This window comes from Triturus cristatus, chromosome 2_2 (genome assembly GCF_964204655.1).
Source record: "Triturus cristatus chromosome 2_2, aTriCri1.1, whole genome shotgun sequence".
In the NCBI taxonomy this organism is placed as follows: Eukaryota; Metazoa; Chordata; class Amphibia; order Caudata; family Salamandridae; genus Triturus; species Triturus cristatus.
This window is the reverse complement of record NC_140582.1, coordinates 324,579,435-324,723,613: the sequence shown is the minus strand read 5'-3', so window position 1 is coordinate 324,723,613 and position 144,179 is coordinate 324,579,435.

Below are 144,179 nucleotides of genomic sequence, written 5' to 3'. Positions count from 1 at the left end.
CCATCTGGTATCGACGAGGAACTCAAGCGCTGTGGTCCAGATTCCCATGTCCTATTAGCTGGGGATTTTAATTGCACATTCGAACCTCTTGCTCTCGAAGATGTGCTGGGCATTGGTGAGGATGATGCAAGGAGAGGCATCCCTCCATTGTCTATCTCTCCTATTAGAAAATGGACCCAAAATGCAATAGACCTTAATGCTCTTTGCCTGGAGCATGGTCTTAGAGCAACAAATGGCAGATCCAAATCGGACCAAATGGGGGCACATACGTTTAATAGAATAGGGCATTCCTCTAGGATTGACTACATTATGTTGAATTTTCGGCTGTGGTCTTTCCTGGTGGATATGGAGGTTTGGCCTTCTATTGATAGTGACCATAATCCCCTAATCCTGTCTCTGTCCCAACCTTGGAAGGGTTGGTCTCCTCCCCAATCCCCTCATGTATGGAAAACAACCCATGAAGTGCGCCCCTCCAATTGCGGGAGGCGCCTGAAATGGAAAAATATTATTGATAATGAGGCCAAAATGTCGGAGGTGCAATCTGTGATGGCTAATATCATACTATATCTAGATTCCCCCTCATTTAGTGTGCAAGAGGTACCTACAATTTTTGAACAAACCACAAAGGCTATAGGCGAACAAGAGGGCCAACAAGAGTGGCGACAGGAAGGGTCCTGCTGGGTGGTTTTCAGTTGCATGCCGTATGGCTAAACGGGAACTCTTAATGGCAGTTAAATCCAAGACTAGAGCGCGAATTTGTGCTGCGAGGGGTAATTATAGGAGGGTACTACTAAAGGCAAAGTCAGATTGGGAAGATCAGTTTTGGTGTGACCTGAAGGCTGCAAGTCTTAGGAAGGACGCCAAGGGTTTCTGGGATCTACTTAGAAACAGAGAAAGACCTGTGGATACTCTGATCACCTGCAATATACCCGAGAGTGCGTGGGTCACCCATTTTTCCCAACTCTATTCAATGACCCCGGACCAGGTTGAAAGCCTGAGAATATGCCACCCTTACGCTCATTCTCAATCTATGGATGAGATTATGTTTACACCCAAGGAAGTGGTGGAGGCGATTACTTCCCTTACGCCCAACAAAGCTGCTGGTCCGGATGGGATCCCAGGAGACTTGCTACGCATTAATCCTGAGGAATGGGGAAAACTCATCTCCGCCCTATTGAATGTCAGCCTCAATGGGGCATCCCTGCCGAACTCTTGGAAGGGCGCTGAGGTCGTTCCTATTTTCAAAAAAGGATGTTGTAACGACCCTGCTAATTATCGCCCAATAAGCCTGCTAGATACCTCACAAAAAGTGGCAGGAAAAGTGGTTTCGGCAAGGATATTACAATGGGTAGAGGAAAAGGGCATTCTCTCGGACTTTCAGGCTGGTATTAGATCAGGCACGGGGACAATAGAGCAATCTTTTCGCCTTTTGATGTTATACTGGAAGGTGGTTCTACTGGGCAAAGGCAGTCTGTATCTTGCTTTTATCGACCTGCGGACTGCCTTTGACCTAGTTCCCCGTAGCCAATTATGGAGTGTGCTCAGCGAACAGGGTATCCCACCTTATTTGCTGAGCTTGTTGATAAACCTCCATACGGATAATTTTGCCCAGATCAGGTGGGGAAATCAGGGACAAAAAACAGCTCGTATTCCAGTAAATAGAGGGGTACGCCAGGGTTGTGTTCTTGCCCCCACTCTGTTTTCATTGTATGTCAACGGAGTGGTGGAGCACCTGCTACAACATCCTGCAGATGCACCAACCCTGGCTGGTAGAAGAATACCTACCCTTCTATTTGCGGATGACACCCTCATGATTTCTAAAACCCCGGTGGGTTTGCAGAGTCTATTATCCAACTTCAAGTCTTTTTGTGATGTGAGAGGGTTAGTTATTAATACAGCTAAGACCAAGTATTTGGTCCTTAACCCCCCGAAAAGGTTGGCTAAACCTCCATCTTTGGACTCTGTTACCCTCGAAAGAGTGTCAGAATTTGACTATCTGGGTATCCGCCTCTGCGACTCCATGAGATGGAAGTGCCACCATCAAAAAATGTTGCTGACCCACAAGAGGGTGGTGGGTGCCTTGCTTAAGGAACATCGTGCTTCATCATTGAAACCCATTGCTCCTGTCCTTGATATATATAGGGCAAGGGGGGTTAGCGCAGCTCTTTATGGGGCGGAACTCTGGGGCGTCCATAAGGTTGACCACTTGTCCCGCTCAGAAAATAAATTCCATAAAGATCTTATGGGGCTTCCTTATAGTACCCCAACTCTTCCATTGCTTTTGGACCTGGGCACCCGGCCAATCAGTGATCAGGCTAGGCTCCGCCCTCTCCTTTTATGGGCACGCATATGGAGAACACTTGAACTATCTAGCTATGCGGAGGGCCTTAATGAGGTGCTGGGGTTAACAGGCTGGTCCAAGAACTTCTGGCTGAGGGAGGTTAAGCGTCTCCTTGTTTGCCTAGGTCTTGGCGAGGCCTGGTCCAATAGAACTGCACCCCCTAAGTCTGAGCTAAAAAAGATTTATTGGAGCTGGGTGGCAGGTATCAGAAGCAGCAATGCCAATCTGTGCAGGTCCACTCTGGATTTTCTTTTGGTCAAAGAAATTTACTTTTGTGAACCTTACCTGGATGTTATCTCTAATCGTAAAGACAGGGCCCTATATTTTCAATTTAGAATAGGCTTACTACCTGTAGGAGAACTAACTTCCAGGTGGAAAGTCCCACTTCAAACAACTTCCCTCTGTCCATTTTGTGATAAGAGGTCTGAGTCTGAGTCTGTCCCTCACTTTTTGTTTGAATGTCCCACTTATGCAGCCCCCCGGAGTAGGTGGTTAAAACCGCTTTGTAGAGAACTCGGTACCAGACATTGCATAGAAGCCTTACGAATATTAAAAAACGACCCAAGGCCCCTCTTTGCTTGTGGTTTAGCCAAGTTCTTAGGTTGGGCTTGGCGTATTAGGTCATCTAGGCTTTTGTATGTTGTTTAATCTGTTTTTTAATTCCTGTTTTTAGCTAATTTATTGGCTTTAGTAGTAGCATGAATTGTATGAATATTTTTCCATGCACTGCTTCCTTTTTATCTTTTTATTGTACAATGCTGTTGCTCTGCTTTTTAAGATATATTTATATCGAAATAAAGCCTATTTGACTGACTGAAATAGCTAACTCTTTAGGAAGGCAAGATTAAGTCAAATGTGAAATAGGAGAGGAACTTAATCGCTGACATGCATTTCCTTAAACTATTTAACACTCATTGCTCGCATATCAATCCATGTTTTTGGCATTAATGTTGTTAAGGGCATGACGATACGGCCAGTTTCAATGTCGTACAGCAGATAACTGTCTACTGTAAGCACATACTTCTCGCTTTGCGCTTGACTCAGATATTTGAATCAACTTCACAAGGGAACAAGAACCCTGGCCTGCTCGTCTTTTCGATCAATTTCTTTGGGAAACAAATACAGCAGTTCCACTTCTAACGGAGCCAGCGACTTGCAGCACAGGCCTGGGGTGTCACAGTGGGGGAGGTTAGCATGGTGAGGGGTCTCAGCACTATAAACATAACAAAATATTAGCATTCTAACACTTACCATTAACGAGAACAAGCACCAAAACACATGTGCCTGTATCCACTCATACGTGTGACGAATGAAAAAGGGTGAGATCCATGCCCGTGAATGACAGATGGCTGCTCTCCTGCAGGGACGGAGACTCCAACGCCGTAAACCATGATGCTGAAAGCGTCATTGGCCTATAGTGGATACTGACATAGACTACAATGGCAATCAAGGACTTTATAACACTAAGCCCTACGTTGTGTGCCAAAGTTCAGAAAGTTGATTTACTGCCTGGTTTCCGTCTCCTGCTTCTGAGCGAGGAGGGGAAGGCTGCTTAGACAGACAGACCAGATTTAAATACATCGGTATGTTTAGAGATACGTTTGTATCTCTAATTAAATGGATCTATTTCATGTTTATACAGGAATGTGTAGGAATTTCAAGTGGACATAGCCCCAGAGCCCTAATGGAGAAACTGCACCTACCGAAATTTAGCAAGGTCATTTCAGGCCTTTGTATATGTAATGGTGGTTAATGATATCACTTTATCAGACATATTGGAGGAGGATCATCATTTATTTAAAGAGCGTTTGGGATATCTGAAAGGTTATGCCCACAAGATTGGGTTAAAATCAGATTTAGTTCCTGTTCAACATAAAGTATATAGGATTCCTTTGGTAGCATGGGAAGCAGTTAAAGAAATGTGGGAGAAAATTATTTTCACTGGGGTAATTGAACCTGTGGAGACGTCAAGGTGGATATCCCCATTTGTTATCACTGAAAAGGCTGATGCCAAGTATAGATTCTGTGTGGATCTCATATCCTTTAACCAGAATGCGTTAGTAGATACCTATCAAGGTTATCTTTAGATTGGCGCGAGGGAGCTGTCTTGACAGAGGAGAGTGAAAGTGCTGTGGCGACTGTCTTACATGTGCTTAATGTTAATAGTGCACATGCAATTTCCAAGCAAGAATCGCTGGGAGAAATGGAATTGGATCTCTCCCTAAAGGAAGTGAAATGCTTGATTTTTTTAAGGTGCAGACAGGAGAGTTCGGTGTTGCTCTCTATCAAGCCTTATCTTAAAGCATTTGATGAATTGAAGATATGCGAAGATAATGTTATGAAGAGAGCGCAATTTATACCTCCACATGGATTATGATGAAGACTTGCAGGCATGCCACATGAGGGACACTTGGGACAATCTAAAACTAAGAAAAGATTGAGAGCTGAATGCTGATGGCCAGGTATGTATGAACAAGTAGATAAATGATTTGAGGAGTGAAGTGTATGTAAGAAGGAGATATGTGTTTAAAGGAGGATTTAGGTGTTTAGGAGGAGCCGGGGAAACTGTGGCATAAAGTATGATTAGATTTCATTGGACCAATGAGTGAGTTGAAAGGAGAATTGAGATATGCCATGGTGGTGGTGGATGTGCATACCAAGTGGATTGCAGTTAAGTTTATGAAGGAAATCACCAGCCATGCCACTGTGGCTTTAATGAAAGACATTATATGTGATGAAGAGGTGCCATTTGTCATTATTACAGATAATGGCACTCAATTTATGTCACATGAGATGCAGAGGTTTCTGGAGTCAGTTGGAGTCAAGCACAATCGCACTGCACTATATAACCTGCAAAGCAATGGTATTGTGTAAAGGGCCAACAGGATGGTCAAGAGGACCATACAGATGGTGGTTGTCAGTGGACTGGAGGTTGGTAAGATGATCATGGAAATGGTTTAGGCATACCGCACAAGTATTCATTGAGTTACAGGTAAGTCACCATTTGAGCTAATGCGTGGGAGAATACCAGGAACCAAGTTATTCCCTGCGCGGATGAAAGGAGAAGTGAGACGTGCTCAAGGGGGCAATTCAGGAAGTGATCATGAAAAGGAGAGTGCATGCATAGGGCGTGGTTGCGAAGGCGATTGGGTGAAGCTTCCATGTGGTCAGAAAGGTGAGAGCTTTTCCAACTTCAGAGGTCCTTTCAGGGTAGCACGTGTCCTTTGCTTTTCTGTTGTGTTGGAGAATGGTGAGAAATGGAACAATAGGCGAGTAGCCTTGTATCAAAGAGGTGGTCAATGTGAGGAGATAAATTGTGGGATTGGCAATAACGCCTTCATGTTCATGTCTGATGAAGACTTATGTTGGTCCTCGCCTAACATGAGCTAGAGGTGATATGAGGGAAGAAACTCAAGGTGATTCCAATGGCCTGAATTTCCTGGGAAACCTGGCGGGATTGAGGAGGGTTAGTTTACCACCTAGGTATCATGTTCGCTGACCATGTGATCTTTCCTTATTTTTGTGCTAAATCCTTTATGCTTTAATAAATATATGTTAAAATAATTATTCCTGCCCTGTGTTTGTAAGGGAGAAGGATGTGAAATGTATTGTGTCTAAATCTTGGAATATGGAGTCTCTACATGTTCCAAGTTCCAGCTCTCGAGTGAGTGCTCCACTGAAGAATTGAAATTATATCATTTAATTGTGTTTATACATATGCGAGGAACGAATTGGTTACAAATGAAGGGTGTTAAGATGGCACTGGTGAAAACAGTTTAAACAGTATGCATTTAATGCTGTCCTTCCTTAATGTCGATGATATTGTGTGTAAAAAATAGCAGTGTGGAGGCTCTAACCATGCCGGGAGAAAGCCGGAAGGTGAATCGCATTGGTGAGGTGCGATCTTGCCTAATAAATGAATGGAAGCAGCCCTGGGTGTCATGGAATCTCTTTTCATGCAGAGAGAATTGTGAATATATATATATATATATATATATATATATATATATATATCTCACACATTTCACCGGTAGCTCAGGGCTTCAAACATGCGGCGGTCCTGGGTGGGTACCGGTTACCCATGTAATTTTAAACGACAAAATTCCTCCTTGAAGAAATAACAGCGCAGGACACTCCAAGATGCTTAATTCTTATTTATTGCAAGTACAAAAGCTTCCTACCAATGCGTTTCGCCAATTCTGGCTTGGTCACGGTGAAGCAAGCATTGTTTAGCTTCCGTTTACATATACGTGATAAACATAAAAAGAGAACCAGGATTCTGCTTGTAACACTATTGTGGGCGTCATTTTGTAAGAGGTTTTCTTTTACATTCATTGTTTAATACAAATTAATTTTTACCTATTAGGGATGTTTACTGAACATTATTTCTGTGCAAAAAATATATATATATATAAAATACTTATTCATTTATATATTTTGTACTTCATAATTACTATCAGAGCAGTTAATATCACTAAAATATCGTATTATCACCGATGTTTTCATATATAATGAAGACAATCTTCCACCATTGAATAGATACACAGCTCATATTCAGTATCTGTTCCAAGCATCCTAAAACCCAGCAGCAGCATATTAATAATAAATACATATATGCTTCATCTATTTTAACTCTCGTCATTTGCCCCCATAACATGGCATATAACAGGAATAAATTCATCCTTGCATATACTTGACATGTCCAGTTTCGCCCTAGTGGGCCTATTTTTCGTTATTGTATATCCTTAATGTACACATTAAGGTTCAGCCCAAGTGGGCATATCTGCATGGAACATCTTAAAACCTAAAATGCACAGATATAATCACCCCATTTTGAGCCTCTCTCTTTGTTCTTTTTGTTACAGTTCTCTCCCAGAAGCACACGGACCTATTTACAAAAGAAGAAATATACAGTAACGTGTTAAAAGAAATATCCAAAACCATCTAAAATTCCTTATAAAAACAAACCTCAGTTCACTCATGTAAGTACAAATGGATACATTTTCAAATCTAATACCTGATCTCATTACCTACCCTGATTACATGTAGAGACTATCAGATTACCCCAAGCGCACAGCTACCTCTTCACTTGAGTTTAAAACCACAGGATATAAAGTTTCAAAATCTATGATGTATCTAGATTCTAAAATTCTTAATTGGCGCTGTCTGTCACTTCCCCTATTCTGTGGTACTACCGCATCTAAGATTACATATGACAAGAGTTTGTCATTCTGGCCATGGAATGCTTTAAAATGACGAGCCACAGGGTACTGCTCATTATTGTGGCGGATTGCTCTTTTGTGTTCTAACACTCTTTTTCTTGCTCTATGTTTTGTACTGCCTATATGGAATTTTTTACAGGGGCATATTAGGCATTACACACAATATTCAGTATTGCAATCAAAGGTACCCTTGATCGCAAATATTCTATTGCTGTTTGGTACTTTTATCTTAGTACAGTTGCTACTGCCCGCACAAGCCTTACAGCGCATGCAACATGCAAATCCCAATGACTTTTTCTTAAAGGTATTAGACTTTTGCGCTGTTATTGCATTCCGACTAATTTAATCTTTTAGGAATCTCCCCTTCCTAAACGTTATTTGTGGCGTTTCATGCAAGCATTTTTCCAAAATGGCATCTGTCTTTAAAATAGGCCAGTTTTGGTTCAGTATCTTTCTTACTTTGTATGCTTGACTGGAGTATGTGGTTATGAATCTAACTGAATTCTCCGCCCCAGTACAATCATTTTGTTTAGGATTTAATAATTCAGATCTTTCAAGTTTGTCAACTTTTTCAACCTCTCTCAAGATTATTTTTTGTGTATACCCTCGGGCAGCAAATCTTTCACACATCACTGATTTTTCTTTCCTAAATTCTTCGGGGGTGCTGCTGTTTCTCTTGGCTCGTATGAGTTCCCCATAAGGTATACTTTGAATCAAGCTGTACGGGTGTGCACACGTGGTGAATAGCAAACTATTGCCCGACGTTGATTTTCTAAGAAGTTTGGTAACCAATTGATTACATTGCACTTCCTCCTCCACATCCAGGAATACAATTTTGTTTCTGCTTATATGTGATGTACGTTCAATGTTCCAGGTGTTGTTATTTAATGACGATATAAATGCTTTAACACTTGGTTCATCACCCTTCCAAATCAGAAAGATGTCGTCTATAAATCTGGTGCATAGAACAATTTGTTCTCCATGTGTATCACAACAACTGGACACCTGCTCTTCCCACCAGCCCATGAAAAGATTTGCGTAACTGGGGGTGAATCAAGTGCCCATTGCCGTACCTTGTGTTTGCTTGTACAGCTGGCCATCAAAGTAAAAGAAATTGTTCGTCAGACAGTATTGTACCATATTCACCAACATTTCCGTATGCAACAGTGTTGTGATTGGTCAGGCACGTAAAAAATGGCGGATCGCTTGGATCCCCAGATCATGCTTAATAGATGTATATAAACTTGTCACATCTAATGTAACAAGTAAAAAGTCATGCTCCCATGTCAAGTCATTAATGATATTCAGAAAGTGTATCGTATCTCTTAGGTAGGCAGGCAAAGCATTCACAAAAGGTCTCAAATAAAAGTCGATATATTTAGATGTTATTCCCAATTGTGAGCCTATGGAGGATACTATTGGCCTGTCTGGTGGGGAGATTGAATTCTTATGTAGTTTAGGAAGAAGGTATAATATGGGAATTTTTGCATGTTTACACCTTAAACTACAATACTCCTCCCACTCCACTAGTCCCATATCCTTCCACTCACATAACATTTCATTGAATTTCGCATTCGAAGTCAGCACTTCAGATTTGGATGATAGCTGATAACATATTACATCATTCAGTTGCCTTTTACCTTCCTTTAAATAATCAGTCTTATCCCAGACCACAACATTGCCTCCTTTATCAGATTGTCTAATCACAATCGATGGATCATCTTTCAGGTTAACCAATGCTGTGGTCTGGACTACTGTCAGATTCCGTTTTGCCTGATTCTTTTTGCAATATCTTGATTTCTTTAGATCTTTGATGACACTTCTCTCAGAAACCTCTATTAAATCACAATGCACTATTGGTACAAATGTGGATTTTGGGTGAAATCCACTAGAACACGACTCTTCCACTGCAATATCCAAATTATCCAAATGTAAAAATGGATCTTCATGTCAGGGATTCCGTGGTCGGTTGTGACGCTACCTGTTGTAGCGTATTCCCGGCCCGGAACTACATTTCCCAGAGCGCTTAGCGGGGCACGGCGTACGTGCCGAGGAGGCAGAGCAGGAAGCAGGAACTAAAGCTGCACGAGCCCCGGGCGGCGCTGCCGATTATTCGTACCTGATGTCTGTTCCCTCGCAGATTGAAACCCCGGCTACTCCTAGAGGCAGTAAGAGGGTCCTGGATGTAAAACTCCTGGAACCGCCATATTCTTGACTCGGACCGGTGACGGACGTCCCTAGTCATGCTAACTCCTCTGTTGGGAGAGACGCACCCTCGAGGCGGTCTCATGCAGAGGAGAGTTGTCACCCATAGAGGCGCTTGGGCAGCATTCTCTCTGTTGGAAAAAACCAGGCTCGGTTTTTCTGCAGAGAGGGTATTGCGCCCATGATTTGCAGCTTGTGTATGAAGTGTGGGTGTGAACTTTGAATTGCAAAAATAAGAAAACACGCATCACGAGTTATATACTAAGCAAGTGAGGAGGGGCTATTGTTCCTTCAACTAAAACTTTATTCAGCCAGAACGGAATGGGTGTCTGAGAATCAACACGCTGGTATCACTATAGGTGGCATTTACCACGATTGAGAACGCTCCCGGGCACAAAGCTCTTGATTGGGCAGAATATTCGCACGAGGGTTCCCGGCCATTTACCCTATTGTGGAACGTGTTCTTTGCTGTTGTAGTTTTGTTTCTTTTATGCCTCAACTCAGGAACAAAAGCGCATAGAGGAGGAAGAGACGCTGTAAGCGACACCTGGTGACTGGACTCTGGTTTCACTTGGCTTGCCTCCGAAGGCGCTACCTTCGTTTATCTTTGGATGTGCTCAGGGCCACCCTTCTTTTTCTTTACAGGTAGGAAGAGTGAAGTAGAGGGGGTCGGTGAGGGGGAAAAAAGGGAGCTAGAGGGAGAGAAGAGGCACATCTGTTAGGTCTTCACATTGTTTCTTTATTTCTATCCACAGGTCTCCCTCCCTGCAGTCCCCATCCTTTCCTTCCCCCGCTCAATTGCCCCAAAAGTCAGTGTATATACACACGCGCCAGACTTGGGTCGATTCAGAGGTGGGCCCCCATTGAGCATCGACACAGCCCTGAGGACACGGATTTGGAGAAGCCCGACAGAATAATCGGCCCACGAATTAGTCTCCTCCTGGTTGTGTTGACATTCGGGATGGCTACCCTAGAGGACGTAGTGGCAGCATTAGCATTGGTCCAAGCGGAGTTGGCTGCCTCGCGGCAGGAAACCGCGACACTACACTCCCGGGTAGATAGACTACAGAGAAACCCTTTTGACATAGGGGGAACACCACACCCACCGGTAGTTGTAGTGGAAATGCCGGCACAGATTCCGTTAGCCCCCCCCTGAGAGGTTTTACGGAGATATAAAAAAGGTTCAGGTATTCCTCACTCAGGTGCTCCTGCATTTCTCCTGCAAACCAAAGATGTTAGTCACCAACCAAGCACAGGTGGCATTTTTGATTTCATACCTGGGTGGCGAGGCAGCCCAGTGGGCGGTCCCCATAGTAAGGAGAGACGACCCGAAACTGTACAATTGGGACGAATTCCGGGAACGCTTTGAAAAAACGTTTGACCGAAGGGCCGACACGTTTTCTGCAGACAGAGACCTGTTGGAACTGCGACAAGGGTCCTCGGAGCTGATCAGCTACTTGAATAACTTCCGACGACTAGTTGCGGAAACCGACTGGCCAGAAGCCAAACAGTCGGCTGTTTTCTATCAAGAACTCTCCGACGAACTCAAGGACGTGTTAGCCCAGATAGATCCCCGACCCAGGACATGCACTGCACTCATAGATCTCACCCTCCGGCTGGATCATAGGTTACGAGAACGCCGAGGAGACCACAAGAGGAAAGACCGCAATAATCTGTATGGCGACCGTACCGCCCCCATGGAGAAAACGGCTCCAGCATCAGAACCGATGGAAATAGGAACCGTCAGGGCTTCGCTAACAGTAAGCGAGAGAGATTATCGCCGGAAGCAAGGACTATGTCTCTACTGCGGGAAGAAAGGGCATTTTCTTAGGGAATGACCTGTCAAACCAAAGACCGGTTGGACCCAACAAGGACAGGCGACAGTCCTTTCCCCCGAAAGAGAGGAGGGAAACTACAAAGCTTGAGCACGCACGAAGGGCGGTCCTCAAGCGGACGTTCCATCCCTTCGGTGGACACCTTAGTCTTTACAAAAACTGATCATTTCTTCATTCTTATGACACTTGAAATTAACCGGAAGATTAAGCATGTGATGGCCATGATAGACTCAGGAGCCACAGGCTGCTTCATGGATAAAGGTGAAGCTCAACGACTAGGGATTCGCTTGGTTCCCAAGGAGAACCCAGAGACGGTGTATGCTGTAGATGGCAAGGAACTAGACTCCGGTCCCATCACCCATGACACACCGGACTGTGAATTATGTTATGAAGGACACCACAGAAAAACGTTGTCGTTTGGAGTGATACAAGCCCCGCACTACGGGGTTATCCTAGGTCTTCCTTGGCTGCAACGACATGACCCAACCATACGGTGGGCCACCAAGACACTGAGGTTCGAATCAGAACACTGTCGGATTCATTGTATCCCGACTACTCCTCAGCCCTCACAGATCCTAGCAACTAACCATCACATCGCGACAGCTGCTGAAAAGGATGTGGTGCTGCCAACATGTTATGCGGAATATGCCGATGTATTTAGTGATACCAAGGCAGAGGAGCTACCACCCCACAGGGAATACGATTGTCAAATAGACTTGATCCCAGGATCGGTCGTCCCTTGCGGAAGGGTCTATGCGCTTACGGTACCCGAAACAACCTATCTTCGTGAATACTTAGACAAACACCTAGCGTTGGGTTTCATAAGACCATCCAGATCGCCTGCAGCTTCCCCCCTTTTTTTTATTCCAAAGGCTAACGGAGATTTGCGCTGCTGCATCGATTACAGGGCGCTAAACGACATCACGGTGAAGAACCAGTATCCGTTTCCCCTGATACCGGTGCTCTTGGAACAAGTACGGCCAGCTGACACTGGAAAGCGCACAAAAATACAATTACCTGGGCGTCTGGCTCACTGAATCAGGGCGCCCGAGTGCTCAACTGCACAAAATTCAAATGAAAGGGAAATGTATCACTTACGCCCTCTGCAAACTACAAGCTACTTTGCATAGCCCACCCACGACGGCCATCCGAAGAGTTTTACGCGCAAAATTAATGCCCGCCCTCACTTACGCTCAATTAGCATTCCCTGGAAAACTAACGAAAGAACTAGAAAAAATACATTGCAGTGCCCACAAAAGGCTGTTTCATCTACCTGCGTGCACCCGAAACACACTAGTGCGCCTAGAATTCTCCTTGAATCAACAAACGCTGGAAGAGATGGCCTTTCTGTGCAAATATTACTTTCTTACTACAGCGGCCCAAGAGAAATCTATGAAGGCGGTCTTAAAACATATCTTCTGTGAACCTGGGAATCCATGGTCAACCGCCCTCGCAGCCGGAGCAGACCAGCTCAAACTAGCCTTGGAGAACTGGAACCCCAAGATCATTAAGTACTCCGCCATCAAATGCACACTTAAAAAACAAGTTTGCATCCACTCTTGTGCTCTAGACCTGGACCTGTTGGACAAAAAAGGCCTGCACGAAAGCCAATCCCTGCCACAAAAAGGGTTCAATCCTAAACACCACCTCACGCAGGCCGTGGGCAGAGCAGCCTTATCTAGGATCTTAGCATCCAGATTACACCCTCTGCCTCTTCAAGAAATATACAACACCAAACCGAGAACACAGGTGACCAAGGGTTGCCGGCTCTGCGACTACAAACACGAGTCTCTGGCCCATCTTTTACTTTGTTGCCCGGCCTTGCGTACAGCTCGCAGTCTCTATCTACGGCCAATCCTATTACAACTGGGCACCCGTACAGCCAAGGAGGCGATTCACCAACTGTACACATTGAACACAGTAAAACATATGGCCTCGTTTGGTAAATTTATCAAACAGACTCGATTACTGCTGACGGCTCCACCACATAGAGACCCAGTCTAATGCAAGTCTGCTTGACGTCCACGGATTTTAATTATTGCCTTCTTTTAAAATGTTGATATTTTTATAATTCTGTTTTATGCTAAGGTTTTATGTTATGGTTTTAAGTAACCAGCAATAAAATGTATTAATTCATTCATTCATTATACACCAAGTTAGACCTCAGAGGGGCGTACCATTTGGTTCGGATAATAAAGGGGATGAATGGAAAACCGCGTTTAAAACACGATATGGGCTATACGAATACTTAGTAATGCCTAATCAAAAAAAAAAAATGCACCACAACGATGAGGGTCCCGCACCCATAAGCACAGGGAGTCACTTCCTCAAAATATTTAAATTACGGTTTTGAAATGCCGCTCAGTGATTGGAGGAGGTTAGCGATTGGCTACTTTGCCTGGTCGAATTAGAGGAGCGGAATTGTTAGAATACGAAGTGCAAGTAGACGAGAAATCGTGGGGAAGTAAGGTTTTGAAATGCTGCTTAGTGATTGGCTCACCGAATGAGTAGACCAGAGAGGGAACAGGGTTAGCAATTAGAAAGAAGGCTTAGGGATTGGCTACTTTGCCTTTATAAACCAGAGTAGCGGACTGTTCAAAATACGGAGCGTGAGTTGCAGAGAAACCGCGAGGGGATGCGTAGAGGATGGTGAAGACTTCTCAATTTTCACAGGTACTTGGACAGAGAATTTGGGAAACAGGTTTTGGAATATTTAGGTTACTTTTTATGTTGGGGAAAGGTTATAGAAAGTGTTTTCTCCTTTTTCTCTGATACAGATAATATTTGTGTTAGTCGAATTGGACAGACTGCATTAGAAATAACGTGTCTTGGATGCACTCACCAATATTACTGGATAAAGGTGAGACCGGTTCAACTGTACTTGATCTGGGAATATAGAAATGTAGCTGAGAATTAAATAGGGTGGCGAAATTAAGGATCTTATAGATGATTGGTTCTTAGGACTTTGAGTACAGGATAGAGACAACAGAAGTAGGGTCATAAAAGGGGCAGATTTCGATCAGGAATGTAGGAATTGAGACTAAGGAGAGAACAGGGACAGATTGATGCATACGAAGAGGGTTCTATAGAAGGATTTTGTTTTTGGTACAAAAAATGGGGTGTTTATTGCAATGAGTGCTATGAATATTACTCATAGGGTTTATTATATCACCAATTGTGTCATTTTTGACTGATAGAGATGATGTCTGTTATAAACTAGAACTACTGGTTTAACATCCTGATTAACTTGGGAGCCTGTTATATAGGTAGGAATAAATTAGAACAATTTGTTTACTATTCTGATTTACTTTGGAGCATGTTATATAGGCAGGATTTGATTTGAAGGTGTGACTATATGGACAGGAAAGTCTTGATTATGATGGCATGTTCTCATTTATTTCACAGCCCTGATGATGTCCCGGGAGGGGACGAAACGCGTCGGCTGTTGAGAGTATTGGACATTAGGAATGGAAGTATAACCTCTCGATCTAATGATTGGATCATACAATATTTCATATAATTGGAAAGTAACGATGGATGGATCAAAAGGATGATAAAGTGATTGGATCATAAAAAATTGGTGACAACGATTGATGGATCAAAAGAAAAATTTTGGTGGATTAAAAGGAAAAAAAAAGATTTTTTGGGCAAGAACATTTATTAATGGATAAAGGACTAACTGAGGCATCAAAGCAATAATACATTGGTACATGAACAATTGGACATTCTCCATGTTTAAAAAATATGAGATTTGAGAATAAATGTGTTTGAATCAAAGATATTTGTTTGGAAATATTGTGTATATTTGTAGTGCTCCTTACTAGTGTGAAATTATACCTAGTAATGCCCTTCGGGTTATGCAATGCCCCAGCGGCGTTTCAATTCTTTCTCAATGAGGTTTTGCGGGAATATCTGGACCACTTTGTCGTGGTCTACATCGACGACATACTGATATATTCCAACACAGAGAAAGAACACGCCGATCATGTTCGTTTGGTACTACGATCCCTTCGGAAACATTCACTGTTCTGCAAAATCACAAAGTGTGAGTTTCACGTCACCACCGTGGAGTTCCTAGGGGTCATGCTCAACCCCTCGGGCCAACTCATGGCGGAAAGAAAGGTGAAGGCCATAATAGAGTGGCCCCGTCCTCGCACAGTGAAGGAAATCCAGAGTCTCTTAGGGTTTGCCAATTTCTACCACATATTCATTCGACAGTTCTCTGACTTGGTAGTCCCATTGACCCGGTTAACCAGAAAAAGGACGCCTTTTATATGGACCGAAGATACCCAGAAGGTGTTTGACAGTCTCAAACACGCATTCACAATGGCCCCGGTCCTCTGTCAACCCGTCCTTGCCGTTCGTGGTGGAAGCCGATGCTTCCGAGGTAGCACTCGGCGCGGTTCTCTCGCAAAGACACGAAGCGACAGGCTATCTGTATTCCATCGCATTTATGTCCAGGAAACTCAACCCAGCGGAGCGGAATTACACTATAGCGGAGAAGGAACTGTTGGCGATCAGAAACGCGTTTCTTGACTGGAGACATTGGCTGATGGGGGCAGTCCATCAGATCACGGTATACACCGATCACCGTAACCTACAGTTTATGCGGGCCGCTCGACATTTAACCCCCCGTCAGCTCCGGTGGATGCTCTTCTTCGCAGAGTATCATTTCGTGGTGACTTTTCGACCGGGGGTACAGAACAAGAAAGCATACGCCTTGACGAGACAAGACGCTGCTCTTCAGGGTACTCATCCTATCGAAGACTCCATAATCGAACCCAGCCGGGTGCTGTGTTTCGTACAAACCAACGGCTTTCTGCAAGGAGTCCGGCTAGGTATGTGCTCCTTCAGGTGGAAGACCTGGCTCAAGGCCCATCCGGAATGGCGGATGAGACAAGGACTCCCTATAAAAAAACCGACAAGTGTTGCTCCCTACCCAAGGGTTACGCAAAATCGCATTTGCATGGTGCCATGATCTCCCATGGGCAGGACACCTAGGAGGCACAAAGACATTGGAAAAGGTACTGCGCCAGTTCTGGTGGCCGTCGGTACACCCCGACATGCTAGCCTGGGTACAGGAATGCCCAAAATGCGCCCAAATGAAGGCAGACCATCGGAGAACACAAGGACAACTGCAAATCATGCCAACACCAAAAACCCCGTGGGAAAGGTTTTCAGTAGACTACGTGGTGGGGTTGCCGGCAGATCAGGGCCACACGGCCATAATAGTAGTGGTCGACTACTTAACAAAAATGGGTCATTTTATCGCCTGCAAACAAGTGCCCACCGCAAGCCAGTTGGCCAAGCTGTTGTTGATCCATATCGTAAGACTACACGGTCTTCCCAAGGACATTGTTTCGGACCGGGGAACCCAGTTCACAGCCGGTTTCTGGAGGACTTGGTGTTCTGAGTTAAGGGTATCCGCTTCCCTATCCACCAGCTTTCACCCCCAAACGGACGGCCAAACGGAACGTCTGAACAGACGCTCAAACAATTCCTCAGATGTTATGTTATGGAGAACACCGACGAGTGGGTTGATTGGCTGTGAATCGCTGAAATCGCATACAATAGCGCTATGCATTCCTCCACTAAGCACACCCCGTTCTACAGCACATACGGGTTTCACCCCCGGTTCTCTCCCTTGATCCTTCCTAGCACACATACCCGTTTCCCTGATGTTCGCGCTAGGCTCATACACATGCGTAAAACGCTCCTAGCCACACGAGACAACTTGATTAAAGCCAAAAAAGATATAAGACACAAGCCGATAAACACAGAAGGCCAAGTCCAACGTACAAGAGCGGGGAGTGGGTGTGGTTGACCTCGAAACACATTAGGTTTAAAAGACACAGCATATTTCACCCCAAGTACATAGGCCCGTATCAGGTTGTGAAACATATAAACCCAGTGGCAGTGAAGCTCAAGCTCCCCTCACACTTGCGCATACATCCCGTGTTTCACGTATCCCTCCTGAAACCCGTGCATGGCAAAGTACAGAAAAGGCCAGGTCCGGTGCTAGTACGGGGGGACCCTGAATATGTAGTGCAAGGTATACGGGACGCTAAGAAAGTACGAGGCAAGCTGTGGTATTTAATTGCATGGAAGGGTTACGGCCCGGAAGAAAACTCCTGGGAACCTAAAGACGCAGTTCATGTGCCCAGGTTGGTGACTCGGTTTCACCGCCTCCACCCTGGGGCACCGCGTGACAGCTAGCGTCCCCGGGAAGGGGAATGTTCTGTCAGGGATTCCGTGGCCGGTTGTGATGCTAGCTGTTGTAGCGTATTCCCGGCCCGGAACTACATTTCCCAGAGCGCTTAGCGGGGCATGGCGTAAGTGCCGAGGAGGCGGAGCAGGAAGCAGGAACTAAAGCTGCTCGAGCCCCGGGCGTCGCTGCCAATTATTCGTACCTGATGTCTGTTCCCGCGCAGATTGAAACCCTGGCTACTCCTAGAGGCAGTAAGAGGGTCCTGGATGTAAAACTCCTGGAACCGCCATATTCTTGACTCGGCCCGGTGACGGACGTCCCTGGTCACGCTAACTCCTCTGTTGGGAGAGACGCGCCCTCGAGGCGGTCTCATGCAGAGGAGAGTTGTCGCCCATAGAGGCGCTTGGGCAGCGTTCTCTCTTTTGGAAAAAAACAGTCTCGGTTTTTATGCAGAGAGGGTATTGCGCCCGCGATTTGCAGCTTGTGTATGAAGTGTGGGTGTGTACTTTGAATTGCAAAATAAGAAAACACGCATCACGAGTTATATACTAAGCAAGTGAGATGGGGCTATTGTTCCTTCAACTAAAACTTTATTCAGCCAGAATGGAATGGGTGTGTGAGAATCAACACGCTGGTATCACTATAGGAGGCATTTACCGCGATTGACAGCGCTCCCAGGCACAAAGCTCTTGATTGGGCAGAATATTCGCACGAGGGTTCCTGGCCATTTACCCTATTGTGGATCGTGTTCTTTTCTGTTGTAATTTTGTTTCTTTTATGCCTCAACTCAGGAACAAAAGCGCATAGAGGAGGAAGAGACGCTGTAAGCGACACCTGGTAACTGGACTCTGGTTTCACTTGGCTTGCCTCCGAAGGCGCTACCTTCATTTATCTTTGGATGTGCTCAGGGCCACCCTTCTTTTTCTTTACAGGTAGGTAGAGTGAAGTAGAGGGGGTCGGTAAGGGGGAAAAAGGGAGCTAGAGGGAGAGAAGAGGCACAGTTGTTAGGTCTTCACATTGTTTCTTTGTTTCTATCCACAGGTCTCCCTCCCCGCAGTCCCCATTCGTTCCTTCCCCCGCACAATTGCCCCAAAAGTCTGTGTATATACACATGCGCCAGACTTGGGTCGATTCAGAGGTGGGCCCCCATTGAGCATCGACACAGCCCTGAGGACACGGATTTGGAGAAGCCCGACACTTCATGATGTTCTATATTATCATCCAATTCAGCTACAGTTTGTAACATTTCCACATCAGAAATACATAGTGTTTCTGATGTTGTAGTGCTGTTCTGCACTTTATTCCTAGGTGCATGCAACTGAAACCATTTCCTAAGTATCAATTTACGCAAAAAGCAAAATATATCAATTTGTGTTTGTACATAGTCCATTTTTCTAGTGGAGCAGAATGACAAGCCCAGAGTCAATAAATGTATCTCAATAGGTGTTAAGTCACGTTTTGACAGATTTACCACAGTCATTGCATCCCCCTCTTGACTCTGGTAACTGTCGGCGTTGGCTTGTTAGAATCTTCGTTTCCGTCTCCGCCTCTCTTTTTGGTTCCGCTTGACCCTCTGGTTCTGCTGCGAAATCCTCGTCCTCAGCCCAGCCAAAAATCCTGTCCCATATATAAATTCTGCGGATTCTGCTTAGCTTTATTCATCATCTGGAACTGTTTCAAAAAGTTATTCCTGCTTTGATTACTAGTTGAAGGTTGTTGACCCAGTCTTTCTACCGAAACATCAGAAGTATTACGGTCTGAAACATCGCTTTCTTCTGCCGCGGGGCTTCTTTCATCAGCCTCTGTTGGTGTACTCCCTGGTTTCTTAGTGGACTGAACTTCACTTACATTTCCAAATAAGTGGTCATACTTCTTGTGAAAGGTCAGGGTTCTTCCTGATTGATAATCTTTGTAGTCCCTGATGAATTACCTTTGTTTTTTGTTTGTTATGTCCTCCTCAATTTTGGACAAACGTCCTTGTAATTTGGTCATAAATTCATCCAGTTTTTCTTTTGATACCAACTTGGACAAATCAGATAGTATTATTTCTATTTCTTCCAATATCTTGGTTCCATCTCTTAAAGCGTATTTAATTAGAATCCGCATCATTGTTGTTGAGCATTCTTTATAGTTGTCTGCCCATTCGTCAAGCATCTCCGGATCCGGGTTTTCGTATGTTGGAATGGTGTAAATTCGTAAACCTCTAGGAACTCGCCCTACATCAATATACTTCTGTAGAGACTCCACTTCCCACCATTTTGACATTTCCTTCCGATGTAATTTCTCCAATTTATCAAACAGCTGTTGAGCTTTCACTTCATTGTTCAATAAAGAGTGATCCTTCAAACCTTGGCCAGTTGCGGTGTCTCCATGTGCTCCTTCTGTAAAGAACAACCGGTTTGATACTTCTTTTCTCTTTGCTTCCATATATGATGCCATCTTCTTGCTTATATTGCGGTGTTAATAATACACGCATTTGCTTGTATCCGCACCTTGGTGTGTAGTGAGAGTCTTTAGATATCAGCTCTCCTTCACTCCACCACCGCAAGCCACCAGAGGTCCAGTGTTATCCCCGTTTCTTTCTCACTCCAGCCCACGAAGTTGCAAACACTTATTGAGAGATTTTTCAGACACCCCGAATCCTGTCGCCACCTCCCGCGGTACGTGGATCTTCTTCCGGGTCTTACTGATGACTTTGAAATGATCGTCTCCCGGTAATGCAGTGTTTACACCGGATCCCTGCTTCTCCTCCAGTTTTGTTTCGACACGGAGATCTATTCCATTTTCTCTGGTTCCGAAGTTGGATTGTGGGAAGCCCCCAGCTTTAAAATTCAATCTCCTACATTTCACCAGTAGCTCAGGGCTTCAAACATGCGGCGGTTCTGCGCGGGTACCAGCATCGGTAGGAAGGTTTCGTACTTGCAATAAATAAGAATTAAGCATCTTGGAGTGTCCTGCGCTGTTATTTCTTCAAGGAGGAATTTTTTTGTTTAAATATATATATATATACATATACATATATATATATATATATATATATTTATATATTTATTTATTTAATTAATTTTCACTAAGTACCAAGGTACTGTTGCACTCTCATCAGGAAACAATAACCGCTGCGAGTCCATCCGTCATTGAAAGATCATGTTTTATTCCATATTACAGAGCCTCAGCCAGAAAAAATACCCTACGTGTTTCGGCGAAAACATAGGTCCCAAATACACCTATTTAAGACTACATGTTGCAGACAACGTCACAAACATAAACATAGACAGCAAACTTTCACATCAAAAAACTGTAGCACCAACATGGCGGCCATCTTGAAACAGTATTGTATACAATTTATCGTACATTTCATGCAAAATAAAGTTTTAGTTGAAAAATAGTCAAGCTTATACAGTGAATCAGGCGATACCCACATGGCGCTTAAACCCCTTGTTGCTGGAGGACCCGGTTTTCCGGGCTGAGGTTAGCGGCTGCATAGAGCAGTACTTTAGGACTAACGCGGATACGGCGTCGACCCGGGCGACAGAATGGGATGCGTTCAAGGCAGTGGTCCGGGGAGTTTGTATATCATCCACCGCTGGCGTGCGGAAGACCTTGCTGAAGGAGGTAGCGGGGGCGGAGGCCCAACTGCGGACGGCTGAGCGCGCGCATCAGGCGGGGGAGGGCGAGCTACCTGCGGTCGTGGAGGCACGGGAGGGCGTGGCGGTGTGTGTAGAGAAGCTTCGCTGCTTTGATCATAAGGACTACCTTACCCGGGCGCATGCGGAACGGGATAAGGTGGGGTCTCTTTTGGCATGGTTGGCGTCCCCGACGGCCCATGGTACACCTATACTGTCTCTGGTCGAGGCAGGGGGGGTCCCGGTCTATTCTCAGGCGGAGATTAATAGGCAGTTTGCCAGTTATTACGCACGGCTGTATGACAGCACCATGCAGGGAGAACCTGAAGGTTTGGCTGAGTTTCTGGTGGCGGCTCGCCTACCCCGGCTGGACCCGGAGAGCGAGAAGGACCTCGGGGTGCTATCACCCTGGGCGAGATTCGTGCAGCAATTAAGCAAATGGCCAGGCGAAAGACCCCGGGGGTGGACGGATTGCCCATCGAGTTCTATGCGGCTTGCCCAGATTTGCTAGCGCCACAGCTGCAAGTCCTTTACGGAGAGGCTTGGCGACTTGGGTGCTTACCGGCCTCCGCTCGAGAGGCTATTGTGGTGCCCCTGTTGAAACCGGGAGGGGAGGCTGGCGCGCGCACGGCGTACCGCCCGCTCTCCATGTTGACGGTGGACTACAAAATCCTGAGCAAAATCCTGGCGTCGCGCCTGTTGACTCATATGACCGCCTTGATCCATCCGGATCAGGCGGGCTTTATCCCCCGACGTAACACGGCCACGTCGGTGCGACGTTTGTTACGGGTGATGGAGCTGGACCGGGACATATATCCGGAAGCCTGCACACTGTCGGTCGATATTGAAAAGGCCTTCGATAGTGTGGAGTGGCCCTATTTATACCGAGTGCTGCGGGCTTTTGGCCTGGGGGACGGCTTTGTGCGCTGGACCACCTTGCTCTATAACGAGGCCACGGCCCGGGTGAAGACGGGGGTTACTATTTCGGCCTCCTACCCGGTGCGGAGGGAAACGAGGCAGGGTTGCTCGCTCTCCCCCTTGTTGTTCGCCCTGGCGATTGAACCGTTGGCGGCGCATGCCCGACTGGGGCGTTCCTATGCAGGAGTTCCCTTGAGGGGGGATGTTCACTATATCTCTCTGTATGCTGACGATCTGCTGATGTTTCTGGCGGATGCCGAGGGAGCACTGAGTGGGGCGACTGCCTTGTTGGAGGCCTTTGGACGCCTATCAGGACTCAAGGTCAACTGGGGCAAGACATGCTTGTTCCCGCTGGGACCGGACGGCCGGGCCCCCCAGTCACTGGGACTGGTCCGATGGGAGGGGGGCTGCCTGCGGTATTTGGGGGTTAATATCTACCACACCCAGCAGGATTGCTGGAGGGGAATATTGGCAGAGCCATTCGCGGATTGCGGGGCAGCATGAGTTTCTGGAGTACGCTCCCGCTTTCGTGTGCCGGGAGGGTGGCGCTGTTGAAGATGGTGGCGTTGCCACGACTCCTCTATTACTTTCGCACCCTACCTATATGGGTGCCTGCGTCGTACTTCCAACGGCTTAGGGCGATGTCCACGGGCTTCATTTGGGGCTCCGGGAGAAGGCGGGTGGCGTTGACCACCCTGCGACGGCCGAGGGCAGAAGGGGGCCTGGCAGTCCCGGACTTCGAGTGGTACTATCTGCGGCCCAACTCCAGTGGCTTACGCAGGCGGTTGCCAGGGAATACCGGGGCCCGGAGGGCCCACAGGGCAGGTTGATTCCGCGACATGTGCTAGCCTTCATAGTCTTGCAGCAGAGGCTGGACCTTGACCTGCTCACGTTGGAAGAGCGTACACTCCGGCTGTGTTGGAACCGATGCCAGAGGAGGGCGGCGATAACTCGCCCCTACGCCCCGGAGATTCCTTTGGGGATGTGTACGGCGTTCCCGCATGGAGGCGATTGGTCTGGGCTGGCTGTTTGGGAGGAGTTGGGCGTGCAGATGGTGGGCGACCTATTCCGGGAGGGGGTGCTGCTGCCGTTCCAGGAGTTGCAGGACTCCTATGGGCTCCCACGTGGGGACTTCTTACTTCACGCGGCCCTGGTAGCGAGCCTTCAGCGGCACTGGAATGCGGGGCTCTCGGAGCCACCGGTCGCTGTGGGTTGCCAATATGTAGTGATGGCGGCGGGGACGTCCAAGGCCATTACTTGCCTATACCGCAGGCTGTCGACGGAAGGCTTGCCGCCCCTTGCCGCCTTGAGGGGCAAGTGGGAATTGGACCTTGAGAAACCGATCCCCGAGACTACCTGGACCACGCTGGTGCGGCGGGCCTGGAAGGGAACGCGCAATGCCCGGTTCCAGTTGGTGCAATTTTTCACGTTGCACAGGGCGTATTTGACGCCGGTTAAAATATTGCAATTTTTTGGGGGTGCGCACTCGCAGTGCCCGCGGTGCGGAAGAGAGGGCGCTGATTTTCGTCACATGTTTTGGTCCTGCGTTCAGCTGGGTGATTATTGGGCAGAGGTCATGGATTGCCTAAATCAGGTGACGGACCGTGTTATTGACCCGGACCTGGGGGCCTGTTTACTGCTTTGGTTCCCGCACACCCGCCGGACGAAGGTCACTAGCAAGTTTTACGACTTAGGATTGATAATGGCCAAGAGGGAACTGACTATGCACTGGAAGTCCAGGACGGGGCCTAGCTTCTTGCGATGGAGGGCGGCCTTTGTGCGTTGGGCGGGGACTGAGGGTGCGCTCCGGTTGCAATTAGCTCTTCGGCGGGATGACGAAAAGGCGTTGGCGACGGCCCGGGCGTGGGAGGCGCTGGTGGTGGAACTTCAGGGGCTGATGGCTGACAACGGGGCAGAGGGGGACGCATCTGGCGGGCAGGAGGAGGTGGTGAATGGGGAGTAGAAGGGGAGTAGTAGTGATCGCTGGAAACGAGGCTGTGGCTAAGCGCAAGGGAAAGTCATGGATCTCTAGTGGAGGGCGAGTACCCGTGTCTGATTTATGGCAGGGAGGGGGCACATCGGGAGTGAGGCGAAAGACAGGAGGCACACTGACATGGGGTGGGGAGGGAGGGGGGAGGGCCGGTATGGGCTGGAAGCTCATTCTCCCGGTTGTTGGCTGGTAACTTTATGTGTGTAAAACATTCTTTGGCCGTGGAGGAAGCGGGTTTGTACTGCGCTGTTGCTATGAAAACAATAAAAATGTTTCAACAAAAAAAAAAAAAGCTTATACAGTGAATACAAACTGAATTCTTTCACAGTCCTAAGCGTATACAACGAGACCTCAACATTTCCTTTTCATATCTGTTTGCAAAGTACTGCCTCTCGTTCCCAATGATCTTATTTGCCGAACTTCCCTCGTAAACAGTTGCATGATATTAAATACAAAATGTATCCTTCATCGGCAAAAAGGATCGTACCAATTAATTCAATGGATATGCGATCGTAAAGCTTGTCTCGCAGATAGTCACCCAGTCAAACCATAAAATAAAATAAGTAAATAAACAGTTTATGCCCCAGTTGGGCTCCAATATTAACCCCTTCAGTGCCCATGACGAGCTGGACTCGTCATGGGCCGCGGTGGCGCTGTGCCCATGACGAGTCCAGCTCGTCATAGACCCCGCCCGCTAATGCAACGGCCGGCACTGGGCGGGGAAAGGGGCGGGCACTGAAGGGGTTAAAAGCTCCTGTGTCACAACATCATCTACCAAGGAATCATATCCCAAGTGGGAATAAATTGAATCAAAATATAGTGAAAGTCATGATAGAGTGAGGAATCTACATATTAAGTTCTCTCTCATCATAAAGATAGTACTACATCATTTATAACAAACCAATTCAGTCCAAGTGGACATGAGTACTTTCCAATTTCAGACGTATTAGCCAGGGCTTCTTCATTTCTCATGACTGTTCTACAGTGACTGAAACAAAGGAAGAGGAGATCCAAATGAAGAGATCACATTTCGATACACAACAAAAAGACTGGACTTCATGTTATTCAGCATCGCCTGCCACAAAAAACAATCAACATTGCATCACATAATAAACAACAGAATAAACCAGATGGATGAATAGACACACACAAATTCATAAATTGACATAATCGATTTAAAAAAAACCATCATCACCAGATTACTAAGAGAATGTATGCTACTAAAGACTAGAAAAACTAGAAAAACTAGAACAACCCCCACTGCACATTTGAGAATATCCGGAAATATTGGAAGTGGGGCATAGTCCTATCATTGACAGAAATTGGCAATAATTGCCCCTCCAAACTAGACAAGGTCATTCCCCCAAATGCCAAGACATCTCCTCTTCAGAATTTAATCCTTCAGGGATTTTGGTATTCAACTCTAAAATGTATCTTGACTCCAACTGCCGGAGTTTATGTATCCTGTCACCCCCTCTTTGTGTTGCCTTGACCCTATCAATAACAAACAATTTCAATAAGTTACGGTTGCTTTTATGAAATTCCACAAAGTGTCTGGCAACTGGTGACAATTTGTCTTTGTTGTGGATTGCCCTTTGATGTTCCAAAACACGTTTCTTTGCTGTGAACATCGTGCTGCCCACATATTTCTTGGCACAAGGGCAAACCAAAACATAAACACAAAAGTCGACGCGCAAGTAAGAGGTTTGCTTATGTTTCTTTCTGTGTCACTGATGGGATAGTAAACTTTCTTTACGTTGGTACTGAACTTACACGCTTTACAGGACATACAAGTAAAAAATCCTTGTATGTCACTGTTGGAGTTGTTGGTACTCGTCACCTCATTCTTACATAGCTTATCTTTTAGGGAATCCGATTTCCTATAAGTGATATTCGGCACAGGTCCTATTCTATCTCTCAAAGTTGGTTCAGTGGATAGAATCTTCCAATGTTGGTTTAGACATTTGCGCATTTCCCAGGAATTGGAGTGGTATGTAGTTATAAATCTTATAACTCCATCATTCACATCTTCATCCCCTTCCTCTTTAGGTAACAACAGCTCACTTTGCGTGAATCTCTTCACCTTAGTCAGTGCCTCTTCAATGATTTTGGGGGTATACCCTCTCTCTAAAAATCTTTGAGTCATGCAGTTACTCTCCGCTATAAAATCCGTGTCCAGACTGCAATTCCTCCGAGCTCGGAGGAACTCCCCATAAGGAATACTGCGGATCAGAGTTTTGGGGTGTGCACTGTCTGCGTATAGCAAGGTGTTTCCTGCAGTGGATTTTCGAAAGAGCTTAGAAACCAATCTTTTGTCCATTGCCCGTATATATAGATCCAAAAATTCCACACTATGATTGCTCACGGTGCCTTCAAACTTCAAATTCATCTCATTCTGATTTAAGACAGAGATGAATTTGTTCGCTTGTAGCTCAGACCCACCCCAAATGATAAAAAGATCATCTATATACCGCAGCCAAAGTTTACCATGGCTGCGGTACAGATGCTGTGTCTTCGACACCTGCTGCTCCCAGCGACCCATAAATAAATTGGTGAAGCTGGGAGCAAAGCAGGTTCCCATCGCAGTTCCTTGTTTTTGCCTAAAATAAACTCCATCAAAAATGAAGAAATTATTTTCCAGGCAAAAGGTCATCATCTGAAGTAACATCTCGTTATGTTTGAAAAAAGAAATGGAAAGTACTCATGTCCACTTGGATTGAATTGGTTTGTTATAAATGATGTAGTGCTATCTTTATGATGAGAGAGAACTTAATATGTAGATTCCTCACTCTGTCATGACTTTCACTATATTTTGATTCAATTTATTCCCACTTGGGATATGATTCCTTGGTAGATGATGTTGTGACACAGGAGCCTTTAATATTGGAGCCCGACTGGGGCATAAACTGTTTATTTACTGTTTATTTACTTATTTTATTTTATGGTTTGACTGGGTGACTATCTGCGAGACAAGCTTTACGATCGCATATCCATTGAATTAATTGGTACGATCCTTTTTGCCGATGAAGGATACATTTTGTATTTAATATCATGCAACTGTTTACGAGGGAAGTTCGGCAAATAAGATCATTGGGAACGAGAGGCAGTACTTTGCAAACAGATATGAAAAGGAAATTTTGAGGTCTCGTTGTATACGCTTAGGACTGTGAAAGAATTCAGTTTGTATTCACTGTATAAGCTTGACTATTTTTCAACTAAAACTTTATTTTGCATGAAATTTACGATACATTGTATACAATACTGTTTCAAGATGGCCGCCATGTTGGTGCTACAGTTTTTTGATCTGAAAGTCTGCTGTCTATGTTTATGTTTGTGACGTTGTCTGCAACATGTAGTCTTAAATAGGTGTATTTGGGACCTATGTTTACCCGTGACCAAGACGAGTTTCGCCGAAACGCGTAGGGTATTTTTTCTGGCTGAGGCTCTGTAATATGGAATAAAACATGATCTTTCAATGACGGATGGACTCGCAGCGGTTATTGTTTCCTGATGAGAGTGCAACAGTACCTTGGTACTTAGTGAAATTTAATTAAATATTTGGGCTGCTTCGGACCCATAGTTGCACCGACGCATGAAGTGTCCCGGTGTTCTGAAGAAGTAGAAAGTTGATATATATATACATAAATACATAAATATATATATATATATATATATATACTCACTTAAAAAACCATAGGTTTCACACATGTTATAGTTAGCTGTACATTTCACTCGTAAAAAACCAATGAAATTCCACGTTATAGTTAGATCAGGTAACTATAACTTGCGCGCCCACAATAAACTGCTGATGACGTCACATATTACATCACTCATGACATTGTCAGTGACATCACTCATGACATCAATGATGACATCTGAAATTACACATTGTGGATTGCGGTCGCGCAAGTTATAGTTACCTGATCTAACTATAACGTGGAATTTCATTGGTTTTTTACGAGTGAAATGTACAGCTAACTATAACATGTGTGAAACCTATGGTTTTTTAAGTGAATTTGCAAGGTTTTTTAAATGATAATTCCTAACTATAACGTGTGTGAAACCTATGGTTTTTTCAGTGAATTTGTACGGTTTTTTAAATGCTAAGTTATATATTTATTTATTTATTTTTTTCTGGTTTTTCACTTTGCGCACCGTGCGCACCGTGCGCACCGTGCGCACGCTGTGGGCGCTCGGTGCGCTTCGCGCACCGAGCGCCCACGTTGCGCAGTCCATGCCGTGCGCTCCTCGCCTTTTTTTTCCCAGGAACATTTGTTTTTTTCTCCCTTGTGGGTCCTTCAATTTGTTTTTAAATGTGATTGTTACTTCTTTTTTTTTTTTTTTTCTTTTTTTTGCCGTGCGCGTACGGTAAGCTTACCGTACGCGCACTCCGCGATTTTTTTTTTAAAATTATTAAATGTGTTTTTCGTACTTTTGGGTCCTTCTTGGACCCCCTGACAAACACTAGGGGGTCTGCAACTCTCTTCGTTGCCCCCTTTTCAAGTTCCCCACCTTTGTTTCTCAGTGCGAGAGACAGAAAATGGCGGCCGACACTTCCTGATTTCGACCGATTCGAATGTTTACAGCCATGTAACCACCAATCAGAATTGAGCTCGCGCACGGCACCGTACACGTACGGTAAGCTTACGGTAAGCGCACGGAGCACGCTTACAGATATATATATTGATTTAAATGCTATTTTCTCAGGACCTACTGAACAGATTTACACCAGACCTACAAAAGGCACATCCTTGACCTGAGGACTACCTCTCTGCCAAATTTCAAGTAATTCTGTTCAGCCGTTCGGGCTGTAGCTCGGACTAAAGGTCCTATGGGAAAATGCATGGGGAAAACGTGTTTTGGGAACCCCCTTTTTTCTCAGCCCCCGCTTGACGAATCCCCCCGAGACTTTCAGGGTAGGAGCGGAGCGTAGCGCCCCATTAGTTTTGGAAATTTCGCGAGGATTCGTCAACCGGCGCCAAAGTTATTCCAAATAGAATGTTGCGGATTTCCTATGGAAACACGGTCCTAACTATAACTAACTACTGGCGACCGCCAGTAGATAATATATATATATATATATATATATATATATATATATATATATATATATATTCACGGAAAACTCCACAAACTGCTTCCAGAGAAGGAAAACTCGCACTCCAAGGCTCGTTGTTCAAAGAAAGTTTAATGGCTTATTTTGACATTTTAACGAGGGAGTATTTACAAAATTTAATTTGGATTACGATTGACTAAATATAGTGTTGCCCAGTGGCAATATATCAAAAACACCCTCAAAAATCTAATTTAAATGGCCACGTATCAAAACAGAAATCAAAGTGATATGACCAGTTCAAAAATATCCAAAATAAGGTTATCGATGTAGCAAGAGACGGCAGAGGGCACCCAACCGACAACCGCCAGCATGGAGAAATTCACATTTTTTTCACATTTTTCAAATCAATGCGGAGTAGGTATTGACACCAAAGAATAGCTCATCCAATATGAACAAAAAGTTCTTCATCTTCATTCAGGCCAAAGGGGTTCTTGGACTCAAGGAGGATGATATACTGTGACTCCAGAATTCTTAATTGTTTCTCACGGTCACCCCCTCTGGGGTTTGCCGGCACCCTGTCAATTCCAAAGAATGAAAAACAATTAACATCCTTGTTATGGTATTTCAACCAGTGTCTAGCAGTTGAGTAGTTCAAATCAACATTCTTAATTGCTCTAAGATGTTCAAGAATGCGCTTCTTCACAGGAAAGATCGTACTCCCAACATACAATTTCGCACATGGACATCTGATCACATACACACAAAAATCAGATTGGCAATTCATGAATTTCTTAATAATACCAGTCTTCCCTGTGGGTAAGGGATAAGTTTTGACATTTTTACTGGTATTACAGGCTTTACATTTTCCATGCCCTTAGCTCCTCAAATCAGCCATACGCGTTTCGAGCAATTGGACTGCTCTTGTTCACTGGCACTGAAGACGGAAAAAGCAGGTGGGTTGAGAACTCTAATTTATTCAATATTAATTGCTCGAAATGCGTATGGCTAATTTGAGGAGCTAAGGGCATGCTGTCATCGGTGCTACCTGTGGCGGTTTGTGCTGTAAACCCTCCGTGTGTGGCAACTCCAAGAGGGCAACCTTGTGCGTGTAATTTGATGCGGCTAGTCCGGCCGCGGTGTTGCCCCGCCGCTGCTCGAGCGGATCCAGAGTGTTAGATGCTGCGAACACTCAAGGGAATGGAGGGGCCTGAGCCACAGGCAAATATTGGCGCAATGGCAGCAATGTCAACGAGGCTTTTCACCCGACAGGGATTAATATTGTTTCAAGCACGGAGTCAGCAGTGCACTTGTTTTAACGAACTTTCAAGTCTTGGGGCATTACTAAGAACTATCAAGACCAGAATGCCTGTCGCCCACTTGGGCGGGACTTAATATTGAATAAATTAGAGTTCTCAACCCACCTGCTTTTTCCGTCTTCAGTGCCAGTGAACAAGAGCAGTCCAATTGCTCGAAACGCGTATGGCTGATTTGAGGAGCTAAGGGCATGCTGTCATCGGTGCTACCTGTGGCGGTTTGTGCTGTAAACCCTCCGTGTGTGGCAACTCCAAGAGGGCAACCTTGTGCGTGTAATTTGATGCGGCTAGTCCGGCCGCGGTGTTGCCCCGCCGCTGCTCGAGCGGATCCAGAGTGTTAGATGCTGCGAACACTCAAGGGAATGGAGGGGCCTGAGCCACAGGCAAATATTGGCGCAATGGCAGCAATGTCGACGAGGCTTTTCACCCGACAGGGATTAATATTGTTTCAAGCACGGAGTCAGCAGTGCACTTGTTTTAACGAACTTTCAAGTCTTGGGGCATTACTAAGAACTATCAAGACCAGAATGCCTGTCGCCCACTTGGGCGGGACTTAATATTGAATAGATTAGAGTTCTCAACCCACCTGCTTTTTCCGTCTTCAGTGCCAGTGAACAAGAGCAGTCCAATTTCTCGAAACGCGTATGGCTGATTTGAGGAGCTAAGGGCATGCTGTCATCGGTGCTACCTGTGGCGGTTTGTGCTGTAAACCCTACGTGTGTGGCAACTCCAAGAGGGCAACCTGGTGCGTGTAATTTATATAGATATATATATATGTGCAACTAATTTCCAACCTACGAACTTTAAAAGAAGCATACAGTTTGGAGAATGTATAAGAACTAAACGGAACTGCAGTGTTGAGGAGGAAACCAAGATAGAATTTAACCGTCTTAAACACAGATTTCAACGTAGAGCGTATCCAGACAAATGGATAAATGAGGCAATGAGGGAAGTGGCAAAGAGAAAAAGAAAGGAAATTCTTTTTGATAGAAAGAAAAATCAGAAGCCTTAGCTAATCAGTGTCATTTAATAACTAAACACAGTGTCCAACAAGACAGGTTAAGAGGTATTTTAAACAAACATTGGCACATAATCAAGAATGATCCTATACTGGCTAAAGTGGTGCCACGGAGACCGCAAGTGACCTTCAGATGTGCAAAATCATTTAAACTGATTTTGGTAAGGAACACTCTGAGACAACAGCAACCTAAGGAAACCTGGTTAAGCAGAAAACAAGGGTTTCTAAAATGTTCTAAATGCATGGCATGTCTTTATGGAATTAATACTACCCAATATAGACCAGGGTTGTCCAGCGTAATGAAAAATATCAAGGGCAAATTTAATTGTAAAACAGAGTTTGCTTTCTAAGTGCTGCAGTGCCCTTGTGGCCTGAGGTACGTGGGCAGCACTATCCTTGAAGTTCATAAAAGAATCTTGCAGCATTTGCGGGCAATCAAGAATGGTGATCTCACGTATCCAGTTGCTCGCCATTCGAAAAATTCCATAACAATGACAGCAGAGGTCTCACATATTATGTGATATATGCAGTGGCAGCAGACAAATGTGGCGGCAACAGGGAAAAGAAACGTAGAAAGCTAGAGTCCCGTTATATAATAGAATTGAATTGTAAATACCCAGAAGTTTTGAACGCAGAAGAAGATCTGTACACTCACTTGTAAATATTGTAACATTAATCTCTGTCTTATATATGGTGAAGAATAAAAACATGAAGTTTTTAATTCATGTGTTTTTAAGTAGGGAAGAGGAGTTATTCGCAAACAGACCGGGATCGAGTAAAGGTAAAACTCCTAGTAACCCACTTGCGCGAGATGTGTACACACGAGTTCCTTTTATTAATTCGTAGGTGGAACAGATAGCCCACATGGGCTCAAAAGTGACACATAGAGTGTAACTGCAGTGATATTGCCCACTTGGGCTGCATAGCAACATAGCACATGTTGAAAAAGTATGCTCAGAAAAAGTATGCTTGATAAAGTTTATGAATTTGGAAAACATTCAGTTTTCATGTTCAAGAAATAGCAATGTGCTACTAATATCAATTCTGTGGTTATAATTTCCAAATACTGTAAATTTTGTAAAGTCTTAATTTTAACGATTTGTTTTTAAATAAAATGTTATATTGCAATGGAATCTTGCCACAAATGTATTATGTGAAGGAAACTAAGTGTTTTGAGAATTTAAGATGATTATCGTCGTACAATCATGTTGAGTTGTAGAGTAACGAAGAAAAACTACGAGTCTGTTTTCAATTTTTCTTCGGTTGTAGACGTGACACGTTGAAACCGCAAACAGAAAGTTTAAAAAATGGCAGCTGTCAAAACTTTATTGTCGGTGATCAAGGGGCAGAACGCTCCGAAACGCGTACGACTGAGGCCGAATAAAAGATTGTTGGCACCACACATGGCATCGTCATTCCTTGGTTCAAAGGAGGAGTGCACAGATTCAACGTACCCACTCCCTAGGGGGTCCGAACAAATGTGACTCACGGTTTGGAGGCGGTGGTTTCAACCTAAGGGAGAGTGTAAAGGAAATATATATATATATATATATATTTTTATAAAGAAGAAAGACGAAACATCATAAACTCTGAGAATATTGGAGATAGTCCAAATTGACGTAGTTTATAATACATTCATATGTAAAATCTATTTATATTTTTCTATTGGATGACAAATCAAATTGATTTTCTTGTATATTTCATGAATATTGAATTTATTACATGTAGACTTTACAACTACCCAAGAAATAAGCATGTATCTAATGTATATAACAGGTAGGTTCCTGGTTAATTTGGGCTGAGTAGTGCAGGCCCATTAAGCTCTGTAAAAATCCAAAATGTTTTCCTTCTGATATATGCGCCATTTATGACCAATTCTCTATTTGATTGTATCAAGAAACCAAAGTCTATTGTGCCAAGCACTAGATTTATAAATGGTCATATGCACTTCACATTCTTATTGGAATACCAATTAAACTGTATATCAAACACCTTGAGCACTGAGTATCTGCAAAGGTTCAGAAAATGAGCATAATGCCCTTTCTGCACTTTTCTACACGAGAATGAATGACTACCTTAAGAAATGATATAGTTAAATCAAATTGAAAGAACTGTTTACAACCTTTATGAAAGTGCTATGTTAGATGAATGATTTGTTTAAACAGGTCTGATGATATCCCTCAGAAGTAATTGCATCAATTGCCTAATATGCATGAAAACATTATTTTCAACCATGTTGTAGCAGTGTTATTTAGTAGCAAAACCTGTTAGGTGAGTGGTTTGGCCAAAGTCCAACGCAGTCATTTTTTTAATATTTGAAACAGAAGTGGTTTATTAGAGAATGAGAGTTAGCTCAGTCAAGAAATTTACACAGAGATAAAATAGGGATTGGAAACTAACTGAATAGAAAATTATGCCAAAGCCCTGTATCAAAAGCTCCTTAGAAGACAGGGTAGTGATTGACAGATTTAATTTGTAAGTAAACACTCCTTTGTTGACTGCTGACAGCTAGTGTCTAGTCTTCTTGTGTCACTTCTCAATACTTTTACGATTGGCAGAATTGTTCAGGTCGCAGTAGTTTCTTGCCAGATCCTGCTTCATACATCAACTGGCCAGGTGTTAACAAAGACTCTCAGCACTTGCAAAACCCAAGACACTTGACTGTAAACCTCAGACACTAGAGGTTTCAGAAACTGGGATAACCCAGGGTGGATGGCAGTTGTCATTGAGGGGTTTTGGCTGTCAATGTATAGCCCAATCAAACCAATGGTGTGACTTTAAGGCTCATCACCCAATTCCAAGATGATGAATGCCATATATAGAGCTGTAAACTATTTCCTCTTCTGGAGCATTGTTTGCTGAGCACTACAAAGGGTTCTCTGACTCTGTGTATGTTGCATGTCACACTCCCACCTTCTTCAGTTACTCCTACTTTGCAAAGTTCTCACCCGGTGCCTCGTCAAATCAGCATTTTTGATATTTTACTTCCCTTGTTTGGTCAATTAAGATAATGATTCAATTTGGAGACTTCTTCTCTCAGACTTTCTAGATCGTTCCTTCCAGCAACACAGAGCCAGTTGCCACACCACCCCATAGACGAGCAATCCTGTCGTTTAAGTGGAGGTAATCTAACTTTCTGGAATTCTTACAATTTAGTAATAAACAGCACAGTTGTTGCCCTTGCTGACAGCATTGCATTGGGCATGCAGGCTTAGTGTGTTCAGTGTGGGTACCTATTAGTGCCTGTATTTTCTACACCTTCTTTGTTTTGTTACCCTGTTTCCTAAAGCCATTCCACTTGTGTGCTGTAAAGCCACAAGGACTCAGAACGGTTTGATTTGCTGTAGTTTGCTTTTTTGTGACAGGTATATCCGAGAGATGGTGGGTGTTGTCAGTGCCTTTTTCATCAGTCAAACCCTTTCCAATCTTGCTCCGGGTGCTCCAACCGGGGTTTCTTGAAATGTGCTCTTTGCTTAGATTTTGCCCAATAGACCTGGTTAATGTGACTGAGCACGTGGGAGAGTGGGAAGTCAATTAACAGCCTTGAATTGCTACTTATTTCATTTTTTGTATTTTTGTTTAACAGGCAGAGACAGACTGATGGTGTCGAACCAGAAAAACTGTGCCATAATGAGATAGGAAAAGTGCGTGAGAAATGGGACTTTATTTCCCCACCCATGTAGTTACCAATATGGGTGTACTGTTAAGTTCTAGGGCGAGGAAAATCCTGTTACAATTTGAACCCTGAGGGTATACTGAGAAATGAGGAATTACGATGAGAATCGGTCATTCAAGGTCTGAATCCACTGAAAATCTCTTATATTGCCTGGACATTCACCAGAATTTTCAGCTGCTTTTAACAGCCAAAAATAACTTCACACTGCAGTACACATCTCAAGATTCTGAAAGGACCAGTAACATCTGGCACTGGACACACCAAAAGTAAGTAGCCACTAGTATTGCGGACCTTAGGAGCATTCATAACAGGGGATTAGACATATCATAACTAGACGTATCTCTGGAGATCGGTTACATCCAGCAGGAGATTAGTGTTTAGAGACATTACTGGAGGCAGTGGGGAAATTCGTCTTGGTAGAGGTGAGGAAATGTAAATTGGAAGGTATGTTTTTGAAGATGAGATGCAATTTCTGTAGGTATGCAGAAAAAGTGATTGTAGGGTTTCCATCTATGGAGAAAGTGTAGCAACTCTAGGCAGCTATGTGGCTACTGCCCTTAACATGCAAAATGATGGTTAGGAATGCCCTATCGTAGGGTGGAAGGACTCAAATAATTAGATATTTCTGAAGTGGAGTATTGGGCTTTGTCATGCTACCCAGTTTTTAAATTTGAAGTGAACATCGTCAAAGAGTTAGAGCAAAATGTCTTTTGACAGAGGCACCCTGACTAGTTTGGGATTTACATGTATAGCATTAAATTTGTTGGTAAAAAATGGTTAGAATGAATCATAAAACTATTTTTTACCAAGAAATTTAATGCTATACATGTAAATCCCAAACTAGTCAGGGTGCCTCTGTCAAAAGACATTTTGCTCTAATGTCTTTTGACAGAGGCACCCTAAAAATAGTTAGAACGAATCATAAAAGGGAGGCAAGATGGCATCCGCGAGAGTGGACGTGTGAGCTGGCCACTCCTGATGCCGTAGCTCGCAAAACGCTATTGTGGGGGAAGAAGGAGCTAAATATTTCGCTGAACTGATACCTTGGTGTGTTTGTGAGGCAGCCAATATTGCAGAAGCATTTTCCATACGGATTCGGTGTGGCGCTGGGAGATTCACGGATTGATTTCCTCCGGTGGGGCTGAATGCTGATTGCTTCGGTAGCGCTCGCGGCTGGGTTGGGCAGGCTCCGCCGAAGCCGCTGGTCGTGTGCTGTGTGAGGACTCCGCTGCTGGGTGATTGATTCCACCTGGCTGATGGTAATGCCGCCGAAAGGAGCGCGCGGGAGACCGTGGGTGCAGGAAGAGGCACAGGCTGAAGGAAACACCGGTGTGGGCGACAAGACGCCAGGTAACTTTGTTAAAGGGACTAAAAATGACACAAACGTTGTGAGAGCTAAAACGGATGTTGGAATGATTAAAACTATTACGGCAATCTTCTCAGTCGGTAAAGATTAAAAAAAAGGGTAAAAAGCTCGGCCATACTCAGTCAGAGGGATTGGATGCTACGGACAGAGGAGGGGAGCGGAATATGGAACCTTTGCATGCTGTTACTCTCGCATTAACCCCTTCTCCGAGTGATGATATACTGGAAAAACAGAAAGATAAGGCGCAGTATATGAGACGAGATGATGTGGCTTTACAAGTCCCTACTGGTGCTTCTGGTACAACCCAGATGTTGGATGTTTCTGAATGTACTGCTACTGCTGCTGTCACTTCAAATTCTAAAATAGTAATGGAGAGTTGTGAATTGGGCAATGGGGGGGTTGTAAATGCAGATGGAGATATGCAAGCGCAAGATGCGGAATCTGGAGATTTATTTTCTCTATCTGAACAGTCCACTTCATCATGTCAGGATTTGGTCGCAAATATTTCTATACACGTGAATGGGGTCGGTGGCAGCGATCATAGTAGCATCTGTCTGGAGGACTCCGGTGAGTTTATGGAAGGTAGCCCCCATACTGTTGGCAAGAGACTAGATCATAATGCGGGCATTGGGAAGGCTGAGGAGGACCAACTGAGTGTTCTACAATCGCAAATAACTCAGCCTCTGGAAGATATCTCCTTGTCTTAAATCTGTCAATCAATTATGTCCCACCGGGAGAAAACAAGAGTTGAAAGTCTGAGAGTTCAGAATTTGTGCCGGAAGCTGCAAAATTCGGTGCGATGTGTCGCTAAATCCTGTGCGGATTTCACTTCTAGATTCAACGAAGCAGAAGCGCGGATTTCTAATTTAGAAGATGAACTTGTGGCTCAGAAGGCCTTGACTGAATCGTTACGTTCTATTAAAGAGGACACGCAGTGGAAACTGGCCGACATGGAAAATCGTGCACAAAGGACAAATCTCAGAGTGTTAGAGATCCCGGAGGGACGGGAATGACAGGACCCTCGCAAATTTATAGTTGACTTGTTTACAAATGCCTTCCCCGAGCTCACTAGATGGGACTGGGACAGGGAGATTGAACGTGCACACCGATTCCCATTCAATATTCGCACGAAAATAGGCCAAACGGCTGATAAACCAAGAGCTTTCTTAAATTCATTCAATAGTTTTTTGGCTAGGGAGGAGGTTTTTCACTTAGCCAACCTGATAAGAAAAGAGCTGGGAAGGACTTTGAGCAGCCGCGGCCCGTGGAGGGAGTTCCGTGGGGCGGTAAGGCGGGGCGGGGGAGGGGCAGGGTGGGGGGTTCTAAAAACCGGAATATGGATAATTGCAGGTAAGTAAACAATTAAATAAATAAAACGGATTTCGTAGCGCGCGCTGCATCGCAAAATGCAATGTAGCGCACGCTACGAAATTTGTAGGCTGACTTTGAGTTCTTTGTAAGGCGATGCAGCGCGCGCTACGAAATTCGTAGGCTGACTTTGAGTTCTTTGTAAGGCGGGATTTTTGCCATTATACCGTAGAAAATCGCTGGCAGCTACGCCAGCTTATCCCACTGTTTCAAGCCAAAGGGGCTCAAGCATTTTTGATGAATCCGGCAAAACTCAAAGTGACTTTTCAGGAGCGTACTCGATTTTTTACTAATGAAGGCTCTGCTAAAGAGTATTTAATTCTATCTAGGATCCTGGTTATGAGATTGTGGCATAGCTGGTGGGAAGGGGGGATATTGTATAAGAAGGCTTATCTTTTTCTCTGAATTTTATTAGTCCGCCCTCTATGCCTGGTTGTTCTTTTTGGGTGTTTGGCCTTTTTTTTTCTTTTTTTGCCATGCTCCTTTCTCCTTCTTTTTTGATATCTATAATTATTTGTTTTCCGCCCAGCCAGGGGAAGGGAGGATTCCCTCTCCTTATGACTGGGGGGGTTTGCGAGCGAAGGCAGGGGGTGAACGGAAGCTTGTGATCTGCAGGACCGTGGGTCCCAAAGCCTTGTTAAAAGGGGGGGCGGGGTGTCAGGGCAGGGTTGGGGGCGTTTGGGGGGGTAGGCACTGGTGACGGGCAGGTGCGGATAGGGGCACTTAGGTGGGGTAAAAGTGAAAAATTCCACAGTATCAAAAAGGGAAATAAAATAATGATACAGTTTCGAAGATATAGTATGGTTTTTACAATTGTAGTAATATCTGGATTAGGTTTTGTCCTTTTTTGTTCTTTAATGGCTTGCATGGGGGTTAAAATTTGTACTTCAAATGTATGTGGCCTCAATAATTACAACAAGAGAAAAAGGGTTGTTGCAGAACTTCATATAATCCAGCCAGATTTATTATGTATCCAAGAGACACACATTCCTTGGTGGAAACGCAAAATGCTGACGGATTTAGGGTACTCACTTTTAGTTGCCTCACAGCAAACCTCAGTGACGCGTGGGGTTGCAATATTAGCTAAGCCGGTTGTACAGACAACAGGTCGTTGTTTAGAGGATAAGTTGGGGCGCTGGGCTATTGTTGAATGCGTTTTGGGGAGTAGTAAATTTACACTCTTCACTATTTAGGGGTCCAATTTGGATGAATCAGTAGTCCTGGAGGATTTAAATTTACTTGCATCTTGGCCGACCTCCCTAGTAGTATGCGGAGATCTTAACATTAATTTGGTAAAGAAGGAACTACAAAGTGGGCCGCAAGGATATACGGGACGGAAACCAAGAGTTTTTAAAGCTTTATATAACTTCATGAATGATCATGGACTGGCTGATGTGTGGGCTAATCTCCACCCAACTGATCCTGGTTCTAAGTTATATTCTTTTCCTCGCCGGAAATTGGTACGTCTTGATTATTTTTTTATGCCTACTGCATATCTTACAGGGTCATCGGCTCACATATTTCCTAGGATTACTTCGGATCATGCTCCCATAGTTTTAGAAATATCGGCAATTAGTCTTAAATCCACAGCAAGAGCTTTTTCATTCGATCGGAAACTGTGTTTAGATGATAGTTTTAAAGAATATATGTCTAGATGGCTCAAGGAGTTTTTTTTAATGTAATAGACAATCAGCTCATGTAGCAATTATATGAGACACCTTGAAGGCTTGTTTTAGGGGCAACGTATTGTGCTTTGGTCTATATCATCAGAAGAAAGCTAAATTAGAGCTACAAGAATTGTATTCTAAGCTGAGAGTAGTTGAGGAAAAATTGACTCAAGGGATTGCACAACGACAAAAAGTAGTGAACTCTGAGACTAATGTTGCTAGATGCCGGGCAAATATTAATATTCCTTGGAATAGGGAAAATGCCAGGAAATATTTGATTTATAAAAAACAATGCCATGAGTATGGGGAGGCGGTAGGTCGGTGCCTAGCGCTACGGTTACGGATGAAGGAAGCTTCCCAGCGAATTGTGGGTCTTAGAGATCATTTAGGTGTATTGCGACAAGATCCTCAAGAGATATTGGCAATATTTCATCAGTTTTACACAGAGCTATACACACAACAGAGGACACTGGATGTTGTTAAAAATATATTTATGGTGGGTAACATACCACAGGTAGATCCAGAGGAGGCAGAGCTATAAGATAGCCCAATCACCATGGAGGAACTAGAGGCTGCTATCATTAATTTGGCAATGGGGAAAGCCGCTGGACCGGACAAACTCCCGGGGGAAGTCTATAGGGCCTTTTTTCATCAGATTAAGAACAAAATGTTAGCTACAATTAGGGTTGCACAGAATGGGCAAGCTCCCAAATCATGGGATGAGGCCACAATTGTGGTCTTTAAAAAGAAGTGGAAATCATCTGAGTTGCCTGGATCTTATCGACCGATATCTCTAGTTAATTGTGATGGCAAAATTTATGTGAAAATATTGGCTAATCGTTTGGCAAAGGTCCTCCTCCCATTAGTATCACTGAATCCGCATGGGTTCATGCCCGGCCGGGGGACGGTTACGCATATTAATAAGGTGGTGACGCTTTTTGATATAGCTCAGGTTGAAAGGTGGGAGTTGGGGTTAATACTGTTAGATGCTGAAAAAGCATTTGATCGTGTGGAGTGGGACTATTTGTGGAATATTATGTATCAGGCAGGATTCAGGAAGGGGTTTATGCAGGCTTTACAGATATTGTATAAAGCACCAGTTGCTAGAATTGCTGCAATGGGTATGGTTTCAGAGCCAGTGAGAATAACCAGAGGAACACGGCAAGGGTGTCCCTCTTCCCCGTTGTTGTTTGCTTTATACATCAATCCTTTTGTAGACATGTTGGGGAAAAGCCCTTTAGTTAAACCTTTTATAGTTCGGGAGATCTCACACTCTGTTTTTGCCTATGCGGATGACATAGCCATTACCACAGTAGACCCAATCACTGCTCTTATAGAGGTGGAGCATTTAGCAAAAGAATTTGGGCAGGTATGAGGCTACAAGCTTAATGTAACTAAAACACAAATATTATGTACGGATAATATTGTGTCAAATTATGTGAGATTGGTGAAAGAAGTAACATATTTAGGGATTAAAATTCGAACATTGATGAAAGATTTGTTAGAAGCTAACTGGTTGGATATAATGACTAGGATTAAGGAATCCCTAGAAAGATGGGGGCGACTACATTTTACACTGGTTCGTAGAGGCAACATTTTAAAAATGAATATTCTGCCTAGGGTATTATATTTATTTAGATCTATCCCTTTGGAAGTGACGCGAGACCAACTCCAACAATTGCAATCTTTGTGTACTAAATTCCTTTGGGCCCCTGGTAAACCTAAACATGCTACAAGGTTTATGAGTTTACCAAGAGAGGGGGGGGGGGCTGGTCGATACCCGATTTTACATTTTACTATTATGTCTGTTTTTTGTTAAAGATGTGAGTATTGTTGACTGGGGAGGAGGTTAGCAATGCAGCGGAGGCTCCCTCTATTTTTCAGCTGCTGCTTGGGTCTGAGGTAAAGAATTGTTTGTTTAAAGAAGTTGATGGTAGCTACTTTAAACGGACACGGTTTAAAGTAATGGAAGCTGTCTTTAAGGTGTGGAAAAGTATACGGAAGATATTTTCGTTGGAAGGGTTAACATATTACACACCTACAAATGCCCTTAATATTCTCCCACCCATTTTTTGGGACCGGGTGGCGTTAAGCTGGAGAAATAAAGGTATTTTGCAGATTGGAGATTTTTATGAGGCTGGGGGGCTTTTCCCTAACTATTTGGATTTGGCTAGGCAATATAATCTGGCCAAGACACAGTTTTTTAAATTTCTAAAAATCCGGGACTTTCTTGGTTGGAAGAACTTAGTATTAGCACCGAATCAACTTATTGAAAGTATAAGGCGTCAGGAGAAAATAGGGGTGCTATATAAGATTCTTTTAGCCTCTAGGGCAGATGATTTGGAGAAACATAATTCTCAATGGGCTAATGTATTGGGAGAACATGATATATCTATAGAGAAAGCCATTGTAATGTCTAGGGAAACTCTCTTATCTGCGAATTTAAAGCTCAATTTTTTAAAACTGCTTTCAATTTATATTATACTCCGGCACGGATGTTAAAATGGGGGGGGGGGAGGCATGATGGCAAATGTTTTCGTTGTGGTTGGGATAATGCGGATAGTTTGCATGTTTTTTATACCTGTACTAAACTGTCTAGGTATGTTATGGATATCGAGAAGTTTCTGTCAGAGATTACTGGAATACCTATTAAAACCACTGCAGCCATAATGCTATTAGGTATTGGGCAGGATTTAGAAAGGGGGAAGCCTATGTTTAAACATCGCTATTTAATTTTTATGGCTATGGTTGTTGCTCAACTGTGTATTGCTGCTGAGTGGCTTCAGCCTGAGGCCCCTCCTTTCGAACGATGGCGAGACAGAATGTATAATTTATTTAATTTAGAATGTATCTTGTATTCAGCAAAAGGTTCAAGGAAACGAAAGACTGGTAGGTTTATTTAGGGGGCATTCTATGATCATATGAATGTATGACATAATTAGCTGTATTACATTGTTTTGATACTGTGGAGTAATAAAAAAAAAAAGAGCGAATCATAAAAGTTGTTGAAACAAAATCACCTATATGTTCATGTAGGATTACTTCAAATTTTAAAGCAAAACATTTAAATATTTTGGAATTCTCAAATAATTTCAGGGCTATTCAAGGAAGTCTACAACAGCTTAGGAATTCCATGAGTACCAAGTATGCAAATATTTCAGCATACATATTGTAACAGGTGTACAATTCTGCATGAGTAAATTGAATGCAAACTTGCATTTGCACATCGTTTTTATGTTGTCTCCAAAGGAAATATATTTTTGTGGGTGTATAAATTGCTCCCATGCATTCTCAACAATTTTGGGGGGTTCTTCACAAATGTACACCATTTAAGCATAAATCCCTCTCCCTCTCTCAGTAACAAATGTGTGTATTTTCAGGGTGAGAAAGTAGCTCTAAATCTTTGGTGCACACCCCACGAATATAGATCTGTGTGTGTTCATTATGTTTTCTCGTGGACCTACCCAGATATACTCACAAACTGCCCACTGCCATGGATTTCAAATACATAAATTCCACCATAGGTGTTCAATTTCAGCATTGGCAGGACAATCTCTTTACACCTGCATAATAGGAATGTGACTTTACCCTTGCTCCTTGCTGTTGTTTTTCTTATATACACACCTATAGCTTTTAGTGATCAAAAACATTTAACTGTTGTGCCTCCTGTGCAGATGTTGAACAGCAAGACCTGGAGACTCCTGGAGGCTACTCATTGGTAGGTGGCACTGCAGAACCTCAGCTAACCCGAGGGATTGCCAGTGGTTAGACTACTATCAAGCATTCATCCCACCAACCTTTGGGTATTTGATTGCCAGTAGCATGCTTCGAAGCCTGAGACTACTGTCAATGTTTTTGAATTTTAAAAAGTAGTAAACTTAAATCAATTCAAGGAGTACTTCTATGGGTATAGATGTGCTACTGTTTTGGTAAACCAGTGACTAAAGAGCACGATTACAAAGAGGTGGTTCAGAGTAGTAAGCAATGTTGCTGGGCTTGCATTGCACCAGGTGTGTCAAATCTTCTAAGAAATAACACAGTTCTCTCTCCATGTGCTGGTGCACTTTGGGCTGCTTAATGCACATGCAGGTAGCCTTGCCCAATGCACATACAGGTAGCCTTGCCCATAGTCCAAGGGTGTTTGCGTTATGGTCAGGATAGTTTTTGTGCAGAAAGGAATGCTGTCCACATGCAAAGAGGAAATAATGAGGAAAAATAAGGATACTTTTCCACATTATGCCAGCAGGGGCACAGTTTTTAAGAAAATCCATATCTACAGCTCTTTGTAATATGGTTTTGCGTCTAAATCCATGGGTGGATGCACGAGAATGCTGATGAACTTCCCATGGAATGCACACCTGATGCAATAAAACACAAGGCAATGAAAGACACTGCGTTGCATTACTTTTTCTTACAAAACCATTCAAATCAAATTTATGTGGCTTTGTAAATAGCGAAAATAATTTTGTGTCTGGCTGTATCAAAAATGTGATGGAACCCCGATGCAAACTCTTTGTAAAACTGAGCTTAAATATATTTAAGTTCCTAATCCAATAATGAGCAAATTAGAAGCATTTAGTGAAATCAAGATGACAAGAAATACCGACACAGGTGTAGCAGACTCGACTCAGGGCCTCTAGACTCAACTACCAAGCCAAGAAAGTACTTATTTGGGGGCTGTCGCACATCAAACCCCCGCTCCACCATTGCTACACCTCTGCTCATATCACTAATATGGCTAGGAATTCTCTAAAACCCTTTATCCCCAATAACTTTAAAACAAATTCTATATTGTTGCTGTTAGGAAAATATGTCCTAAATGACCATAATGCACATCCATATCATGTTTCTGTCTAGTTTGTGGTTTATTAATGTAATTGATGTGCGTCCTGTTTTAATGTAGATAAATACAGTGTACCAATGAGAATGCAGCTTTTTGTGGTTTTAAACCTAGGAGGCCTCGTTGACATGCAGCATTTTACAGAGCAGCAAACAAAAAACAGCGCACAAGCAAGCAAAAGCATGCTTGTAATGATAAATCACAGCATGCTTGCACCCCATCTAGAGACTAAAGGGTATATTTATTACACCTTTACATGTGAGTGGTGCAACATAACACAAAGCAAAGCAGTGATTAAGCATAGAGTGTAAAACCCACAAATGCAGTGCAAAATGGTGCTCAGCAAGTACCTGCACAAACATTGTCAAAGTAACCCGCTGTGTTGATTACATTTATTTGCACTGGCATGGCTCACAGCATTATCCTGACCCAAGTCTTACAGCTGCAGTTTGATCACTGTTCAGGTCTTTATCTTTCAATAATTATTTATAACACATTAGCTCGTTGAAATGCTGAGCTGCATAAAATGTTTATGCGATTTTTTAAAGTCTATTACTAATACCTTAAATTAAATTTGTCAGAAGAAGTAGAACCACTGGTTTTCTCCTGTCCTGATTAACATAAAGAAGAACTGAAGACTATGATGATGCCAAGGATGATATTTTTCCAATGGTCCTGGGTCAGACGTTTCTCAGCCAACCCATCATGAAGCGATTCAAGACCTAACCTCTGTCATTCATCCCTTCACCACCTACGTCTTGGGTTGTGAATGGTTGTTTGCCATTACACAGCAGGTTAGTACATCAGGAGTCATCACATCGCAGCCACTACATCTGGAGTCAATACATTGGGAGTACATTTACATTACATCTTTGTACGTAAGTTTTAAATAAACAAGTAAACACAAGAAAGAACAGCTAGTAAATTAAATCATGACAAACTAAATTAGCTGTATGGTTGCATTTATAAGTATGTGAGGAAAAATAAAACATTTGAGAGTGAAAGAACAACTTGATAAACTCCTCTTAAAAAGCACATGGTAAGTGGTGTCGAGGACAGGTCACAACCCGGCTCTTCAGTGGATGAAGGTCCCAGTAAAAAATATTTTTTTAAGAGAAATGAGACTCTTTCATATGACAACACAACCAAGGGGAAGAGAGAATCCTCCTGGCAGATGAAGTGCACAACAAGGAGGAGCAAAGGGAAACAAAGAACAAGGTGTCACCCAAAAGCCCAAATCAAACTATTAACTGAAGTAAGAGTACTAATAGCAACTTCTAAACCATAAATAATAAGTATTTCATCAATAGAGGTGACTGAAATACAAGATAAGCTGTTGAACAAAAAACTTTTATTCTAAGCCATATAAAACCTAACTGTGAATTTCAGTTGAGTATTATAAATTAATGAGGAAATAAACATTGTATAGAAACGATGCTATGTGGCCGAATGTAAAAGTGATGGAAGGGAAATAATTTCAGAATTTAGAGAGTAGATATCTGTTAGAAATTGGATTTTTGGTGGGCTAGGGCGTGGGCCACAGCCAGGCAAAAACCACCACTCTACTCAGGATAAGGAAGTTACACTTCTAAAATATCCCAAGCTCACCCCCTTGGTAGCTTGGCACGAGCAGCCAGGCTTATCTTAGAGGCACTGTGTAAAGCATTTGCACATAACCAACAGTAATACAGTGCACGCACAACAAAAGGACACCACACCAGTTTAGAAAAATATCCAATATTTGTATATAATTAAGACAAGACCAAAAACGATAAAAATCCACACTACTATACTTAAAAGATCACAGTTCCAAAAATACGCTGATTAAAAAGGGTTCCTTGTGGGGATAGCTCCGTCCAGACTACCACGGCGTTGTGAACAACAAAATCCAACAGTTCTGGCTGGTCGCAGGGTCGCGGGCCAGCTACGGTGTCGGGAAGACCCGCAAAACAGTACCTGTTAGAAATGCAGGGCATCGAGGCCCTTGAAGTCACTCGCGTTGTGGGTCGAGCTCCTCTCTGATGGAATCAGGAGCACTGGCGCCGGCAGGCATCGGGTGCTGCGGTGTAAGGTGCAGTGTGCGGTGCCCCCAGGTCGCGGTGCGAGCAGCGGCTCGGTGGCGGCGTCAGATGACGTCGTCGGTGAGACCAGGGTCGCGGTGCGAGATGAAGGCGGTGCTCGTCACGGTGCTAGCAGGTCACGGTGCAAGCAGCGACTTCGTCGTTGCTGGAGCGCTGTCGTCGGCTGACGAAGTGGAGTCGATGGCGCCGGCGTCGGTAGGCTGAGGCTGCGGTGTGGAATGAGGGCAGTGCATCGTGTGACTCACGAGCGGGACCCTCGAACCACGGTGCAAGCAGCGGCATCGATTTCGGCGGGAAGAGGTGGCGTCAGGCCGGCCAGGGCATCCTCGTGCAGCAAGGCGGTGCAGAGTGCGGTGCCCACAGGTCGCGGTGCGAGCAGCGGCTCGGTGGCGGCATCAACAGGCGGCGTCGGTAAGACCAGGGTCGTGGTGCGGCGTTGTGGCGGTGCCCTCTGCAGTGCCAAAGCTTTGGCGTGAAGCGAGGCGGTGCGGTGTGTGGTGTCCACAGGTCGCGGTGCAAGCAGTGGCTCGGTAGCGGCATCAACAGGCGTCATCGGTGAGACCAGGATTGCGGTGCGGCGCTGCGGGGGTGCCCTCTGCGGTGCCTTCAGGACACAAAGTAGGCAGTGGCGTTGTAGACGTCGTCGAGTTGGTGTTCTTCGGGTTGCAGCACAAAACACACAGTCCCCAGTGCTGCGGGACGAAGAATTTGAAGTTTTTGTTGTTCCTCAAACTCCGTGAACAGGGGGCAAGCTCTACCTCAGGCCCTTGGAGAGACTCACAAATTAGGTTGCAGATAGTCCAGTCCAGGCCTTTCACTGCCCAAGATAGAAGCAGCGACTGCAGGTCAGCCCAGCAAAGCACCCAGCAAAGCAGTCCTTGCTTTTTGCAGCTTCTCCGGCTCTTTTTCTTGGCAGTCCTCTTGATCCTGATGAGTTATAAGGTTCAGGGGTCTGGGACCCAGTATTTATGTCCAAAAATCCTTTGATCTTTCAGGCAGAGGGTGTCTGGGCCCGGCCAGAACCAGTTGGGCCTTCTCTGGTGTGAATTTCTGGCAGGAGGTGGAGACAGCATTTGTCCGAGGCAGACCAGGCCCTTTGAGGTGCAAGGAAATCTCCTTCCCCTTCCCCATCGTAGCCCAGGTCTATTCAGCCCTTTCCTGACCTACTTAGACTATCTGAAGCCCCTCCGGCCCCCCAGCATTCTGTCATCCAAAACCCAGACAGGCAATCCACATTCCAGCAGAGGCACACAGGATGACTAAGCATGAAAATACCTACTTTCTAAAAGTGGTATCTTCAAACGCAGAATGTAAAAATCACCTTCACTAAAAGATACATCTTTAGATTCTGAGTTCAGGCATACTAAATGTTATTTTCTTACCCAATTCCCTGGGCCAGTTATGTTAATAAGATGTTTTAAACAAACCTCCCATTCTGTCCTATGGGGAACTGGTAGCCTTGCAATAGTGGAAAACAAAATTGGCTGTAATTCACTATTAGGACATGCCCCACACACCGGAGCATGTCCTACCTTTCACATACACTGCACCCTGCCCACTGGGGTACCTTGGACCTACCTTAGGGGTGCCTGACATGTAAGAAAAGGGAAGATTGGGGACTGGCAAGTGTGTGCACTGGCCAAGTCGACATGGCAGTTACAAACTGCGCGCAGACTCTGCAATGGCAGGTCTGAGGTACCTTTTCAGGGCTACTCAAGTGGGTGGAATAATCAGTGCTGCAGGCCCACGAGTAGCATTTGATTCACAGGCCCTGGCACACTCAGTGCACTTTACTAGAGATTAACAAGTAAATCAAATATCCAATCATGGAAACACCAATCCATAGCACAATTTACACAGAGCACCTGCACTTTACCACTGATCAGCAGTGCGAAAAGTGCGCAGAAACGTTACGCCAGTCAAAACCGGGAGGTCAGAAAGCAAAAAAGTCAGGGAAACACGCCAAAAGATGCCAAGTCTAACAATATCCTTGACCCAAATCTAGCAGCCAAAAATGGAGGGAATCTCGCAAATATCATGGTCTTCTCAGAAATAAAATTATGTATAAGATTGGGCTTAACAATAAATATACCTTGAAGTAACTATAAACCTAACAGTAATGTTTGCTCACAGTTATTGTAGGACATTGGGCTACTAGTTTAATCATAAAATAACCAGTGCTTTACCCTGAGGTATTTTTGTAGAAAAGTAGTTAGACTTAACATAGAGGCAAAGTGCAGAGTATTTATGCAGTACACAAACAGTAATAAAATGAAAACACAACACAAGAAAAAGCCCAAAACATTTTAGAAATAGAGTACATTTTAATAAATAATATTACACCAGAACATCAAAAATCAGAATCAGTAGAATGTGAGATATTCAATTCTTAAGTTTTAAGTAAAAATAGCACCCAAAATTACAAAATGCCACTCACAGCCATCTGGTCATGCTAGACCAGGGGAAAGTCACAAGTTCAGGCTGACTGCGATGGAGGGCAGGTTGATACAGGAACCAGGTTAGTTCTGCTGAAAGAACTACTTTCCCAAAGTCCAGCACGAAGAGTTCTGTTCGCGATGGAGGAGGTCATGGGGAGCAGGGAAAGCATGTTGGAATACTGTCTAACACGTGATGTCTTCTTGTTCAGTGGCACCCTATACCTACAAAAGCAAGCCTCTGCAATGGGTAGGACCTTGCCCCAACATATGCCAACCTCTTCATGGGACAATAGAATAAGGAAGTGACTTTGGCAACAAAAAAAATATTGAGAACGAATAGACCATGTAGTCCATTGTGCTAAGTATATTGACGAGTTGTTTCTGATTTGGGACCGAGATCAAAAACTACTTGAGATCCTTGTTGAGAGGTTGAATGAGAACAAATACAATGTCCATTCCGCAAGCCATATATGTTCAACAAGTATTGACTTTCTTGATGTTACGAGCTATCTATTACGATCTAGATGTTACAATCTTTTTAAATAATGAATCCCAATGCACAAATATACACAGAAAGGCTACAGCAGGTAATTACATATTACATGTGAGTAACAGCCATCCAAAACTCTGAAATTGAGTATCATATATGGTCAACAATTGAGAGCCTGCCGAATATGTTCCTCAGATGATGAATTTAGCAAAGAAGTAGCATATATGACCAGTAGGTGTCCAGAAAGAGGATCGCAAAAAAAAAAAACTGTGCTTCAAGATGCATTAAACAGAATGATACTTAAAGGAGAGAGTATTTGTTAATTGAAAATAGGTAAATGGAAACCAAGAACAGTCTTAGAAATTAGTACAGATTCATTATGGAATTCAACACTGAATCCCAAAAATTAAATATAATTCTCCATAAGAACTGGAAATTGTTACGTATGGATGAACAGCTGAAACACCATCTGGTGCCATTCCCAAGTATAACATATGAGAAATCACCATGACTGAGGAAAATACTGATAAAAAGGTGCCTTGAATCTGAGATAAAAACAGAGAAGCAGAATTGATAAGGTACACAAAAAAATGAATTTTAGAAGTGTGGATCATTTAAAATATGTGCACGGGGTGTAAACAAAATGGACTATTAAATCTTCAAAGGTGAAAAACTTTAAATTAAGGATTGGATCACTTGTCAAAAAGAATACGTGATATACATATTGGAATGAATATGGAGGAAGAGACGCGTTGGAAGCACAATAAAAAAGGTAAAGAAAGAATACTACATCATTTGTGTGCAATAACAAATAACAATAATATTTATCCAATGTCTAAATATTATTGGGGTGAAACGTGAAGGCAACCCACAGGAATTGATATATTATGGTATCAAATACATTGCAAATCATCCCAGATGGGGAGACCATGAGCTACAATTAAGAAAAGAAGAGTCAGAATCGATTGTATGTTTATGAAAGGTAGTCCACTGAGACCACAATCTGGTTGAAGAATTTCTTATTCATCTTTAAAAAGTGTCATAATCATCATCTGAAAGTGCACATGTTTGTCTTTATGCTTAGTCTCAAAGCTGGAAAAATTTTAAAAAGTGTAAAAACTGAAACCGTAAAAAACTGGAGGAAATCAGCAGCTTGCAGAAATATTGATTTATTTGTGGTGCTGATTAACAACAAATGAGTGGACTATTATAGTGCAGTAAAATTGATTTTTTTATTGAAATTGGAATATGGAGATTGTATATTTCACAGTAAGTGCCACATTATGGCATGATTTCCTATATTCTTGAATTTCTATATAGAACACAACACATGATGATGATAATAATCATAAAACTAAAGAAACAGAGAAATGTCACCACTATTGGATCTCATTCGCTAGAAAAATAAACAAATGAAGCTGGGATATTGTATAAAAATATAAATTACACTTTACACACTAATACCTGATTTACAAACTGCATTTTATAGTATGTAAAGTAGTACTACATTAGCAATACTTCCTTACCACAAAATGCATTTCACAAACTAACAAGTGTAGATCTCCTCTTCTCCTATCTTTTCTATTTGGAGAGCCCTCACACATATGTTTATTAGTTAGAAGTGAATGTGGTAAGGATCGGGGAAGTGGCAGGAAAACGGGGCATACTTACTACTAAATGAAAGGGATTTATGAACGAGAAGGGAGAGTTTTAGGCAAGGTTCGGGGGCTTAGAGGGGGCATGCACCTACTCACAAAAGAGTAAGCCTATGTCTATTCACAAACTGGGCTTCTAAAGTTACTATAGACAAAAAGGACCCAAAAGAGTGGTAAATGTACTCCAGTTCAGAGCTGAACTTTAGCACCACACATGACCAAAAACTCTTATTGAAACATCCAGGTTGAAGAAAGTAGTTTACTATATGGTGTGGTTGTGTGACCTTACTGTGTGATGAAGACACAATTCCGTATCAGGTAGTCATGTTGTTTATAAAACCTTAACTCAGTCCTTAGCAGCTGTGGCTCACAACTGTTAGACTTTATCTAAGGAATAAGTGTAAAGCATTAAGGAGTTACAAAACAGTCGTGAAGAAGATGCAACAAACTAAAAATCTGACACCAATTTATACAAATAGGCTGTATTTTTATCTTTAAACAGACACCTTAGTGCCAAAAATCCCACAAAAGGTTTCAGAGATATAGATTTTTTAAAGAATTAATAAAGCAGTGTTTCACTTAGTTCAATAAATTATTGTAATCCACTCTGACTTGCAGTTTAGAATTAGTCACAACTTGTAAATTGAAAATGGCTATAAGAGCACTGTTATGGCACCTAATTCCAGCAGGGAGTCAGTCAAAGGGACCAATAAGGTCCAACAGAAGCATTACCTCACAAGGAAAGCAGTCTCCAGTGCAGTTCCAAACTCTATGGTCAAACCATTATGGGAATCAATGGAGTGATCCTAATGAAAGGGATACAGAATGCTGAAAATGCTGAAGGATGCTGAGGATCATGAGCCAGTTTTGGGGGTCTTCCTGTGGCAACCCCTTAGTCTACGAACATGGTGGGGTGACTTTGGAACCAGTGGCCGGTTTCCCTCAAAGTCTGGGTGAGATCCAACCAAAAACCAGCTACCATTTGTCTACTGGTCACTGGTTAAAGCAAAACCAGTGGTTCCCTTTAACCTGCAGTACCATTCGTTCTGGGTAACCAAACTGCACTCCAGTGACTGTCCTGGATCCAGCAGACTCGGTGCAACTTTTGAGGGTTGGGACTCAGTCTCCCAGGCTGCACCTCTGTGTTAAGCGGCAATCAGGCTTCTATGCACTGGGCTCTCAAAGGAGCAGACTTCAGCTGTTATGGCTCTGTGGCTGTCACAGAGTGTCAGCCAACAAACTCTTGGAGTCACATTTTCTGGTACTTGGTGATCTGTCCCAGATGCCAGCCTGTCTACTAGAACAAAAAAGCAGCCCTCTCGTGTGTGACTACCATTTGCCCTTCAAAGGTGGTTTCCCCTTTAAAGCTTGTCTTTTGGGCTCACACTGTGCTTGAAATGAGGAGATCAGAATTCTTCCCTTGGCAGGCCCTTTGTGTTCCTTCCTGCGAGTTGTTCACACCTCTACCCAGAAGGCAGTAGGCTGTCTCAAGGGCAGCAGCTTGTGTGCAACAATAAACGGTCACTGGGAACTTTGGGTAACAAAGGGACAACTTTCTTAAGTTACCGTTTGTGCAAAGTTTCATCAAATCCAACTTGGGCATTAAGTTAGATTTAATGCAACGATTTACTTACGATCTTGAAATATCATATTTAGTAGTCCCATTCAGAAGTTAGCACTGCTGAGTTCTAGGTGTGTAACTTTGTACTTGCCAATGGGGCTACTAGCCTTTCCAAAATAAAAATGACAATTCAGAGTTTTCACTGTCATGACATGTAAAGTTGCAAAAACATTTCGATCTTTTTAATATAATGCACCCTGCCTTTAGTGCTCAGGAGGCCTGCCTAGGGGTATTTACAAATATTAAAAAGGAAGATTTTGGCTTTGTCATTTCTTTAAATGTTTAAGTCAAGTTAGCAGGTTAATACTGTTCTGTAGTGTACAGTGGCAGGTTGAGAGACATGCTTTACTTTGTCACACATGCGTTGTCACAATAATTGCTGCAGACCACGAGGGACACTCAACTTACAGGCCCTGGGTACCAGTGGTACAATGTACTAAGGACTTATAAGTAAGTTAATTTATGCCAATTGGGGGTAAACCAATTAAATATACACTTTTAAGGGTTAGAACACATGCACTGAGGCCTCTACATCTAGGGCCCAGTGCAATACAGAGTTATTACACCAGTTCCTGATAGTCAAAAACTGGGGGTGAACATGCAAAAGCACATTTCCTCACACTCTCCCTGACAAAGCAACGGAGGTAGAGACTTAAAATATAACCCATATTTCTTGCAGGATGTCTCTTTAGTCAGAGGAACCCCAAGGCCATTTGCAAATTGCAGATACCAGCCCCTACTCTTCTAGAAAGTCCTAAAAAACCCAATGGGTTTAGGTATGATCTGTTGTTCCCTTCTCGCAATCTGCATCTGACAATTTAAGTCAGCAAGGTGCTATTTGCTCATTAAAAAGTGAACACAGTAAGTAAAGTATTTTACTAACAGCCTCATAATTCTCTTGAAAACGTTCGCAAGCAAATGAAGTAAACAGAATCATTGGAGGTAACAATTTCAGAAATATATATTATTCCAAATACCTAATCAGCAGTATACAATCCAGAAAAGGCCATTACAAAATTCCACCTAGTTTTAAGCTGGAAAGTAGGAAAAGTACAAAGAGGTGTATCAAGGAACAAACACACCCTATATAATTGTAGATTACAACATACACCAGCACAACAGATTGATAATAGTTATAATGTCAGGCAGAGACAGAAGGAATTCCCCAACAGTTGGATTGTTACACTCAGACTAGAAGCCCAAGTAAAGAACTAGCTTTACAGCTTCACCGAACTCCACATTAATAAATTCCCCGGAACAACATTTTTAGGTAGAAGTGTGCAAGGAAGAAGGAAAGGAGGAGAGTGTCAAATAAGTAGCATTACCAACCAAGGGAATGGCCAATGAGAAATCAATATGGCCCATGAGAATAAACTCCCAACTCAGAGTTAATTAGCACAATAAATAACATATCCACCCACATCCCTTCCATAACTTTGATTGACATTTTTAGCAAAGGTCTGTATGCCTAGATTAATGTCTACTTCATTATGAGCTGTTTCTCTTAGAAAAAATGGCATTACTTTTCTAAAAATATCTTCACAGCATACCCAGATTTATTTGTTTTCTCATCTAACCCTTATAATATGCCAGTAGAAATTGTAGCTTTGAAAGCCTAACATTAAGTGAAACGGAAAATGTGAAAAAAATGTCTGAATATATATAATAACAAGAAAAACAAGCTAATAGTTGATGAGTGAGCCTGTAGAATACTAAGGATTCCATATTAAAACCTGCTGGCAAGGATGGGGTAATTGTGAAACAAGATCTCCCAAAGTATGAATGTTAAACTGAATGACAATTGAAGAACCCAGAACACCCTGCCCAATGATCCAAACATAATTTTCTGCACAAATATCTACAATGACTGCAAAAAAGCACTTGTTGTAAAAATAATAAAGTTAAGTGTTTGACCATTCATGAGTCTTACAGCTCTCTCTGGATGCTTAATTGTCTCAGGATACAACTCAGTACTTGAGCCTTTGTGTCAATATGTTGGTCATTTGTTGAAGCCATTCATCCCAATCATCACCCGTATGTTAGACAGCACAGATATCTCCAGCATAGAAGACACTGACTACAGGACTGAATATGTAATTTGAGACACATTGGATACTGAATCCTTGCATATGAATATTTTGCAAGAAGCTTTTATCAATGTGATGAGCGCCTATACTGCTCACTCTAAATCCCTGTCGTGCGGAGAAAGGGAATTCCTGCAGACAGCTAGCACGGCCTAGAGCAAGTCTTTATGTATGGAGAGTGTACTATGTGCCAGCACCCTGACAACAAACTACATTTCTCATCAGGCTATGGACTCCCACCTATTATGGAGATGCAACAGCCATCATTGATATCTGGGTCTAAAGTCTCATCTGGCCCATGGCGTCTTTCATAGGTAATGGTGATACAAATGTTCTGCAGCATGGGACCTTGCATGTGGATCTAATATTCCTTTGCTAAAGAGGAAGTGTGTCCTTTGAATTTTATTAAAGAGCTTTGGGACAACTGGTCCTGATGTATAAAAGCATTAAGAGTTGGTAAATTGGTGCAAAGTGCTTTGCAACCGCTAGAAATGCCATTTGAGATGTACAGAAGTAGTTTAATAAATCTGTAAATTTTAAGTATTCTTAAAAACAGAATCTGTTTTTGAGCTTCTCTATTCTTATGTACAAAGCACTTGCAATTAGAAAATATGTACAAAAGTGTGTTTTCTGAAAGTCGTGTTGTTTGTTGGAAATTAACTCTGAACTCTTTGAACATTTATTGAGAACATTTCTAAAACTGCTAATTTGTTGCATTTCACTTGATGGAATAGCAATGTGATGGAATAAGAAGAATGCTTAGGCGGGAACTATGTTGTAAGATTGTAAAAGCATAAGGTATTAGAGTTCTAATATGTTTAAACAAATTGCAAAGCTGAGGTATAGTAAAATCTTTGTTTGAGAATTACTTTGCAGTGCTACCAGAGGCAGGAAACTGCAAATCAAGTTCCTAAGGAAGTGCTTAGTTTTGAAGCTTAAGGTTGTTCTATTCATAGGAATAGCATCAGAGAACATTTATAAAAGGTACTTGTTCTGTTTGCGATTTATTTCAGAAATTACATTGAAGTATAGAGAGCTGGTTATGCAACAATATTGCTAAGATATGCCCATTAACGTTGAATGTGTAAACCTCATGGTAAGTTACTAAGAATGTCTCTTTGCCTTTGGATAGCCATTACATCCTGCAGACATCATTAATCAGCAGAAGGGATGACTCAGAGTGGGGACGTTTCTGTTTTCTCTCTTATACTCCCCTTTCCCCGTTTCTAGTGCTGCACCCATTTATTCCTGTGTATGTGGTCATTGGTGGAGGTGGTGAGAGACATAGGAGTGCATCACTCCTGCTAGGTTGCAAGCACAAGGTTAGTTCATCCTCACACTGATATGCTTTGCCACATTTATGTTGGCCAGTTATAAAATACGAAATGATTAATAAAAATACACTTGTGTTGACCAATGTAGCATCCAACCAAACTCTGTTTGTGTTTAAATGAAACAAGAGTTTGAGTGATCATGTAGTAAGAACTTATCACAAGAGAATCAATGTCTTAATTATAGCAAGTTGAAGTCAGCCATTTCAAATGTGGGAGATTTGCAGCTCTATCAACAGTGAAGCAGAATAACCTTCCAGATCCCTACAATAGTAGAACATTTCAACACCTCATAACCCACAGTTGATGAGATTAGGATGTCAAACCATTGTACTAAAAATGAAATGCAGTGACACGGGGGCAAGTATTAACAAAACAATACAAAAAAAGAGAGCACTAATTGATTGAGATACTGGATATTGTAAAGAATGGCGTGTGCAAGTATACAGATTGGACAAATGTGTCTTCTTTGTAAGTCTGCTTACACACGCATGCATTATTTTGCCCCTGTTGCATCAAACCACACTTACTGTAATCATTGTAAAAGGAATATAAGCGGTCACACTGACTTGGAACTTTATTGTAACCTGAAAATGCATACTGTACTGACTTGACAATTGTATCAAAGACAGGATAACTGTGTTTTCCCTTTATGACATGCCAGTAGAACAGAGTATGAAAATTAGGATACCTATTAAACTTAATAAGCAGTCTTCAGTCAGGATCCTACAAGCAAATCCGTTTTTTTGTCTTTTAACATGACTGTCCTGAGAATAATTTCAGAAAGCACAGATCCAGTAAAGGATCATGTGCTAATCACTGCTGGAACAGTGCACCGTAGGCCTGTGCTGAAGCTGTGCCTATCAGCGTGAGTACCCAGGCTTGAAGGCAGCAAGAGGAAACAGGAGGAGACCAATGAGGCAGCACTGTGTTTATTTTATTTGAAGGGCAGTTAATACGTGGAGCACAGCGCTTCACTAGAAGACAGCCAGAGGAGGGCAGCGGGCCCAGCAGCAAACAAAAGGTGAGCACAAATATTTTCAAGTAAACAAAACTATCTCACCCAGAGGAGATATTTGGTGTTGGATCTTCTAACTGCTGACTACGCCAGTGTGGCAGTTCAAGTTAATTCTTTTCTCGCTATGATGAAGTCGAAGAAGAACAGGAGAACTGCCAAAGTTTAAGTTCCTTTATACATTAGAAGATCCCATTCATCCATTAACTGCTCTCCCTCCATTTGTCACTTCTCTCCACCCCTGAGCCACATTCAACCACCCAGGCAACCCACAGCCAGTGACATCATAGTGCCCACACTTTCTCCTGGTCCTTGCCTTCATCCTAGCAAGAAAAATATTACCTTGAACTGCCACAGATTATTAATTCATCACTCAGAACCAAATGTTTTTGCTTGTTCTATGACATCAATGATGTAGTAATTCCCAATCATTCATCTACAGTCAACATGGTTTAACTTGATTAACATATTCAACCTTTACTTAGATGGTTCTGTTACTTGTTATTTTGGATGCAACCCTGACAGCTACAGAGATAAACACAGTGCTTTGAAAGTGGGCTTTAAGGTAGAGGGGGTGTCTGGATGAGTGGCCTGAAGATAGCACAGTGTGGTCTGGAAAAGCCATCTACCCACTCAGGCACCAACCACAACACTGATATCAGAGCTTTAGAATTCAATCAGATCTGCTGTGCTAGACCCAAGGTGTAGCTAAGTTTCTCGAATGCAACACACCTCCGATTTTTCCGTGCTTTGAAAGGAGGTTGGCAGGAAGGTGTTATTTCTAGTCAGATGATGCACTTGCCCACACTCCGGTGCCTTACTGTACTGCTGCCACTGGAGCTTCAGACGCCTAGTAGATCAGCTGTGCAATAAATAGTGTAGACACATTTTGAAAACAAGCATTGGCATAGCCAATAGGTCTCGCCTTTGGGACCTTGTAAGTGTATAGCCATGCAGCACATTATCACCCACCGGGCAGAATTCTGTAATGGAACTAGTACTTATGTAAAGTGCTTTGATACCTTCATTCGCGCTACATAATGCAAAAAGTAAAAGGAAGGAAAGGAGAAGTGCTTGCAGATTTCTGAGGTGACAAAACCATTAGGTTATAGGATCCAATATTCGTTTGTGGCAAATGTATCATCACAGCGAATCGGCATTCTAACACTTGACATTTATCAACGTGCAATAACTGTTTTAAACTTAAAATGCAAATACGTATCAGCAAAGACAGAATCATAACAAAGTGAAGTATGCAATTGACAACGCCTGAAAGGGAGAAACATAAAAAACAACAAAACGGGCTCCAAATCCGCACGAGGCCGGCCCAACCTTCGCACTGTTTGTAAACATGTTGCATGTATTAATGTATTTATATTCTCATTATTCGGTATATCGTTTTGAAATTGGCAGTTTAGTTGTATACTCCTTTCTATAGAAAGAAACACTATTTTGGGACAAATACTCGTTTGAAACACTTTCTACACAAAAGTTGTTATAAACTAAGGTGTGACTATTTGCATTCGAAGCATCTAAGAAGAGGGGAGTCACTAGCCAATCAGCCAGAAAGCAATTAACAACAACGTGGCAAGTTTTAGAGGCGATTTGATGTTGTTGTTAGGCATAAAACGTTTTTGAAGGGATTCAACTTTAATTCAGACATTATAACGTTTAATTGAGTTTAGAAGGCAAATCACTCCATAGGAGGGGTATTTATACAACATGTAAGGGTATGCATATCCTAGATGATGTGTTGCATAAAATCAAAAAATTGTATGCCTGATGGGAGACCGCTTACATTTAAGGGGTAACAGAGCTCCGCATATTCCAAAAAATGCGAGAGTGTCACCTGTACAATTATACATTCTGACGGAGTGACGCATTAATAGGAATCAAAATAATTTGCTTTTGACAATGAAGACTAGACTAGTTCACGGAACGGGACGTGTATTGGAAAGTTACAACACCTTCGAACAGCAATAATCCCACTGCGAGCCAATAACTGCACAAAAACGCCGCGCTCAAGGTCCCCCGGGGGCACTTTAAAAATGGCGAAATAGTGAAGCAAACCGAGCTGCTTAACTTTGCAGCAAGTGTAGCCAGGGCTCTTGCTGCTACTGAGCCTTCACAATGCGTGTAACAAGCCCGGCCGTCCTGTAAACACGGCATCCGCGTACGGGGAGGGGTGGGGTCACCTGCCCTGAGAGAATACGTGTGTGTGTAGCGCACAGATGTGCAGCAGCCGGGCGTACTGCCAGCCCATTCCTGCTCTGTGCCGGGGCCGGATGGTTGCAGAGAGTTGTTTGTAACATAGCGTAGACACTGGATGTTCGTACAGGTTGGGGCCTGGCACAAAACGGGGATATCTGGTACAGCCACAGGGTGGAACGATGAAGGCTCGGGTGTGTAGTAGTGTTGGACGGAGGTGTTCGCTAGTGCAGACTGTAGGCGTTAAGGTAGGGAACATTCAACAGTGCAGGCACGGGGTGTGGGAGTGCATGGCACGGAGGTTAGTACAGCAGACTGTAGGTGTTAAGGCAGAGAACCTACAACCGTGCAGGCACAGGATGTGAGAGTGCAGGGCATGGATGTTAGTAGAGCAGAAAGCAGCTGCAGCGTCCCGCGAGTGGTGCGTGTGCCTTCGCCGCTGCTCGTAAGCAGAAACAATGGTTCCTGTGGAATAATATACTATGAGGTTATGATACATAAGCATATAGAGGGTTAGATAATGGCAGAGCGTGAAGGAACCACTAACACACCGATTACAGTGTAGTATATTTTATGGATTTTTTAAACAATAAGGTTAGGAGTAAACATTAAACATCAAAACAACATTTGTGCATAGTGTCCCAAGTGACAAAGGGAACCTAAACCTAAGTGACAATGTGAATATTAAATACAAGTTTTCCACAGTTTGTACAAGTCGACCATTATCATAATAATTCCATGTGAACAGCAGCTATATACAGTGATAAGTGCTCGGGCAATGGTTTGCCTCTTCTGCATGTCGATGGCGTTTTGACCCTCAAAACAATGTGGGGTCTCTTCAGGACTATTGATGAAGGGACATCTGAATATATCGTTGCGTAGCCTTGTGAAAATGATGTGCCACACATGAAGAAAAGAGGAAAAAGGTTTACTCACATGAGGACCTGTCCGGGTACTCAATGTGAGGACAGGCTGACAATCCAATGGGGTATGTAGGTGGGCCAGAGGAGCTCAATTAATTATACGCCACAGCCGTAGCGTGATAGAAGCCCTTTGTGGATTAACAGTGACAATGCACTGAGAGTGTTTCTCGGTAGAAGAATGGAAAACGGTACAGCGCTCTGCATGTGGATTCAGAAGAAGCCGCGACAGTCAGCTTGATCGGGTACAAGCTGACTGACGCGGCTTTTTCTGAATCTACACGCAGAGCGCTGTCCCACTTTTCCATTCTTCTACCGAGAAATACTCTCAGTGCATTGTCACTGTTAATCCACAAGGGGATTCTACAATGCTACGGCTGTGGCATATAATTAATCGAGCCCCTCTGGCCCACCTACATACCCCATTGGATTAACAGCCTGTCCTCACATTAAATACCTGGACGGGTCCTCATGTGAGTAAACCTTTTTCCTCTTTTCCTCACGTGTGGCACATCATTTTCACAAGGTTGCGCAACCATATATTCAGATGTCCCTTCATCAATAGTCCTGAAGAGACCCCACATTGTTTTGAGGGTCGAAACGCCGTCGACCTACAGAAGAAGCGAACCATTTACCAAGCACATATCACTGTATACAGCTGCTGTTCACATGGAATTATTATGATAATGGTCGACTTGTACAAACTGTGGAAACCTTGTATTTAATATTCACATTGTCACTTAGTTTTAGGTTCCCTTTGTCACTTGGGACACTATGCACAAATGTTGTTTTGATGTATAATGCTTACTCCTAACTTTATTGTTTAAAAAATCCATGAAATATTCTGCACTGTAATCGGTGTGCTAGGGGTTTCTTTACGCTCTGCCATTATCTAACCCTCTATATCGCAATTGTGCTTATGTATCATAAGCTCATAGTATATCATTCCACAGGAACCATTGTTTTTCCTATATAACTATTACCCTGGTTCCTTCGTGATTAGGGTTCCCCTGTTTTTTCTTGAGCTCGTAAGCAGAAAGCAGCAGCAGCATCCTGCGAGTGGTGCACGCGTGCGAGCGAGCGCCACTGCTCGTAACCGCAAGCCATGGGCCGGAAGTCCAGAGCGATTCCAAGAGGTCATTTTCCTAGTGCAGCGCATGCGTGCTGCGCTAGGCTCGACCTAAAAAGGATGAAACCTATTTTTTTTATTTGATTAAGAGAAAGTACCTTCTTCTGGCTGGGTAGTCTGGATGTAGCTGGATGTTGGCTAATGAACCTCTTTGACCCTACTTAGTCACCCACCACACTACTCCCTTTGGAGCCTCAGAGTTTGCGTAGATCATCTGTACTGGAACCAGAACAACTTCGGATTCTAGTACTTTTAATGTCAGCTGATCGGAAGATGTGGTATCTGGTTGGGTGGCCCAGAGGTGGCAGTTTACATTCTGGAAATGCTGGCTACTGCTTAAGCTTGCCTTTCAGACCCTGACTACACTTGTCCTGCCAGAGAAGATCAGTCGTACCCATCCCAAGACCCAGGCAGGTTTTGCAAATACAGGCCAATGTTTACTGAGGGCTTGCATTTCTGTTGCGTCACGCAAGGCAATGCAAGGCGATGAAAGTTCTTAAGTGAGATTTACTATGCCATGTAGAGCCACCTTGCATAACTCTGCATGGCATAATAAGTCTGAAGTAACGCAACGCAGTTCCTGTCATTGCCTTGCGTTACCCTTGCCTGTCAAGGCGTTCCATGGATGGACCTTGGGTGTTCACACGCATTCATGCATGGATTTTGGTGCATTCCACGATTTACTAAAATTTGCAAATCTGGGAATGTGTCAAAAAGCTACGCATTTCCAGGGGAGGAGTAATGAAGAGAAATACGATTACTTCAACCCATGCATTCTGCAGCACACTTGGAAAGTGTCCCTTCCTGCACAAAACAATCCTGCCTACAATGCAGGTACCTTGCACCATGGCACAATGGATTCCGGCGTTGGCTCTAGGCTGCACTCTGTGCACCACAGCAGATAGAGAGCAGGAATGCCCCATATCTCAGTAGTTATGAAGCATGCCTGCTCTCTCCATTTAACACAGCGAAGAAAGTTGTCTTGTATTGCGTCATAGGTTAGTAAATCTGCCCACAGTGTAGATTAAAGCAGTTCTTCCCTTTTATGAAGAGATGTCGATTTCAAGACAGAACATTGTCTATAGCAGTTTTATGTAGCACAAACTTCGCTCAAGGGCTTTAGACCACTTTACATTAGTCAGAAGACATTACACTTTTCAAAACACGGGGAGATTACTATTTTTTTCCCCAGAACCAAAAGATGTTGAGCTGCGGTTGGGAATGAATCTGGTTCCCCAGCTCCAAAGTCAGCAGATCTAGCACTTAGGCCTCATCTTCTACTAACTATGCCATCTTCCTTCTGCAGTCTTCAGTAAACAAAGTCTGCCGATGCAGTACTGCCCTTTGTACAAAGTGTGGGGATTATAACCTGTTCGTTTCATTCAAATGATACATTTTAATGGTTAAAATTATGCTTTTAGCTATTTTAGTTTTGCATAAAATCGTGCTTTATATTATCAACCACAATACTGTATGATGTGGATGATTTTTATTCTCTTACAACTGTAGGACCTGCTGTGTAGAAACTATTTTTGCAAACTCTGCCAACTTTCCATGTTTGCATCCCAGTAGCAAACAAAGCAGCCTGTAGCCTGCTGTTCTGCCTGCCAAATGGCGCTGGTGTGTTTGTTGTCACCGTTGCCATTTTGGATCGTGATTTATAATGTCCTAGGCACGTTTCCACAATGGAAGTGGCTCAAATGGCAGTTCACACTCTGCGCCTTTATTAGTATATGGTGTACTGCAACTTAGTGGATAACATTGTTTGTGTACTGTGAGACTTCTTGGCATTGAGCGCGACAGCCCTTTTGTGCTTTGTTTGGCTTTTCATGAATGTTAAATCCTGGTCTTCTGTTGATGCCGAGAAGGAAGGAATTAACACAAACCCAGACTTTTCACATAAAACCATGTCACTTGGCTCATCAAGAAAAGAATAAATGCTTCCTAGTCACATACTAGGACAGTGGTTAACAAAAATTAAGGGCCATGTCTTAAATTTGCCTGGGAACATTTTTTCATGCGAACACATCATTTTGTGCAATTGTCTTTTACAAGTACTCACCATTTTGCTTTATATTGCTTCTTTTTCGTAGTTATTTGTCAGTCTGTTTTGTAAAGGAAATAATGTTGCTTTCATTATTCAAGATCAGCATGAACGAATATTTATGGATTCACATTGCAGAAGGGCCGACCAAATATGCTAGTGAAATAACTTGATTTACATATGTTCAAGATTTTATGCAAATAGCAAAACATGTCTGATCTGAAATGCTTCGGGGATATTTCAATTAGCTCTGAAGCATATCTGTATTCATCTGCATCATGGTCTCTGCTTACAGAAATCTATAACTAAGTAGGTACATTGTTTGAAAGGCACAAGTGTCCCCGAAAACATCTGAGACATTTTGTACCGTCCCTGATATCGTCCGTATTACTTGGAGATGTTTGCCCCAAGGGCTGAGGGATGGGCTGAAAAAGGCCTGGGCAACTAGGGGCCTTCATTAATAAACACGTTTTTTATATTGAATTAATCCTGGGTAGTGAGAATCTTATCACTATGTCTCATCTACATAAATAGGCAGTAGTTTATTAGGGTGCTCAAGACACCTTTCTAGTCATTGCTGTAATGACCATTTAAGCAGTCTCAGATTGCAGGAGGGAACTGCACATTAGTGATACAAATTGACACACAGAGTAAAGAGCAGAAGCCATGGCTGAGAAGGCCAATGATTAACCTCTTTTCAATTTAGCACTGTCTGATGTCCACTACAGGGATCTCAGTTCTACTCCTTGGTCTAGGTTCAATTCCTGTTGAGTTGGGTAACAATAAGCATTTGTTTTTATCAGTATCTCTTAGAGAGTTTCTGGAGTGGATGTGCACTTTAACAATATGCTGTTATGCTTTTGGCATTAGCTAGAGTCTTTATGGAACAGGCCCAAAAGTAGCCAAGACCTGGGACCTCCTGCATTTCTAGGCTTTTATTCAATGAGGAGCTGATGGTGAAAGTCAGAACTTCTTTGTTGTTACTCCCTTCTATACAGTCTTACGATTCCCTTACAGTCTCACTAAGATTGATGTTGGCCTCACAATGTTGCTCAGCTTTATAGCACTTGTGGATCCTGATGGCAGAACTTGCCCGTCTCTTTGAGGACTTCCGATGGTTTGATTGGTTTCTTGAGGAAGGCCGAACTGCAGCATGTTTTCAGTACTCAAGGAAGGTTGCTGAAGTGATGGAGGAGTTGATGATATGGATGAGGAATTTGCTAATCAGTGGTCCTCCTAAGTCGTGGACATAATGTAGAGAGGGGACTGAGGGGGCCCCAGAGTGGACTGTTTTCATGAGTAAAGTGGTATCTTCCTCTGTGAGTGTTCTCCAGGTGGTTAGATGTGTGTCTACATGGGAGGTGGGCAGGTTGCTGATGATGTCCTTGGAGTTCGGATGTTTAAAGTTATTGTCGATCTTTTCGATTTTGTTGTGGAAAAAGTTGGAGAGCGTGTTGCAGAGTTCTTGTGAGGAGTGATGGTGTTGGCTTAGGCTTCTAGGGTGGAGAATTCCTTGATAATGACAAAAATCTCTTTGCTGTTGCTTGAGCTGGCTTCAATCTGGTCGGTGAGGGATCTTCTCATTGTGTCACTTAGAAGGATGTGATAGTGCCTGAGTGCAGCTTTGTAGGTTGATCTGGCATACGGTTGACTCTCCATTTCCCTTCCAGCTGTTTGCAGTACCTTTTAGAGTCCTGAGGTTCTTCCATGTAGTAGGAGGCCGTTTATTTTGTTTTTGCGGTATTTATGAGACTTTTGAAGTTGATGGTGAAGTGGTCGGTACATGTGAGCATTGAGGAAAAATGATAGCTGATGCTGTTACCGGAGGCAAAGATTAAGTCTAGAGTTTGTCCTGCTCTGTATGTGGGGTCCTTGATGAGCTGGGAAAGTCTAATTTTGTGCAGGTGAGTAGGTCAGTGGAGCAGTGGTCGGAAGGGTCTTTCAGGTAGAAATTTAAATTGCTGAGAAGTGGAGAGTCCTTGGAGTTGATGGCGAAAGGTTGATGAAGTCAGAGATGATGTTGCTGAAGTTGCTTTGTGGTCTGGGTGGTCTGTATGGTAGAGTGCCCTTAAGGGTGGGCCTGCCATTGGTTTGTAGTCTGAAGTGCATGTGCTCCATTAAAGAGGTGTCTGGGTCCGTGGAAGTAGAGTAACTGGGGGAGTCTTTGTATATGATAGAGATTCCTCCTCTTGGTTTGAGAAGGCTGTCTTGGCGTGGCATCTTCTATCCTGCTGGGATGACTCAAGCGATGTCAGGAGATTATGCGGGATTTATCTAGGTTTCTATCAGGAACAGGAGGTCTGGTGGGCTGCTGTTGAGGGGGTCCCAGATTGTGGGTTTTTTGAATGAGCATGTATTGAGGAGCGTGCATGTGACTGTTTGCTGAGGGTCTGGGGCTGTGTTTGGTGAGGTGAGGTCATGAGTGGGTGATATGGGAGTCAGAGTATGCAGTGAGTGTGGGGACATGCTGCTGCAGGTTAAGAAGCAGTGGAAGCAGGAGAAAGGTCCTACTGTGCTGACAGGTGCAGTGAGGTAGCTGCAGGTGGATGGATGTCCGGGGTTGAGCATGTCAAGAGTTGCTGCTGATTAGCAGCGAAGAGTGATCCGACCAGGGGTCGTGATGCTGGGCATGGTCCAGGTGCAGACGGTGCGGATGGGCTTCTTTGTCAAGCCAGCAGCACCATTCCACAGCGGCTGCCATGAAGTAGGTCCTGGGAGGGGTGAGGAGCTAAGGGGGGTGGCGGGCAGGGCTAGGAAGGGTGGTAAGAAGACACATGAAGAAGCAAGAAGATGCAGGTGAGTGGGTAAAGAGCAAAGGAGGTGGGAGGAGGAAAAAGCGCAGGAAGGAGACGAGGCTTTGGGAGCCTGAATGGGCTCAGGAAAGGAAGGATGAAAGGAATAAATAAGACTGAAAAGACCACAGGAGTGTGAACATTTAGAAGGAGTCAAAAGAGACAGGAAAAAGGCACAAAGAGACCAGAAAAGGCACAGAAAGGTCAGAAAAAGATGCAGATAGTTCGGAAAAAAGGAACAGAAAGGTACAGGGAAAAGAGGCACAAATGGCACAGATGTTCAGAAAAAGCACAAGAGTAAAAAGTTCACAGAAGACATTAGAGTGGAAAGCGAAGAGGAAAGAGGAGAAAGTGGGGCACAAGAGCGAAGGCATTAGAGTTAGAAAGAGTGGAGGAAGGAGGATGCAGGAGGAGCGAGTCGGAGCTTCAAGGTGCCAGGCAAGTTACTGGAGGCCTAGACTGGTTGGAGGACCTGTCCTAGGTAAATGGAGGGGGAAGCTTGGCCATTCATTTCTATCGGGCAAATGTACAATACTACTTAGTTCAATTGTGTACCACTCTTGAGCAGTGTAAATTGCCATAGACAGGTATTACTCATGGAAACTATTGAGCATAAATATTGTGAGAATTATGGACAATGCTCCCTGACACGTTGATGTGGTGTCAATATTCTCAAAAATAAGCTACGTGTTTTGAATGTGGAGGAATTTAGGTTTATTTTGTGTCAATATTGTAATATTTCCTGAAACTTATAATTGAAAATTCTATCCGTATTTTTTTACTGTCCATCACCGTCAGGAATAACTTGGAGGGAAAGGACAGTAGAAATATAACAAGCATTGGCATAGCCAATAGGTCACGCCTTTGGGACCTTATAAGTGTTTAACTATGCAACAGTTAATGTTGTTGCACCAAGGATATTTTGCTGCATAACTAAATACTTATAAGGTCCCAAAAGCGACCTATTGGCTAGGCCAATGCTTGTTTCCTATGGGCATTAGTAGTCTTAAATGGGACTAGAGTTGAAAAGGCTGAGTTTAGCCAGTTAGCATAGTCTGACTTAGCTTGCACAGGATCTTGCGAAGGTAATGGCTGAGACTGTGATTGCTGCTGGGTGAGTTGGTCTCTGTTTATTTTATTCTAGGTTCGAAAGCTAGTTGATCCACCATGTACGTTGTTAGGTTGGGATATCTGTAAAATATTAATTTTGAACATAACTACATGATGATCTGCCTAGATCAATGGCAAGGCATCACTAACAAAGATTTGATGATTATTTGAGAATATTCCGTTAAGTGTGTGGACGGATGGGTAGGATTAGGACTTAGTTTCGGGGGCTTAAAGTAGTCATAATCAGTGGAGGCATCAAGGTGAATTTGAAAGTCATCTAGAATGGTGAAATCTTTTCCGCATAAATCGGCTTCCATTTGTGATCCGATTGTCTTTAGGAAATTTCACCTATGGCCGGGCAGGCGTTATATGAGCATACCATTAAATTATTGTGTTTGTGTAAATTCAATACTAAAAGAAAGTGCTTCGCAATCTGGGGATGAAGCTATGTCAAATTTGGCAGTAGAGCATTTTTGATAAATAATGGCTATGCTTCCACCCTTTTAAGAGTATACCCCAAGGGGACTGCAACTTCCAGGTCGGGACTCAAAGACAAGTCCGCCCAGGTTCCTATTATAAAAACAATATCGGTTTGATGACTGTCTATAAAATCAGAGAATTCAAAACTGTGTTTGACTAGTGAGCACGCATTTATAAGCGCACACAGCATTTTAGTAGTAGGACCCTTGGTGATGGGTGAAACGCCAAATTGGCAGGTTGGTCAACTGCGATGCATTAATAGAGGACTCATGCTCCTTTAATTAAAAGCAACATTCGTGACAAATGTAACTGGTCGAGAGAGTATGCGCTCCTTGATTAAAACATGCACAGCCCAAAATGTTTCATAAGAGATTAAATGCTCGAATTTCCTTACCAGAGTAGCTTCATCTGACTGCATGATGGGAGGCTGAACAGGGGTTCTGGCACCCGGCGCGATCCAGGCGTAGACAGGCTTGCCTCTGGCGTGCCTACTGCGTGGACGGGCTGATAATGAATTTAAACCCTCCATGAAAGGGGGAGCGTGTCAGAACATTAGCGCTCTGCAGCGCGATGCTAAAACAGGTGGGAATAACTGACAAAGTGCAGCACCAGGGTCCAAAACCCTGCAACGAATACTGGTAAGTAAAATCTAATCAAAAGAAAAGTGAGGACATTTAAAACATAAAGGGCCATATGTAGGAAGCCAAATTGCGATCGCAAATGCTGAAATTCGCCGAATTTCAGCGTTTGCGATCGCAATTTGGGCAGTGTGCTATGTAGCACACAAAAACCCACACACAAAATAAGTAATCGCAAAATGTGCGTTTCCTTATTTTGCTAATTCATTTAAGGAATCCCAAATTGCGATTCCTTAAATGCAATGTTGGAAGCACCCAAGTTGTGTGATTTTGGCTTAAGGAATCGCATATTACCATTAGGTAATTTGCGATTTCTTTGCAAAATGCACTTTTTTGCATTTTTCAAAGTGCCATATGGCGCACATACATGCCCTTAGCGCATGTATGTGCGCCACATGTGCACACATGTTTATTTCAGGGGTGCAAAAGGGTGTCCTACCTTGAAATTGCAACCTTGAAATTGCATTCTCAATTTGCGATTCTCTAATTGAGAATCGCAAATTGAGAATGTCTTCCTATTCATTCCTATGGGCCTTTGAGCCCATAGGAATGAATGGCAAGGTATTCCTTATTTGCGAATCTCAATTTGGGATTCGCAAATAAGGAATAGGTGGGAATCGCAAAATATTTTGCTAATCCTACCTACATTGCGTTTTGAAATTCTCTAATTGCGATTCCCTAAAAATTGCAATTAGAGAATCGCAAAACACGTTTTACCTACATATGGCCCTTAATCAATTAAAACAAGCATTGGCCGCGCTGCCGCGAAAGTGAAAGTGATTGCGATCGCGATGAAGCGCGGCGAGCGATGAAAGCCTTGGCCGCGTGAGCAGCCGCGAGAAGCGATCTGAGGTGGGGGAGGGGTAGAAGCAGGAGTTGTGTGACGGATGAAAGACAGATGGCAGCTGCACGCGTGCACGCAAGCTTGTGGCCACCAAAAGCCTGTGGTGGCACTTTCAAAAGCCGCTTACTGAATGCCTCGCAGAGCAGCGCATGCGCTGGCTCAGACGAGACCTAAAAAAGAGCCCCCTGCCCCTCCCACTCCACACCATGGGGAAAAAACTCCTATGGTGCCGGTGCCATTTGTTTTTTCTTTGCCAACAACAAACTCCCCCTAGGGAGTTTGCTTTTGGATAAGAAAAAACATTTTAAAGTTGGTGTAAATGTCTGTCACCAATGAATCGCATTGTATGAACCACTGTGATGGCAGTTCATACAAAGCCAGTGAATTCACCGCATGACTGGCAGTGAACTCTAAATTTCATTGGATGCATTATATGAAAAAGACTCCTTATGGAGAAGCTTGGAACCCCGTAGTTAGATCCACACTGCAACAGCAATAGGTGTGGCCTATTTTGGGTGTGTATTGTTTGCTGTAAGTGCTACACTGACCGACGCTGCAATTACCCAGTGCAGTATCCCTGAAATGACTCATAAGAATCGAAAGTAGATTAATCATTTTCAAAAAGGTCAACTTTTAAGACAACATATTATATGCAGTCTACTATTATTTTTGACAACACTTACAAATTGTACTTACTCCTTAAATGTTTTGAAATACTCTAAACTATATTATTAGAATCCTCCAGGTGAGCTGAGCACAAATATTTGTGTTATGCTGAGCAGTTCAATTATTGCTGAGAAGTGTGCTTGTGCAATGCATATCTTCCAAGGGATCCAGTAGGTCTGAGGTCTTTAATCAGTTTTCTATCACCATTGAGTAGAGATCACTTTAGTGCTGGCTTCGAAAAAGCATAACCACGACCGTGATGGAGTAACACACATACATCTGTCCTGCGGGAGAACGGCCCCGTCTAAGCATAAATCCTGCCTGTAATTGTAGCTGAAATCTCCCTCGAATAGGTGATTAATCCTTTTCTGAATTAGGGGTGGCACCGGGAAGACTGAAAGAGGCCTGTAAGGTGATGAGAACTGGTGATGGAGTGGCATGCTCTGTGAATTCAAAATGGTGGCGCGGCATGGAAGCTGCGATTGCCCCAGTGAAGAAGTGGCATGTGTCTCTCTGACTCGGTTGCCCGGGAAGTAGGGGTGCTCAGAGGGAATCCTAAAAAGTTGGCAGAGCGAGTTTCAGAAATTAAAATCGGTGCTAGCAAATGTTAGGCCAATAGTTGTGGAATTGCAGTTGTGTTACCAGACACTGAATAAAAAGAATTGTTGTGCTAGAAATAGCAGAGGGATTCAGCATTGAACTGTAGTGGAAGAATGGTTGACTCAAACAGTCCTGAATGGAAAGCCATCCAAATTCTTTCCTATTGAATGATCCTATAGGGTCTTGGGTACCCAGCAGCGGCGGGGGCCCCTCTTCATATTATTGTGGCCTGATCACTCTATTTCAGGGGCAGTGACAATGTTTTAGGAATGTTCTGAGCACACGGTCCCTGGCAGGTAGAAGGTTGTACTATTAGTTCTGTCCCAGATCACACTAATCAGGTGCAAAGACAGAGATAGGCCTTTATTCCTGTTAAAAAAGTTCTACGCAAAATCTATTTCAAATATGCCCTATTTTATCTGGATACACTATGAATCACACAATGACAAGCCCCTCTTTTTATGATACCTACTGAAGTATGATCTTGGCTGGAGTTCAGGGAGCAATAGTCAATGGAATGGTATGAGTAATGTAATAGATGACGCACCTGAAGAAGAAATAATAACAAGACTAGGAAGTAGGAAGCTAAAATTGAAAGAGGAGGCATTGTAGTTGGGCTGCAGCATCAAAGTGAGCTGGTAGGCGAAGATGAACGAAACCTGGTGGTGACAACTATATCATCAGACACTATGATTTAATGATTGCGCACAGGAACTATGTCTGAATTGTGGGTCCCAGGCATTCCTTCACAGTGAAACAAAGATAGCATTTAATTGGACAGAGAGAGTGAACACAGCTATGCTTTAAAGAGGCAGCTTCTGTAGGGATGCAGCAGTAATACATCTCCCTCTTTTTGAAGAGAAGGTTGGGGTCCAATGGATAGGAGTTATTTGATACATTAGGAAAAAACTGGGGACATTCTTGTTGTGAACGCCCCAGGGTGAGGGAGTTGGGTGGGTTAGTTTTTGGTTCTGGTAGACATGGGAAGCAGTATGAATGAAGATTGTAGTGTCATGTATGGTTTGGACATGAGCGAATGGGTCATCTATGTGTTCTTGGGAGCAGGGAGAGGCATTTCACATAATGCATTTACAAAAAAGAATGGATTTAGAGTAAAGTATAGTGGCCTAGAGTGCAATGGTGCAGAGTATATTGGTGTAGAGTGCAGTGGTGTAAAGTGAATTGTTTTTATGTAAAGGGTGTAGAGTGCTTAGAGTAGAATGATACACAGTAGAGTGGCACAGAGTGAAGTGGTGCAGTGTAGAATGCAGTGGCATAGAGTGGAGTGGCGAAAGTGGAATGTTGCAAGGTGGAGCGGAGTGGTGCAGTGGCGTAGAATGCAGTGGTACAGAGTAGATTAGAGTGGTATAGAGTAGATGGCAGAGTCCATTGGCCTGGAGCGGTACAAAATTGAGTGCATTTGCATATAGTACAGTGGCATAGAGTGCAGGGTTGCAGAGATGAGTAGTGTAGAGTGGAGTAGTGTAGAGTGCAGTGGTGCATAGTAGAGTGGAGTGGTGCAGAGTGCAGTGGTGCATAGTAGAGTAGAGTCAGGTAGAGTGCAGTGACAAAGAGTGCAGTGGTGCATAGGAGAGTCGGGCAGAGTGCATTGCCATACAGTGATATAGAGTAGCAATGCTTAGACTATAGTGTCGGAGAGTGGAATGGGGTAAAGTAAAATGCAGCGATACAATGTGGAGGGGCATACAGTAGAGGGACATAGTGTGAGTAGTGCAGAGTAGAGTGCAGTGGTGTGGAGCGGTGCAGAGTGGAGTGGGGAAAAGAGTAATATGCATGGTGTGGAAGTGTACTGCCATTACAGACAACATATGTTCAATTGAAATGACCATTACATTTGCACAGATTTACAGTTTTACTGATAAAAATATATGGTGGTAACACCGTGATGTGTAGTCATATCATCACCTAGTGTATTGATTTGCTTTGGACGTATTAAAATATTTGTTTCCACCACACCTCAGAATTACCCCCAGTAGCCAGCATGGTAGTCACATAAATCCTCTAATTTTTAAGTCAGAGAAAGAAAAGCAAACACCAACCTCCCTCCGAAGAAACAGAGGCTGACATTTGACATCTTTCTTTGAATGCACAGCAAATGTGACAAGATAAGAACAAGATCTAAAAGCCTGTTTATAGAAAGAGAGCACTCGGAAGGATAATGTTAATGAGGTTTGGGCAATGAAAGAAATAAACTCAAGCTGGACAGCCTAAAACAAATAAAGCCAGCAAATAGAAAACAAGAAAATGTTAGTTACAAACCAAAAAGTCAATGGTAAGCAACAGGCAGAATGCATTCCCATGGAAGCCCTCCGAATGTCCCCAGGATGTATTTAACAAAGCAGACAGCTGTGCTGTCTGGTTGGCTTCGACCTAAAAAATGAATTAAGTTGGGCCTATGCCAAGAAATGGCAATCGTGCAGAAAAAATGCCCAATTGTTCACAATCTCTACCAATACCTGGGTAAGTCTGCACAAAAGAAGTTAGAGAATTAATCCTCAAGTAACAATTCTGGGTACAGTGGACTTTTGAAAAATACTTTTGGATCTCAATCCAAGTAGTGAATATTCCCAAAGTAATTTTAAGATAGACAGTTTTGGGGTTGAATATGTGGATGATATTATTAAAAAGCCTCCCCTGATCCTGTGGTTCTCACTTGGGGAGAACACACATGCCTCATTTAATAGGCAGATCATCACCAATTGCCTAACATGTGATGGAGAACTGAGAATGCCCTGGCTCAAATATATCAAGACGCCACTGAAAAACCCAGGGAAGCCGGTGCACTTTTCCAATCCTACCGCCATGACAAAAACTGATATGGTTTGGAGGGCGTGGCTTGGCGCCCGTTGAGAATGGCGGCATCTAGGTGAGGCGCTCCGACGGGACCAGGAGTCTCCGCGCAACACGGCCGTGACCCGCGAAACCAGAATGCGCACGGGACGTCTGAAGATGCGCTGCATAGCTTGAGATCCTCGGCGCTCCCAAAATCTTTAAGACAACGCTGCTTTTACTCAAGTGAGTTTCTCTAGCAGAGACGCGCTATTGCGGCCGCCATTTTAGGCTGTACTCAAATGACGGCTTTCCTTAGGAACACGGAGCTACCGGCTAAAAAGCTATTTGAGTCCTTCTGAATGTTTCCTTCAGCACGCTTGGTCTACACGCGTCTCAATGCTCATTTCCTGGATTCCTCGAAAGCAGGAGGTTGTTTGGTATTTCAAGATTTAATGTTTACTGACTGAGAGACAGCCTTCAAGGCCATTTTGTGCATTCCTCTTCACATCTATATGCATTCCTCTTCACATCTATGGCATTTTTCACTCCTTATTCCTACGAAACAGTTACAATTTAGTTGCCACTGTTTGGACAATGTGACTCTTTCTTTAGTGTTTTTGACCACGCTCAGCCTCAACTGTGAAATAGTTTATTTTGCTTGAACTCCAATGGGCGCTCCGACCTTGGCTGTCACTTTTATATACATATTTGGTATGAATTTTACATGTTTTTTTGTTTTTTCCTATGTGCTTATTACTTCATAGTCATAAAATTCATGCCTCTTTCTGACAGAGAGTTGTGTTGCTGGCTCTATGGGCAGAACGAAAGGAGCTCTTTCTACGAAGCCATAGCCAAAGCATATTTTTGTCAAAAACTCCAAGATTTTTACTGCATACTCAAAATTGGAGGACTCTTTGCTGTCTACATCGCATACCCTGGTGACAGATATGGATCCCTCACCTGCACCATCTGGGAAGACTGTTACTAAACGTCTAAAACAAAACCCCCCTTCTCCTCCTAACTTCATCTCACCAGTATCCATGGAGATGTTGTTGGATGAAATAAGGGCCCTCCGGCCATTCATGGAGGAAACTAACTCTAAGGTACAAACACTCACAGACAATTGGTCTCAACTCGACACAAGAGTTACTGCAGTTGAACAAAGCATGTCCTCCCTTAAGGATACTAATGCGAGCGTATCCCAGCTTCAGTCTCAAGTTTCGATGTTTCAAAAGCAAATTGAGGACCTTGAAAACCGCAACAGGAGGAATAATCTACGAATTTATGGTTTGGCGGAGGGAATTGAGGGATCAGATCCCCTCACCTTCTTTAAATCCTTTCTTCCCAAGGTGCTACACCTAGCAGAAGGTACAACACTCAACATTCAAAGGGCGCATAGATTAGGTCGTCCTTCCTCCAATGCTTCACCCTCACAAAGACCAAGAGGAGTTATCATATGCTTTCTGGAGGACACAGATCTGTTAATGGTGTTGTCTGCGGTCAAAGCCTCTCAACGAATTTGCGCAAGACTATGCTAAAGCCACTGCTAACAGGCACAAAGCATTTCTTAATTTGAGACCAGCTCTTCGATCAAGGTGTGCTCGCTATGGTCTTTTTCATCCCTGTTTGTTTAAGGTTACGTACAATAACAGGACAACAACATAAGAATATCCAGCAAGGCTACAAAGTTTCATAAATTCATGCGACCCAAATGCCATGGACATTCCACAACCTTCTTCTTCGAACAATGTCTGACTTTTTGAACTTGCTGTAATACCATAGTGCTCAACTCCTCATGGGTTGATTGTTAAGGCTCCTTTTGACTCCTCTATTCATTCAGTGTTTGTTTTTTTTTGGCACACCTTTCATAAGTTATTTAGATCTCAAACTTCCCTTTTGCAAATATTCATGCTTTTTAGGATTGTTACTTAGTTTATCTAGGATGTGTTTCTTGTTTTTCTTCTGACCCGAATCCTGTTACCTTGTTGGTTTGCTATGATCTTATTGTTTATTGTTCTTTGTTCTTTTGTTAGTATCTCGTTCTTATTAACTCTCTCATCAATTGCTGTCCTTCACTTTCTTGGATTACATACAGTTAGCTTACTTATACTAGTTGACAAGTTTACTGTCACTTATATTATTCTGCCTTCAGTTTTCTTCTCTTACTCATCTATTATTCCTTGGTTATTTTATAATTATATTATTCTTGCCTTTTACAGTTATGTTTATTTTCTGGCGTGGTGCCTCCCCGGCCCGGTTCGGTCTTCCCTGGACGGTTCATCTGCTCCATGTGGTTCCACCCTCCCCCACATTCATGTTTCATTTCTGTAGGTATGTTGTTTGTATTGTCTTTCGTTTTGTCTTTGGATTTTTATTTCTTTTCTTCCTCCTCTTTCGATGTCTTTAAAACTTCTATCTCTTTTCTTATCTTTTAAATGTTATCTTTACCTCACACAATACATCTGATTATTTCTCTTTTGTATTTCTTCTGCTCCACATGTATTTTATCAAATCAAATCAAATCCAAATTGACTTTATTTCGGATATATTGCAATCCATAAAAGTACACAACATTAAACAATTCATTTTAAGAAACATCACAATAATTACAAAGTCAATCTAAGTTACATACAACACATATATTTCTTAATAGAGTGCATAGATTAAATCAGTACAAGAAAAGTGCAAATAGTGCCCATATACAGAAAAAGTGCATTAGTGCATTGGGCTGCAGATGATTCACAGTTACTCATCTAAACATTTTCTTAGTCTCATGGTTAGTTTTAAAAATTCTAGCACCTGGAGGACACTATCAGAGTGCAGCAGCTGTAAGTACATAAGGGCGGGTCTAATTTGTTTAAAATTTAATTTCTTTAAAAGAGTAACAAGATACCGCCTACGGGGATATTCATAAAATGTACATAAAAATATAAAATGCAGCATATCCTGTGGAGACTTCCCGTCGCAGCCACAGGGAGCGCTGGTTTATCTTCCCCTCATAGCTCTGTTTTACTTGAGCTTTTTCTCTTTCATCTCTCAAATACTATTTTTACTTTTTTCTGGCTCGGGTTCACTCTTCATGCGTATTTTTCTCCTCTTGTTTCTCATAATCTTTTCTCACGCTCTACTTTATCGATCTATCGATATCTTTTGTTATCTCTGTTTTCCTTTAATATCACATGCCACTGAATTTAGTCTCATTGAACAATAGGGGATTAAACTCTCCTATAAAGAGACAGAAGGTTTTAACGCACTTGGCCAGGCTAAATGCTGATATAGTCTTCTTACAAGAGACACACCTCACGGAAATTGAATCTTTGAAATTAAAAAGGATTTGGGTGGGTGAAGTTTATTTTGCTCAGGGGGATGGTAAACGAAACGGAGTAGCGATATTATGCCGTAAATCTCTTCCAGTTTCATTTATCTCACAAGAATCGGATACAGACGGTAGATGGCTTAATGTTAAATTATCACTAAGAGGTGTTCCAGTTTCTTTCCTCAATGTCTACGCCCCCACCGGAGGTGATGCCTTATTTTGGCCTGCATTGGCTAAACACCTTTCTTGCTGTATGGAAGATAATTTTATACTAGCTGGAGATTGTAATCAGGTGTTTGATCCTTTCATTGATAGAAATTCTAAGGTGTCTTTTGTTCCCAATAAGACACATAAATCATTTATTCACACCATTACTCATTATAAACTCCTAGATGCTTGGCGCCTCTGTAAACTAAAGAATATACCCTTTTCTCCCCTGTACATCAAACACAATCCAGGATTGATTATGTATTTGTCTCCCATAACATTTTGCAATCCCTTACACATGCTGAAATTGGTCCCATCCTATTATCAGATCATGCACCAATATCAATTGGATTTGATATATAGCCCAAAATTAATGCCCCTAGAAGATGGCGTTTTAATAATGCGATTCTTTTAGACCCAAAGTTTACTGCTTCTTTCACCTCCTTCTTTAATGATTACTTCGAGATGAATCAGACAGAATCCTTACCAATCCCGATGATTTGGGATGCTTTTAAAGCTCCAGCAAGAGATTTTATTATCAGTTTTGTTGCTAAAAAGCGTAGAATTGCACGTAAAATTACCAGGGATCTCCTCCGAGACATTAAGGAACTGGAAAACTCATACTATGTCTCTAACTCGAAAGAATGTTTAACAGCTCTTATTAATGCTGAATTGTCATTTAACAAGCAATCAACAGAGGACGCTTCACTTTATCTATTAAAATCCAGCGCAAAATTTTATGGTGGTAAAAACAAAGCAAGGAAAATACTAGCCAATTACCTAAAAATTAAGCATAACAAATTAAATATTGAATCTATCTATGATGAACACAATGTCTTAAGACTCAAGGATGCTGAAATTTTGGATGAGTTCTCTCTTTTTTACAAGTCTTTATATGCATCGGAAACTCAACCTACGGACTACACTTTATCACAGTGTTTCTCACACATTCAAAAATCCCAACATGACCCTCCAGATCTATCTCTCCTAGAAACAGACCTTAATCAACAGGAGCTTTTCAAAGCTCTTCATACTTTGAAAAAAAGACAAAGCACCTGGTCCGGCGGTTTCACTGTTGAATTTTATCTCCATTTTTCTAATCTCTTTCTTCCTAAATTGTATTCTCTGATTATTTTTTTTTCTATGTCACATAACTCCTCGGGTTCTTTTTCGGAAGCACATATCTGTCTTATCCCCAAAGAGAGAAAAGACGCTAAGCATTGTAAAAATTATAGGCCCATTTCCCTGGTCAACATTGATTATAAAAAAAATTCAAAAAAAGCCCTGGCCATAAGATTAGACTCGTACTTACCGAAGCTGTTAGGGAAAGAACAATCTGGTTTCGTTAAGGGGCGGTTTATAACAGATAACACACAACTTTTTTTTAATGTCCTTTTTAATGTATAAATCATCTTATCTAAATCACTCTTTAGCAGCAATTGCGTTGGATGCCGAAAAGGCTTTTGACAGAGTTGAATGGAAATATTTGTTTTATACCCTTAAATGGTTAGGCTTCGGTCCTAATTTTTTTAACTTAATTTCTCTCCTTTATTCTAATCCTCAAGCTGCAGTATGTGCTAACGGGATGATATCTCCATTTTTTAATTTAGGCAGGGGGTGCGTCAAGGATGTCCTATTTCCCGCTTTTTATTTAATTTGGCCTTGGAACCATTTTTAACCAAAATCCGTACATATACGGTTTTCAAACGTCAAATGCTCATATAAAATTAGCGCCCTATGCTGACGATACCTTGCTTTTTCTGTCAAGACCAAACGACTCAGTTCCGGCTTTTTTAACAAAAGTTACATCTTTTTCTCTCATTTCAGGGTACAAATTAAATAACGACAAATGTGAACTTTTGCCCTTGACGAAATATGCATTTAGCTCAGACTTCACTGCCTCTAAATTCTCTTGGAGTCCTGCTCATATTAAGTACTTAGGTTTACATTTTACACCTTCAATTTCTGGCACGGTGTTGTTATGCATGAATAACTGCATTCAAAAGCTTTCAGAACTAACCTCTAAATGGAATCCACTCTATCTATCCTGGTGGGGCCGTTTAAACACTATAAAAATGATGTTGACACCCATAGTTTTATATTCTATTTCTAACATACCAATTCCAATACACGCTAAATTTTTTGCGAAAATCAACTCTATTTTATCTTCCTTTTTATGGAGTAACAAGAAACCTCGAATGACCACATTAAAACTGATACGACCTAAATCAGAGGGAGGAGTGAACTTTCCGGACTTTCGAACTTACCAGAGAGCCTTCCTTTTACGCCAAGCATCTCTTTGGTTGGTTGACTCTACGGACAACTGCCCTCTTTGAACCATATTAGAATGTTGTTTTTTATCTCCCTTCTCAGTCCAGGAATACCTCTCTTTTTCACGTAAGCCACAATCTGTTTCTACTCCAATAATAAAGCATACTTCCAAACTTCTTGATTTGGCTTCCACTCCCACTTCGATTACCGTGGATTCCTTCCTTAACTCAACTAATTGGCACAATAAAAACCTGTTGATCCGTAATAAACCCTTTTATGGAAACTTGGAGGAACAAAGGTTCAATATGGGTACACCAACTATTTTTAGATTCAGATTTTTTGTCTTTTGATGCTCTTAGCCAATTATTCAACTTACCAGCCTCCTTTATACATAAATATAACTTGCTAAAATACACCGTGTTGGAATCCCATAATAACCTTAGAGCGACGCATAACTCCTATTTTATTTCACAACCCTCTCCAAACCTTCATACATTATTAAAGATTGCACCCAAAGCATCCACTATTTATAACTACTTGTTGGATAGTGCCTTGGTTAGACAAAAGACTAAAACAGAAGAGGCATGGGAACGCCACCTGGAAACATGCTGGCCATTATCACTCTGGAAGGGAATATGGACTAAGATTCGTAAGTCCTCTAGGGCAGCAAACACTATACAGACTTTATTTTTTGTTTACAACAGAGTCCTATTTACACCAGTTACTTTAAGTAAACAATTCTCAACCGCATTGGATTTATGTTGGACTTGCTCCACTCCCAAAGCTGACTTATTCCATATGCTTTTTCATGCTCATATGTACACACTTTATGGAAACAGGTATGGTCTCAAATCAACCTAATTTTTGACACTAAATTCCCCTTTTCTTTTTCTCACATCTTCTTAGGCAGCCTCTCCCCTATAATGGAACAATGTTCTGCTCAGTGTCAAAATTACTGACTTATTATTAGCAATTGCCTTTCAGCAAATAACCATTAATTGGAAAGACTTTACAAAAATCTCTTACAAAGCCTGGTGGTACACTGTTTGCCATAATCATAGATTGGATACTGCATTTGTTTATCCTATTAGTTTGGCAACGAAACGCCTGGATTTGTGGCCACCTGTTACAACATATATTGATGCTTGTGCCAAACGCTGTTCCATGTTGAAGCCTTCTCAGCAAGAAGTTCTTAAACCACCTTGATTCTCCTAATGGTTCCAATAATTTCTCTTTTGTTCCCCAATGGCATTTCTGTTCCCGCATCCTTTTTTCTCTCCTTTTTAATTGATATTCAGAGTCCAATATTTGTTTTTTAAATGTGAAATGTTTTGAATGTATTGATGTATATTTACGATGGTATATTTTATTCAGACACCTTACCCTCTTTCTATAAAATTCTTTTTGAACTGAAAAAACTGATATGGTTTGGGTGAAAAGCACTTTAAAGGCAATGAGGCGCTGTCAAAGGGAGGAAATTGTAACCCAAAAATCATTGCAAGGGAATATGCTCTGCTCCAAACTACACCAGTCCTGGAACCCTATCTAGAGTGGGTCGACAGTAGCTCAGATAGAATGCTATTTACCCAATTCAGGTTAGGTTTCTTGAGATGCCCACTTGGTTTCCCACTTGGCCAATTTGACCCAACCAAAATATTAATACGTCCATATGATGAATTTTTCTCACAGAGTCTGTTTCATTTGACCTTTTTTTGTCAATTCTATTCTGTTTTTCCCTTTAGGTTTTTAATTCCAATCATCGGGGAACAGTGAATTAGATGTTGTGGTGCTGCCCTGGTTTATTTGCAACAACTTAACTTCCCATCTAACTTTGTAAGTATTTGTTCCTTCTTAAAATGTGCTATTAATAGAGGAAAAATGTTGTGTTTGTAATTAGTGGAGATTTTTCTGTTGGGCAGACATCAGCACTTTAGGGACATCCTGTGGCTTTCTTTTACTTATGAAATAATTTTGTGTAGGTTTTATGGATTTTATGTCTTCGTTTTACATATATTTATAAGTGTGTTTTGGGTCTTGTGAAACTCATCGCTACTTTTTAGTTGCACTTTACTTGTATACCAGATGGAAGAAGTAAGCATCCGATAAGGAGAGGTCTGACATGATGGTGGACTTAAGAGGACTTTTATACTTTGTCTGTTATCGTGCCCATAGTTTGTATTTTCTGTCAGTGTTTTTACTTGTATTCTGCACAATGGATTGCTCTGAACGTTTTTATTGTTGTGATTTCGATGCACTTGTACGGTTACTTGTGTAACCAAAATAATTTTTGGGGACATTTTTGTAAAATTGCTGGCATCTGAATTTACACAAAATGTTGCTATGTGCTGATGAAAAGCAGAATATCACAAGGAATTTCAATTCACAAATGTTTTCTGAAAGCCCAATACAGATATGCTTTTGAAAAGAAGCTAAGGTTTACCGTTAATTGTAAAGTTGCCATTGTAGAGCCTTTAATCGACATCGGAGACTTTTAGGCTAAAACGTTGCATATGAAAATGGGCAAGTTGTACTGGTGTACCTAAGCTTTTAAGTGCCTGATTATATGTGGTCCATTAAATAGAGTCCCTGTGCAAACAGCTGATTCCACAGGTATTGCAACTGAAAGTGGTGCAAATGTTATTGCAAATAGAATTTTTTTCAGATCAAATTGGCGCAATTTAAAGTGGTAAAAGGCCCAGAATTTTCCAGGATATCTGGATTTTGGTGCAGTAAGCACCAAGATCCACTTGTAATCCCCCGTACTGTCTCAATCGCTAAATTCCAAACACCTCGCTGTTGCATTTTATTGTGTGTGATATGTATTGCCGACACAAGCTACATGTGATAAGGCCATGTGATATGTATTTAATCTTCTAACAACATCTTGTCTTTGAAAATCACAATGTATTTAAAATATGTTTTGTTGGCTGGGGTTTGCTTTGAATTAGCAAAACTTTACAGTGAAAACCTGATTTAAATTATTGAAAATTATTGAGAAGTCCATTGCTAGTTAGTTCAGTAATAAAATTAGTTACTTTATTACGGATGACTCTAGGCTCAGGTACTAGCGTATTTGCAAAAACCCATCAGCCACAGAATCAAGAATACACATGGCATATGGAAAGCATGCTGGCCAAATTATTCTAGGAAAGCTCTGCATTAGCCTTTTATCTATAGCAACCTAATGTCTACAATGTGTCGACATTCTGTGATAAATATATGCCTGCAACTAAAATAAAACAAAACACAACAAACATATCTAAATGGAGTAAAACATTAAGGCCCTGATTTTGATGTCGGTTGGAAAGCCTCTGACCTGCGGTCGGAGGCTTTCCAATTGACCTCTTCGGTTTCAGTTCCAGATGCCGTTTTACAAATACAGCTGTCAGAATTTAAACTGGACGGTCATTCCGGCTGGTTTTCAACAGGCTCAAGCAGCCGGTATGCCAGTGGGAGCTGGCAGGTAATCTCTTAAGGACAGTGTTTCCACCATCACAATTACGATGTTGGTTTCCCACAGGCTTTTCGTGTTAGGCTTTCCTACATGAAAGGCCTGTCGGAAAGCGACTTTGGGGTTGCCTAGCTAGGCCCCATTGCAACAGCGGTCTCTTGTTTGGGGCCTGGGGGAACATATGTTGCTCCCTGTCATTCCCTGCACTGAGTGGCAGGTGGCGTGTGGTGCCGGCCACATGGTGCAGGGATTAACAAAAACTCCCATTTCTCTATGGGAGCTTATGCTGCGGCCAGTTTCCGACCGCAGCACAAGCTCCCATTGAGAAATGGGAGTGAGCCGACCGGAGGACAGTTGGTCCCTATTCTGCAATGGTGTCCCACCAGACATTGTAATGAGGCCCTAAGTCAGGTGATCTTAGGTGAAAAGACTTAGGTTTTATAAAATATTTCTAAAGTGGCCTTTAAAGACACAATTAGGGCAGACACAAATGAATGTTACGAAATTGCATGCATTTCCTGGGCATTCTGGGGTTCCACATGGATTGTGCTTCATCTTCATCTAATGCACCAGTGGAGTTTTACAGCCACTTTTTTAGGTTGAGGTTTTAAGACCTATTGTATTATCTTTGGGTGCTTACAGCACGCCCACTGCTTTTCATTTCTTTGTTTGTGTCCTTTAAAAATCCTTGCTTGCTAGTGGTCGATCCTTCCTCTTTTCCCTCCTTTTTGTCTTTCGTTTCCTCCCACAGAGCACACCCAAGTGCTGTATCTTTATGCTTTGGTTGTTTATCTGTGTTTTTTGTGGGACTGTTTTTATCTTCCTTTACTGCCTGTGTTTACTGTTGCCTTTTTTTTGTCACTCGCTCTTTATTATCTCGTCTCATTTGCTGTTCATGCAAAGACTGGCCCTTTAACAAACCTTGTGCCTTTAACTCACACTCCTATCATTTCCTTCGGCCGTAGCCGGGAAATACCATCTCTTGTGATCTGATAAGAGCTGCTGCAACAGGGGTGCTCTGCTTTTTGGTGAGTGTAGGCGCACTCTCTTGTCGATCCCATTTGCCGCCCAGGTAGGTCCTCCTGACTTCCTATTTACGTTCAGTATATTTTTCGACCCTTTATACCCAGCTTTGCTAGTTTTGCCTAAGTACTGACTTCATCGTAGTAGATGAAATCTATTTTAATCGTGGACCACCACATATTATTTCGGAATTCAACCTATTGAAACATGGGTGTCTCATTGTCATCCACTCAGTTAGACCACATTCATGACTTACACTGCAGCGACAGCTTCTAGTGTCACACATCCAGGTCTTGTCTGGTTTTCACTTTACAGTCGGCCCTTTGAAGGCTCGAGATAAACATGCAGGCTCTCTCCTCGGGTGTGGAAGCTGCATAACCCTCTGCCATTCCTTACACCTGCCTTGGAGATGCACTGACAGCAACATCTAGATTGTATTTATCACACAAGCATAAATATAGCCCATGCAGAGCCTCCCTGTGTAGAGTGAGGCTTCTCCTCGCACTGCAAAGAAATTAATTAAGGAAGCTTGTGTCCCCAGCCGATTACTGTGTGCTTGTAAATAATCTGTATCCATGTGCACAGCTGGTTCTTTCTTGGCTAGCAAAGGTATAATTAAGAGAATCGCTCTTCAATCTCCGACTGGAGAAGTCACTGATGTTCTGTCACGACGTGACTTTCTGAGAGATTGGCTGCTACAGCCTGCCGGTAATTACTTTTCGGTATTGTCTAAATTGAAAGGTAGGAAAGAAATAATTAAGAGAGGAGATGGAGGGAATATTAAAAGGATTTGCGTGCTTGCATTCTGAAACAAAGAGGCTTTGAGGGGCCTAGGGGATGTGTGCTGTGTTTGCATACCCACTCCATTGCACAAAAGCATCTCTGTCACGCTAATTATAATCCCCACCTCCCTGGGCTTGACATCATCTCTACCAACTAGTGCCTTCACCCAACTTCACTGGACACAACAGCATATCCACAACTCCAGGGTCAATTCCCCATTTCCCTGGCCGTGATAGCATCTCTACTAGCTAGAGCCCTCTTCCGATTTCACTGCATACAACAGCATTTCTTCCACTCAAGTCCCAATCCCTCACTTCACTGGACATCACAGCATAATTTTCTACCAGCCAGAGCCCTCTTCTGACTTTACTGAACACAACTGCATTTCTTCCACTCTAATCTCAATCCCCTACTTCCCTGGACATGCAGGCATCTCTACCAGCTAGTACCCTCTTCAGACTTCAAGCTCAATTGAGGCTTATTCCCCTACTTCTATGACTGTGACAGCATCTCTATCAGCTAGTGCTCTCATCCATATCCACTGGATGCAACAGTATCTCTACCACTCAAGGCTCAATCACCCACTTACCTAATGGCAACAGCATTTTTATCAGCCAAAGCCCTCTTCTGATTTCACTGGACACCACAGCATTTCTTCTGCTCTAGTCTCAATCCCCACTTTCCTGGCCATGAAAGTACCTTTACCAGCTAGTGCCCTCTCCCGACTTTACTGGACTCAATCCCCCACTTCTCTATCCATGAAGGCATCCCCACCAACTCGCTTCAGTGGACACAACAGCATATCTACCACTCAAGGCTCAGTTCCCCACTCCCCAGATTGTTCAGGCACCTCTACCAGTTAGAGCCCTCCCTTACTTCCCTACAAACAACAGCATCTCTATTTCTCTAAGCTCAATCCCTTGCCATGATGGGATTTCTACCACTTAGACCCCGCTCCCTACTTCACTGGGCACAACAGCATTTTTACACACTCTCCTCAATGTCCCACTTCCCTGGCTGTGACAGCATCTCTACCAGCTGGTGCCATCTCCTGATTTCACAAGAGACATCTCTACCTGCTAGCACCCTCCCTCACTTTCTTGCAAACAAAAGTATCTCTACCACTCTAGGCTCAATCCCTTACTTCTCTGCCATCACAGCATATCTACCAGCTAAACCCCACTCCCGGCTTCACTGGACAAAACAGCATTTCTTATGTCCTAGTCTCAATGCCTCACTTCCCTTAAATTTTGACAGTTCTGCCAAGAATTTGTCTTCATACTTATAAGGGCAGGGTGGTCCCTGAGAAGGTCATAAGTCTTTGCCATGGGGGAGCATTGTTGGAACATATAACTGGTTTGTGCCAATGGAGTAGTTTGTCACGCAATACGAGGAAGAATACAATTGGGCGGGCTGCAAAGCAGCACTGCCCGAGCTGAGACTGCAGTGAACAGTGGCATGCCTGGAGCACACTGCACTGTCAGCGGGGTAGCAGCATGGTCAAAGGATGCTAACCGTTCATGCTGACGCCAGTTTTGTGTTTCAGGCAGCATGGTAAGGATTTTGGCTTTGGTTGTACTGTGGAGGGCAGCGGCATGTGGAGTAGTAAACTCTCCTTTCTGACTCCAGTCTAATTCAGTGGGCAGTGGCTTGTGAGGGGGCAAGCTGCTCATGCAAATCCTTTAGGGAGTTCTGTTTTTCTGGCATGCTTTTTGTTGGACGGGCAGAGGCATCTTGAGGAGTGCACTTCCCGTATGAAGTGTGGTAAAGTCGAGCTGTGGCAGTGAGAGGAGAGCACTGCCCGTGAAGAACTCTCCTGAAAGCCTTTTTGTTGGGCAGGCAGTTGTGGGGAGAGGAGCGCGCTGCCTGTGTGAAGCACTCTGCCTTTGTGAAGTGCGATAAAAGTCAAGCAACAGCATGGCGAGGAGCACACTTACTGTGAAGAACTCTCCCCCCCCCCCCCCCGGCCTACCCGTAGGGAGCTCCTGGAACGTTGCCTGCTTCGGCGAGACTAACCGAAGACTGGCCACCCATGCCCCACCCCACCCTGTACAGGACACAGCATCCTCTTAAAGGGTCAGCACCATTAAAGGCATTGCCACTTGTCAGCTGCACACACTATGGCATAAAAGCATGGTCATCTGGAGGAGTAAGCCCACTGGTTTGGTTAAAGTCACCCCCTGCAGTAGTGACCAGGAGCAGTGGAGCTCTAGGAGGAGCAGCACTAAAAAGAAAATAACAACCACCAGTGCCGCCTTCCACTTAACCTTGGACCCAAGGGACAAGGTGGGAACAAGAGGGTGCAATGCCCGAAACCAGAAGTGCTGGCACCTGTCCTCTGGGTTCTTGGAGGGAGCATTGCAAGCCAACCAGATACAAGAGCAAAGACAAGGAGGATGACAGGCGGTCAAGGCCAGGACAACTATGAGGGACCAGAGCTCTACAGCGACCCACAGGAGCTACTGGGGAGAGCGCAGAAACTGGTGGCAAGTTGAGGCAAGGATTAGGTCAGCAGACAAGTTCGGGAAGCCGTCCAGCTGGACAATACTGGGGAGCAGACAGGAGCAGGCAGGCCAGTAGACCCCAACATCAAGGTCTGCAGAGAGGGAGGCTTGCAGCCAGAATGGAGGCCCCCGTAGAGAGATCGAGGAGAATGCAGCAAGGGCAGGCTCAAGGAAGGAGGAGCTCCCCAACACAACTGCCCACTGTGGACTGTGGAGAAGGCATCTGACACTGAAGATGACAGCGATCACATGAGCGGATAGTGCCGGTAGCCTGTCCGGCAGCAGCCAGGAGGTCTACAGCAGAGCAAACCATGAACAAGGCAGGAGTTTTGCGGGGCAGGGTGCAGTCCAATGATGCTCCGCGTACTTCCAGGGTGACATCAGTGGGCACTGGTAACAATGGCATGCAGGTGAGAGTACTGAACGCAGCAGCACAAGGTGCCTTAGGGCACCAGGCTACCACGGGGCGGAGAGCAATGAAGGAGCTGGGGTCACACAATGTTGGGCAATGGCAGGGCAGGCCAGGGTCATGGGAACAGAGCCTAGCCCCATTTGCCTGCATGCCATGGTGGCCATGGATGGGCTCTAGGAGCCTCTTACCCCCCTGCTGGCCCTCTGCATTTCTGGTAGGGCATGGGTCAATGGCAAGGACAAAGCAACGGGGCACCCATTATGACTTCAGTAGCCAAGTAAGGAGCCAGAGCCACAGGCGCCCACTGATCCCAAAAAGGCTTGGGTCGGGCCATAGTACTAGTGGGAGGAGAAGGTAAACCCACTAGTGAGTACATAAGACCTTCACCAGGCAACCCACCAATAATAGTCAGGGAGACAGGATTGGCCAGCCTCATCCAACTCGCCATGAAGAATAGGATCTGGCATAAGGCGCATATAGACATGTTCACCCTGTTAGAAGTACACCAAGCCGGGTTGGACTTGACAGTGCACGACAAAAAAGATGGGGATGAAAGGAAAAGCGGAAGCAGAGGGTAGAGCGAAACAATGAGAATTGGCTACAAGCTTTTAGGAAACTAGCAATCGTATTTGTTGAAAAACTTCCCGCAAAGCGCAGTGTTCCTGCATGAACAGAAAGTGCATGAGGCGCAGCAAACATATCAAGGAGATGTTTGGCTCAGCTATGACGGAGGCAAACCTGCTAATCATAGACTGGGACTATCAGGACATGGAGGGCTTTATTACCAATATGGTGAGTGCCAGAGAGGGCATCAGTAGTAGAGAAACGCCTTTCCGGGGAACAGGACAGAAAGGAAGGCTGGCCCACAGCAACTGAAGGATTGTGCACGGGGAAGGGAAACCAGGTAAAGGCAGCAGCACATCATGCTGGAGGTATGACAAGGACGATGGCAAATGGGGGCAGTCCTGTAAGTTTAGGCATGCATGTTGCACCTGTGAGGGCTCAAACCCAGCCATCGAGTGCAAGAGGGCAGAGAGATCTGCGGATAGCACAAATACCTCTAACAGAAAGTAGGCACAGTAGTAGAGGCAACGGCAGTGAATCATTGTTCTACCACACACCTACTCACACCCATAAAATTGACAGCACTACTGAGGTTATTGAGCAACTTCCTTGGGTTAACGAGAGGCAATTACTGGCAAAAGCTTTCTTGGAAGGGTTGACAATACCATACCAAGGCCCTCTAACTCAGCGATTTAGTAAAAACTTGCAGTCAGTTGTGGTGAACCCATCCATGGCTAGACAAAAAGTTGACAAAGAAGTCTACCTAGGGAGGGTTGACGGACCCTTTCCAGACCTACCCTGCAGCAATTTTGTTGTATCACCACTGGGATTTGTCCCCGAAAAGGAGCCAGGTCAGTTTAGACTCATCCACCATCTGTCACACCCAATGGGGGATTCGGTCAATGAGTGGATGGATCTGTCCCGGACTGTTCGGGACTGTGTCTGGAACACAGTCAGGGACTTGGGCAAGGACTGGCAACTTGGTAGAAAACATAAGCAGAAAGTGGAGTACAGCTCTGCCCAGGATCACACAGAAAGACAGAGGAGAAAAGAGATCCAAAGGGGAAGCCTACACAAGTGAACAAGATGGCTATGACTCAGAAAGGATGGGCACTGAAGTGGCTGAAGCTCAGTCAGTTCCTCACCCAAAATTGCTCTTACAGATACTGACTGCAAATAACTACATCTAAGATATACATGCAAAGGCAGGGTCTGCGGAGCTGATACCTATGGTGATGTTATAAATGTAACTCAAAGACAATAGTAACAGTAGACAAGAAATACCACCTAGGTAGTCAGCTATGCCAATGGATCCTGGCGATCAAACAGGAACACCCAAGGCAGTAACAGCAAGGGCATAGAGCTAAATACACAGCCACAATAGACGGGAAGTTAGCAAGGAGGAGTGCTTTATAGGAAAGAAGGGAAACAAGGATATACTTGGTGGAAAGCAAGTAACAGACATACAAGGAAACTAGAAGCAAGACAGTGGAACAGGAAGACCAAGGAATAGCTAAGGATCAGGACTCAAGGTAGCACTGAAGACAGTGCTAATTCTGGAGCAAGGAATGCTATAGCTGAGGAACATGAATCAAGGAAACACTGAAGTCAGTGCTAGTTCAGGAACAAAGATAGGTATAGCTCAGGAATCAAGACAACACTGTAATCAGTGCTAATCGGGAACAAGGAATAGCTGCAACTCAGAACAGGAACAAGGAATAACTATAGCTCAGGAATCAAGGAATATCAAAAGCTCAGGAAACAAGGAAATCAAAAGCTCAAGGATCGGTCTCACCAGAACACAGCTACAATGACCAACCCCAGACTGAAGGGAGATGGGGCTTAAAAGAGCTCACAGTAATCATGTGCATCAGGTGTGAGCAGGCTAGCAGCAGCCAGCCACAGGTGAACTGAATTTCTCCATCCATCCTTGCCCTGCAGGGGTGAAGATGAAGCAGTGAGCAGAGAATTATAGGTAATGGAGTTTGCAGCATGACCACAAAACCTGGCCTGGATTGGGACTGTCCCAAATAGTGTCCAAATGGCTGGAAGTCAGAAAACGCACTTAGGGGAGTGCCTGGAAGCTTATTAGAACACTGGAAAGTCACTCTATGCAGCCCCCTGGTGGGGGGTCACGAGAGCACAGGAAGCGAATTGTGACAGGATCAGGATAGCTGTTCAGTGTCTAATGCCGCAATAGATGATGCCATAGACCAGATCAGGATAAGGGGAAAAGGGGCCCTGCTAGCGAAGGCCATCATCAAATTTGCATTCCGCCTACTACCCATGGACCCAGAAAGCTATAATTTGCTGAGATTGAAGCTAGAGGATGGATATTATCAAGACAGGTGCTTGCCAATGAGCTGTGTGATTTCCTGTGCCTATTTTGAGGCCTTTAGCAGTTTTCTAGATTGGATATTAAGGGAACGTCACGCAGCAGGGGGGCAGATCCACTACCTCAAGGACTTTTTGTTCATTGGCAAACCAGACTCCGTTCATTGTGCGCATTTGTTGGGGCAGTTTGTGGCATGGGCAGATTAGCTTGGGGTGCCGTTAGCTAAGAAAAAGACAGCTGGCCGACCATGCAACTATAATTCTTGGGGAATCAGTTAGACACCATGCATGGCATGTGCAGGCTGTCATCAGCAAAAGTAGATGATTTGAAAAAAATGATAGTGACACTGCTGGGTAAGAATAAAGCTACACTGGGGGAGATGCATTAACTTCTAGGCAAGCTACAGCTTCCCCAACCGTGTAATAACAGCAGGGAGGCTATTTGCCAGGTGTTTGGCATGGTTAACAAGAGGGCTGAAAGGAGGCAGCACAGGGTCAGGCTGACATAAGGGGAGAAGGAGGATCTTCAGCGATGGGCAACATTCCTAGATGATTTCAATGGTGTCTGGATCTGGTGGGAACTCTGAGTGTCTGTAGAGCAGCTGGAGCTGTTGACAGATGCAGCTGGGGTCGACGGCTTGGGGCCATCCTAGGCTTGGCATGGAAGGCTGCTCGCTGGCCAGCACATTGACATGAGAAGGGGATCACCAAAAAATTGACAGTGCTGGAACTCTTTCCCATCATAGTGGCATTGTCCATTAGGGAAGTGTGGCTCACTAGCAAGCAAATTACTTTATCGGTAGACAGTCTCAGAGTGGTCCAAGCTTTCAATTTATGGACAGCGATTGCTTATAGTGGTTCGCTTACTAAGGCATTTGGTGGGCTAATATTGCAGTCAGGGCCAGGCATATTCCTAGTGTGGAAAATGTTGTGGCTAATGTGGTGTCTCGTTTTCAGTGGCAGAAATTCAGGGAGCTGGCACTAGACGTGGATCTCGATATGACGGCGGTACCACAACAACTCTAGAACCTTCTAGACCAGATCTGACAATGCTGGTGGGAAAAGCCCTACCCCCAAGACAGCAACCAAAAATTGTAAGTGCTGGGAGAATATTCAGGCCATAACTGGCACTCAAGGGTTTCGTTAGGTGTCATTTTTAAAGTGGGACTTCTCACAAAGAAAAATTAGATCCTGGGCACAAACTCATATTAGCGCAGTTTCCCATTATGCAAAATTAGCGGGTAACTGTGACCCTGTCTACACTTTCAGTTGCAGGGCAAGGGATGGGGGTGCCTCCAACCAAGGCAATGAGATGGGAGACACCCAATATGTTTCAGCACCTTGCGGAAAGTACTTAAAGATCTCCAGAGCATCTGCACACCCAGACATGTGCTACTGCTCTTTAGGGCAGCTTTTTCCCTTTTCTTCTTTGGGGCGCAGTGGCTCAGGCAGCTGGTAGCCCCTTCCAGAATCAACCCTGGGACAGCATGGTTGAAAGAGGAGGACCTGCACCTGGAGGACAGCTCCATGACAATATACCTAAGTAAATCAAAAACGGACCAGGTGGGCAGAGGAAAGCACACATGCTTGCACTGCTTGGAAGACAGCGAATGCTGCCCTGTTAGCTGCATGGTTAATTACCAACAGAGCAGCATCTAGGCTGACCAGCCACTTTTCCTGCATGATGATGGACCATACCTCAGCCACTTCCAATTTAGCGCAGTATAGCCATAAGGGCAGCAGGGTTCCCTCCAAAAGAATTTGCTCCACACTTATTCTGCGTACGCGCTGCAACAACAGCTGCATCCAACGGCCTAAATGCAGAGCACAAACAGATAGGTCGGTGGGCATTGGGGGCCTTCCGGGGCTACATCCACGTTTTTCTCATGAGTAACTTCGGTCAGGCGTGCAGGGTATGGATAATGGGCCATTCGTTTATCGCCAGGGCATAGTGGCGAGTCTTGGAGTGAAGGGATTATGAGGGAAAGTGGTTGCCCAACAGTGCAGTTTCCAGGATAGGCAAGCAGGGGATGCAATGGGAACACCTGCTGCCTATCATTCAACACTCAGTCAGGCAAGAAAGGAAGCCTGATGCAATAGTAGTGCACCTAAGGTGGAGCGACTTAGCAGAACTGGGGTGTAGGGATTTAATCAGGGCCATGATAGCCGGACTGACCGTGGTGCCAGATTTACTAGACCAGCAGAATGGGTATGGTCCGAGATCTACCACGATTCAAATGGAGAGGGGCTTTGGATGACGCAGCAGTAGGAAGGTTAAGGAAGAAGTTGAACATTACCATGTCCAAGGTGTGCAAAGCCAATGGGTGGGTTTTTGTCAGCCATGGGCTCATCAACCTCAAAAAACCAGGATATAATGAACCAGGCGGGGTACACTTGACAGGCATAGGCATGGGCCTGTTCCTTCTCAACACCTGAGGGTCCTTGAGCTGCTAGGCTTCAACTAGGAGAGCATGGGGGAGCAGGTGGGGGAGCTGTCTGAGGTCCAAAAACCCCAGAGGGCGTGGAGTAGACAGCACAGAGGGAGGAGGAGCAATTTGCATGCGTGTCCTTGGGATGCCTTAAGGCAGGGGAACGAGGAGCAGGCTATTGGTCAGCAAGGGATCAGACATGGCACTTGCAGCCTGGGTTAGGCACAAAGGCTGCCCACAACACTTGGCAGAAAGATGCAGCCCAAAAGTTGCAGGGTGTAGTAGACCCTTGCTGTAATGGGGCTCTCGCTCAGCTTGCTGTCACGAGGTGCTGTTGTGGACTGAATTGACTGAACTGGATCTACAGAAAATGTGGCAATAATACTGTTTTATGCTTACGTTTAATTTTTAACTGCGTTGTTTGATCATGTTATATGAATAAAACTGCAGCCATTTTGCACCATCAAAGACTTACGTGTTGCCTCAAGAGAAGGTTGGGTGCAAGCTAGCGGCCGAGGAGCTCACAGGGCACTCACCCACCTGAGAGGGGTTTGCACATGCAGAAACTATGAAGCTCTCTAGTATATCCAATGCTCGCAGCCTGCGCCTGAGCACACAATGAGCCAGGAAAACTCAGATGAAATGTGAAGATTCTGCTGCTGGGTGAACATGCACTGTGACTACTGAGTGTACAAAGGCAGTGACACAGGGAAAGAGGGATAGAGCACCAGTGTATGAGAGAAGTAGTATGAGCAATGGAAGAAAAATGCATTGGGAGGGAGGAGAGTGATGTGGAAAATCGGTGAAGAAGTATATGTACAAGGGGGGGGTTGATGGTTTTTAAAGGGTGTTCGCTCACTCGCTTGTCTTTCCCTTTCTCTGGCTTTGCTCTCGCTGGCTCTTTCTTCACACTAGTCTTTTTCTCATTTCCTTATTTATTACCCCCTCTTTCTCTGCATCTCTCTCCCTGTGTCTTTGTTTCTCTCTTCCCCGCCAACGCCCCTATCTATTTCTATTGACCAGCTTCTTGCACAGTAGGTAAAGCCTGTGGTTATCACCTTCAGGCTGGGATTGAAGCTCTGTTTTCTGGTCTTAGTGCAGTCACTCTGATCTCTGGAAATGATGGGAATCGCATCTGCTTCTTACACTAAAGCTGTAACTGTTCTCATACTCTGATTGGCTGTCCTTTGCTTTTACCTTTGCATGGACACTTTTAAGACCTTTAATAATCAATTTTATTGCCTCATTCTTCTGAGATGACTCATAAAGTGCAAGTTAGCTTTTTAGACATGGCAATTGGCCTTGTCCACTGTCTATAATCTTTTAAATCAGGTAATTTTAATTTGTGTAGTTTTATGAAGTTAGTTTGCATATCTTTAAAGTCTTTTTTTGTCTAAATATATAAACATATAGTAAAATACAAAAATTAACGTCTCTCTCACTCAGTTTATCATCTCTCTTTTGCCCTCTCTCTTTCTGTCTTCCACTTCTCACTCTGTGTCTCTCACTGTCCCAGTCTCTTTATTCTCTGTTCTTTTACACACGTCTGACTGCAGCACAAAACTTGATTATGGAAATAAATGTATACAGCGAGGGGCTTAGAACCTGCCCATTACTTGACATTTGTTGGCTAAATTGCCGCTCTTGTTGCTGCCTTCTAATTGGCCAGTGCCTGCTTGATTCACTTCCTATTCTTTTGGCTGGAGCATGGATCAAGTAATGATTGCTGCTGCTTGATTACTGTCCTTCCACTGATCGCGCTGTTATTGAGGTACTTCAATTATATCTTTCTTCTTCCCTGTTCTCTTTGTTGAACCTCCTGCCATTTGTAGCTGTTTTACTATATCACATAAGCTTCAAAGAAGCCCTTTTCTCCTCTGAAATGAACGTTTATTATGACAACAGATGGTATCGCCTTTTATTGTGAAAACAGATGGTATCTGCTTCCAATGATACAATTGCTTTCTATATGTGATCTTTTGTTTTTTGCCATATTTTTTTCTTTTTCACTCATGAGGAGATTAACTGATTTGTTTGGAATCACAAGGGATACAGGCATTGGCAAAGCCAGTAGGTCTCTCCTACTATTACTATTATTATCTCTTACTATTACTCCTCTGATTAATAAGTTCTACGCAAACTCCTTTTCAAATATGCCCTATTTTATCTGGCTACATTATGAATCACACAATGACAAGTCCCACTTTTTTATGATACCTACTGAAGGATGGTCTTGGCTGGAGTTCAGGGAACAATAGTCAATGGAATGGCAAGAATAATGTAATAGATGGCACACCTGAACGAGAAATAACAACAAGACTAGGAAGTAGGAAGCTAAACTTGAAAGAGGAGGCATTGTGCTTGGGCTGCAGCAGCAAAGTAAGCTGGCATATGGAGTGTTACTGCGGTAGAGACTGCAGAGAATAAGGCTGACATGAAGGGCCCTGAGATCGAAGGCGAAGATGAACGAACCCTGGTGGTGTGACACTAATGCCATCAGACACTATAATTTAATGATTGCAGACATGAACTATGTCTGAATTGTGGGTACCAGGTATGCCTTCACAGTGAAACAAGCATAACATTTAATTGGACAGAGGGATTGAACGACCCTATGCCTAAAGGGGCAGCCCCTGGAGTGGATGCTGCAGTAATACTTCTACCTCTTTTTGGAGAAATGTGTGGGGTCCGAATTGACAGGAGTTATATTATACATTATGTAAAAACTGGGGACATTCTTGTTGTGAACGCCCCAGGGTGAGGGAGTTATGTGAGTTAGGTTTTTTTCCCCCCAGAATTTTATATAGCGCGAACTTGACCTAAAGGTGTCAGAGCACTTTCCATGAGCCCCAGTTGCTTTACAGAAGGACACATTCTTTTCTTTTGTTTGGCATGGGGGAGATCAAGTGATTTGCCCAGAATCACAGGATGGTGAGCGTCCCTGCCGCGACTCAATACCAGTTCTCCAGCATCAAGGTCGACCGCTTTAGCCGTAAGGCCACATTGCAGTATGAATGAAGATTGTAGTGTCATGTATGGTTTGGACATGAGCGAATGGGTCAGTTATGTATTCTTGGAAGCAGGGAGAGGCATTTCACAGAATCCATTAACGTTTCACACATTGTAAGTTGCGATTACCTAATTGCGATTCTCAGGAATTCGCAATTATGTATTTGCCATTTACAATTTTGATGCATGTAGGCCTTAGAGAATTAATACTCAAGTAACAATTCTGGGAAAAGCGGACTTTTGAAAAATACTTCTGGATCTCAATCCAAGTAGAGAATATTCCCTAAATAATTTTAAGATAGACAGTTTTGGGGTTGAATATTTACATGATATTATTAAAAAGACTCCCCTGATCTTCTTGTTCTCAATCTGGGAGAACACACATGCCTCATTTAATAGGTAGATCATCACCAATTGCCTAACATGTGATGGAGAACTGAGAATCTCCAGCTCAAATATATCAAGACACAACTAAAAAACCCAGGAAGGCCAGCGCTCCTTTCCAATCCCATGGCCATGACAAAAATGGATATGGTTTGAGTGAAAAACACTTGTAAGGCGATGAGGAGTAGTCAAAGGGAGAAAATTTAAACCTCAAAATTCACTGAAAGGGAGTATGCTGTGCTCCAAACTACACCAGCCTTATGTCCTAGCTAGAGTGCTATTGACCTGATTCAGTCAGGTTTCGTGGTTGGTTTCCCACTTGGCCAATTCGACCCACTCAAAATATTAATACGCCCATGTGATGAATCTTCCCCACAGAGTGTTTCATTTTACCTTTTTTTGTGAATTCTGTTCTGTTTTTACTAAAAGGTTTTTAATTCAAGTCATCAGGGAACGGGAACATTAGACATTGTAATGCTGCCCTGGTTTATTTGCAACAACTTAACTTCTCATCTAACTGTGTAAATATTTGTTCCTTCTTAAAATGTGCTATTAATAAAGGAAAAACTATGTTGTTCTAATTAGTGGAGATTAGCACTTTCGGGACATACAGTGGCTGTCTTTTACTTATGAAAACATTCTGTGTAGGTTTTATGGATTTTATGTCTTTGTTTTCCATATATTTATAAGTGTTCATTGGGTCTTGTAAAACTCGTTGCTATTTTTTATTCGCACTTTACTTGTTATCATACCAGATGGAAGAAGTAAGGATCCGATATGGAGTGGTCTGCCTTCATCCGGACATGATGGTGAACTTTTAGACTTTGTCTGTTATCGAGCCCATAGTTTGTATTTTCTGTCAGTGTTTCTACTTGTTGTATTCTGTACAATGGATTGTTATGAGTTTAGTATTGTTGTGATTTCAATGCACTTTTATGGTTACTTGTGTAACCAAAATAAAGTTTTTTGACTGCTTGACATTTTTTTTAAATTGATGCCATCTGAATTTACACATAAAGGGCCTCATGTAGGTAAATACATTTTACCGTTTCTTAAATACCGAGCCGTACCGAATCGGTAAATTAGAATCGGTAAGTTATATGTAGGTAAAAATTCGGTAACAGTTACCGATTCGGTAACATTCGGTAATCACGAATCGGAATTCACCGAATCGGTAAATACCGAGGTGGTATTTACCGAATCGGAAAATACCGAGGTGGTATTTACCGAATCGGAAAATACCGAGGTGGTATTTACCGAATCGGAAAATACCGAGGTGGTATTTACCGAATCGGAAAATACCGAATCGGTATGTACGGAATCGGTAAATAAAATCACATGACTTGACGAAACAGCTAATCCCGTGCAACCACAGCCCACCCAACCAGGAAGTGGCCACACCCAGGCAGGTGTACATAATTAGCCGACCCTGGAGAGGCTTGGAGTGCAGAGGAGAGGCAGGGAGCCGGTGCCTGTGCGAGCGGGAAAACGAACATCATGTCCAGCCAGAGAACACAGAGAGACGGAGGGGAAAGGAGGAGGAAGCTGAAATTTAGCCCCAAGGAACTCCAGGTGCTGGTGGAAGAGGTGGTGAAGCAGCACCAGAAGCTGTTTGGAAGGCAATCCCTGCAAGTGCCTGAGGCTGAAAAGCGCAACATATGGCTGGCCATCCAGGCCCATGTGAATGCCGTGGGAGTGACCCACAGGGACATAGAGGTCCTAAAGAAGCGCTGGTATGACCTGAGGATTGTAACCAAGAGGAAGATGGGCGACATCCAGAAGGAGGCCAGCCAGACTGGAGGTGGAACCAACAGGGCACCTGCCCTCACCGAACTGGAGGAGCTGGTGGGGGCCACAATCGAGCAAGAGAGCGTTGTGGGTCTTGGGGACGCCGACAGCTCTGCCAGAGCCGCCACACAACAAGGTAAGACGAAAGCACAGCAATGTAGCACCCCCTATCCCTATCCCACATCCCCCAATGTGAAACGAGAATCACACTGCAGTCCACACGTGTCAGTGCAGACAGGCAATGCATTCCGGGAGATGTAGTCAGGGAAACACTAACCATGACGTAAATGTTACAGGGCAACAAGGCATGTCACGCACACGAGGCACAAGGAGACAGAGGAAATTTTGGAATGTGAAATTATTTAATGTGACGCTTTCAATGCAGCCCTTCGGGGACACTGAGCCAATGTTGTATTTCTGTCCACAGATGTGACATCATGCAGGACAGGGCATGCTGCAGGAGAGACGGCACACCGGCCACAAATATCACCTCTAGCCAGCACAAGTTCAGACCAGGGAGCAGGCCCACTGGCAGCCGCACCACCAACACAGGCAGCCTCGCCGCAGCCAGAGTCAGCATCACCTCACCCAGAGCCAGCATCACCTCACCCAGAGCCAGCATCACCTCACCCAGAGCCAGCATCGCCACTCATGTTTGAATCACCGGCCACATCTCCGCTTGCAGGTGTGGGAATGAGGAGGCGTCCAGCAGCCAGGCTACGAGCCTTAGACACCTCGTCAGACGACAGCATGGGCCCTGAAGAACTCACCAGGCCCCAGGAAGGGAGCCATGCCACTGTGCCCCACACCTCACAGGCAGCACAGACGGGAGCAAGAGGGCGCCGCAGGTCGCGTGTCCAGAGTCCACCAGCACCCATTGATGGCCATGGTGTCTTCTTGGGTCTCGAGGGCCAAATGTTGAAACAACAGCGCCTGCAAACAAAGGCAGTCATGACAGTCCAGAGGCACATGCGGGTGATGAAAACTACATTACTCAACATGGACAATAACATCAGCGGCATGGCTGCGGGCATTCGGGACATGTCCCAGTCAGTCCAGCAGTTGTGCAGCAAATTGGATGCTGACATCGAGGCACGGCGCCGGGAACGGCAGAGAAGGGACACTACCAACAGGGCACTCAACCGTCTGGCAACTGCGACTTCTCTACTGTGCCGGCGCTCTGTGACGATGCAGGAGGGCCTAACACACTGCTGCAGCGACCTGTCTCGGGGGATGGTGCAGGTGACAAGTGCACTAGGGGTGCTATTGACTAGTCAGGCGTCGACAACTGCTGCAGGGGATGCTGCGGAGAGCATCGACACCAGCAGCAGGAGCAGCATCACACCCCCCATCCCAGAAGCACGCAGGAGCAGCAGGCGGCTTGGGGTTGGCTCTAGTGAGGATGCACAGGCCGTGCCATCCACCACTGCAGCGCGTATGCGCAAACATTGATGTGGCCCTGCTTAGCCACTTCCCAATGGGTGACGTAACCCTGGACATACTCCTTGTATAGATGTTATATTGCCAGATTGGCTTGTTCATGTGTTCATGGCGTGGTGCCACATTAAAACCACGTCATGACTAATCACAACTGGCTGTGTCCCCTTACTTACTCAGAAATAGTTGCATGTGATCTCTGCCCGTCTCTCTCTCCCATCGATTGCAGTTGGCACTCTAGCTGCGTTGCCCTGTGGCTGGCCTGACTCATCCTCGTTGTCCTCAAAATATGTTAGTTCCACATCTGTACCTTTTTTCGTGGCAAGGTTGTGCAGCATTGCACAAGTGGCAATAATCTTGCAGCAGGTGATGGGTGTGTACTGGCGTGCGCCTCCGCTCTTGTGGAGGCAGCGGAACCTGCTCTTCAGTAGTCCAAACGTGCGCTCCACCACATTGCGTGTTGTTTTGTGTGCCACGTTGTATCGTCTCTCACTCTGGGTTGCTGGGTGTAGGTAGGGAGTGAGGATGAATGACCGGCATGCATATGCACTGTCGCCTATATGAGTTGAAGGGAAACATCAGTCACATGCCTCTTTACACTATGATTTGCAGGTTGCAAGGGGCGTCACTGTTACTCACCTAGCAGGTATCCCTCTCCAAATTCTCCGGCACTCAGTCGTGTGTAGATCCCACTATTCTGGAAGATGTACGAGTCGTGGGTGCTCCCAGGAAACTTTGCAACAATATCTGTGATGATGTTCCCTGCATCACAGATCACCTGCACATTGATGGAGTGGGTGGACTTCCTGTTCCTGTAGATGTGCTCTGTGTCAGCTGGTGGACAGATTGGGATGTGTGTACCATCAATACAGCCGATGACATGGGGGAACTGTGCCATGTGATAAAAGTCTGTTTTTGTTTTCTGCAGTGCAGCCTGTGTGTTGGGGAAGCTGATGTAGTGGTGCATTCTCTGCATCATGGCATCCAGGAACTTCCTGGAGAAACGTGACAGGCAACTCTGGGATACACCACCCACCGCAGCTATCACCACCTGATAACTGCTGGATGCCAGCAGATGTAGGCTGCAGAGCACCTGCACATGTGGGGGTATGGCGTGCGCCCTTCTTATTGGCTGGTCCAGGAGTGGGTGAAGGTCCCTGATTAAGTCCATGATGGTTTCGGGGTGTAGCCTGTACCTCTCATGTATCTCTGCATCAGTCAGGTGGAATAGTGTGATGCGCTGTCTGTAGATGCGTTCCTCCCGTCGCCAAACCCTCAGTCCTGCTGCCTGTAGACGTAGGCGCCTTGCAATGACATACATAGCGGCCATGTTGTCCACGCTGTTGCATTTTGGGATTGCTAATATGCACTGTTGATGGTTACCACCTGCTTTCAATCCGTGTTAATTACCGACTCTTATTTACCGATTTTCTTGGATTTCTTAATTACCGAGTGCTCCTACATGTCATTATAATTTTTACCACTTCATATTTACCACTTCATATTTACCGATTCGTTAAGTATGTATTCGGTAACTCTGATTCGGTATTTTAGAATTCGGTAAATATGATTCGGTATTTACCGCCTCATATTTACCGAAAAGTCGTTTTTGGACTCCTCACTTGTCTGAATACCGGTCGGTAACGGCATATTTACCGTAAATCGGCCGTTACCGACCGGTATTTGGCTACCTACATGAGGCCCAAAATGTGCTAGGTGCTGATAAAAAGCAAAACATCACAAGGAATTTCAATTCACAAATATTTTCTGAAAGCTCAAAACAGATATGCTTTTGAAAAGAAGATAAGGTTTAACGTTAATTGTAAAGTTGCCATTGTAGAGCCTCTAACTGACATCAGAGACTTTTGGGATAAAAAGTTACATCTAAAAACAGGCAAGTTTTACTGGCTTACCTAAGCTTTTAAGTGCCTGATTATAATTGGTCCAATAAATTATGATCCCTGTGCAAACATCTGTTTTCTCAGGTATTGCAATTAAAAGTGGTGCAAATGTGGCATACTGATTTTTTTTTCAGATCAAATTGGCGGAATTCAATATTGGTAAAAGGCCTGGAATTTTCTGGGACATGTGGATTTTGGTGCAGTAAGCAGCAAGATCCACTTGTTATCCCCCGAAACGTCTCAATAGCTAAATTCCGAACACCTCGACATTGCATTTTATTGGGTATGGTATGTATTGTCAAAGCCAGCTATGAGTGATAAGGCCACGTGATATGCATTTAACCTTCCAACAACATACTATTTTGCCCTTGAAAAACACTCTGCAATTAAATTATGTTTTGTTCCTGGGGTGAGAGGAACATGTGCTTTTATTTTAAATAAGCAAAATGTTATACTGAAAACCTAATTTAAATTATTGAAAATTATCGAGAATTCCATTGCTGAAGTTAGCCCTGTGACAAAATTATTTACTTGATCACACATGGCTCTAGGCTCAGGTACTAGCTTATTTGCAAAACCCATCAGCCACAGATTTAAGAATACACATGGAATATGGAAAGCATGCTGGCCAAATGATTCGAGGAAAGCTCAGCCTTAGCCTTCTATATATAGTAACCTAATGTCTACAATGTGTTGACATTCTGTGATAAATATATGCCTGCAACAAAAAAACACCAAAAAAACCACACAAAAAACAACAAATATGTCTAAATTGAGTAAACAATTAAGGCCCTGATTTTGCTGTTGGTCGGAAAGCCTTTGACATGCGTTTGGAGAATTTCCGACCGACCTCTTCGGCCTGTCTTTCCGGCTGACTTCTGACGGGAGTCAGAACCAGCACGTAATCCCTCAAGGACGGCGTTTCCGTCATCGGGATTACAATGTCAGTTTCTAACAGGCTTTTCATGCCGGGCTTTCCGACATGAAAAGCCTGTCGGAAAGCAACTTTGGGGGCCCCTAGCAGGGCCAACAGCGGCCTCTGGTTGGGGGCCTGGGGGGCACATATGGTGCCTGCCACATGGTGCAGGGATTAACAAAAAATCCCATTTCTCTAGGGGAGCTTGTGCTACGGCCGATTTCCAACGGCAGCACAAGCTCCCATGGAGGAATGGGAGTGTGCAACCCCACCATGTGTGGTTGCATCCTAAAACTGTGGTCAGGACCGCCACCCGAAGGTCAGTTGGTCCCCATTCCGCAGCGGTATCCCGACCAACATCTTAATGAGGCCCTAAGTCAGGTGATCTAATGCGAAAAGACCTAGGTTTTATAAAATATTTATAATGTGTCATTTAAGGATATAATTAGGGTAGACACAAATGCATGTTACAAAACTTTTTAGCACCGGGAGCTTGTTCTGTGCTGCAAAATCAGTGCACATGCAGCGCACCAGAGGGCACTGTTCTTTGCTGCCACTCAAGTAGATTATCTACTCGAGCGGCAACTTTCTCAACGCAACAGATTGCGACTGTCTGCCTTGAGACCACCTCACTGTGTGTCGTACTAGCACCTCAAAATCATGCTAGGGGAAGTCAATCCTCATGCGCAGCTCCCCAATGGTAAATTAGCGAGTCTGAGAAAAAACTCCCCTACGGGTAGGTTGCCAGAGTTTTGCCAGAACTCTGTGTTGCAAGCGTAATGAGGAGTAGGCAAAACTCCGCAAACTGCAACGGCATAATGGAATTTATCACCCACCCCTACGTTTTTTCAGAGGAGGAATTATGTTACCTTTTTTTAAATCCTCAAGGACAATTCTGGACTAGAGGAGAGTAATAAGGATGTTGAGTAAGGAAAGAGCAAGGAATTCGTTATATTTTTGGAGAAGTTTAAAAAGGATAGACTCAAACGGCAACCCTGATCCAAGTCAATAGAATTCTAAATTGAGCAGCAAAGTGTTTCAATCAAGTTTGAAGACATTTGACTTGCATTGACAGGCCAATTGTGGGAGTCGACCCTCCATTCCGGGTGGCATGGAGTTGAGGGCAGAGGGCTATTTTAGCTTATGTTCCTCAAGAATTGCCATCTTTGCACCTTACCTTCTGCCGCGTCTGTGTTGGTTTCACCTCACCCACAGTGCAAGTTACCATTTATAAAAATTTTATTTATTCCAATATTTTTATGTTTTAACTTTAATTTAAAAATGATTTGCTTAACTGTTATTTTGAAATTGTTTATAGTGTGACATGTCTGAAGTGGGCAGTAGCTTACAAAGGACAGTAGCTTATAGAAATCGACATTCTCTTAACAGTAAAAGACCCACTTCTTGCTACAAAGTCAAAATGTTTATAAAACTTTCCACCGGAAATAAAAAGTTTAGATTTCTGTCTTTTTATTTGAAAGGTTTGTTGTAAACATTTTTCGAGGATACTATTTATAGAGATGGTTCCTTTTTAGGTCTCGGCTAGGCAGCGCATGCGCTGTCTCGTCGAGAGATGCTGTATACAGTATTGTGGGGGTAGCTCCACCCAGTTTCTGCCCATGCTTTTGATTGGTTAAAATCGGAAATGCTGCATTCTGATTAGTTGCTGGCATATTAGTCCCGCCTCCTTACTGCCATGGCGTCCTGTTTATCCTTCCATGGCTATCAGCCCCTTTACTTCAGCAACTCTTTTGTTTCCCTGCCTCCCTCTGTTCCCTCCCGCAGTCTGTGACTTCTCTGGCCTCCACCACCCCCCCACCCACTCCAATTCCTGCCTTCTTCGGCGCCCGCATTTTTGTTTACAATGCAATAGGACTCGCGTAAATACGAGTCCTATTGCATTCGTAAATGATTTTTTTCCCCTCTGATTGGCTGGCTGCATTAAAGTAGTGCGCATTGAGCGCGAAGACCGGAAGACCGGCGTCTCGCATCTTCCAGCATACACAGTTACACAACCCCGCCACTGGGCCTCGCCTGCCACATAATGTCGACGTGCAAAGCGGTGCCAGGGACCCTGGTGCAAGCAGAGGCATTAGACCCCCTCACCCCCGTCTTCGGTGGTAAAATGAGCCTTAATTAAACACACACATAAAAAGGATATAGGGTAAGTGAAAAGCACAAATGTATGAACGAATAAGCAATTACCAAAATGAAAAGAGTGTTCTGCTCCACGGGCTCCCCCTGCTGCGTAGGCTCGTTTCGGCGCGCAACGGCAGGTAACGTCGCTCAGCCAAGGGTCACCCTGCATACAAGAGTGAAAGGGAGCCGACACACACCGCTTCTGAAATCCATCGGCAGGCGCGGCATGAAGCTTTGGTTCTTTGACACCACACTTTCTTGTCACCTTGGACGCCACGCCATGTGTGATCTCTGCTTCCTCAATGTTGAAGTCTCTGCTACTTGCTTTACTTCCGCATACTGATTTATGCAGCAGGAACATTAACCCACTTAGGTATGTATGGCGAAATGTGCAAGTGAGCGACACGCCTTTTGCAAATGACTAAATTGCCTCGTGCAACTAGTCCAAATGAGTGCGCACCACTGGTCCACATTAGTGACGATTATTGTCCATATGAGTAACATGACATCACTGGTCTAAGGGCTTGGTGACATCACTGTTTGAAATGAGTGGCGTTGATGTCCAAATGAGTGACATCACTGTCCAGCTGAGTAGCTATGATCAAAATAACGGGCTTCCTGTATTTAATGAGTGACATCTGTCCAGAGGAATCTGATATCGGCGGCCTACATTACGACATCACTATTTAGTGAGTTACGTCACTGGCTCCAGTGGGTGACACCGAATGAGCGATTTTGGGGGTCAAACTAAATTACATCAACGGCTTAAAGGAGTGAAAATGGAGGTCCGCATTAGTGGCACTGCTTGTGCAAATTACAAGGATTTTTTTCAATCCAAATATGGGAAGCTGACCTAAATTGAGTGACTGGCTAAAATGGCCGTTTTTTTTCTTTCTGCAGTTTTTATGCGAACTCGACCCTATGGTATTGGAGCGCTTGAAATGAGCAACAGTTACATTACACAAGCACACATACATTTTTGGTAGGCATGGGAGATTAAGTAATTTGCGAAGAATCACAAGATGCTGAGCAAAGACTACCTGGTTCCCCAGTTACGAAATCGGCAGCTCTGGCTGTTATGCCCCATCCCTTTTTTCCGGTAGTGCTTCTTCTCAATGCTACCACAAAAGGGTAGACTGCTGGCCCAAAAGACTAACATGGCTGAACCAAAAGAGTGCAATTGCTCGTCCTAATGAGTGACTTTGCTCGTCATGAGTGAACCGCACCACAAGGCCTAGTGAGGTACATTGCTGGTCCGGATTAGTGGCATAATTGGTACGAATTAGTGAAACTTTTTATCTAATGAGTGACACTCCTTGCCTGAATGCCCCCCCACCCTCTTTAATACAACAAAAATGGACTTTGTCCTTCTTACTGAGTGTGATAGCTATTCCTCATGTTATGTATTCAATGCTTTACTCCGATCCTTTCTGTTTCCATGCTAACATCAGTATGAGGGCGGGGTTAGCCTGACTCTACCATGGCCACCCCTTGCTACGTGGTCACTCCCCTGGTTTTAGACCGGAACACGCAGGTCTTGTTGACATTTGTTTCAGTGCATTTTTGTGCACATTGCTGTTCTGATTCGCGTTGCAGTTCAAACGTTGTTTTTTTTGGTTTGTGTTACTTTTTCTCCTGGGAGGCGATGGCGTCGGCTTTGGAGAATTACATCAACCGTATCCTTGCTTATGTTGCCGGTGCCTGTTTTATGATATCTTGTAATTAATGAATGTCATTGTAGTTACCTAATACCTACTTTATCTTTTTATGTGGCTTCACTTTTTGGGGTGGGGGTTGTTCAACTTAAGTGCTGGGTGTTACCATAAAATCTGGTGTTGCTCGAGTATTGAGATCACGAAATTACTGAACATCCGCTTTGATTCGCGTTCCCAAAGTTGTATGGCACCTGATACTATTAGAGTGTACTCTACCTCAGCTGTATGATCTGTTTATCTCTTGTGGGAACAGGTAATGAGTTTCCTTTTTTCCAAATGATTTATTCTCACATAATTTGTGTTTTGCATTGAACTTGATTCAACATTCTTCGTAGGAACATGAAGGACACAAACTATTTTTTAACCAATTAAACTAATGATGAATTAAATTTGTAAGCGCTACAAGTTATGCATGCATTTTCATCAGGAAATGCTTAAATCATTAAGCTATCCAATCGCATCAGAACATTACCTGAGGAGAAAACTGCAATTTAATTTTTTAAGCAAGCAAGTCCCCTAATAAGCTTATGTCAATTACTCTCCCAAATATACTATGTGCCATAAGGAGGCAGGTATTCTTTCTGAGTGGTACAAACATGTATCCTGCTCTTACATAGCATGGGTCACTGTGGAACAGGTTTTCTTTTCTGGGAATGAAATGGATTAATTGAGGCTTCGCTTCCCAGGTACTTACAGGAGGTGGAGGGGCAAACCTACACTCGAGCAGTGATCTTGTATTTTCAGTGATATGACCACCGAAGGCCCTGATTTTATATTAAAACAGAGCTTTGGACTCTACCATTTCCCGCTGAAAGGCAATATTTCTCTCATACCTGGCGTGTCACGCAGTTTGGTGCTTACTTTCCTTCCATGTTAAAGAACAGTAGATGTTTCAGCACCCAGGCTAATGTGCCGCATAGCTAAATACATATAATGTCACAAAGGCGAGACCGATCGCATTTTAAATGCTTGTTTAAGTTGGGTTTCATTTATTTCGACTAGGTATGCTGAAGCACATATTAACATTGCTTTCAGGCTGGGAACTCGTGTTGTGGCCATTGCTGTTTACAGGAAGAAGGAGACAGAACTTGCTTCATTGGGAATGGAGCACTCTTTTTTACCAGCAGGTATTTTCAATGCCAACCTGTGCCCCGGGAGCCTGGACTGCTCCATGCTGGAAACAGAGATGCAGGACAGATGCTGAAACAATGTTTCTCTTCAAAGCAGCTTTGAAAAGCTCTGCCACGCAGATTTGACGAGGCTTTAGCTCTGATCCGCTACATGCAATAGTAATGATGTATGCCCATTAAATAAAAGAGGCAACTCTGTAACAGAAAAAAGAGACCCTTCACAGGACAGGAGGGGCTACAGACTGCATACTGCTGGTTATGGTGCTTTGAGAGCAGGAGGGTGACCGCACTTCCACGTAGGTGCACTGCACACGCTCAGAGGTGGACTGCGAGCTTTGCTAGAAGTAATTTTATCTTCATTTGTTCATATTTGCAAATGATAGAACCCTACTGGTTTATTTTCAGGATTTGTTTTGATCCGTTTTGAAAATGAAAACTATTTGTGTTGCTGATCCTGTAAGATTTCAGGGAAGTCAGTGTGTGTACTGTCAGGTTTTGTAGACCTGCAAAGCCACAACTTGTGGTATAGTGAAAAGCATATTAAAATAAGATTGTTTGAATCAGTGGTGTAGCTAGGTTGCCATGGGGCATATTATAAGCCAAGTAACTGGCTCCTTTCACTAGGATGACCTCTCAGTCTGTCAGCTGCCCTCGACACTCCTCAACCTTCTTCGACAGAGTCGGCATCTGCCATATCAAAACTCACTACCACTCTCAAACACACTATTGTAGTTACTCTCCCTGCACTGCATTTCTGCAAGTCAGTCATAACCTTAAAAAGCCTCATCAAAGCCAATTGGTTTGACATTTGTAAAATGCATGCACAAAAAGAAATATTTTTCCACTCCACTCTCACATTCTGCCCTCACATGAGCACATCCCTCATACTGCATTCACACAGGCCTCACTCTGAACTCACTCAGGCACAACTTTCAACATATAGACCACTTACCCATAATCACAATGGACAATGTTAATCCTGTATTCACACAGGCACACCCCTCACAATGCTCTCACAAAACATGGTGGCTATTCTCCATTAACACAAGCACACTATTCACACACAGGTTCATCGCTCACTAGGAAGGAGCAGAGTTTGGACAGAAGGTGGCATAGGAGACACAGATTGATTATCTGGTGCATCGGTCCACTAGTGTAATTCAAATCTCTTGAAGTAAGGTACACTGAAACTTGAATGCCCACAGATGTTATCTAACTTCCCATCAGTCACACGTGGATCAACACTGCAGACTATATGACTTTTGTGGACTTCCATGAGGAGGAGTCTTGGCATCATAAAAAAAGTCCCACTTGCCTTCTAAAAAACAAGGAGATGTTTTCTTTTTGGTGCAAGCATATGCTATAATAAAAAAAGAGAAATAAAGAGAAAAAATGTGGTGGTGGGCATCAATTAAAAAAAAGTACAACTTTTCCTTGGTCTGCCATCTTGGAACAGTTAAAAATGATAGAGTATGCAGACAATATGGTGGCATGGTTTTGAAGCATGCAGCATTGATGCCTGGTGCTCTGCCTGGTACTCTGCATAAGAAAGTTGTGTTCCAATAGCAGCAGAGCTGCTCGTACTCTCATTACTTAATAAGCACTAGCCTGCATTTGAAGGTGAGCTACTGGTGGGTGAACTAAAGTTTATATCTCCTGAAGTCCAGCGTAAGCAGACAAAAAACTGTTACTCGGAATCCCTGTCATCCTAAAGACCAGCTGTTGTCTACTAGACAGAGCCAAACATTGGCAATAAACCAATGGCTGACGAAGGCTAAGCCACTGCTGTTTTGAAGGGCTGAACTAATATTATCATTTTATTTTTCTTATTTCAGTCAGAGGCGGGGCAGGGCAGGGCTGGGCTAGCCAGAGCAGGGGAGGAGTGGTTTGCACTCCCGAAGTGCACATCAACTGTTTGGCCAGCCCTCTAGGACTGGCCAACAGTTCATGCGCACTTTGCATGATCCTCACCAGGCTGCATTAAACAGCCTGATGAGGAACATGCACAGGCTCCCTGTTCCCATCTGAGCACCGAACCACGGCACTCAGACTAATCATAAGGCTGCATTGCAGCGTTGTGATTGGCCCAGGGTTGGATGTGTGCCCGGGTGCTTCCTGCTGCCAGCCGGGACTGCAGGAAGAAGGAAGATGACAAGGGTAGTGATGAGGTGGCAGCCAGCTGTTAAAGATAAGTCCTATTGTCTTATTTTTTTATTCCCCACCTCCCCACCACCCCCTTCAGTAGAAGCAGCTACTGTATGGAACAAGTATGCACTGCAAGGCCATCATTGAAAGCTTTCTTCAAAAACATTTTAAAATTTGGTACTGCAGGGACAGTGTAAGCTTCCTTCAATGACATGGAACAAGTGTGGTATTGCAGGGCCAGTGCATGCTTGCCTCCAAGACATGAAAAATTATGGCACTGGGCAGCACCATCTACCACCTCCAATGGATACAAAGAAGAAGCAGCATTTCAAATGTGTTACAATTGTAAGGATAGCAGTGATATGTATGAATGTAAACTTGACTCACAGACAAAGCGGGATTTCCACACACAAAATCAGTACAGCACCAGGAAGAAGTACATGCTTCCCTCACACCCATAGAACACATACCAATCTGGTTAGAAACAATGCAAGCTTCCCTCACATACCTAAAACATGGACAGCATCAATCACAAACAATGCGCAACATTTGGCAGCATAGTAAGCTCTTTTCACATGCAGCACAGGTGCATGGTGGCAATTAGTGGTGCAAGCTTAGATATCTTCATATTCAAAATAGGTATCACACTGGCAATAGTGTCTCTGCCAATTTCAGTCACAGAATACCCAGAGTAAAGTATAGAAGTGGGAGGTCCACTGAACGCTCAAGCCAGATGCTAGGCTCTGGTTCAGCTTGAGGTCTTTTAGTGCCTTTGAACCCCAAATGATACTAGCATTCTTATGGTTTCTGCCTGCTACCCAAGCTCCAGCGGCATGCACCAAAAATGAGAAACTTTGATGTCAAACAGGAGCGAGAGAGGGATACCAGTCTGGTGGCTGACTTACACAATGTGAGACCAGAAAATCTAAGATTAATCAAGGCTTGGCCTTGTAACCAAATAGTGTGATCCATGGTGATAATTTCATTTTAGTGTGCCGCCTATTTTTTGAATTATTACATATAAGAATACCATGAAATATGTGAAGATGTTTACTGTACAAGAATCTCTTCTGTTTGACTTAATGAACTGTTACACTGCTCCATCTAAAATAAGAATATAGGCCACTTATAAGGTGCACATGACAACTGACTTTCCTCCAAGTTCACTAATTGTATTGTTGTCGGAGTGGGAGCTGTGTACATGAATGCTTAAACATGATCACTTCTATTAAATGTCTGAATGCAATCATATATTCTGATGTACTAAGGTGAAACATTTGTCAAAGAAATGTTCTTTATTGAATTCTGAAGACACTGTATCATATTTTTACATACTATTTATTGCATGATTTCCATGCTAAGTGCTCCTATGACTGAGCTTGTGCCTGGGTCTTAAAGCCAAGATGGGCTTTTATGGCCAAGACAGACCCTTAACTCAGCTCTCTCTGTTAATTTGTTTGCTTGAGCACTAGAGCAAGTGTATAACAGTTACTTGCATTCCACCCAGTGGCGGCCGACACAGATAAAGAGTGGTAGGGCAGGTGGTGTGGGTGCAAGGGGGTGGGCAGGGGTAGTGTGTGGGGGGAGCATGCGGACGGTGATTTAATAATAAATAAATAAATAAATATTAAGACTTACCTGATGCTGCCGGCCACCTTGCACTCCTCTGCTTCCGGTTCCTGGTCTAGGCAGTCCCTGGGACAGTATCACTGACTCCCCATCAAATCCCCGCACTGCTATCAAGCATGCGAGAAGTGTGGGGATTGGCCTGAGTGGGCTGGATTAATGCTCTCTCAGGAACAGGGAGTCTGTACTGTTTCTCCAACCCAGCTGTGCAATACAGCTCGGTTGGAGAAACCTAAGTGTGCATGTCAGTTTGGCTGGCCTATGGCCTCCGTCTAAACAGACGTGCGCACTTAAATTGCATCTACCACTCCTCCTCTCCCCTACCATGGCCCGACCACTATTGCAGGGTGCTGCTTCTGGATGGGGCCATTGGGGCGGTATTCAGTGTGGACTCGCCAGTGAGTGAACTTCTTTGTGCCTCTCTACTCACCTCCACCAGGCCTCGTTCAACAACCTTGGCTATGCAGCCAGAGAGAAAAGTCCTGGCACCGAGGCATGGTGCTTTCTGGATGTGTTCCACTGAGCGCAACCTCACCAGCCCCCTTTTATTGCTCAGCGAAGCTCACGGCTACATTCTCATTGCCCTTTGCTGAAAATGTCTATAAATTCAAAATAAGATTAAAGTGTGCTGGCAAATGGGGAAGAAGGTTGCGCAAGTAGTCTTTTTTATCTGTTTAATTGGCCCTGAAGGGATATTAGGCCCATTCCATATCTAAATAATACAACACAACAACTTAAGAAAAGATGTAAATAAATAAAATACTGTACACAAGTCTCATACCTAGCAGCATACTCTCCTTTTCTGTCTACTCTCCAATTCTGTCTACTCAACACCTTCTATGTAAATGTGGCGTGATGACTTATGTTGAATCAGAGACGTATGTGTTTTGCAGGTGTTAGCTGAGCTCTGTAGGTAAAGTTTATACCTGCCTTTTACTGCTAGTAGCTCTGGCAGGTTTTTGCCACTGAAAGTCTTGAAGTGATGTGGTCATCATTGTAAAAACACATTTATCCCATAATAGTGGCGCTAATAGCTATAATCAAAAACATTTCCTAGTCATGTTTTAAACAGCACTTCCTTTCTTTAACTGTCAGCTTAGCTCTAGTAACAATGAGCCACAGTCAAGGGCCACACACCTGCAAAATTATAATGAAGGGCAGATAGTGTATGGTGGTTCTGGTAGCAGAATCAAATGTCAACTACACATTTAGTAGAGCTAGTATTGAGTATCTGAGACAAATTTTGGGCCCTTTCGCTTTTTTATTTTACTAATTAAGGGAGCTCCTGTGGCCTTAGTAGGCAGTGATGCTGAAACAATTTTCAGATTAGTGGTGCTGCCATCAATGGTTCATCACTGAACTCCTAGGGATTCTGAAAAATCCAAGCATCACACAAAGAACAAGTGTTGTTAATGAACCTCGCCCATTCAGTAGGAAAGCGGCAAGGGTGTAATATGTAGCTAGTGTTACATTTCGGTGCACACAGTCACAAATATGTTATTGAAACGTGGTGTGGTAGCCTCTGTCATTTACAGATAGCATATTTTCCATTACAATATACACTACATTTGCACAGACATACATTTTAATGTTTAAATAACACAGCGCACAAATGATAATGTGTCAACACATTTTTGTTATTTGCACTCACCAAGTAAAATGTCTTGATTTGTTTTGACCCTATTAAAATCGTTTTTTCCATAACACTTTAAAATTAGAACAAAAGTGCTCCATTTGTGCTCTCCTGTTTATTTTTTAAATATTTTTACAATTCATGTATAGGGATTTACATTGTGTTGTATGTAAGAAGAAAACTACATGCTACAGCCTTTCATTTCACACCAGCAAGATTTTCAAATAGTTCGCTTTACAAAATCCAAACACTTTGCAGTAAGTGAAAGAAAAGGAAACACCAGTCTCCAAATTAAAATAAGCAGCAATTTGTCAGAAAATTAGAATGACATTTTGACCTCGTCTTTGAGCACACATAAGTTTCAGAACTCCATTACAGTTATTTAGGTGCCCTCTCAAGAGCTGTTGTAGTCGGGCACCGTCCCACCTCTAGGCCCCAGTGCATTGACGTGGCTGCATCACTGGTTGCTATGCCTCTAGAATGAATGATACAAAAAGTGTGAACAATTCAGATGTAAAATAGCCACTCATGTATGGCAAGGGGAAAACTCACTAGGAGGTGGAATGATACACGAAAGAACTGATAGCATAACTAGAGAAATGTGTTCTCCTCTGGGTTAGTCCATGATGTGATTGACTAAGTCTCAAAGTAATGGCTAAAGGGGGCTGACCCAAAGCCATCTCTTTGTTTATTGAAAACAGTAGAGCTTGTAGATAGCTGTCCTACTAAGCCAGACTTAGAAAATCACAGCAGGAGCACATACCTTTTTGTGCTTAGTCACCTCTTCTAGAGTGTTAGCTGGCATCACTTTTCTGGTGGAAGAGTACAGATTCTTTAATTTTGAACTAACAACGGAAATCCTAAATATACATTGATTACTGGTGGTTGTGTTTTGTTTGACATTCCAAGTGCTAAGGATGCTCATGAAATAATTGAGAATAAACTGCCATAGAAGTTTCCTCCTAATTTTCTTCTATTCTATTGAGGAACATATATTCTTTTCAAATAGGACTGGACATACCTTACTTATAGAGCACAAACAATTGAAATAACGGCGGACTGAGACGACTGCACCTTAATCAGAGTATAAACAAAGTGTATAGTCCCTTGCACTATCATGCTCATTCTTGCTTGTTATGCATGATTGTGGCTTTGTGTATGTATTAAAGTAATGAGGCTTATTAGAACGTTTTTAAATGATATAGCATTTTTCCATCTTGGAGTTTTGCGCTTTGTTAATGATCTTTATGTAGTTCTATTTTGCGATCTGTTTAATTCCACCAAAGGGTGCTTGTGCACATTTGTTGGAGATTGTCAATTGATGCAGCCTCTTTTTATATGTAATATTTATGGAAATTCACAATTGTGTTATGTGACGTTTTACATGGACTTTGAGGTCTGTTAGAGTTTACAACTTTTTTTTTGTTCTATTATTAGGTCCTTCGAGTTGCATTGTGTTTTATGATTGGGTCTTCCTTTTCATTGGGTAATGTTGATCATAATAAGTTTTAAGAATTTTTACATTGCGATTAATTTTATGAAATATATGCAGGTACCAACCGAAAGACTTTATATTAAATATTTCGAGCCTAATATCCTGGATGATGATGATGATAAGGTGAGAGTTTTTTTATATTTCCTTTATATAGAGGGGCATGTCACTTTACTATTGGTTATGGTGACTTGAGGATATGTCTCTCTTGCTGTTTTGATTACACCCCGAGTGAAACAGAATATACCATCATGAAAAAGGGGGTCATACTTAATCGGATATGATATTTTAAGTAGACATGCTTCTACTGAATATAAAGTACTCAGTAAACTCATTATATGACTGAAATTTAAAGACAGAATTTTGATTGATTATGTGAATATATAATAGAACAATTTGTTAGGTTTCTAATTTTGCTCCCAGTGGATGTATTTTTTGCATAATAACATTGAGTGTTTTTAATGTTTGTCTGTAGCAGTAGTTCTTTGTTGATATAGCTATCTGTTATTCTTGTTTTTATTTACAATTTGAGTTATGCCTAAGTGTCCAAGTGCTATTTCATATTTGGTTGTAATCTCATTATTGTTGTCATTTTGTATATTAAATAGTCTTATATTGTCTTTTTGTATATATGTTTAATTCATTCTTTTTGTCTTTTTTCATGTCAATCTCAGGCCTGATGAAGTTCTAAATGTAAATGGAATGAAACGCGTTGGCTGCATGTTGTTGAATTGTGGATATTAGAAGAGAAAGAATAAACATCTTATTTAGGAATGAATACACTGAAAGTTTTTTTACAACAAATGTCCTACTGTGCACCTCTCCATTTGCTGTCATACCTTACTTATATTTCTGAATCAGTGAATATTATATCATGGGAGATTCAATAATTAAATGTTTGAGTCAGTGCTACTTAATTGAAACCTTGTCTGTCTTATCTGTATCTTCAGGTCTTGGCCACAGACAGATGTACGGGTTTGCCACAGAACTGTTGTTTCCAGTACATTACATATAGCTAGAGTGGGTTTTGAGTCAGGTCCTTGCTCGTGATTCTTTTCTATATATCCTTCTGTTTGTCATGGACAGGAGCATTACGGTCTCACAATGTTCTGATTGGATGAGTTGTATCCTTTCACTGCTGAATTGAGGGGACTATTTGGGCCTCATTCTCTCTCATCTCATCGTTATGCCTGTTGGAAGTGATCTTATTACAATCCAGGAGATGTAATATTTTCAGGAGCATCACCAGCTGCCTGGGTTTATCTGTATACAGAGAGGCCATCTTGAGAAGGCTTCCCCCTCTAAGCAATGCATACCATATGTTAAACAAATAAGTACCTGTATTGCAACTCAAATAAGCATAAAAAAGCACCACAACACTTGCTACGTTTTATTTTTCAAGAAAATATTCTTTTGGTGCAAAAGAATGCTAAAATATATAAAACAACTGATTATATTTAAAACGCAACCCGACAAGCACTACAGCTCACACTTCTAGTAAGCACTCCTTTAAAAATGCACCTTGTGTGATGTTAATATTATTATTATTACATTTGTAGAGCGCGACAGCTACTTCCAACGGAAGTGTCCCGGCGCTAATGTCCAACAGGCGCAAGAGATTGAGAGGAGAGCAGCCAGAGCCGATCTCTAAGGTAGTCTGAATAGCCAGGTTTTCAAGGCCTTTCTGAACGGGAGTTCCTTATCAATGAGTCTGAGATCATTAGGTAGATTGTTCCATAACATGGCCGTTTTCACTGAAAACGCACGACCCCCTGTCCTCGACTTTCTGAACCTAGGGATAATCAAGAGATTTTGTTTGCTGGATCTGAGCGTTCTAGGTGGAAAATATTTTTGCAGTCTTTGTTTCAGATACCGAGGGCCTACACCTCTAAAGACTTTATGAGCCAGCATGATAGCTTTAAACTGCACTCTTTTCGCTACTGGCAGCCAGTGGAGGCTTTCCAGATGCGGAGAAATGTGATATCGTAAAGGCACATTCCTCAAAAGTCTGGCCGCAGCATTTTGGATACGCTGCAGCGTTTTCATTAGGAAATCTGGGAGGCCAATGTACAGACTGTTGGCATAATCAAGTTGGGAAGTTATGAGGGCATGTACCACTGCCTTCCTACAGTCCATAGGAAGGAAGCGTAGAAATCTTCGTAGTGTTTTCAGTCTCCAAAAACAAAGAGAGGAGATATGTGTGATTTGTGGCTTGCCAGACAGTTGTGAGTCAAATCTAACCCCTAGGTTCCTTGCCACCGGAACCGGTATCGGGGGTGGATTCAATTCTGCTGGCCACCACAATTCCGCCCGTGGAGGGGTAGGTTGATTGCAAAATAAGACCTCTGTCTTATCAGTATTTAGTTTAAGACAATTCTCGGTCATCCAGGTCGAGATGTTTAGTAGGCATTGTTTGAAGTTAGTGAAAGCTGTGTCGTCATATTCCTTGAAAGAGAAGATTAGCTGTGTGTTGTCAGCATAGGAGACAACTCGCACGCCCCAGTTCTCAATGATTTCAGCAAGGGGCGCAAGGTAAACATTAAAGAGCGTTGGACTTAATGCTGAGCCCTGTGGCACCCCTTGCGCCAAAGATCTAGAGCTAGAAACATGTGGGTGTAAAACCACCTGTTGAGACCTACTTTCCAGGAAAGATTGAAACCAACTCAACACGGTCCCTGTCACTCCTATCCCAGATAGTCTATTTAGGAGGATCTTGTGGGAGACCGTGTCAAACGCAGCCGATAAGTCCAGAAGTACCAGCATAGCACAGCTACCCTGATCAAGGGTTTCACGTATGGATTCAGAAACTTCCAGTAGGGCGGTTTCCGTGCTGTAGCCAGCCCTAAATCCTGATTGTGAGTCATGTAAATGGTTGTTAGATTCGAGGAAGTCAGAGAGTTGTCTCTGGACTTCCTTTTCCAGGACTTTAGCGGGGGCAGGCAATAGGGAAATAGGTCTAAAGTGTTTCAGCTCCGAGGGGTCGGCATTCTCTTTTTTCAGGATGGGGCGGACAAATGCCTTTTTCCAATCAGATGGAAAGATACCTGTTTCCAAGGAGGAGTTCCACAGTGCATTCAAGGTGTCATTCAAAAGAGGTGCTAAAAGTTTAAAAATTCTGGCAGGACACGGGTCAAGGGGAGAGCCAGACTTAATTTTCAAAAGTTCCGTCAGCGAGGCTGCCTTTTCAAATCTGCTAAAAGTTGACCAATTATCTGCTGTACTAATTCGAGGTATCACCTGATTTTCAGTTGTGGGAAAGGTGGAATAGATGGTCAGAATTTTGTCCTGAAAAAAGGCGGCCAATTCCTCACAGAGGTTCAAAGAGGGTGGGATAGAGCTCTTTAAAGCCTGAGGTTTCAGGAAGCCCTCTGCTATTCTGAAAATCTCTCTGGCTGGATTGTCCGCATTCCGGATATGTTTAGCCATATACTCTCTCATCACCTTTCGTTTAAGTGTATGGAATTCTTTTAGGGCTAGCTTATATGCTACTTTGGCAGTAGATTCATAGGGGAAGTTATCCACTCCCATTTTCTAAGCCTCGTTTGCAAACTGCAGTGGGCACACCCATTACAACTCGGAAGCTTAACTCAGACTACAATCTAATAGTGACACAATTGAGTATTAATTAAGTTCTTGTTGGTCACTCCTGAACTGTGTGTCTTACGGGTCAAATATGCTCTCAGTCTCTCATTGGACAGGACTGCACATGCTTGCTGATATAGGCAATGATCACTTTTAGGCCGTACTCAGGACTTCCCCTTTGCCTATTCAGGTTTTAGTCAAAAGTGTCTATAGTGCCACAGAACCGTTAGCAACGAGTCTCCCGAGGCCCAACTGGCCGAGGTATTATTATTATTATTATTAGCACATTTATAAAGCGCCTGCTTACACTCAGCCAGTGTGTCCCCGCGCTGCGGTGCAAGCTGCTTTAGTAGGCTACCGACCCATTATCCTGAAGGGAATAGGTGAGTCTTCAAGTTTTTCCTAAAAACGCCCTCCAAGGGCTCCAGCCGCAGGCTCAAAGGAAGTTTGTTCCAGAGCTATGCTGCCAGAAAACGAAAGGACCGACCCCCCATCCTAGCTCTTTTAACAACCGGATCACATACCAAACCTCTCCCCTCAGATCTGAGGCGGCAAGTTGGGACATAAGAAGTGAGAAAATCAAGCAGGTAGGACGGCGCAGTCCCATGAATAATAGGGGAACAAACACACAGCGCCTTGAACAAAACTCGTTCTCGTATCGGTAACCAGTGGAGAGAAGCAAGTGCCATCTTCGATGGAGCTCTCCTAGGACGCATCAGAACCAGGCGGGCTGCTGCATTCTGCACACCCTGGAGTCTACGCATGCATCTCCCTGGTACACCCAGATACAAGATGTTACCATAATCGAGGCGAGATGTCACCAGGGTGTGGACTAAGGTCTTCCTGGCTGCAATAGGCAGCATATCCAGAGTTTTGCGAAGACCCCTCAGAACTCCGAAGCAGGCACCCGCAACCCATCTGGTCTAGTACTCAAAGGAGAGATTAGTGTCCATCGTACTTGATATTGCAGCCTGGAAGAGTTTAGTGGGTGCCCTCAGAACAAGCACCCACGAGTCTGGCTCTGCTCGGCAAAGTCAGACTGCTCGCGGCCCATTTGGCACCTCCTGGTTGAGCAGTCTCTCTCTACTGAGTGGAGCTGGAAAAGTTTTCTCAGTTGTCACAGCAGCTCTCAATTCACAAAGACACTCTAAGTTGTCTTTACCCACCAGAATTGGGGAATCCTTCCTTCAGCTCCCAACTGGAGCCCAATGAAGGTGTGACATCCACAGGAATGTAGCAATACACAAATCTGTCCAAAATGGAACCCAGGGTCCTCTGTAATTTGCCATCGCAGTCTCACTTATTTAGTGTACATTCACAGCACACACTGTCCAGCAGTGTTCCCATTCATTGTACTCTTAAATGACAACATACATTCAGCACACACACTCAGACTGCCCGCACTGGTCAGGACTGAAGCTTTTCTATATTTAACGATTGTGTGCTGTTTACAAACACATACACTGCCAGCACACACACTTCACCTTACATGCATTGTACTTCACGCAAGCACACATGAACCTAGCACATGCTTTCATTTCGTATTCACTGCATCTCTCATGAAATGTATTCCTCGCAGGCATACATACACCCATTACATGCACTTCCCACTGGCGTAACAAAGCTTGAGGGGGGCCCCCTGCAAGGTGCGTGGAGGGGCACCCTTAGTACTAAATCAGGAGCTCTCCGGCCACAGTTCTGTGCTGAGGGAGCGCCCGCACCGCGGGAGCTGCGGGAGCCTGTGTTATGCCACTGGCACTTCTCAGGCATGCACTGCGCAGCATTACTCTGTCCCTGCACTGTACCCATCCCAGGCAGACATACATCCATGATTTGTGTTCACTTGTGACAAAAATAAAATCTGCATTAAAGATCCAGACAACTGTACAGTTGGGTACTCAAGGTGGGGGTACATATTTCCAACCACGCAGAGTGCTTTTCAATCCCAACAGAATGAGCCAGAACACATTTGTTCCTCATCAGCCTAATACATATTTGTCTCATAACCTGCATAGACCACAGCTTGATCTTAACAAATGCATTGAAGTTCAGGCTAAGACTGTCTGAGTCCTACATTGTTCACAGGAAAATTATGTTAAAATGATCTTATTTGCAAAACCAAGAAGTATGATTTTTCTGCATTCTCGCTCCCAACGTCAGTGGATTTCTAAGAAAGCTTGTCTAAGTTTCCTTCAACTGTACCAAAATGGAGTGCTTAGGCATTCCTGAATAACACTTTAGCTTTGTGACATTTTAGAGCCTTATGCTGTGTCTTTTACAATGTTTTCTCTGCCATGCACTGCCTCCTTAAACCCAGATGACCACACGAATTGCACTCTCTTGTTTACTGTTTGGAGCTTGACCTGTTTATTTGCACGAGGATGCAGTTCTGTGGGAGCCAGTTCATTGACTGTGACCTTATCTAACATGTGAGTTTCATATAACAACGTTAGTTAAATGATCAATGTAATCACTTTGGAATCTAGTGCCGTGCTAGTCTTTATGATGGCCGCAAATATATCCAGCTTCTCTGGTGAATTATTAAATGCATCAGAGGCTCTCAAGAGAGTCACACTGCTCTGAATGGTAGGGCTTGTAGTGGTGGGTGCCTGTTGCTTATCGCTTTCCAGTAGTGGTTTTCAGGAGCTGGACAATCTGTCCATTAGATATGTTTCCTCACCAACACTCTCCACAATCTGAAGATGGAAGCAATTTGACGTTGAAGAGGTATGCCTGAGCACACTTGCTGTGCATAGTATTAAAAGAGGGTCCAAAATATGGTGATGCCACACCCAGCATCAATAAATATAAGATCAAATTAACTGCAAAAGCAACAACAGTGACTGGGAGCATCTGCAGCCTCTGTAAATTAACACATTCCCTAAGAATCAAAACACATATACAGCACAGTTATTGTCCACACACAGCTTTAGTAGGAGTTTCTAATAGAAGTTACAATATTATATGTTGCTACATGTAATCAGGCCCCTTCATAATAGCTTTCCAGGAATATAGCTATTTTAAAGCCCTGGAGAAGACACAAAGTAAATGACTTGTACCAAAATATGTTAAAATTAGTCTTAGTAGAAGGACGGATTACTGTGTAAATACAGCGAGAATAACCTACCAAATGCTACTTTCTCAGGAATCACTCATGTGCGGCCTGTGATCCTGGGGTCATACTTCACCTCAGTGGCAGGGCAGCAAAACATATCCCTCCTTGGGAACAACTAGGCCACATAGCAGCACCAGTGATGGTAGCCATCCGGTACACCCAATCAGGTCTGGTCCTCCACGGGACAATGAAGCATGTCTTGCCATGGGAGAAACAAGGCTGCACAGCAGCACCAGCAACATGGAGCCGCCCAAGGTATCCCTCCATACCCTGGATGGGCCAGCGCTGATTTGCTGTAACCTAGTGACGTATCTGGGTCAGATGGGTAGGCCTTGCTCAGTCAAGACCGAGAGCCTGGAGTATAGAGGTGGCTTCCGGCAGCAGCATAAAGATCTATCCATATACGCCACAGTGACTCCCTGCCATATCACAAGGGGCAAAGAGCCCTGTACCATAAAGTGTGTTTATGGATTATGAATGCCAATGTAGATTTCTTCTATTTTGGAGCCACCATGTTGTATTGCAAGCCACAGCTCCCTGAATTCAGCTTCGATAAACATGGGATGATTTTAAAGCTTATGTTAGGGGTCTATCTATTGACATCAAAAGAAAGCAGGAGACAATAGAGTTGTGCAGGGAAAATAATAACTTAAAGTTGCTTAGGAAATTATAGTGCTAGCTGTAGAGGTTAGAACTTAAATATCCTTGAAGAAATAATGATGGAAGTTAGAAGCTTTTTGGTAAAAAAAGGAAATAGCAAATATTAAAGACAATGTTTTAGTTGGTGTGTGAGCAAGATGACAAGGTAGAAAAATACTTGAGAGGAGTAGAACCAATGTAGGCAAAGTTCAAAACAGGGAAGTGGGCCTTGTTAGAAGCAGCGGCAGTCCGTGTAGGTAACAGCAGTGGGGCGGTGGGGCTGTGTAAGGGGGGATTCCGAAGGACGATGCTGAGGGAAAATTAAATAAATAACTAATTTCCCCTCTGCATCGTCCCTCGGAATCTCCCCTTACACCGCCCCACTGCTGTTACCTGCATGGACCGCAGCTGGTTAGTAGACCCTGAGAAAGAGGCTAATGTCTTTCTAAAATGTTATAATGTCTTTCTAAAATGTTATATGACACTCTACCAAGAGACTGTAGCCTGCAGGCTTCCAAGGAGGCGAGGCTGGAAAAAATAACACAAGAACTATTGCAGATCTTAAATGGGCCAATAAGTCAAGAGGAAATAGGAGAGACCAAAGGGTTATGGTGACAGCAAAGGCTCCAGGCCCAGATCAGATGGACTGTTGCTAGAAGTGCTTTAACTGTTCCAGTGGGAATTGAATCCCTCATTGTTTATACCTTTAAAGCCAGATTGCAGGAGGTAGATATATCACAATCCTTCAAGCTGGGCAATTTAGTAAACTTTTTATTACTAGAAAGGAATCCTAAGCAATGAAGCTCATACAGGCTTATAACAATATTGCAAGTTGATTATAAAATCGTAATGAAAATGCTTTCTATCAGTTTGGCTATTGTGGCTAAAAAATGTGAATGACAAACAAACAGGTTTCATCCCGGAAGATAACAATGGTTAAACATTAATTATCATTGGGAGGAAATTGTATTAGCTGAGGGTTCTCATCTACCACTAATCACCTTGTTTTTGGATGCAGAAAACACATTCAATCTGGTGACCTTGGAATAAGGTCCTAGATGTGATTCCATTTCCTCTAAGGTTCACCAGATCGATTTGATCCCTATATCATGAGTCTAAAGCAGGGTTTAATAGAGATGCAGTAGAAGAACTCGCAAAATAATGCAGCACCTGTAAGGGATACCCATTAGCCCCCTTGCTATTTATCCTCTTGGTTGACCAGTCATCTCACTTTATCAGCCACAAAGCATTGATAAGGGTAGCCCCAAAATTACCTGAACCACAAAGAAGATTAAAAGTGGACAATGTGGCAAATGTTATATTAGTAGAAGAGGAGAAAATTGAACTGATATTTGACACTATTAATATGGTGTCAAATAAAGCTGGTAATAAGATATATATATCAAAGACAGAAGCTTTGCAGAGTAATTGCAGCCCATTAAAATTGCCTAAGTAATTACATACTATGGTAACAACATATCTGGAAACACAAGACCCAGGATCAGCGAGTGACATTTACCATCTGAAAAACAGTAGGCTACTATTCAATTTAAAGAAATAATTTAACAAATAAATTGTGCCATCCATCCCTGTAAGTAGTGAGTGGATTACTAATATCAAAATGGTGACACTACCCCAATGTTTATATCTTTTTCAGACCCTTTTATGATATCTAGATGCATTTAAAAATAATAATAATAATAATCAAATGATTATACCATTTATAAGGGTTCTAAACAGCTTAGAGTATCAACAAAAAACTACACCTATCCTTGCGGAATGGAGGTTGGCCCTGCCTGACACAGGATTATATTATTTAGCAGATTCCAAAACAGATTTTTTAAAGAGTCATTGTCTTCAAAATTAATACACAATTTAGCACTATTCCTCTCAGGACAATGATGTACGATTTCCAAGGTTTGGCATGTAAATGCTCTAGTCCTAAAATAAGATTTTACACACTTTGGGATTTGTGTCATGGATATTTGCGGTGGATAACAAAAGCACAAATAGCCAGTAGGAATGCTTGCCACTTTGGAACAACTATGAACTCTCCAAAGAATTGTCAAATACAATGTCTGAGTGGGCAGAAAATGGCCTGTGATACCTAAAGTAGATATGGGGTCAAAATGAGATCATGAAATTCATCTGCAATTGCGAAGTTTTTTCAGGTCTCAGCTAGACAGCGTATGCGCTTTCTCGAAGACACGTCATCTGCTTTATCTGTGGGGATACAGGCGGCCCATTTTCTACCATTGGTAAACTTCAGCGCTGCTCTCATTTTCTTTAATGCCATTAGTCATGGCAATACAGGTGGCATGCCCTCTTCTTGTGTTTGGCCGTCTCATAACCCGACTTAGCTAGACTTTATTCAACATGTATATGTCCCCCTTGGCAGCCAAAATAGAAACTTATGGAATACGAATAATCACCTATGCTGATGACACCCAGCTAGTGGTCGGGCTTACCCAAACCGAACAGGAAATCCACATCCTCCACTCCTGCTTGAATGACATCTCAAGCTGGATGGATGACTCCCAACTTAGGCTCAACAGAGGAAAAACTGAGATTATGACCTTAGGTAACTCCCTCCGTTATAACCCCAGCCAGCTGTGGTCATCATGTATGGGCCCAGCCCCTATCCCAAAATCAAAAATCAAGAGTCTGGGTGTGTGGTTGGACCAAGACCTCAGCCTCAGAACGCAAGCCAGGAAAACAGCAGCCCTCTGCTATGGCCTACTCAGAATGGCCCGAAAGGTCTTACCTCTCCTTCCATCCACAGCTAAGAAAGTACTAATTCAGTCATTAATCCTTTTCAGACTGGATTTATGGGAACGCCCTGTATTTGGGCGCTCCCATTTCAGCAATCAAGAAACTACAATCCGTGTAGAACAGTGCAGCGAGACTCCTAATGGGAGTCTCTAATAGACTTTCAGATGAACCGGCCCTTCGCTCCCTCCACTGGCTCCCGGTTCAGGAACAAATTAAATTCAAGTCCTTATGCCTAGTGCATAAATAAGGCAGGGACTCGGTCCCTAGTCGATTCCCACCATGATTCGCCCATACAAAGCCAAGCGTAAACTCAGATCAGATGATCTGCATCTGACTGAGATCCCTAGGATTAGGAGGTCCAGAAGTGGTGGCAGACTCTTCTCTTATAACGCCTCTAAACTCTGGCACGCTTTACCTCTTCACTTACGTACCACCCCTGACCACATGACCTTTCGGAAGCAAATAAAAACGTATCTCTTTCCTTAGCTTTCTGGTTCCCCCTACTGTCGGTTATTAGCGCTGGGATGCCTCCGGGTAGCCATGCGCTCTATAAATGCTTTTCCATTCCATAACTCATGGACCAGGTGCATGTCTCCTTACACTGCTCCCAGGGTGTGGACCTATTTTTGTTGCTGTTTTGTTTTCAAGAATTCCATAGGAGCACTTGAGTTTTCAGGCCCATTCCCTTGTACACATACCACTAAAATGCATGCGCGTGTGCATAAACGTATTAAAAGTTGCTAAAACACCAACAGCAGTTATATATTTTTTTTTGCACGATCCGATGGTATTGGAGCACTTGCTCTGTTCTCTGTCTTGCCATAGCGCGAACACAAGCTGATGGTACTGGAGTGTTTCCTTGCTCCCGCCCACTCCCATCATTGGTTGCCCATCTCTTCAACCCCTCCTGCTTCCCTGCTGGACCCGTCCCCTCACTACTTCCCTTGTTGTAGTTTATTTTATTTATTTATTTACTTTTTTGCACAATCCAATGGTATTGGAGGTAGGCCTGGCGAAATTTCCGTTCCGCTCGCGGAAATTGCGATAATTTGACATTTTCGCGTTCCGCGGAGAGCGCAAAAATGTCAAAATTTCCGCATTCCGCAGCTTAGCTATAATTAAGAATACATTCTCTCGCGCGCGCGATCGCCTTACCTGAATCCCCGCGTTCGCCGACAAGTTTTCCCGATCCGGTCGCGTTCTCCACGAGATGTTGGATTGTTGGTAGCCATTTGCACTGTCTCGCAACAGTTCGCGCCCGCAGTAACGTCATGCGTCGCGCGATCACGTCTTTCTTCTCGCGATCATGCACCGCGACAAGAGTGAAAACAAGATGGCCGCGCCCGCGAGCAACCGCATGGGTAAGTTGGCGAGCCGCGACCATGCAGAAAATACCGCGAACGGGCGGGAAAAAAACTTCCGCATCTTCGCGATATTTCCGCGTGTTTGCGGAGATTTTTAACATTTTCGCGATAATTTGCGAAAGTTGCTTTCGCAAATTCCGCCCACCCCTAATTGTAGGGCTTGTTCCATCCTCCATATTGCCATAGTGCTAACACTAGCAGATGGCATTGGAGCACTTTAAGTGCTCACCAGTTACATTTCACAATGACACAATCATTGTTGTATGCAAGTGGAAGCGTACGTGATGTGTCCAGAATCACAAACTGTTCATCCGACCCCAAGATTCAAACCTGGTTTCCCAGTTCTGTTGTTGGCAGCACCGGCTGTTACGACACATCCTTCCTTCTCTTCAAAGCTCTTCAACTGTTTCTCACTATCACTTCTACATTTGTTCAGCATTACCCCGTCAACACCAAACAGCACTGGCAAAGCCAATAGATCTCAGCAATGCCCAAGCTATTGGCCTTGTCAATGTGAATATCTTTTAGCCATGATGTCTAGCAGCGCATCTGCTATTCAGCATGGCTGAAAGTTACTGAAAGCTCAGAATCAATGGATGTTGAGCCGACACTGAGCCTCTTCGCCCCCCATGTTGAGTTTATTGTCCTGCTCCTCCTAACACACAAAATCACTATGATGTGGCTCGCACTGGCTGCATCATATCACTTTCTTCAGTGACTTTCAGCTATGATGAACAGCAGAAGTGCTGCTAGACAACATGGCTAAAAGATATTCACATTCACAAGGCCAATAGCTCGGGCATTGCCGAGACCTATTGGCTTTGCCAATGCTTTTTCTGAAGTGAACACATGTAACGGATCAGAAAACTTTCAGCCACCTGCCCAAAAAAGGCTATCTTGTAAGAGTGTATGGGAAAATCTTAGAGCAAGAATCATCACATCAAGTTGCGGTAAAAGGGCCTGCGCATTGGATTTGTCGTTTTTGTTCAGTGTAGAGAAATGGGACATTAAAAGGGGAATACATTTGCTCTCAATTCTAATCTCCACGCTTTCAGTATATTTCCATTTATTTTTTCTACCTCACCCCAGTAAGAATAAATGCATTCTCCCAGACAATCCCATCAGCATGCTCAAGGGGCCACTTTGAGGTCAGAAAATGGAAACATATGGTCTGAGATTGTATTAAATTCAGGTATTTCTGGTTTTCAACTGGGTAAGTCCCTTGAGCTGCAATGTTGCGTAGATGCCAAAATGAATTTGACTTTGTATTTTGGATCATAAGTGGCAGGACTTTTCATTTCCCCGAAAAGGAGAAGTCTAGTTGGACAAGGGTCATGAAATAAGGAAATAATTTAACATGAGAAGACAAGCATCACAAAAAGAACGGACAATAGAAGTAATTTGACAAGAGATGGACACAACTCAAGGAATGGGTCAGATACATGCTTTGATGTCTGTGGAACTTTATTTTATATGCCAAGTAATTATTCATGTCTTCTTTGTTTACACTTTGGGAAATCACCTTCTAATGAAATACACTTATGTCGGTGGTTCACCTTCCAATAAGAATGCACACTGTACACGGTGCATTCCAATACAACACTCAGTTTACCCTAAACATGTAGGCCTGCTGTAAATACAAAAAAGATCTAAAAAACGAAATATAAAATGTTATTGGTTAGTACTTTGGGGCTTGAAGTCGTTTTTAGAAATTGGACATTGATTGTCAAGGGCCGTTCGTGACTGGGTGTGTTTTTGGTCTGTACGTATTTCTTCATCCTGAGCGGATGTTTTAGTATTTAACCTTTTTCTTTCTATTAAATACGTCATTCCTAACGCATTCCCAGTGTTCTGCTTTTTAAATTAAAGATTTTTATTTTTACATTAGTTTGGAGGAGTCTAAATCATTCTTTGCTGGTTTCCTCTTTTCACTTGTCTCTCTTAAGGATTTCATTTTCATGCGCTTTGGCACACAAATGCTAAATGCACATTTTCTTGGGTCTAACTGTCGTCCCCTGAGAGTCTGTTAAACGTCTGTTACAGAACCCAATGTTGTTCACTGGTGAACGGGTGAAAGGTACACCCTGAAAGTGCTGCCCATCCTAGTCTACGGAGAGCATTCGGGCCCTGCTTTCAGCTTTTTATCAGACATTTTCAATTTGTGCACACTTGTGAAGGTACTGACTGAACTCTTGTCCGATTCACAAAGAGTCTCCGCAGTCGACACTGACTCTGCATTGGCGGTGGAATCTCGGCGTGGTGCACAAAGTCTCCACACGAATCGGGCCCTTTACTTTTTAGTTGTCACTGGCGTCTCCTTTCAGTTACTTCTTTTACTTGGCACGTTGTACACTTTTGCACACTTGTGTTTTGTTAGGAGTGACGTTTTGGGAAGTTTTCCATTTGCTTTTCAGTGTGGAGAATGCTAGTTTTCGCCAGGGAAGTAGTTATCAATAGTGCAGCAGGTGCAGTGGCGCCGGGGCCCACAGTACTAAAAGGGCGACTTTTTTGGCTATTCAATTCAGTAGATGGGGCCTATATATTTGCTTGCTTAAGGGACCAGTGTACCTTTGCTACGCCAATGCTTGTTGCAGTATATTCCGCTCTGTGCCTGAGATACCGTAGGTGCTAAAGTTTTTCTTTGCTTAAAATCTGTTCCACCTATCCGAGTGCTCGACTTAACGAGCTCGGGCTGCTGTCACTGCTGCCCTATAGTAGTGCTACTACCTGCCCTGCAAAGAATGCTGTCTTTTGATCTGAGATTAGCTGACCACGAGCTCTTTGAACATCTTATGGGCTTAGTTGCTCTCCTGTGAACCTTCCCTATTTATGGTCGTGCGAAGACCCGAAATACACCTCATATTCCAAATGTAGTGGACCAAAGCCGTGCCTAAGGGCGGCATTATCTGCTTCCCTCTGCCACAAATAGTCCTTTATTTACATGCCAGGGCCCTAATGCTTTGCCAGCTGTTGACATTTTTAATTTGCAGCCTGTGCCCGCACCCGCGTCTTTTTCCATTTCCATGTCAGATCTTCCCACCAGTGCGCCTCCCAGCCGTGTGCACAGAAGATTCATGATTTAGACAAGGTTTGATCCGCACCTGTCGCTGACATAAATTGTTGCACTCTTCAAAGTTACTAAATGCTCCTGCGCGGAGGTAGAAAGCCGAGCTCAGTGGGGCCGGGTAGCCTTTGTCATGTGGTCTTAAGCACAGTGGTCGGTCGGCTTTGTGGCCTCACTGTGGCTTTGTGGTGTCCCTGTGGGGCGAGTTATGCGTGCACCTATGGGTTGCTTTGCAGGCTGTCTGTTCTGTTTGTGTTTTCTTTCGCAAAGGCATTAAACCCCTGCCTTTTGTCGATGCCGTGCTGTATTCCCAGCAGAACAGTCACCTAGAATTCTAGTTGTTCTTCCGGCTAGCTGCTTGTGGTGTTGAGGCTATCACTTGCTTTAATCACAAAGTACTGATTTTATCATTGCACATATAGTAATTTGAGGTATTCTAGTTTCATGCATCACGTGATTAGTGCCAACGCTGATTAGTGTAACACTGCCAACTCCTGCTTTAAACAGAACCTGGCTGTCTCAAAGTAATTGTGCAGGTACAGTCATGCAGTATGCTCTTGATGCGAAGGGACTGAATTTATGGGTGGCAGGAGTTATGATTTTGAAAAAGTTTTTAGTGTAAACAGCACCTGAAAATAGGCCTGTGCAGAGCTCACAGAGTTTTACTCTGCAGAAATCTGCCCAGTTACATGAAGAACTCTGTAGGGGTGGGCGGAATTTGCGGAATTAACTTCCGCAAATTATCGCGAGAATGCAGAAAATCTCCGCAAACACGCCGGAAATATCGCGAAGATGCGGAAGTTTTTTTGCCGCCTGTTCGCGGTATTTTTTGCGTGTTCGCGGGTCGCCAACTTACCCATGCGGTCGCTCACGGGCGCGGCCATCTTGTTTTCACTTGTCCCGCCCTCTGGCGTTGTTTACTTCCTGTTCCGGGTCGCGCAATGCATGTTCGCGGTCGATATTTCCTGTTCGCGATCGCTTTTACTTGATCGCGTTGCTTTTTGCTTGCTCAGGGAGAAAATATCGCGCGAACTTGCGCACGTGGTCGCAACGGGTGCGGCCATCTTGTTTTCCACTCTATTGCATGGTTCTGGGGCCTGATTTTCAATCCTCCCTAAATCTTTTCAATCCTTTGTTTATAGCCACTTTTTTTGGATCTTTATTACTTATTATTTCTCTAACTATTTTCCTGCCTCTATATTTTTGGTTTTTGTGTACTTTTTTTTTGTTTTTTAGCTACTTTTTCTCTTTGTATTGCCCGCTATTTATTTCCTTTACTCCTTTATTCATTTTACCTTTTCTTTCCCGCCCCGTCCCCAGAACCATGTCCAAGGGCAGGGCTGTTCGCCGGCGCAGCCAGAGCCGCGACCGCCTTCCTTGCGGAAGGCGGCGCCCACAAGGGGTGCATGCACGGGCCTTATTTGGGGAGGCGGAGTTGGCTGCACTAATTTTCTTTGTGCAGCGCCACCTCCCCTCAACCCTGGCAGCAGGTGGCAGGCCTGGGTCCGGGTACGGCCTCCGGGAGCGTCGGCAGCGGTGGGGGAAGGTGCGCCGGGCAGTGTCGCGCATCTCTGGGGTCCGGCGCACCCAGGCACAGCTGACGCACCGGTGGTCCGACATCCTGGACCGTGAGCAGGACCTGCTGGACCTGCTAGGAGTGGAGGTCCCGGGGCTTGGTGAGTACCTATTTAATTATTACAACTTTGTGTCTGTTCTTCTGCTCTATGTTATATATTGCGAATATCTTTTTTTCCTTCCAACCAGCTAGAATGTTGCTGCTTGCAATACATTCCAGGTTAATAACGTTTAAAAGTCTTCTGTGATTATGACACAGGTGCTCTTCTGCGCTACTACTAATCTTACTTGTTTGCAGCTTTGCGTTTGCGCTTGCTTAGCGTGATTCTTTACGAGTTTATTTTAGAGAAATTAAGTTACGTAATGCTACAGTGACTCACGTCCACTCCTTACTTTGTCCTGTCACTAATAGATAGGGGCGGATTGATACATAGGTTTAGGTACTTTGTATGAGCTTCTAATTGGTTAGTGGTATGCGTGATGCCCCCCTCACTCAGTTACGTGACATGCTGCTAGTACGCCAGTCTTTAGAACCTTTCTAGTTTGTTCAATGAGTGGAGGTAGGCTTTGCAGTTACTTAGCAGTAGCAGATCAGCATCAATCAAACCAAAATTTGGTGTATACAAAAAATGTAGTCATGTTCATGTGTCCTCCATGATTGGATCATACACATTGTTGAGGAATACAGTGGAAATGCATACTTAATGTACAATTGGCATGCCTGGAATAGGTGGGCTAGGTTGGGTGGTACGTTGTACTAATACTTAGGCTTACTTGTAACTTAGTTTTCTGGAATCAGAATGGAAGAATGGATTACTGTTGATAAATAGTAACTTAAGTAGTCGAACTGCGAATCCCCCGATATTACATGTTGACCAGATGAGATCGGTCAATGTAGTTATTGCAATTGTTTACATAAGTGTTTTTTGACCGTTGTTGAAAAATATTGTATTTGCTTAAGTTGACACCATCCATCAATGTTTGTCTCTTTCTTATATCTTTCCTGTTCATCAGCACCCAGGGGCAGACGGGCAGGGACTGGGCCGTCGGTGGGACAGGAACACCACCAGGAGGACACCGCTGAGGGCTCCTCTGCTGGCCCCAGTAAGTCTTCTTGTTTTTAATAATATTTCTTATTCCATAACTTTTACTGCCCCATTTCTCCCGAACTATAGTGTGTTTCCAAATGCTATTTTTTTACCACCAATTATCCTTCGATCTGTACGGTTTCAAAAAGCTTATCCCTGCCTCCGCTATGATGACTGAGTACTACTACATACTATCAGTCTGTCTGTCTGTACTGTAGTAGCTAGTCTTGCCCAGTTGGCCAGTGCCACTCTTTGTGAAAGGTTGTAATATAAAACTCATATTCACCAGTAGCTCGTACAATCCGTTGGGTCGTTGTCTTGTACTACTTTTTACTCTTGTTGATGTTTAGGCTTTGAAAATTCACAGCAACAGCCCTACCAGATTTCTTAATATTTTGATATGATACCCTATAGGACATACAACTGTTGTAGGGATCTTGCACATACATTTGCACCAGAAAATAGGATGTTGGTGATGGTAGGTTGGACCTTCCTTGCACACCTCAATCAGAAATTCCGCACCCACCACAATTCCACTGCTTGACTATAGTACTGTCTTGTCATACCTATTAGGTCTCGGAACCCTCCCCCCAAGATAACCAACAAGTAGACAACCCAGAACATTAACACACCCAACCTCTGTCGTGGAAGCAATTCACATGCACACCCTTACTTTAATTTGCTCACTCGTGTAAGTTAGTCCACTCCACACCAAATACCACAAAGTCTATGTAAGTTTAAAATTTTTATTTCAATTTGAGAAGGTCTGTACACTGTTTTCTTAGCAGCTCCAACCGGCAAAACAATAACATTAAAACAATATACATTGTCACACTTATACAGTTGGGAATTAAATAATGATAACTGAAGTGGTGGAAGGCAGCACCACCATCCAAGAGCAATTTAGTTTATATACATTTATAAATGAAGATGTGAGTGAAGGGACCCCTCACCTCAGAAGAACCTAGTACTGGTAGTTGGTGCATCGTTCAGAAGCTCTGGTTCGTAGAAGCGAATCTTGCGTCTGTAATGCGAAAAAAGAAATGGTGTGCGTTAGTATATTGCAACTTGCAAGCATTTCTCAGCCGTGCCAAAAAGTGTAGCATCTATGGATAAGCAATATGGACTAACAGTAACAGTAGTACACCAGTTCTTCCTAAAAAAGTGGCTTGTTAATGTTTGTTGACCGCCTGTACGCAGCGCGTAGACTAGACAGTAGCAGTGTGAGGCAGGTCATGTGGGCTCAAAGGTGTCTTAAGAAGCTGCAAGGTAAAGGTAACGTCACATGTGCATGGCTAAGGCTAATCAAGCAAATGCTACAATGATCATATAACTTAGTGTCTACTCTACTACTACCTGATTTGTACTAGTGATTTATGTTAGTATTAACTCATTTTTCAACCTTGCTACTGATCAATAGGGGGGAGGTGTATATGTTGCCTAATAAATGTGTAATGTTTTCTAGGCGCACTACCGACCACCATTGCTGGGGCCAGCGAAGGCGACGCAGAGGGCGAGGATGCAGCAGTTGCAGATAGCAACGGAGGGGGAGTGGCAGCACCAGTGGCAGGCGGTGGTAAGTTAGATTCATAATCTTTAACTATTGTTGAACTTGACAGCACACTCACTGCAAAGGTGTACTGTATGTATATGTATACTGTACAGTTGTGAATTAGGGCCCCATTAGGATGGTGGGCGTATTGCCCCCGCCGGGCTGGCTGGAATTCTCTGCCGTCACAGCAGGGGCAAACCTCCCGCCATCCCTGTAGAAAATATTCAGACATGTCTAGGCGGAAAAGGGTTCAATATGGCGGTGGTGTCTCTCTCACCACACCGGCAGCCATATAATCTGCATTTTGGAATGCCTTTGCGTGGCGGCATTACCGTCCGCCACGGAAAGGCATGCACACATTGCAGAGTATGCTTGGGGGCCCCCATGGAGGGTACCTACCGATGCTATGGTACCCCCCCCGACTTTCAAAGCAAAACGTGACAGGCTCCGTGCGAGGCCCGTCATGTTGTGCTTGGAAAAGCAGCACAACATTTTAGCATTGCTTTCAGCAAAGCCAACCAGAATTTAAATTTAAAATAACAGGGTGCGCCCGCCACTGTGCCGGGCGCATCATCCTAATTAATTGTCCCCACGGGACCCCCACCCTTTTTAGCAGTCGGATGGCGGGCGGACAAAGTCCGCCCGCTATCCGATGTCGTAAGTAAGTATGAGTTCTTGGGGACGTTTGAAGAGTGAACTAGAAGACTAGAATTCCCTTTAATTGGTATAGGACTAGGAGCCGGAGTATTGAGTAACCAATGTCCTCATCTATCTGATTTCAACTCCGCTTTGAAAGTTTTATGGAGAAGAGCACCTGGTGCACTGTTCAACTAAAAAGTGTAAGACAGGTGGAAGGAAGAAGGACGGGCGACATTTAAAATGTTATGTACTACTGTGCTTTATTTTATAGTGCTACTCTACCATGCCACTATGTGTATAAATAATTACCTTGTCCTACTGTTTTATTAAGATTATATTTTACAATTGTCTTGTTTTTTTCTTTTTGATACACAGCAACTCCGAAAGTCAACCGTAAGGAGTTGGCCGCCAAGGCACGGCGCCGGAAGCTGGAGGCAATCCAGCAGGAATACCGGCGGCTGGTGGTCCTAGCCGAGGAGGAGGAGGAGGCTGCTGCAGCTACTGAAGGCTCCTCCATTGCCCCGGGCCCCAGCCACCGCCCTCCAGCGGTACGGCGCCACCGCCGGGCGGCTGCCCGCCGCCACCGTGCCATCTCCGGTGCCCCCCCCCCCACTGTGGCTGCAACTGCCGCGGCCTTAGACGCCGCGTCGCCCATTTAGAGGACCAGATTCGTGTCCTCCTCCAGTCCCGCCCCACCAGTTAGTCCCTGTCACTGCCCCTTTTTTAATTCCTGTTCGTTCTTCACTCGTTTGGGCGTTCTCTATTTCTATGGACAGTCGTTGGGGTTAGGGAGGTGGGTGGGTTAGCTTTTGTGGGTTTAGTTTATTTGTTAGGGTCAATTAAATATATTTTTCTATGTTACATGCAATGTTGTTAATGTTTTGTAGGTGGGGTAACTGTTTTACATCACACTGTTTCCTTGCTGGTGCATGGCCGCCCATAGCATGTGTTTGATTTCAATAATTTGCTGACTGTATAAGACACAAACAGATAGATGCGACACACCTCACTGATTGACTTGTCCTTCTAGTACTTTCAGTCTGTCCTCCAGTCTATGCATTCGTTATCTGGACTGGTGTGTGAAAATGAAATCATTGACAACATGTCCATTATTAATTCTGCCTCCCCCAAACTTCTCTCTTACCGGTGCTTGATGTTTATGTCCAACTGTGGCACAGCACTGGCTGCATGGTGAAGATGGTTTCCTTTTTCATACATGCCATGATTGGGGTGGTGGTGGTGGTAGTATAGTAGTAGTAGTATACACTGGCAGGGTGGCAGCATTTCCAAAAAAAGAAAAGGAGATAGTCAATAGCCTTTGAGAGACTGTTAGAGGAGTAGTTGAATGAAGTACATCACAGAATTTACCGAGCCACAATTATATGCTCAAATATTTGACAAAAAAACTGAATGCTGGTTATTATGAGGATAGCCTACTAGACAGAGTTACAAACTATAGTTTTGTCGACTCGAGTCACTTGACTATGCCTACAGTCTAACAGTTAGTGCTGTATATGAGGAATGACAACAAACAAATCCAATCAATGCCGGCAATTCATGCTGAGGTATATGTTCCTTTGTTAAATAAAATAACCTGTGAAATATCCTACTCATGGGTGGGCAAGCAGAAGAAGATCATCGCTCTGCATTGAAATTGAAGTAGTGTTGCTTTCACCACATCCGCCCCAGCAAGTGTGTGATTAAGTATTGGTGTACATTTAATTTAGTTACACCTCGACAATAAGTCACACAGCCCGGGGGAAGAGGGTTAGGGTCCGTTGATTGGATGGGAAGGGGGATTTTGGGAAGGTTTGACATAGAAAAACAGTATGCATACATAGACAAACAAACGACAATCATTGAAGACTACCATACCATATCCATTCCATATGTTGAGGTATAAAAAAGGAAATGCATGCATGATGAGACCCGGATTACATACACTTCTATTTCTTGTTCTGTTCCGGCCTTAATACTTTAACAGATAGCAAATAGAAATTTTAAATATTGGTAGTGAAGAATCGTAAACACAGAGCAAACGTAATGATGATTGATAATAACAACTCCAAGAACACACTGTTGTAAAGAATGTATACAAGATATTAATCAAATCATTTAAAAGAAGTGAAAAGTGGATACTGTTACTGTCTTATCCTGGTCAAAAATGTGGACTGGTTTTTTGCATCTCGGCATTCCTCTTGCTCCTCTCGTCCATCAATCTTGGGTGTGTCGCCTCACCACTCGCCACTGCCCGGCTGGAATAAAAAGGTGATTGATTGGTAAGGTAATTAATATGCATTGTAATGTTTTACAAAGTTTTGGACAAGGCCCGGCCTGTAATTTTAGATTGAAAACCAAAGGGGATATTCAGAAAGAAAGTGAAAACAAATGCACAAGTGATGGTGTAGTGCAACAAGAACACTTTCCGAGGTGGCATGTATGCATATGCATCATCTCTACTGTAGTCTGTTTCCAGCATAGACCTTCAACAGTAACAGGAGAGATCAGGCCCACAGTGCTTACCATTAGCACATCCTACGTTAACACTTTAGAGTCCTTTTTTTTTTTCTCTCAAAGAGTTGGACAAACGCAAAGCACATTATCCATTCCAGACATAGCATTTTACAGTTAAAGTTAGTAAAATCAATGCACTGCAGTCATCCCACCGTTACACTCTATTCAACTTCTACACAGACATTTGGGTGTGCTGTGGTTGTTGTTCACGTGTTTACCTTTAGGCTTTTCCGTTTTATGCCACTCATGAAACATCCTCCTGACTTCATCATCAGCTCTGATACTTCTACTGACTGAAGATCGGCCTGCAGTACAAGTGTAATTTTTATAACACAACAAGAGTAGAAATATAAATATTACTGACTTGAGTCATTCTTTATTGTGTACAGAAAGATAGATTACCACTAGTACACTTTGACATCACTTTGTGCACAACAAACAACGCAAACACAAAGACCAATAGCTCAGAGTCAGGTGTCCAATGCATGCCATTAATTATCATCATTTATTACCTGTTCCTTCTCATCTTAAGTTAACGGGCCGTCTCTTTCGCCATCATCATGACGGACGGTGCTGTTAAGTCACAGTCATTTGCATTGCGCAGATTGAGTGAGTCCCCTCCCTGTATTGAATTAAAAGCAATGTATCACCAAGATGCAGGAGAAGTACACATTTCTTGTTTGCCAGAAGAGGAAAATTAGTAATTACTAGTGTATTCTGTAGAAAGTTGATTAGTGGCAGTGCACAATTACATCAATTCATGCGCAACACACCACAAAATCTACATCATTCAGTCTGCTATTCTGCGGCCAATGCATGGCATCAATCATTACCTGTTGCATCTCATCTCGTTAACGCTGCAGGCCGTCTCTTTCGCCATCATCATGATGGACGGTGCTGTTAAGTCACAGTCATTTGCATTGCGCAGATTGAGTGAGTCCCCTTCCTGTATTGAATTAAAAGCAATGTATCACCAAGATGCAGGAGAGAAGTACACATTTCTTGTTTGCCAGAAGGGGAAAATTACTAGTGTGTTCTGTAGAAAGTTGATTAGTGGCAGTGCACAATTACATCAATTCATGCGCAACACACCACAAAATCTACATCATTCAGTCTGCTATTCTGCGGCCAATGCATGGCATCAATCATTACCTGTTGCATCTCATCTCGTTAACGCTGCAGGCCGTCTCTTTCGCCATCATCATGATGGACGGTGCTGTTAAGTCACAGTCATTTGCATTGCGCAGATTGAGTGAGTCCCCTTCCTGTATTGAATTAAAAGCAATGTATCACCAAGATGCAGGAGAAGTACACATTTCTTGTTTGCCAGAAGAGGAAAATTAGTGTGTTCTGTAGAATGTTGATTAGTGGCAGTGCACAATTACATCAATTCATTCATGCGCAACACACACAACAAAATCTACATCACTCAGTCTGCTTTTCTGCGGACAATGCATGGCATCAATCATTACCTGTTGCATCTTATTTTCAGTTAATGGCCAGTCTCTCTCGGCTCTGAAGGAGGATAGCTATAGAAGTCATCAGATTCATGGTCCACTTGTTTTGGAAGGACGAGGAAAGTTTGAATTTGTTGTTACCATCATCCAATCATCATTCATGAGGGAAATGGAATTGACCAGGAGATGCAGTATGATCGAGCGGAGGAGCTGGATTCTGAGGACTGTAGTGTCAAATGGCAGACACCTGAAACTTGTATCTTAAATTAGAAGATTAGAAGACGGTGATAATGCATTGGTTGCGATTCACAAGTTTATAACCGGAACAACAGACACAAACAAAGGGGGAAAAAAGGGAGGAAGACAGTAAGTGCGAGCCTAATTGTCAGGGAAGTATAGCTCGTCCTCAAACTCTGGGGGATCTTCCAGTAGTAGGTAATCATCTGACACAATACTTCCGTCACCTGAGCCGCTGTCCTCATCTTCCTCTGTTGATTCATGCATTGTGTAATTCGGTGGTATGAAGTGCTGATTCATTTTGATCATTGTTAACCTCTCCACGTTTTTGGGAGATAGACTGGTCCTTCTCAAGGTTACAATGGAACCTGCAGCACTGAAAACACGTTCGGAAGAGACACTTGCGACAGGGCAAGCCAGATAGCTTATCGCCAGCCTGCTGAGCTGTGGCCATTCAGACCTTTTCCTATGCCAATACTGCACTGGGTTTTGATCAACGTACACCTCTGTTGGGTCGTCCAGATAGGCCTGGACCATCCGCTCAATGTTCAGGGTTGCTGCTGGTAAGCTTTTGTGCTGTTTTTTCTGTGCATCAGCACTGTGCTTAAGGCCCATCTTTACATACCAATCTGATAATGATTGTACTCGGCCGAATGATCCAGTTATTGTTTTTGTAGTCGATGGTGATGGTGAGTGTTGCGATTGTGAGCCAACCGCACTGCCCTCAGCCGACGAAGTTGCACTTGATTCTGCATGGCCTGCTTCAGTATCAGTACTTGTTGTGGGTTGATGTGGCGGGCTTTTAATTAGCAGCCCTTCGTTTTCAAACTTGATGGCTGCTTCAGCTATACAACTTTTGTAGCGGGCAACATCAGTGTCGGAAAAAGAACGGAATAGTCTTAATTTTGCACGTGGATCCAGAATTGTGGCACAAATGTAATGTTCTTGTGACAAAATTTTATTTTGTATCCTTACATTTTCTGATAAGCGCCTGGATAAGCTCTCCACCAAGTCATGGGCTTGCCTTCTGTCCTCTACACCTTTGTAGGATTCAGACACATTATTCAGCTCATGCTCTAGCATTTGCAACAATGGGATAGCTTGGCCCATTGTACAGTCCTCCTTGCTGACTTCACGTGTGAAGACCTCAAAAGGAGACAGCATCTCAGTCAGGCATTGAATTAGGGTCCATTGCTCCCTCTGAAGGGTCATGCCTTTAACACTAGCATCACTGCTTCTGTACCAGACATAATCATTGAGTGACCTGTGCTGTTCGTACAGACGATCAAGCATGTAATACGTTGAGTTCCAACGTGTTGCCACCTCCTGGATGAGTGCCTTGACTGGCACCCTACGCTCACGTTGGAGGATCCTCAGCTGCTTCCGAGCTTTAAAAGAATGGCTGAAATGAGTGCATATTCTTCGGCAGATGGACAGTAAATTGCTTACTATGGGTTCTTTTTTCAGAAAGTCTTGCACTATAATGTTTATGCAGTGTGCCAAACACGGAACCCTGAAATAGGAACCAAGTTCCATGGCCTTAAGTACATTACTGCCATTGTCTGTGGCAACAAAACCAATACCAAGCCCTCTGGGCTGCAGCCATTCCAAAACCTCGGTGCGAAACTCTTCTAAAATGTTTTCAGCCGTATGAGATTTCTCCATGGCGAACATGGCTACAGTTGCATGTTTCCGAGTACCTTCAAAAATCGCAGCTGTGTCAACAACACCTCGTGCAGATAGTTGATCTTTAACCCCCACAAAAGAGATCCAGTGTGCAGTGATACACATGTAATCTGTGGCTTGGCAACTGGTCCACATGTCTGTTGTCAGGTGGATATTGTGCACAGCACTCTTCTGCAAAGCTTGTCCAACCAATTCCAGCACATCATGATGTAGTGCCGGAACAGCAATTCTTGCGAAATAGGACCGGCTTGGAACTTTCCATTTCGGGCAGATGGCAGACACAAATTCAAGGAAACCCACCCCTTCCACAAATGAAAAAGGAAGAAGGTCCAGCGCTAACATTTTAGCCAGCTTCGCATTGTACAATCGTGCCGTTGGGTAGTTGCGTTGGAACTGCCCCTCCAACCTAAACATGCTGTCAATGGTAGGCTGGCTTACTTTCCTTAGTGGTGCCATTAACCCACTAAGGCTCAACGACACAGATTGTCTCATTGAGGTACTCGCCGGTCGCCTTGGTGTCTCACCCACACTCTGAGTATGGCTCTTACTGCGGTGCCACTCTGATGTTACTGAGGAGGATGTGGGCGTTACCACTGCAGTGACTGCACTACTGGAGACAGGGCTAGAAATGCCTCCCTGTTCTTCACCTGCCACCACAATAATATCGCTCCCTGATTCCTGACCAACTTCAAAGGGTTTAGTTTTCCTACTTTCTTTTAACTTAAGTAGGTGATCCTCCCACACAATAGTGTGGTGTATTCTGAGATGACTTGCTTGTCCTCCGGTACCATAGTTTGTACCAAGCTTACCACGCCGAACACCTTGCCGACAAATTGCGCATATAGCAACGTTCTCCTCCTTGGCGCTAACAGAAAAGAAGTCCCAAACTGGGGAGGAGAACTTTCTGGCACTGCTGGATGTGCCACTTTCAACACCAGATGAACTTGAGGGGGTGCTTGAAAATATGTGACCCTGTCCACCTACACTGTGACTTTTACTACCACTTCCTACTGAGGTGGTTGAGCTGGATGTAGGTCCCTGCCGGGCCTTGGAAAATATGGCAGCTGGAGGTAGTGGTGGTGTAACCTGTGTTGGTGAGATCCGTGCTACATCCCGCTCAGTAGCAGCCTTTCTGGATAGGGTTAGAATGTCGGTCTCCAATCCCTTTGGGGCGGGAGTAATGTGCGTGATGACTGGCTCGTCTTCATCAACATCATCACCCCCCTCTTCTACATCTACCTCCATAACTCTAAGTTTTTCTGGGACCTTCCTTTTCAGAAGCAATGTCTTGTGGCGTACTTCACTCTCAGACCGAGCTGGTGGGACCCAAGTGTCATCACGATCATCAGAAGCGGGCTTGAAGAAGAAGATGATGGACTAAGCCTCCTTTTCCTTGCTGGTGGTCTGGAAGACAATAGATGTTCTGAAACAGTGGTTTGACTTCGCTCCGCTTTGTCTGCAGGAAGCTCGATTTCCTGAAATGCCCCTACGTCAGGAGCAACAACTACTATGGTGGGCTGTTGTGGCGGCTGCTGCTGTTCTGGTTGCGGCGGCTGCTGCTGTTCTGGTTGCGGCGGCTGCTGCTGTTCTGGTTGCGGCGGCTGCTGCTGCTGTTCTTGTTGCGGCGGCTGCTGCTGCTGTTCTTGTTGCGGCGGCTGCTGCTGCTGTTCTTGTTGCGGCGGCTGCTGCTGCTGTTCTTGTTGCGGCGGCTGCTGCTGCTGTTCTTGTTGCGGCGGCTGCACACTGATCTGCTGAGTTTGCGCCTGCGTTGAACTTGATTGTGTACTACTTTGCGGTAATGACATTTCTTCAACATCGCTGCCCGTTAGTAGACTGGCTACCTCTGCGACAGTAAAGCCCTTGGGCCTAGGTTGGTGGGGTTGCTGGACCGCTGTGCTGCTCCCAGCTTGGTTCCCGGACAACGCTTTGGTGCCAAAAAAAACCTTGGCCGGCACACCACCAGTCGTGGTTAATGGCACTTCCTTTTTCTGTTCCTTCTTCTCACCAGCAACTTTCTTGGTACTGGACCTGGTACCTTTCTTTGGGGCCATCTTATTCCGACGTCAGACAGGAGGCAGATGCACAACAAGTTCTGGTCACACGTGGGCGTGATGCGCAGCAGGACTTCTGTCTGGCTGGCAGTACAACGGGTAGCCAGGTGATGCCGATGACACCTCCTACTCTGTCTTTTGTGCACCTAAAAGCAAAGAAGACAGGAGAAGAACATCAGTGAAATGTTGCATTTGTTTTTGTGGTTCAGTTACTTAGTACTGTACTAGTGCAAACAAAAGATAGTCTAGCCATTTATGAATTTTTTTTAACTAGAGCTATGTTATACTACTAGTACTGTGTACAGCCACACTACACTCTCAGGAAGGTGATGTCTAAAAATTCAACAGATCACATAGAAAACACTTGATCAATAAAGCTGTGGCTACCTGCTCTGGTAGCAGTGGATGAAAGCAGGCCTGTTGGCAGACAAGGCCAGGCAAGCTTGCAGGCCTAGGCCTCAAAATGGCCACCAGCCACATGTCCAGGCCCAACAACATCAGCAAGGCCACCCCAAAAAACACACTTCCCCAACTCAATCCAATGCCATCCATGCCCAAAATGATGTCTAAATTCAACAGAGCACACAGAAAACAGTAGATTACTAAAGCTGTGGCTACCTGCTCTGGTAGCAGTGGATGAAAGCAGGCCTGTTGGCAGACAAGGCCAGGCAAGCTTGCAGGCCTAGGCCTCAAAATGGCCACCAGCCACATGGCGAGCCCCAACAACATCAGCAAGGCCACCCCAAAAAACACACTTCCCCAACTCAATCCAATGCCATCCATGCCCAAAATGATGTCTAAATTCAACAGAGCACACAGAAAACAGTAGATTACTAAAGCTGTGGCTACCTGCTCTGGTAGCAGTGGATGAAAGCAGGCCTGTTGGCAGACAAGGCCAGGCAAGCTTGCAGGCCTAGGCCTCAAAATGGCCACCAGCCACATGGCGAGCCCCAACAACATCAGCAAGGCCACCCCAAAAAATACACTTCCCCAACTCAATCCAATGCCATCCATGCCCTAAATGATGTCTAAATTCAACAGAGCACACAGAAAACAGTAGATTACTAAAGCTGTGGCTACCTGCTCTGGTAGCAGTGGATGAAAGCAGGCCTGCTGGCAGACAAGGCCAGGCAAGCTTGCAGGCCTAGGCCTCAAAATGGCCACCAGCCACATGTCCAGGCCCAACAACATCAGCAAGGCCACCCCAAAAAACACACTTCCCCAACTCAATCCAATGCCATCCATGCCCTAAATGATGTCTAAATTCAACAGAGCACACAGAAAACAGTAGATTACTAAAGCTGTGGCTACCTGCTCTGGTAGCAGTGGATGAAAGCAGGCCTGTTGGCAGACAAGGCCAGGCAAGCTTGCAGGCCTAGGCCTCAAAATGGCCACCAGCCACATGGCGAGCCCCAACAACATCAGCAAGGCCACCCCAAAAAACACACTTCCCCAACTCAATCCAATGCCATCCATGCCCAAAATGATGTCTAAATTCAACAGAGCACACAGCAAACAGTAGATTACTAAAGCTGTGGCTACCTGCTCTGGTAGCAGTGGATGAAAGCAGGCCTGTTGGCAGACAAGGCCAGGCAAGCTTGCAGGCCTAGGCCTCAAAATGGCCACCAGCCACATGGCGAGCCCCAACAACATCAGCAAGGCCACCCCAAAAAACACACTCCCCCAACTCAATCCAATGCCATCCATGCCCTAAATGATGTCTAAATTCAACAGAGCACACAGAAAACAGTAGATTACTAAAGCTGTGGCTACCTGCTCTGGTAGCAGTGGATGAAAGCAGGCCTGCTGGCAGACAAGGCCAGGCAAGCTTGCAGGCCTAGGCCTCAAAATGGCCACCAGCCACATGTCCAGGCCCAACAACATCAGCAAGGCCACCCCAAAAAACACACTTCCCCAACTCAATCCAATGCCATCCATGCCCTAAATGATGTCTAAATTCAACAGAGCAAACAGAAAACAGTAGATTACTAAAGCTGTGGCTACCTGCTCTGGTAGCAGTGGATGAAAGCAGGCCTGTTGGCAGACAAGGCCAGGCAGGCTTGCAGGCCTAGGCCTCAAAATGGCCACCAGCCACATGGCCAGGCCCAACAACATCAGCAAGGCCACCCCAAAAAACACACTTCCCCAACTCAATCCAATGCCATCCATGCCCTAAATGATGTCTAAATTCAACAGAGCACACAGAAAACAGTAGATTACTAAAGCTGTGGCTACCTGCTCTGGTAGCAGTGGATGAAAGCAGGCCTGCTGGCAGACAAGGCCAGGCAAGCTTGCAGGCCTAGGCCTCAAAATGGCCACCAGCCACATGTCCAGGCCCAACAACATCAGCAAGGCCACCCCAAAAAACACACTTCCCCAACTCAATCCAATGCCATCCATGCCCAAAATGATGTCTAAATTCAACAGAGCACACAGAAAACAGTAGATTACTAAAGCTGTGGCTACCTGCTCTGGTAGCAGTGGATGAAAGCAGGCCTGTTGGCAGACAAGGCCAGGCAAGCTTGCAGGCCTAGGCCTCAAAATGGCCACCAGCCACATGGCGAGCCCCAACAACATCAGCAAGGCCACCCCAAAAAACACACTTCCCCAACTCAATCCAATGCCATCCATGCCCTAAATGATGTCTAAA